Here is a 141,170-nt window from a genome sequence, read left to right on the forward strand (position 1 = left end):
GTGCAGCTTTGGAAGCGCGGTGGGCGGGCCGCGCCCCTGTGGACCGCTTCGCTCGGGGCGGGAACTGGAAGACAGGCGGGGCTGGGGTACCGGCGGAGGCTGCCCGAGGCAAGGGATCCGGAGAGTCTGAGGAGACCGACAGGTCAGCGGGAACCGAGGGGAACGAGCGACGCGGGGCCGGGGGCGCGGGTCTCAGCCTCGGGCGCGCGCCCTGCCAAGGGCAGGGTCGCGAGGGGGCGGGGTTCATTTGCATGTGCCCTCTGGTTGGCTGGGGGCACCTTGTGCCACCGTGCGGCGGCGCGGGATTGGCTGCGGCGCGGCCAGCGGCGGGGGCGCGGCCGCCCTGTAACGCGAGGGGCGGCCGCGCTGAGCGCACTCAGTCTCCGGGCAGCGGCCACCGCCGCCGGAGTGCCCTGTCCCCGCTGGCCCCAGCGAGCGTCCCGCCGGCGACCATGCTGGACCGCGAGGGCGGCTGGAGCGTGTCCTTCGCCGGCTGCGGCTTCCTGGGTGTCTACCACATCGGCGCTGCCACCTGCCTGCAGGAGCGTGCCCCGCACGTCATCCGCGACGCGCGGCACATCTACGGCGCCTCCGCCGGGGCGCTCGCCGGCGCCGTCCTCGTCGGGGGCGGCTCTCTGGGTCAGCGGGGCCGGGGGGAGCGGGGCGAGCGCAGGGAAGGGGCAGGGGCAGATGCAGGTGCGGCGGGCAGGGCCTGGTGCGGCGCGGGAGGGCGGGCGCGGCCCCGGGAAGCGCTCGGGCCGCGGGGTTCGCCGGGCCGGGCCGGGCTGGGCCGGACCGGCTCCGAATCTCTGCTTCTCTTCACCCCTAAAATGTGTGCCCGTGGGTGGAATTAAATCCGAGCGGGGTCCGTGGCTCAGGGAGTGGTGTTGGCGATGCCCGATCCGATTCGCACACTTGCGCAGCCGAAAGGTCGGGGTTCCTCCCGTGCATGTTCCCCTGCGGGGCTGCTCTCAGCGCCGCTGGCCAAAGTCCGGGATTTGCCTGGGACAGCGGGGGGCAGTCGAGCCCTAACACCCTCCAGAGCAAGTCGGCCAGCCCTGTCATGGGCTGTAAGCAGTGTTTGCACTTCGTTGGCAAACACAGCATCTCCCTGCACGTGAAGTGCCGGGTAGCTTTATCTTGCTTCCTCCAAAGCTGCTCCTTTCTGGGGTAAGGCTAAGAGAGTTAAGGTCAGGGCTTAGGTTAGCTTTAACGTGCTTTTCCTCTCTAATCTGGGCACGGTGTGTGTTGCAAAGGTCGCTTAGGTGTATGGTTAAAAACAGTAGATTGATTAAAATCACTGATTTTAATTGTCATTTAAATAACGAGGTAATCTTGTGTTGTTTTTATGCCGGATTAAAGATGTTAGTTTGAAATGGAATGTAGTGTGCTTTTTCCCTACTTTTTTCCCTACTGCTATTTTCTAGCAGTAGGAAAAATACATCTTACTTTTACCTACTTAGGGCTCATGAATATACATTTATTCTAATGAATTAAATTTGATAAAAGCTATCAAAATATCAAGGTGCTTAGGATAGCAACAGGATTGCAGTTTAAAAAAACTATCTGAAATATATGAAAATCTGAAAATAGTTTTGTTTCTAAACTAAAGAAATCCACTGAGTAACACCTGTCTAGTTCATGACTCCACACTGGTTTTGGTAGCAGCACCCTTGACTGGTTTAGAACTAGAGGATTTTGTAAATTCAGATTTCGTCTTAGAAGAGGAAGAGAACTATGAGTACCTGTTTTGAATTTGGAGAGGTTTGTGGGTTTTGCTATTAAATTTCTGAGGAAAAAAAATCCACTGACACAAACAAGCAGAAGTTCTCTGTAAGTATAGGACAGCAATGCTTGTCCCTGCTGCTTTAGCCACTGAGCTCTAGCACGTAAGCTTAATTTTTTCAAAGCTTTAGCAGTAAACTTGTGCTGCTTAATTTTGCTGTAATGTCTGAACATGACACACTGGAGTTATGATGAGCCTGCTATCAGCTTTTAAAACAAATAATATTTTTCTCCAATAGCTCATATTTTTAGAACGTATCCAGTTTTAAGTCTTAAGTCATTGTAAATGATTTGAGAAGGAAGCTGTCAAATATTTGAAGCACTCTTAAGCCCAAAAAATGTATATCGTTTATTTGGCAGTATGAGTAAATAACAGCTTTTAAATGGTTTAGCATTTTAATAATTAAGAGTTGTAGATTTCAAATTATTACCTTTCCCAATTATTACCAATCTCATATGCCTACTGAGATTTTTTTTCTCTAATAGAACATGTGTGTGGTCACTGTCCAAGGTTGCAGATTCCATGGGCAAGTGTGTTTCTACTGGGAAAAAAACCAAACAAACAAAGGCATCACTTGGAAGACAATTCAAAACCATGCACATTCTAAAATCTGCAAATTGCTGTAAATTGGTAGAACTAATAAGGTATTCCCATGCTAATTCTCTGAGTTTCTAGCTGCCATTTTTGTGAGCTTGTGTGAAAGCAGAGGATGGTAAATAAGCTGTAAAGAAACACTGTTTTACAATGATAATAAGATACCTTTTGTGAGTTTGTACCCTATGCCTCTCTTACTCTGATAGACTTCAATGTGCAGTATTTGTAGTTCCTGCACCTAGAGGTGTTAGCAAGTCCTATGTTTTTAATCACAGTTGCATTTTCCTGTGGGTAGGCAGAGCCCAGCTCTTCCCAGAAGTGAGAGGAAGGATGAGAGGCAGCAGGCACAAGCTGGAACCTGGTAAATTCACATGAGGTATAAGGAAAAAGACAGTTGCTATGAGAGTGGTAAAATAATAGAACAGCTTCCCAGAGAGGTTGTGGGATCTCCACACTTGGAGATGTTTGGGGCTTGGCAGGACCCAGCCCTGAGCTGCTCTGTGTGCTGGTGCACACAAAACAGGGTGTGCAAATCTGTGAGCAGGTGTTGTGGCTGGAATTGAAGACCATGTTTCATTTCTTACAGCCAGTTGCTTCAAGGGAAGGGTTTTCTCTTTGACTCAGATTACCTGATGGATAGGTGGGGAGTCTGTGGAAATTGAAATGTGGATAAATATAATCATTAGCCATTAAATGGGGAAGAAAAGTGTACTTTTATAGACTGACAAAGAGGTGTCTCTCATTAAATTTGAGGGAGGTTGGGAAGCTTAGTCATGAGTGTTGTTTTGAGGATGAAGTGCATTTCAGGCTACTCCAAACTGGAATGTTAAAGTTGCACTGCTTGGATGTCCTGGAGATCTGGTATTTTGATGGTGCTGTGATCATCCATTTCAGTGGGGCACTTAAAGAGAGCAGGTTTAGTGCAGGCTGCAAATTATAATGTCAGGTTTTACTCTGTGGGGTAAACTTCTCAGGTTTTACTCTGTGAAACAAATGAATAGTTAACAAACAATTAAAAATAGGAATGCAGCACTATAACAAGAAACAGTTCACATTTATTAGCAATATTAATTTCTTTAGCTCTCCTGTATTTCAAAAATAAAACAGATGGACCAAGACCTGCCTAAAATCCCAGTTTGACCTGAGCTCTAGCCCTTAGTCCCTTTTGGAGAAGTTCCTGTTTTGGAATACACCAGTCTAAGGGGTAACTATATTTTAGTCCTGTTAGAAAGGAAGGGAGAAGGAAAAGAAATTGGATTACTTTGAAGTCTGTTGAATTAATAGCAAAAAGCTTTGTAAATTTTCAGTGTTTGAAGATCACATACTCTTAGATAGAACGTCTCCTTTTTTTTTTGTTTGTTTGTTTATTTGTTTTTTTTTTTTTTCCTTGATTTGGAGCCCTTACAGGGTTTAAAATAGGTTACAATAAACAAAATATGTCAGCTTTTTTTTTTTTCCTATGGACTACTTTGAGCATAGAAATTCTTGTATGTGGAGACAATGGGTAACTGCTAAATCAAACTGCATGTATTTGTTTGCTGTTGGTTTGTATTTTAGACAAAGCAAATGACTTGCTTGGTGCATAAGCTTTCAAAACTGTATTTATTTTGGAAAAGGTAAACATTGTATATGCTCCAAGACTGCTCTTCCTGGCCAGAGTTCTGGTAATTCAATATCTCAGACTCCTGCAACACAGCTATTTTTAGAAAGTTTAGAAGATTGAGCATTGCTAAATAAAAAAAAAAAAAAAAAAAAGGGAGTTAGGAACCAATATCTGGATGCAGGGAAAATTAGAACTGCTAGAACTACCTGATTCTGCTTTTGGAAGTAACTTCGTCACTTGTCAGAATGTGACTTGTGCAATATTTTTATTTGCGTGTAAAATGTGTTTTACTAACATATATTTCACCGTATATGGTCAGTGGAACAGTGAGCTGTGTCTAAATTGTTTTCTGTCTTCTGGGGTGGGGGCTACTGGTGTCAGTGGATTTGTGGCCCAAGATTTCCCTCTGTGAGGATGGAATGAAACAATTGAATTAGTAAAAACAAAGTGTGTCTGATACTTCATATTTTGTAGAGATGCTCTTTTGGACATAGATTCTTAGTTGAGAATGATAAATGTTTAGTTATTGCTATTTGAGGAGGGAATAACATTGTAGAAATGTAATATTTTTGGAAACTAATCTGAGCTCAAAGGCTTAAGCAGAGTTGTTGCTAGTGCAGTGCTCACATATAACCTGATAAATTGATATACCCTGATAAATTCTAGTAAGTTCAAGTATGTAAGTTCTGAAAATATTTTTTAGAAGACCTTGTAGCCTATCACTCAGGTTGATAAGATGTTACTTTGACCTTCCCCCCACCTTCTCTACCAAACTGACAAGCAATTTCCTCAAAGTGTGTCCTGGAGAAATGTGACATTCTAAGTTCAAACAAACCATTGCAGGTAGAGGAGCTGCTCTTTCTTCTGTGACTAAATGTTGAAAGGATTTTAGTGTTCTTCAGGAGCAGTCCTGTCTTCTGTAGTGGTTTGAAGTTCCCAAACATAGATCTAATTGGAGAAAAGATTATTGTGTATCTGTTACTGTAAAAATACACCTACCTGGCATTCCTACCAGATCACACTTCATGCTCCCTTTAGTGTGTTTATGTATCAATGAGGAAAAATGGTGCCCTGAAAACTTAAGTTAGGTTCATTTTTTTAAAGGGATTTTTTTGTTTCTCAGAAAACTCCTGAACTCCTTAAACATGCTGAACAGTTACTTAAAAAAAAAGCTCTTGTATTTTCATTCTAGGAATAAAAGAGATAATTTGGAGCTCTAGATATGCTTTATTAGTCCAAGTGTGGATTGTGTTTCTGCTGTTAAATGCAATGTATTTTCTTTCCAGCTCAGGCTTGTGCAGATGTCCTGGCATTAGCCAAAGAAGCTAGAAAGCGAAATCTGGGCCCTCTTCATCCTTCCTTTAATGTGATAAAGATCATAAGAGATGGGCTGATGAGAAATCTTCCAGAAAACACGCACCAGTTGTCATCAGGCAGACTGTGTATTTCACTAACCAGAGTATCAGATGGCAAGAATACCTTGATATCTAATTTTAACTCTAAAGAAGAAGTTATACAGGTATGTTTCTTTTTGGCAACTTTTAGAAACTTCTATAATCCTTGGTCTCTTTAACATTACCTGTTGGGTTTCTGCTTTAAGCATTTCAAGGTATTGTTACTCTGACAATGTTTTAAAGAGGAATTCAAGCTTTTTTACACCAGATTCACACACTGGTTTTCCCAGTCAATGTGTCTGTGAACTGTTTTAGGCAGAGGTGCAAGGGATCAGTCATAAAAAAAGGATAAATGCCTTAAAAGTGCATTGGGTCTAATGAAACTATAGCCGTAGTGAATAAGAATTTATTTTATAAAAATATATGTTTATGTCAGTAATGGAACAGTTAGCATTTAATTTTTATGGTCTTATTTTCTTACAGGCTTTAATCTGTAGTTCGTTTGTCCCTATTTATTGTGGCCTCATTCCACCATCATTTAGAGGTGTGGTAAGTCTCTATTGTTAAGATCTAAAAACAGTTTTAGTTATTCTGAAAATATTAAGAATACTTGTGGGGATTTTTGTTATCCTACTGTAAAGTAATTAATTTCATAATAGCTTCTAGTACTGTAGCTGTAATAACTTTCCAAAAAAAAAGACAGGAACACTAAATGTGTGGAAGATATTATGTGTATTTTAACACACACATATTGTCTCTCTGTCCCTCCTCTGCCCCCTAAAATTCATTAATGAAAGAAAAAGATAAGATAACAAGTATGTAACCTATGGATAAATATTTATTGAAGGAAGTGATGCTCTTTAATCTGCACAAATTTACAGAAAGAGTCACCTATAATTGTTAAAAAAAAAAACCCTTGTAATATAGTTTATTGTATATCTTCATGTTCTGCCTGTAGGGAGATCTGCCTTACAACTGGATTAAAGTTTTGTATTCCGTTAGGTGCAAATAAAGCTTTTTAATGCCTCCTGGCATTTATATTCAGTGTAAGAAAGCTTACTTTTTAGAGGTAAAATATCAGTATATTGGTATGCTCTATTGCTTCCTAGGAGCTGCTGGTTACAAAGCCTCTTAATATTTCATGGCTGTACTGAGCTCTCTAAAATCCCCTGTTTAAGAGACAAAAACTGGAGGAAAGTTGGCATGGTTTGTTGTAGGTGTTAGAACAACAGGTTTAGAAGCAGATCTGCATTTCAAATCAAGGCAGTGACATCAGTGGCTTTTTGTTACCTGTTCTATTCCCTTGCATCTGCTTTCCCTCCAACTCTGGTGCTCCTTGCACAAGGAGAAGGGAAGAAAGAAAGAAAACTTGAAATGCCTTTGATTACATGCTGCCTCAAGACAATTTGCAAGTATTAAAAGGTCAAGAATAGATGTGAAACGTTTTGGTTGGTTTTCTTATTCTTCATGTTGAAATTTAAGCAAAAGTGATTAGAACTGTATAGGGATTTTCTTATCTGTACTTCTAAAGCTTGTATGTCTCCTTAAATTCTTCCAGATTAAAGGTGTTATGAAAACAGGACGTTGGACTGAATCCAAGGTTTAGTTGGATCCAGGCTAATCTGGCTGTTCAGTTCTTGTCACCAGACAACAATGTTATTTTAAAAGGCTTAGTTCAGAGTACAAAAGCATACAAGTAATGCTTTATTTGGCCATATTTTGAGGAAAGGAAGGCATAATTCTATTCTTTTAATCTTTGCAATTATTTTGAGATAATTTTAATGCTTAGGAGGCATTTTTGGATATGATTTGGTAAGAATACCACAGCTGAATATGCTTGGCATGACTCCTATAGGCTTAAACACAATAGAATGTAAAAAATGTAAACTTTGGGGCATCTTGCTGTTTGCTGCTTGGCATACCTGCCAATATACTGTAAAACAAAGGCTTAAGGATAACATTTAAGAGGTGTATCTAACTGCCAATTCAAAATGTTTTGTGTATGGTGGATTTTGTTTGGTTTTTTTTTTACTCCTTTCAAACACAGCAGTGGTTTTAGATTTAAAAAGTGACTTGGAGGAACAGCTGAGCAGATACTCCAAATCATAAAAATCATCTAGATCAGTAGAACTATGACTCAGATATGTACTTCCACCTTTTAATAATTTCATGAGAAAGGTCCTCCTTTGCAAGACCTATTATTTTTTATGTCACAAAGGACTTGGGGATTTCACTTGTTCTTTAGTGATTGCATTACACACCTAAAGTTTGGCAGGATGTGCATGCTGCTGGGTCCAGAGGGTAACCTGGGAAGCTGACAGGCAATGAACTGCCCTCTTCCTAATTCCTAATGTGCTTCTCAGAATGGTCAGGGCCTGAGTATAAGGGCAGCTGAAACTGATAATCCAGGTTGCTCTTGCTCAAATTACTGCTCTGTTACATTTATGTTTGACAAGGACCTACAGTTTAGGTTTTCTGCCCTTTAAGGAAGGAGCAAAATGCAGACTCTGAACCAGCAAAGTTGGTGGTGTGGGAACAAACCAGTTCCACTGGAGAGCTGGCTGCTGTGAGTGAGTAGAGGGGCTGTCTGTAGCTACTGCAGCTAGACAGTAGTTACTAGACAGTAGTTACCCCAAAACACTGAGCACTTTTTGGCTTTGATCTTAAAGTGTCTGAGCTGGTGATGCACTAAAACTCTAGAAATGGGTGATTCAGTGTGAAGGAGACAAAGCATAACCTGGAACTTGCGCACAAAGCACAGTAGATGTCTGTGACTCGGCAACATTTCTGAAGCACTGTCTATTTTTACTCACATTTTCTTTATGTCCAAATCTTTTTTGATGCTTTTCTATCAAATTCTAATTATGGAGAGTACTTTTAAGTTAGAACGGTTTAGAATCTTGGAACTTGAACTTTGAAGCTTGAAGCTTCTTTTCTCTGCACGTTGTGTAGGATTATCATCTTTAAAAAACATACAGAAAGATTCCAGATGGAATATGCTTGTGCTGCCTATGGAGCTATAGGTAGGAATGTTTACTGGCTTTAGAGAACAGATCATGCCACTCAAAATGTTTAGCTTGGGAGCACCAGGCTTAAGCTACAGTCTTAAGTGCCGTTTCATTTTGTGTGGGGGACTCTGCTGGTCAGGCATTGTCAGCCCTTGAGATGTGCTGGTTTTTTTCCTTTTTGTAGCGCTACGTGGATGGAGGAATCAGTGACAACTTGCCTCATTATGAGTGTAAGAACACCATCACAGTGTCCCCTTTCGCTGGGGAATGTGACATCTGTCCCAAGGGCAAGTCAGCCAACTTCCATGAGATGAACGTGACCAACACCAGCATTCAGTTCAGCCTGGGCAACCTTTATCGCTTAACACAGGCGCTCTTTCCACCTGAACCCAAGGTCAGCCCCTGCCTTCCTTTGCTTCATCTCTCCTCATGAAAGTTTCTGCAGAAAGTTGCAGTCTCTTAGCATTTCATCCAGTCACACAAACTTCTCTCGTGATGTGTCTTGTTTCTATTTTTTTTATATTTTGTCTATGTCCTCCTTGGTTTTAGTCTCTCTTGTGCTAAAAATGCATATCCTGCTTCTGGCTTTCAGTATTTATTTGGGAATTGTCACAGGATTCTATCATAAAGTCAACACTGGAAAATTGACAACTGTCAGTTTGTAGTCCTTTCATGTTTGCCTGCTAAGAAATAAGAGGAAGTTCTAAAGTTTCATGATTTTGTAAAGGTCTTAATTAATATTTGGCACAGGCAAGTTGCCTTTAAACTTTGCTCATTGCTGCTAACTGCAGATCTGAAGAGGGAAATGCTCTTGAACTGCTGTGAAAATTGGAAAAATAAAAAAATAAAACCAGATCTTTTCAACTGGCTTGGGATATAGTACAGCAAAGAAGCAATTTTTCTGACTGCTGTAGATATATTTTAACTGAGGGCTTTTTGACCATTTCAAGACAAATTCTAAACAAATTAATTCTAAACAAATTCTAAATCCTACTTATTCAGGGTGTTTTTTTTTTTTTTTGTTTTGTTTTTTTTTTTTTTTTTTTTACTAGTACCCTTGTGTAGGTGAGCTGGTATTGCATCTGGTAAAAGATTTTTTCATAGCTAAGATAAGTCTGAGCCTCTAGCTGAGCATCAGAATTGCACAGCTGATTTTTCAAAGTTTTGGGAAGTGAGAAGCACTGGGAGGGAAGGAGGGGAATTAGCACACTCCAAACACCCTCCTTCATTGTTGCTAGCAGCTTCTGAAGAGCTAATTAAGGAAACGAGGGGAGGGAAGTCTTGCAAACTATTTGAATGCCATCATTCTGTGCATCTTTAACAGCTGAAAGATAAGTTAAATGTACATGATCACGTATGCATCATCACAGTAGCCATATTAACCTGAATCTGCTGTATTCCAGCAATTGCTAAGGTGGCTTTTTTCTTACAATAGTGGAAGGTGGATGAAAGTGGCTTTTCATTCTGCAAACTGTTGATCTGAAGTTGAAACTCCTTTTTAATTTGTCTGACTCATTTACTCTATATTTGCAGGTACTTGGAGAGATCTGTGAGCAGGGATATTTGGATGCTCTTAAATTCTTGAAGGAGAATGGTATGTTAAACTTTCAGATAATTATTGATTATATGGTCTTAACCTAAGTTTAAAAAAACAAACAAAAAAAACCCCCAGATCAAAACAAACAAAAAGGGTGAGGGGGTTGTGTGTAGCTAAGAAGGGGGTTGTTCTTTGAGAATTTTGGAAGGATCATGATAGTTTCATTCTTGTAGAAATGCCACAGTTATAGTTCACCTGAGGTGAATTGTGCCACACAAAAATTGAACTTTGTTTTGTCAAAGGTGTGTGAAGTAAATGTTAAGTGAAATTTCCAAAGAATTCCAGTTATAGGCAAATCATATTATTACTTGGCTTTGTCTTAATTGTGCAGGATGGGCGTAAACTACTGCTTCCCAATCCTCTGAAACCGGTATCTTCTATTACCTCCTCTCTGCTGTCATCCAAGTGATTTTCTAGTAGTCCAGAAGTGGGAGCTGGCTGACAGCTATAAAAACTCAGTCACAGACAAACCCTCTGTGTAAGAAAAGACTTTAGAAGATGACAGCTTATAATGGAGCAGTTGTTGACACCCAGATAAGTTTAGGAAGAAGAATTACAAGTTGTGCTACTCTACTCCTAGAATTCTGATAACATGTTTTATATTGATAAATGTTATTGCTCTGCAAGCTTTGGGACAAAAAATTTGAAAACAATAACTTGATATTAGGATGAAGTTAATCATGTGTTAAATGTGCTTGGGCCCTGTAGTTTTTGGATTCAGAAGCACATTGGTACTGGGTCAGATCACAAGAATGGGAATTTGCACCATTACAGAAAGTACCAGCTGCAGGATGTGAGCAATCTTTGATGTACTCTGCTGATGCCTGGTTACTGAATATTCAAGTTATCCTGAAACCATTCTCTTCACTGAAGAACCTCACAGTTCTGCTTAAGAACTTGATTTTCTGTAATGTTGTTATTATGTATTATTATTATTATTTAATGAGAAAGTCTTGTTTTATAGCTTTTACCATGTGATTAACAGCACAAACTCTACAAAGAGCCTCTGGTTTGTGGTTGTCTGTCCTGAGCTGGGTTCTGTTGCTGTCCTGCACCCACAGGTTCCCTGTGTGCAAGTTCCCATCTGACACTAATATCTGATATTCCTTGCAGTTCTTCCTCAGTCTCTCTACCCCATGTCTTCTCTGGATTGCACTATTATCCTCCTTTTCACACTGCAAATTCTGTGATCAACTTTGTTTTTATTCTGTCACAGGGTTGTTTTGCATCAAGCTTAATCAATGATAATTATAACCCTTCCAAGGTCATTCATTATGCATCACCTTTCTTATTAAGTTATTTCAGCTGTAGGAATTAATTCACACCCCCCCCCCCCCAATCTGTGACACTTCAAATATTTTCCTTTGCTAAATTCACTGTACATTCTTTTGACATTTGTCTTTTACTAGTACTTGCAAGTAGGATATAGGTTCTGTTGTATGTATAGGTTATGTTGTATGCATTTTTTCATTTGTAATTTTATAATGATTTTCTGGAAACCAAGTGTAAATACAATTCTTGTGTTTTTCTCTTTGTACTCATGATCTAGTGCTTGTTTCTAAGGTAGCTATCAGTGCTATTTCTTAATTGGCACCAGTTTTGCAATGCAACCCATGTTGATTTAGATCTGTACTTTGGATATAACAAAAAAAAATTGTATTTTAGCTGCTTTCCTTTTCAACCCTGTTGTAGCAATGCCTCAAAGTACTCACGTGATACCTGCCATGTCAAATTTCCCAAATACCTGAAGTGTTTTAGGTGTTTTCTTTTAAATACATATTAAATCAGCTTTCCTCCTCTCCTTTAATTCCTTTGCTTTCTTGCAGGAAAATAACTTTGGTAAATGAATGTATGTTTCCAGGGCAGTTTCATTTACTTGTTCACTTTTTCCTTTTCTTTAGAACCTGTTTTAAAGTAAGACCTAAATCTTCAGAAGGGTCATCACTGTGATTAAACATTTTTGGGATCCTACATGGGGTAGATGATGGTGTTCCCTCAGGACAGGCCTTTGTTCAGACACGCACACCTCAGGTGTTGTACAGATATTCAGGAGACCTGTGGATCAAACCTAAGTGAAAGCTCTTGACTCTTTCAGGTATTCTGAATGACTCAATTTACATCCACTTGTCCTTCACAAAAAGAAACCCTCATGAGGCTGCACAACAACATCTTGACCATGGGAAGAGAAGAAAATTGACAGAAAACAATAGAGTAGAAACTTTGAAAATGAGCAGCTTAAATGACCAGATAAAGCAAAATTCATGGCCTTTAGAGAAGAGCATATTTGAGAGTCTACCTCCCAGACTTCGTAAAGGTGTGTGCTTCAGGCTGTTTCCTGTAACTCTGAGTGGCAAACATTGACTTTTTGTTAATTTTTTTACATTAATTCTTAGATCTATGGCTTAGAAGTTCTGGATAATGTGTTTTGTCCCTGTGGCATGGGTTTGTGTTAACATATTTTAAAATATCATAGAGAAAATTTATAGTAGGAGTGCTCTGAGATGAATTCTTTCATTTTCTAACTGAGCTTTATTCAGTAACACTTGATAATGTTGATTGGATATTACAAAACTCTGAGAAAATGATTGAAACTGCTTTCAGACAGTGTAACATTTTTTCCCTAATAATTATTCTTAAGCATTGCAGGAAGCTTGCAAAGAACAGAATGGATTCTATGCTCAGTTCTCTAAACTCTTCCCCATGCGGGTGATATCCTACCTGATGCTGCCATACACACTCCCAGTGGAGTCTGCTTACTCGGTTGCTTTACGGTAAGGAGCTTGTAAAGACCTCTTCTAGAATTATCATCATTTTGGAAATGTACTCATTGAGAGCTTATTCAGTGTTGGAGACATTCTGGGACTCTGTAATTCAAGCGGTAACTGTCAAAAGGCCCATTATTTCTACCTGTGTGATGCATCCTAAAGCCTATATAATCCAAGGCTAGATAAATAAACACATTAAGAAGATTCTTAAATAACACAGTCATATTGCTATTAACTACCTTGTAATTGCTCAAACAAAGCATCCTTAGTGCTTTCCAGGAGTACATTCTTCATTACTATATTGTGCAGGAGTATCTGAACTCGCTCCACATCCTTCTTGTGCTTCTTTCTGAAGTCTGGAGTGAAATCCACTGTTTACTCACCATATCAATTCTCTTACCAGTTTTGTTTTAGTTGACTGAAAGTTGTGCTCTTGAAGCAGGGCTTAATTTGTTAAGTTTCAATTCTTGACAAGGTGAAGTTATGCTCAATGAATGCACTGTGAATCCTAAGCTTTGTGCTTGCTTAAGGGAATTCCAGTCCTTGAGCAGCAGATGTCATGACTATCTTTAGAAAATCTTGAAAAATCAGTTCTGGTAATCAAATCATATAGAACTCCAGTGGAAGTATTTTGTTTCTGTGTGCCATTTTTGGTGGATGGGGAGGCCGCAAGTTTCTCCAGATGTCTCTCTGAGGTTTTCCTCCTTGTCCCATTCTGATGTAGCTGACTCCTGTTAAGGGGTATCCTAAGGGAAAAAAGTACATTTGGTTCATTGTTCTTGTTTTGCCTTCTCTTTGTTCTTCCATTTTGCTTTTTTTTTTGTTCTTCCTTCCTCTTCCACCTTGCTTTAAACTGAGCAGAAAGTTCCTACCACAAAGGTCTTGGAGACAGGAATATTTTGCAGGATTCCTGTGCTGGTCACAGGGTGTGGAATGCACACACTGGTCAGCCACTCAGAGATGTGGTGATTTTTGGTCCCCCTTTTCTTAGCTTGTAGAAGAGAGATGAGAGGGCTAGATGGGAATTCAGGGAGGCTGGGAAGAAATTGACACCTTGGTTAGGGAAGTTGGTTTGGGGAGAAAAAAGCTGCTTTGGATGTGGGACAGGGTGTGTAAAAACGTAACTCAGATTAAATCTCCTGCTTACAAAAGCTGTGTTTTGGTTTGCCTGCAGGTTGGTGAAGTGGTTTCCAGATATGCCTGCTGACGTTCAATGGATGCAGGAGCAGCTTTTTCGGATTGCTGCTACAGTTTATGCCCAGGCTAAAAGCAAGCTGTTCTGCACAGCCAGGTAAAGTGCAGTGCTGCTGCATGCAAGTGATGCAGTTTTAGAAATTCTCTCTTTTTGAAATCACTTAAAGCCTCTTCTTGAATAACACTAGTTGGCTTTTGAGGCATCTCTCTGAGCAAAAATGTAGCTCTTGGTATATATTTGCTATTCATCCTACTGTCCTCTTCTCAGTTACTTGATAGCACATGTAATCCAGTGTCCTTTCTTCCTTCTTAATTATATTTCTGATTCCTTTCCACAATAAATTTAGGGATTGCCACCTTCCTGCTTTTACCCTTATTTAGCAGTCTCTCCTATTCCAGTCTTACCAGTCCTGAGTCTCTTTATCTGAGACAGGCTTTGGGAAGACACAGAATCACAAGTTCCAGAAATAACTTCTAAGAGGGATTCTTTGTCATTGCATCATGATTAAATGCATACACGGTTTTCCTTGTGGGAAAGCAGCTCAAGCAGTGTTGAAGTGTCTGTGTATGGCAAGTTGAGATATTTTTGTTTGTGAGATGGATTGTGGCATGTTGTTTTGTTGGGTTTTTGTTGTTTCGTTTTTTTTTTTTCCGAAAAGCACTGCAAGAGAGAAGAGAAAACTTTTTAAAAAATAGGGTGTTCTTTGTATAAAACTTCAGTTTCCTGTTTCTTAAATTGGAAAAGGCTAACCTGGTGATTCAGGTGGTGGTTTAGAGCATAGACAAGTTCTGTTCCAGTTTTTCAGGTTGGTGATAACAAGCTGATTGTAAAGTGGAATACAGAGATGGCCTTTGGGAAGGTGAACAACTGTATTTGCTTCTTGTAAACACGATAAAAATGTCATTGAAACACTAATAATCTCCTTTTCCTTCCTTATTTTTTTAACAGGAAAGACAACTATGGATCACTAAGAAAATGTCAAACTGTCCCATCTACTATGGAATTTCGTTCTTCATACTGCCACCTTAAAATGCCTCACTCTGCTGCACACATTGAGAGCTGGCTCTGGGAATCTTAATGCTTCATGCGCTCGGCTATGAAAAATGCTCCTGCTGATATCCGGGAGCAGTCTGACTTAAAGTCCTGTCCTAATTTCCTCACAAATTCTGATGAGTCTGCATTGGAAATAGATGTTGACTCTTCCTCAGAGACGAGTTTCCAAACTGCTCCAGAGTATTAATAGGGAAGTAGGTTCCACAGTTTCCAAAACTGAAATTTGGCAGAGCAAATTAAAACCTAGACTAGGGATCACTTTGTTTGTTGCCAATAAGTCTTGGGAAATTACCTGTTTACAGCTTTCTGACAAATCTGCCTTAGGACTTTTACTGTTTTAAGGATTATAAAAACAGTGGCTGCTATACTAAGTAACAGATTATAGCTCTGTTGAAGCACCAGCTCAATCAACTGTAGTAAGACTTGTTAAACAGTGTCTCTCTGGAAATAAATATTTTTAAAAATTACTTGCAGAATAAAAATGTAAATTCTGTAAACAGATTGTTAGACAAACTAGCATAGATAACAGAACAGTTTTTAAAATTTAAGTCTTAACAATATTGTGTGTTAGGATTACTTTTATAGCACTTAAATGAAATTGGATTTTTACTCCCTTAAGAGGAATACACAAGTGAGTTTGTTAGTAGCCTTCAGTGTCCATTTGCCTTATATTTAAACATACTGTTGTGTTTATGGAAAGTTGTCTGCACAAGATACTGTTGGAACAGTATTATTCAAGGTTGTTGTATGTACTCTGCAGTTCCTGTTACCTTTCCTCTGTGTCTCTTTCCCTCCTGAAATACCTCAGGTGAAAATGACATGAGAAATGGGGCACCTTCCACTGAAGTGTAAACAAGTACAGTTTCAGTGGCTTCAGAGGACTTCTTTTTTTTTTGGAACTTAACATAAAGGCTTAATACTTGATCAAGTATTGAAAAGTAGGTAAAATAGTGACTGTGACAAATTAGTAGCAAGTAGTATGTGGAGAAGGTGTTAAACTTTATAGAAGATGTTAACAAAAATCAATGTATAGCAAGTGGTGAATGATGTTTAGGTTTTCTAATTGTTGCCTGATTGTTTTTTATTTTTCCCCCTCCAGTTTCAGAGACTTTCCTTCTTTCACTTCCCTGTTGCTAATGGAAGAAAAAGAAAGGTGTCCCTCCTGTCTCAGTGAGGTGGGATAACCCAAAGGAAGTTTCCCAAGATTGTCAGGTGCAGCAAAAGTGTAAGGCTTGGTGGAAGTATCAATATTCAGGGAGCTCTGCAGAGGTCTCAAATAACAGGTAGAAATTTAGCCAAATCATACCTCTACTGAGAGTTGGAAGCTTAAACCATTTCCACTACAAAGGTTCTGCATGATTTTAACAAAGACAGTGCATTAGTGGATGAGGGCATCTGGGAAGGAAAGTGATGTTAGGATTAATTACTGTTCTCATGGCTTAGCAGGTCTTGTACAATTTTTAAGTAGAAGGAAACAATAATGGCTTTAAAGTTGATTTGCACATGTGTTTGGGGTGAGCTTGGGAAGCTTCTCATTCAAGAGAGGGAATTCTGTGCAACCCATGGAAGAGCTTATTGAGGCCTCTTGTCCAGGGAGAGGGGTTGGATTGTGATGCTCAGGAGCTGGTATGTGGGAATGTGAGCTTTGGTAAAAATGTAGCACTTGAATTGGGCCTGCCTTTCAAACAGTCTCTCAGTTGTGATTTCCCTAAGCTTGGAGTGCTGCATTTTACAATATTCAAATGGATTTTAGATTGAGGAGGAAGTGCTGAGCTCTCTATTTCCGTACTCAACGAGGCTGGTGCTACTTTACTTCAACTCTTCTATTCGTTTCTTGGGTGTATATATCATCAGACTTGCAAAAAAAAAAATTGGAGTTGTTACTCTAACTACAATTAAAATATACAAGATCTGTTTTAAATTGTCTTCATTCATTAGTTTACCAGTTTCTTTTAGAATTAAATCAGGAATGCCAAATTTTGCTTCTGGTCTTTGTTGGAATACTTCTATTAACTACATTTAAATCAACCTTAACCACTTTTTCTGTTGGGCACAGCTCCCATTTTGTCTCCTTTTTCTGAAATAAAACCACAATCTCTTGTGTTACCATGGTGTCTGAGCTTTCTTGTGTGTAATTCACACCTGTGCAAGTTAAATCAGAATGTGTTGATGTCATTGATGGTTCTGAGGTGTTTTATTTTTTAGGAGTACTACTCTGAAGTTTGAGAGATGCTGGTGCACACTGCAGTTAGACCTGAATGTTACCTCAGTTTAACGTTTTGTGGGTTTTTTGTCCTTTTGTGGTTTCACTGCTATTTTTTGTTTGTTTTCTGCAATCAGTTATTTTACAAATACCTTCTTGCATTTAAACAGAAATAATTAAAAAACAGATAAAGTTGGGTGTGAAGGGAGATAACAAAGGGTGCGTTGTTTCTGAGCAAAAACTAACTTAGCAGATAACTAAATATAAATAATATAATAATAAACTATTAAATCATTTGTTCTATGAATAATAGATGCGCTAAAATATTTATATTTAATAGATATTTAAAAACCAATATAAAATATATCAGTAAAGCATAACTATTATATGATAACTATATTATCTATCAGATATGAAAATTCTGAAAAATGCCAATCACTTGTTTTTTAAATTTTTTAAAGTTTAATAATAATAAAATGGTTATAAAAATAGTAATACAATTAGAGTAATAAAAATTTAGAGTTAGGACAATTACAAGACAATAAAAAGCAAAGAATTACGGACGTCCGAATGCTCTCGGGCACTTAAGCCACGACAAGCATGCCTTGTGAACAAAGGAATCACCTTAAAAGCAATAGCCTGTTGCATATACAAAACACTTCATGATTATGCATATATTTCATTTAAAACAAGAACTTCGTCTGGTACTTGTCAAAAAGTTTCTGTTAATTCCCAGGTGCCTTTGAGTCTCAGTCAGGCTTGAAGAAGTTCGTTTCTGTTGATAAGGAAAGCCATAAATTCCTCTCCTCTGGAAAATGTAGGGGTTTCTGTAATTGTTATCCTTGTGCGAAGAATTCCTTGATTATCTCATCTCTTTCTTGAGATAGTTAAAAAGCATCTTACATAGTATAGTTTCTATTTTAACATTGTGTTATAACCTAAAAATACATTCAACACACTAGTTGAGAGAATTAATACAGCATAACTTTCCAACATTACACATATAATATTCATTGTAACTATTGCATAAAGCCAATCATAAAATATGCATTTTTCACAATCCCTCCTCTTATTCTTTATAAATCATTTGGCTTGAGCAATATTTCTTATCACTTGCATTTTTTTGGACTCTGTTGGTAATTAAATAAAATATGGGATTAAACAAGGAAGAAACATCAAAACAGTTGTAACACATAAAAGGAAGTATCTTAATCCACCATCCCATTCTCAATATATTACCCCACCAGTTAGTTTTTGACTTTGTTTTCCCATTTTTTTGGACTGATACCTGGATTATAATTTTTTTGTGATATCCTTTGTTTTTCTCAGGATGACCTCCCTATTGTCTTCTATTTTCAATGATCTGATATATTAAAGTTTCTACAAACACCCCCTTCGACAGCTAATAAATAGTCTAAAGCTAACCTATTCTGATACACTACAGTTTTTGTTTGGCTTTACTGACTCGATATTAATTCCAATGCCTGAGCGGCTTTGTTTGTTATCATCTTTATAACTACTTAGAGTTCTATAATACGATTCAGTATATAATTTGGGGTCAATATAGAGCTAGATTGCTGTGCTGGTATACTGAATCTTGGATTATATCTCTGAGATCAAATGTAAAACAAATCCATCTCTCTCCTTTTGGACATTCAGTGCCCCATCTATTACCGCTTTTTCCTAAGTTCCTTGTAATCTTGTATTTTTCCCCATTTTGCCTGCAGGTACTTAATTTGGATGGGTTATAACAGTGTCTGTTGACATGGGTGTGTGTAACAAAAAGGAACTTTGGTTTCTTTCTATGTAAAAGACAACAAATGAGAGACAGAAACAGGAATAACAGAGGTCTGGTATGGCTTATACCCCCACCTTCCCTGCCTATGGAGTTGCTTCCCATAGCAGGTATGTGTGATCTTCTCGGTGGCGAGTACAGTGGTCAATCCAGGCTTGCCCTCTGTTTCCCTTGTCACTCCTTTTTACTAATATTTTTTTTTTTTTTTGGCAAGTCCTTTTTGACACTCCTTAACTGTGGTTTCCCACCTTTCCTCAGGTTTCTCTCAGTCAACAGACACGGATAATTCCCATCCACAAAACAAAGTTTTTTTACTTCAGTTGTTTTGAGTTCTATCTGTATAGGGGATAGATTCAGTACTCAATACCTCTTGCAATGAGAACGTAGATTTTGTGAGCTCTAATACCAGTTATTCCCATAATTTGAACATTTACTTATAACCCAATTAACGTGTCCAGTATTGGGATGAATCAAATAAAGTATACAGTATAGTACTAATCGTAATTTCCCTTCTTCCTTGTACAAGTCCCAGGCTAAGGCCGGAATATAAGAACTCTTTGATTAAAATAGTCCTGATCTTCCTGTTTGAAGTGGCAGTATTCCTCTCCCAAGGAGGTGTCGGAGACGTCTCAGGGCTTATTCAGGCAGTCCTTAAAACTAGTGATGTAAGCTTTGCCTTATTTCTCAGTTAGGTGTTATTCTTTGTACCTTCCTTGGATGATTTGGGTCTTCCCAAACCGTTACCACCCAGTCCCAGTTGAAAGTCAATTTGGTATTACCCGGTTTAGATGTGATAGTCCGTCCATTCTTCAAGTTTCTTCACAAGTTCTTTGATTTTGCTGGCATGAATTCACCCTCTTTCTGTGATTTGGATTACTGATTTAGTAGTACCTGGAAAGGACTTCTTAATAACACAGTGTTAAAAGAAAGACAGTACTGCATTAACTTTTACCATTAGTTTTCTTCAAAACTTCTTGGGTTTAACTAAAACTGTTTTTCTACAGCTGCTTCCTGTATCCAGCTGTGTTAATAGCTGCAGAGGCCAATTAAACACTAGGCCAATTCTAACACGAGATGTATCACATCTCTTGCTTTTTACTTTTTGGGTGACATTTAACTGTTTTAGCCTTACAGACCCATTCTTTAGAACAAAAGCCTACTCTTCTTAACAACAACAAAAACCCAGAAAAACTTGTCAAAAAAAAACCCTACTTTGTGAGGTTTTGGAGTGCCAACTATTTTTGCTTTAATCCTTATCTCTTCTTTTTCACAGCTTTGCGTTTAGCTCTGTTCTTGGCCTCTCCCCCTACCTTGTTGTCACTCTATCTGGCGGGGGAGAACTTAAAAGACAGCCACGGTGACTTTGGGGGCTTATTTCACTATCTCTTTCACTCTCGCTCTCTCTCTTTCTCTCCCTTTCTCTCCCTTTCTCTCCCTTTCTTGACTTACATGCTGGGGCAGAGGCTGCTATCCTGGACCCGGGACCCTGGCAGGCTGGGAGCTGCCCCTGGCAGCTCTGCCACTGAGCCGGCCCACTCCTGGGCAGCAAACCCGCACAACCCACGCCCAGCCCCGCTACTGGGCCGGCGAGCACCTCTGGCAACTCCTCGCTCTCTGGGACCTTGGCACAACCCAGCCAGCCTCAAATCCCAGTGGCACCTCGTGCTGTGCCACTTCTACCGGGTGGGCCAAACACTGGGAATTGCTGCGCTAGGTAACCCCCATGAATCAGCTCCTGCCGCAGCCCCTGAGAGCAGCCAAACACTTCCTCTTCTAGCACTAAGACATCATCACTCCACATTCTAACATCCACATTCTAATATCACTCTACATTCTAACATCCCGGAGAGGTGAGTCTGCCAATCACCCCTCCCCCTTTTTCAACTTTACAAATTAAGTTGCCTTTGTTATGTGTGTTCCGTAAGCATGCAATTCACAGCACCCTCCACCAAGGCTACCAGCCACTCACAGCTGACACAGTGCCAAAACTAGCGACTTGCTTTGCTATCACCCTTTTTTTCATTCACAAGCTTGAAAGGGTGGAAGGAACAAGGTAAACTACAACTTACTTTCAAAATGACCCTGCCTGCACAAAAAAATTTGAGGCAATGCTAGTTAGTGCAATGCAATTTGCAACCAGAGTTTTTCCATTCACAGATTTCCAGGCATAGCTTTCAAAAAAATACTTCACTACCTCCATTTTACTGAAACAGGAATTCAAGGAACTCCATCACTAAAAGGCAAAAGAAATGGTCAAACATCAGAACAAGCACTTCTTCCATCACCAATTGCTCAGGATGCTATGAACTCACCCCTGGGCAGAAACACCAGTTCTGATGACACCCTTGCATCAACATCCCAGGGCCTCTGAGGTAAAAAGGTACTGTGGCACCAGATTGGACAAAATATGAGTACAGTGGGGGGACAGCAAGTAAGGCATTTGTCTTTGCATTACCCTCCCTTTGACTGCTAGGAAACACTGTCCAAAGAGGCTCCTGTGGTACAAACAATAACTGGATGGGAAAAGGCACTCTTGACTTTAAACCTTAATGTCTTAATAAGAAATAGCACCTGAGTATTGCAGTGGTGAAACACCTTGCCTGCAAACTCACCAGAGGCAAGCGACTGCTGCCATGCTGCAGGGCTACCTGCAGCACAGAGGGAATCATGGCCAAGCCCTCCGTGCAGGCCTGGATAAACCACACAAGGAACCCACAACTTCTTCACAGCTCTCTAACTCACTCAAGAAATAAAACTACAGCAAGCAGAGATCTCTCCCCACTATCTTTTTTATGTGTGTGTCACACACCCACAGTAATGCTGAAAGTAACAAATTAACAGGTTACATTAGAAGATACTGAAACCTTTTCTTCGTCTAGCTTTGTAGGTTCCCTTTTATTTATGTAGTCACCTCCAATTCTGGGAAAAAAATGAGCCTTATTTTTCAGAAGTGCTATGCATGCACAACTCTAGCCGCTGTTCCAGGTGCACTGCAAGTAATTAGTACTTCTAGAAAAACTAACAAACAAACAAAACAAAAACTAAAAAAGCAAAAACACCTTTAGGTACCTGAAAAAGGATGGCTGGAAGGAAAAATGTTTCTCATTGACCTACTAATCAGCTGGTGTTACTTTTAGTTTAACTTTACACACTGAGAACCACTTGATTGAATAGCCTGGCCTCGACTTAAAATAAATTAAGACTAGGTTTTGCTATGTCACAGCTGTAAACTAGTTTTTCAATCTTAGAGTACAGCAAGTTATGTATTTGAAGATGAAAAATCACAATGCAAATTGGAATAAATAGTTTAAACTACTTGTATACAGCAAAGGGAAAAGAATTAGCTGAATCAACAGCTCCATGAAGACATCTGCTCCATATGAAGCATCCTCCCCTATTTCTTTCTCCGGCCCAAACTTCCTTGTTAATTTTTCTTTATCTTCTTGACTTAATTTTAAAACTCTGGCTGTCATCTTCCCATCTTTTGGGATAACCCCTATTCTTAATTTCACTTGTAAATCTCGTCCTAATAAGTTGCTACCCTCCCCTGGGACTAATAAGACATCCCTTAATTCTTAACAAAGCTTTTCCCACATCAGTTTCAGGATCTATTCTGGAATATTGTTTTATAATTCTCCTAAGTCTGTCTAACCATTTGGTTGGGGTCTCTTCTTTCTCTTGCTGTGCCTCAAAAGCCTTTTTCCTCGAGGTGCTGCCCCTTTGGGCCGGTCGGGCAGCCGCGAGCAACGAGGAGGGGGCCGGCACCGAAGCGGCGGGCGGTGAAAGAGAGAGCGGGGGTGCTGCTGCGGGCAGCGGGGCGGGAACCTGCAGAGCCGCCGCCGCGGGCAGCGAACTCACGCCTGGGACAGAAATTGGGGCATTAACACGAGGCAAGCCAGGACCTGGGGTAGGCTCTGGGACCGGGACAGGCACCGACACCGGGGCCGGCGGAGCTGAAGGGAGCAGCTCGCTGGGACTTGAAACCGGCGCTGGGGCCGCAGGTGGTGCAGGCACGAATGGGAAGGGCGGGGGTAGAACTTGTAAAGGATCCCATCCTCTTTTTTCCTCTTGCTCCCCTCCCTTCTCCTTCCCTTTTTTCTTTTCTTGTTTTGTTTCAGGGATTTCTGCTACCTTAAAAATTTTTATTTTCCTAAAATCCCCTGTCCAACATATGGCATAATCTCTTTCTTCTGGATTAAACGGTTCTTTTGAGTTTACAAATACATTTAGAGCTTGACAAATCCATCTTTCAAAAGAACCATATCTAGGCCAATAAACGTGGTCCGATCTTACTTCCTCTGTTGGCCATTCAAGCGTACAAAATTGTATCATCTTTACTTTGTCCTTTTTTCTTGTACAAGGGTTGTTTTCCCAGTTGGCTAATATAACTCCTAGGGGACTATCCTGGGGTATCTCTGTTGATAATTTCTTACTCCTGGATTTCTTTCCTGTATTCTCTTTACTGGATTTCTGTCCCATTTTTCAAGATTTTATCTATTCACCCCCTGCCTCTGTTTTTCACTTTCCTCTCACTACCTAAATACTACTTTTCTTTCGACTATATTCTCAAAAAAACCCTCCTTTTTCTCACACTACTTTTCAATACAATACACTTTCCTCCGAGGAACTATAATAAAGCTTAAAATAAACAATCTACATTACATATACTTTCATTCGTCCACATTTGCTCAACATTATTTTTTTTTGCTTACTCTCATACACAACAAAACAACCACAACAACAAGGTCACTGGGCAGTCCCGGTGTTCTTGGATACCCCTCAATCTAGCTGTGTTGTTCCCAACCCCAGATCCTCTCAGGCTTATACTCAATCCTGGGTGCTTTTGAATATTAATATCTCGACCCAGCAAACTTAATTCTGGGTGCTCTCGAATATTAATATCTCAACCCAGTAAGCTTGAGTCTGGGTGCTAACAAAACAACCACGACAACAAGGTACCTTTACACCTTTAGGTGTCCCTGGCCAGTCCTGGTGTTCTTGGATACCCCTCAATCTAGCTGTGTTGTTCCCAACCCCAGATCCTCTCAGGCTTATCCTCAAACCAAGGCAAAATTTTTGTCTTCCACTCATTTCCATTTACTCAGCTTTATTTTCCACTCACTCTCGCACACACTCACACCCTCAGACCTGTTCATTCACACTTCTACATTTCCCTTTATTTTATTGCACAGAGGAAGGAAACGTTAGCAAACCTCTTAGACTTACACAAAGGGATTTCTGTTAGCAGAGAATCGCGGATCATGTAAGCCCCATCCTGACCCCTTCCACCTCCCCGAGCTTTGGCTATCCCTCTTCCCTAGAGATAGCCTCAGACTCAGGGGTTCGGACCTCCGTACCTTGCCTGATCTGGACTCCCCACCCCGCCTCCCCCGGGGGAATGGGTTAAACGACTACTTTACGCAGCCGCGGCGCTAAAAGGTCCTACGATACTGAGCCATCCTTGCTTTGGGGGCAGCCTCTCTGGGCTTCAGTACCGCCAGGCCTCTGGGAAGTGCCCTGAATTTAATTGCCTCTGGTGCCAATTCACCTTTGAGGCTGGCTGCATGCGACTCACACCTGGTGCGAGTCACAGCTTCCCCCTCACGCCCGGGGGAACAAGGCTAGGTTTGCGGTGTTTTGCCTAAGCTCCCACGCGCGGGGACTTGTTGGTGCGGGACCCACCCTCGCATACACAACAAGACAACAAGGTATTTTTCTCTGGCCAATCCCAGAGCTCTTGGATATCCCTCAATCCAGCTGCGTTTTCCAACCCCACATTCTCTTGGGCTTATCCTCAAACCGGCAAAATTTTTTATTCCATCCTGAGTACTCTCGAATTTTCCCCAATACCTTTTATTTTTCCCCAATAGATTATGCCAAGAAAACCCTCTTTTAACCTGTTATTAATTTAAATTTTTTCCAATCAATTACCTTTTTATTTTCCTCACCCACCAAGGGGTCCCACTCTTTCCCTGAGACCCAGTCCCAATTTCCCGTGGGGGTTTCTCTCACTCTTTACCACTCGCTTCATCTCTTTACTGGCCGCTTTTCTCGCGAAAAAGACGGAAACGCAGCATGGGAGACTACCGCTCTCGCTTAGTAGGTCTGGGGTAACCAGCCCGCCTCTCATTCACACACGTTCATCCCCCCTTTATCCACTCCGTCCCAATAAATACTTACCTATCCTTTGTCCCTGGTCTTTGTTCTTCGTGTACACTTTAGTCTTAGGGGCTAATTACCGCGTTTTTTAGGGAATCTCTTCCCTTTTCTTTGTTTTATTGTCTCCTTTTGTCCATCTGATCGGAACCTGCGTCTGTCGGTCACACCAGGGGAGCACAGTGAGGCTGCCTAACAGGGCAGGACGCGTCTCCCTCACTCTGACTCTCCTAAGGCACCGGCAGAGACGTGTTAAGAACCATCCTCTGCTACCATAATTGTGAAAAACGCCAATCACTTGTTTTTTAAAATTTTTAAAGTTTAATAATAATAATAAAATGGTTATAAAAATAGTAATACAATTAGAGTAATAAAAATTTAGAGTTAGGACAATTACAAGACAATAAAAAGCAAAGAATTACGGACGTCCGGATGCTCTCGGGCACTTAAGCCACGACAAGCATGCCTTGTGAACAAAGGAATCACCTTAAAAGCAATAGCCTGTTGCATATACAAAACACTTCATGATTATGCATATATTTCATTTAAAACAAGAACTTCGTCTGGTACTTGTCAAAAAGTTTCTGTTAATTCCCAGGTGCCTTTGAGTCTCAGTCAGGCTTGAAGAAGTTCGTTTCTGTTGATAAGGAAAGCCATAAATTCCTCTCCTCTGGAAAATGTAGGGGTTTCTGTAATTGTTATCCTTGTGCGAAGAATTCCTTGATTATCTCATCTCTTTCTTGAGATAGTTAAAAAGCATCTTACATAGTATAGTTTCTATTTTAACATTGTGTTATAACCTAAAAATACATTCAACACACTAGTTGAGAGAATTAATACAGCATAACTTTCCAACATTACACATATAATATTCATTGTAACTATTGCGTAAAGCCAATCATAAAATATGCATTTTTCACAAAAATGAAATACAGAAATACCTAGTGATAACAATTAAATGTAAAATAATAGTAGTAATAATAATCACAATACCAACAATTTTAAGTAATTTACAACACAAGCTTTCAGTTTCAAGTGCCCAATCTAATACCCCGCGTTTGGGGCGAATCCCCTGGGTTTGGGATGAAACATGTGCGTTTGGGGTGAATTCCCTCGGTTTTGGCTGACACAAGTGGGCTTGGGGTGAAACAAACACTTAGGTTCGGGGTGAATCCCCCGGGTTCGGGATGATTCCCGCGGGTTCGGGGTGAATTCCCCCGCTTTGGGTTGAACCCCCCGGGTTCGGGTGACCCCCCGGCCGTGGGAAGCGCTCCCCTGGCCCCGCCCCTTCCGCCTTCCTGGCCAATGGGCGCCGGGCGGGGCCGCCTGTCATGGCCGCCCCCGCGTTGCGGCCCTGAGTGCCCCGAGCTCCCGGAGCCGCCGAGGCCGCGCCTGCGCCGCTGCCGCCGCCATGGGCACCGTGCACGCCCGGGTGAGTGCCGGGGCCCTGGGGATCGGCCGGGTCGGGACCCGCCGGGGGTAGGGCCCGGGCACGCGCCCCGGGGCCACCCAAAGGTCGCAGGGCCCCGCGCTCCCCGCCACGACCTTCGGGCCGGGCACGGCGCGGCCCGGAGCTGGGCTGGGGCTGCGATCGGGGGCCGTGCGCCTCAGCTGCTCCCAGCCCACCGCTTCTGGCACAGTCGGGCCGGGGTAGGGAGAAGGGGTCGGAGCCCGTGCCGGTGCTTGGAGGCGCCTTCCCTTCCCAGCTCATTTCTGGGGGTTTTATAGAGTCGTTGATACTGGCGGCGTGGAAGTGACCTTTTTGGTCATGCGGTCACACGTCCCCGCTGCCAAGGGCAGGGACACTTTTCACTATCTCAGGTTGCTCCAAGCCCCGTCCAGCCTGGCCTTGGACACTTCCAGGGATGGGGCAGCCACAGCTGGTCTGGGAAACCTGTGCCAGGGCCTCACCACCCTCACAAAGGAGAAAAATTTCTTACTAAGTACAAAATTTCTTCCTGTAGAATACCTGGGTCTTTTTCAGGTCTTTCATAAGGCTTTCCCGGAGCTGACCTCTCCAGGCAGGTGGGCTGGCAAGAACAAGGCTGGGGAAATAAAAACGACCCAAACCAAACAAAATCCAAAACCAAGCAGCTGAAAAAAGACAGTGCAAAGAGAAGCGCCCCTGGTGAGAATTGGAGGCTAGAGCCTTGCATTGCTTGGAGAGGGCTGAGGGGCCTCACATGCCTGAAATCATTGTGAATAGATGCACAAATCTCCAAATCCATCTACCAGTGCTTAAAGGAGAAGCATAGAAGTGTAGTTGTTCAGTTTTAAGGCTGAAGAACAGCTGCAGGGAGCTGCCTCCAGTTAAGGCTCTAGAGTATATAAATACCATAACTAATGTAATTTCTGTTTCAAGATTTTTTCTTGTATTCTCTGTTTTGTGTCCATCCGTGGTGTGAACTGCTAGACAGTATTATGTGGATACACAGTGTTTCACACTTGTCTGAAATTTGTGGCAGCGGTAGAAGCTTCTGTCCTCCTTTAACTGGATTTTCATATGCAACAGCAATTTACTCTTCAGGAAAGCAGCTATTCTCATAAGTCTTCTTTATGACTCTTTCAGGTGTAATAAATAAAGCCATGCAGTGTTTCATTGAAGTGTTTGGCTCTGATGGTCAGAACCCGAGGTTCTCGAACTGTATTTGAAAGTTTACCTCTGAAAGAAATACTGAAATATAAAGGCAAGCAAATACATGCAAAGCAAACTAACATTCTGAGAACACCCTTTTTTAAAATTGTTTGACATTCATAGTCTTCTGCCTCCTAAAACCCAAACTAGAGAAGTGACAGCCTGATTTTTTTTTAAGAAGGTGGAATGAATCTTTTTGCACAAAAAGCTTGTCTTAAAAGTTAAGGCTATTTTTTGGAAGAATGCAGAGTATTTTTCAGAAATCATTCCATGTAGAAGCTATTTAGCTTTCATGAAAAATTTCAGCAAGCAGGTAGTTGTCAAGTGTTCTGGTACTTCCTTTCATTTTAGTTCTCTTTTGCTTTTGCCCCTTAGGATTTGATTTGAGAACCACGGGTTTTTCTCATTTACAAAAGGCACCAATCATAAATCTGTGTGCCCTACTAAATGCAGTTTTCTTTTATGTTTTCAGAGTTTGGAGCCTCTTCCAATGGCTGGGCCAGACTTTGGTGCCTTGGGAGAGGAAGCTGAATTGGTTGAAGTTGAACCTGAGAGCAAACAGGATATTCTTGAAAACAAAGATGTAAGTGCCTGAGCAACATCCTGAATTTTGTGGAGAGAAATAAATGCCTTGGCAGTTTTTTTCCAGCAATTGGTAGTAATAGAAGGTTGCTCTTATTTTGCTGTTGTATTATACATGAATGCACAGAGTCATACAGATATTTCTGATAGAGTTATTATAATGTGCTTAGTCTCTTTTACAAACTCTGGTACAGAATCATGGAATTGTTTACGTTGGAAAAGATCTCTAAGATCACAGAGTCTTAACTGTTAACCCAGCACTGTCAAGTCCAGCACTAAACCAAGTGCCACATCCATGTGGTTTTTAATCCCCCCAGGGTTGGTGACTGCCCTGGGCAGTCTGTTCCAATCCTTGATAACTATTTGAAGCAGTTTTTTTTTTTTACATTTGCCCCTAAAATTCACTGAAAATATTTGAAAAATAAGGGAAATGCAGTTGCTCTACTCCATTTGTACTGGAGTGGAAGGTGCTGTGATTTTTACAATGAAACTGTCTCGGGTGATTATGTATCAAAATGAAAGTATAAAACCTCATAATGGGAGTGATTTTCAGTTGCATTTCAAACTTCACTGCTTCTGTGGTAGTGCAGATTTTAATAGAATTTAAATATAGTACATGATTTTAATGGAGTTTAAATATTTGTGGCTTGTACACTTGTTTGATTTTCTTCTTTTAATTCTTTGCTTATGTATAGCTGATAAAAGAAGTAGCAAATAACTACGAATAACTGCATAATTCTATCTTATGTACTTAATACTTTTGTGATTTCTGCAGTTGCTTCTTTGTCCATACAACATTTATAACTAAACCCCAGCAGCTGCAGTTTTTCAGTGTTTCTTCGGCTACAACCAGTGTTAGCTTTGGTGTTAGCGATCTCTTTTCTTTCATTTTTGTGTTATGGGAACAATGTCCCAGAATCTTAGAAAGCAGTCATTTCTGATGATGTAGGTTAGCAGGAATTAGCCCTAGGAATCATCAGGGTTTCTCACAATAATTTTTGTGCATTGTTGACCTCGATCCTCGTTATTAGATGCAAATCCAGTACTTGTGTGTAAAGATTTGGTGTGTTTAGGTGGTGGTTCAGCATGTGCACTTTGATGGACTTGGAAGGACCAAAGATGACATCATCATGTATGAAATCTCTGATGTTTTCAAGGCAAAAAATCTCATTGATGTAAGTGTTGCAGTGAATAACAGACTTGCTGTTAAAAAAATAATTAAATTTTTTCCTCTCTTTTTCCTACTTTGGGCTACTCCCTTCAGACATGGGGCAACTCTGTCAAGAACAGGGGCCCCCTAAATAAGTTGTAACTACTGGCACCTATTTGAATAACTGTTTTAACTATTAAAGTAATTAGGAAGCAAACTAACGAAAGATATGAAGGTATTGAACCTTCATATATGAACCCAGATGCTCTGGGTTTAAATTATTTCTGCAGATGCAAGTGTTAAAGAGGTTGTGTTCTGTTTTGAAGGTGCACATGTGTGTGTCTTTAGATACAAAATCTGTGAATATTTTACAACTTAGCTGCATTTTAACTAATTTATCCTCATTATTTTTTGTTAACCTGAAAGACTCAAAGGGACTAGATTATCTTGAAAGCCCCTTCCAGCCCAAATATCCTCTGATTCTATGACTGAGCTACTTTTCTCATGCTGTAGGTGATGAGAAAATCACATGAAGCTCGTCAGAAGTTGCTTCGTCTCGGAATCTTTAGACAGGTGGATGTTCTGATTGATACCTGCCAAGGTGTGTATTCTCTCATTTATCCTCACCTTTATTTTCATATATTCATACATGTAATATATATTTCCCTGTGTAATAGGTTGGACATTTTTTGTGTGTGTAACTTAGTCTTGTATACCTTTATATATATTTTAGATGAACAGGTGGTGTGCTGTGGATACAGATGTATCTACATCAGTTATCCCTATGAAGGAAATCTATTTGCATGTGTTTGCATATATGTGTATGTCCATGCGTGAATTTTCAGCACTTATAATAATTACAGTAGGATTTCCTTAATCCACAGTTTCAAGGAACATGTGAGGGAAAGCTTGAAAATTTGTCCTGTACTTGTATTGCACGTCAAATTGACATGAAATGATTAAAGCCAGTAATCCTATGACTGAGTCAAATTCTGCACTCGCATCCAAACATCCTTTAACATCCTTTTCTCAACCTATTTCCCTTTGTAGCATGGACTTTTATTATGCCTTAACTCAGTTTTCAAATAATTCAAGTAACCTTCTGTCTGCAATTTTTAAAATATCTCTTTAGAGATAACATGCACTTCATTTATTTCTTTAGGAGATGATGCCCTTCCAAATGGTTTAGATGTGACCTTTGAGGTAACAGAATTGAGAAGGTTAACCGGGAGCTATAACACCATGGTTGGCAACAATGAAGGCAGCATGGTATGGATTATTTCAAATTATTTGTAAGGCCTTTTGATATTCCTCTTACTTTCAGTTTCAAGCTTAGCAAGGAATTTGGTGATCCAGTCTTAATCCAGCCTTACTAAGACTTTGTCAGGCCTTTGTGCCAGGCTTTTATTCAGCAAAAGCCTATTTTGAGCTGGGGGACAATGCTCAGCATGTTAGTTTTTTAATTGTTGAAACTTCGTGAATTATTTTTTGCTACTGTTTAAGATGTTTCATCTAGTGGAGAGATTAGTAAGGAATTTGGCATTGTGCTTCTATGAGATATACTTTAAGTATTCTTCTTCTCTGTCAAAATGCTTTATATTTGACTTAGAAATGTTTCTTGTTTTTCTCTTTTAGCCTGGTATCAATTATTCTGGGCTGTAGGTTTTCATGAATTCTACTAACTTTGGAATTTGTTTTCATATGACTCAATTAAGGATGCATCAGATTAAAATCTTGCGTGAACAATATTTACCAATTGCCCCGGGAAGATTCACATTCACTGCTGCTCTGTGAATGTGCTTTTACCAGAAGTGCTGCTGTGAGAAGGTTGTGCTTTCAGGTGCTCATCCTGCACCCTTTTTGCCTTCTCACTTGCGCAGGGCAGCTGTGCCTGGGGCTGGTTGATAAGCCAGATCAAAGGGCTCATCCTTTTCCTCTTAGGGGTATTTTTAACCTGGATAAGATCCCGCATGACTCAGGTGATGGTGTTTTGCATGTGCAAGCAGAGTTGGAACTGGGTGAATTGAGAGCTGCTTATGCAGCTTCACTGCCAGGAGCCAGGTCCAGGCTGTCGTGGCCTGAAGGAAACCAGCAGGGAATCCTACCTGTTGCTTCCAGTGCTGCTCAGAGCTGACTGAAAGCTGCTTGTGTTTCTCTTTTTGTGCTCAGCTTCCTCTTCTATTTGATTTTAATTTATCACAGAGAAGTAAAACTTGTGAACACTCTAAAAGCATGACTTGTATACACTGATATTGGCAATCCAGATTATGTTTCCTTAAGAGTTGAATAGATTTCTTCTAATCCCTTAAATTCAGCTGAGGCTTATACATCTAGTACTTCATACTAAAAAACTTTTCTCTTTATGTCATAATAACCATCATTACAAAACTACTAGTTTGCTTCCAACAGCTTCAGACAAAGACAGTCAGGATTCTGGAGTTTTTTGATATTCTTTTCCAATAAAACACACAACAATAGTACAGTGGTAGTGTCTGTGTTGGGAGGAAACTTGCTCCATCTTTTCTGCCAGAGGGCCAAGAGCTGCCTGAAGGATGCAAAGAATTTTTGTTAGAATAGGCAAAACTGTTTCAGTAGTTTCTGGAGAATTGTAGAATTGTGTTGTGCTGCCATCAGGTCTGGTTGCTCAAAACAAAACTTGCTCAAAGCAAAACTACAGGGAAGTGGCTCCATAGTGATAATTTTCCCTTGCCTTGGTTTTGATTAACTCTCCCTGACAGGAGTTTTTCCTGAGGATCAGTGGGAGAGTCTGCAGTTGCAGAGCAGCTATTTGTTGTACCAAAGATTTGTTCTCCAGTGCTTTGAGGCAGGCTTGTAGATTTTGCTGGAAGTAACATCAGTACTGATGGCTCAGTGAGAGTGCAGATGAAGTCAGCAGCTACTAAACAGCATTAAAGGTTGGATGTTTTGATTGTAACTTGCACTGTTGGCTTTTGCTGCCAGTGCAGAGAGAAAACTGAGAAAAAACCCATATTCAGTTACAAGTATTTTTAAATACCTTAATTTCTAATTCTCATCTTGTGTCTGTCATCTGGATATGATTAAGATGCAAGACAGCAAACAATATAAAATGTTATGATGTGGGGAGGTTCTTTTTTGTTGGTCTAGTGTTTGGGGGTTTTTTAAATTTATTTTCTGTAGGTGCTTGGGCTCAAGTTTCCAAATCTCCTTGGACGTGCAGAAAAGGTGACCTTCCAGTTCTCCTATGGAACAAAGGAAACTTCATATGGCCTGTCCTTCTTCAAGCCACGGCCTGGAAACTTTGAAAGAAAGTAGGGGATGCATTTTTCACTACTTCTTTTTTTAGTAAAGGAATATAAAACAATTAGTAATTACTTTCATTGAGTAAAAATTACATTTATTCTTTCCTGAGAATCTGGTAATGATGTAGCAGAGCTGGTTTCTTAAATTTTTGTAGTTATTCAGAGCTGTACCTTAAATAGTTTCCCTTTCAAACCTACCAGTAATGTTGTGTTTCAGTTTTTCAGTTAATGTATACAAAGTAACTGGACAGTTCCCGTGGAGCTCTCTTCGAGAAACAGACAGAGGAATATCAGCAGAATTTAATGTGAGTGTAGCACGACTATAACACATGCTTCATTTACATTTCAGTTGGGCTTTTGAAAATATTTGGTTTACTTTTTGAATAATTGAATCATTCATGCACAGGGCTGACTTGTCTTTATTTAAAAGAGGTCAGTGATTTGAAAATGACAGAGATCATGCGTCTTAGATTTTTTTGTTACAATTCAGTCTCATTTTGGCCATATAAAAATGCCACTATGTTTTTCTTCTTTTTTTTTTTAATTATCATTTCAAAGAGGTAGCTGACTGCCTAGCTTACTGTATTAGCCCAATTCAAGATATTTTTCATTTGGAATGGATTAATTAGTGTGCATCTAACTCTCTTGGCTGGAGCAGAATTAGCATAACTCTGAAATGGAAAAAAGTTTCTCTGTGTTTCAAGACGTTTGGGAAGAAAGCCATAGACTCAAATATAAAAAATATTTCTTTTAATTTTGTAACAATTGTTTTCATTACTTTCTCAATTCTTTAATGTAGTTTCCCATCTGGAAGACCAATCACACACTGAAGTGGGAAGGTGTGTGGAGAGAGCTTGGCTGCCTTGCTAGGACAGCATCCTTTTCTGTTCGAGAGGAAAGTGGACACTCTCTAAAATCATCTCTCTCTGTAAGGCTTTTTCATTATAATATTTTAAAAACAAAGTGTCTTTGAGTCATCTCATACTTAGGAGTGATTCCAAAGGAGCTTTTTGTCTTTGGAGGGAATGTGTATTCCTTCAGACATCTTTTGCTGTGTCTGGTCATTGCCATGGAGTAATCCAGGAGGCCCAAAGGGAGAACAGGGAGTCATAGTTGACTGTTAGACTTTGGCTTGCTGTCCCTCTGTCTCACCTGCCATCTCTTTTTGCAGAATTGCTTTGCTTTGTAGCAGACAGGAAGAGTAAATTTCCTCACCCTAAGCCTTTTGTAAACATTCTCCCCTATGCCAACTTCTGGTCACTTGCCATCTTTCACTTACAAACTGTAGGAGATAAGCTCTTTGCAGATTGGTGGGTTGCAGTTGGGCTGCTGCTCTGTTTCTGGTGCATGCCATGGGCAGAAAATATGCATTTCATGTGGCCTGTAAATGTCAAACAAAACCAGTCTGTAGGGATATTGTTCCCAAATGCACATAGCTACACTAATCTTAGCTGGAGCTGTACTTGTCTTCCACTGTTTGCACACTTTTGGAAGGAAGATAATGGTGTCACTCCAAGGCATTCAACAGGTATGAGAACCTAACCCAAATTTTTTTTTATTCTTTTCAGCATGCCATGGTAATTGATTCCCGGAACTCCTCAATCTTGCCAAAACGAGGTGCTTTGCTGAAAATTAATCAGGTAGCTTTAAATCATTTGTGCTATTATTGGGGTTTATCTGTGTGTTCAAATAAGTCTTAATTTATCTAATTGATGTTCATGTTAAAAAAGTTTAAAGTTAGGAATTAATCTAAAATTGACTAGGAGGCAATGCAGACTGGTAATTACCTTTTCTCTTTATCCAGTGTGCCTTTTAAAGTCATGAAACTTTTTTTATGGTGGAAAATTTTTCATTTGTATGCCATTAGTAAAAGAGCACAGCCTCTCCATCAGCATTAAATTATTTATTAGCTGAGAGACACTCTCCCTGGCAGTATTTGCACTACACTTTCAGTAGTTAGTTAATTAGCCCTTCTTTTTTTAACACTGTCATGCACAGATTGCCAGGCTGCAGTCCTGTTGCTACTTACATAATTTCTAAGTCTGAGAGTTAAAAATTAAAGACTGGGTAAAAATAACTCTCCAAGGCATATGCATGTATCATTTTGGTTGAGAAAATGCTTTCCCTCATGTTACAATTAGAGCCTTTCTAAAAGTTGGCTTTTCTGCTGTATGGGTAATACTTCAGAAGTATTAATTTCTCTAATGCGGCAGATTAGAGGCAGATTTGAAATGCCACTGGAACTAAAAGTAAGCAGCAGTGTACTGCTGTGAGTGAGAGAAGTGGTTGTAAGTCAGGATTTAGGTACTGTGTCATTTATTAGATCCTGCCTCTAACACTTAAGTTCAGTCACTTCATAAGAGCTGAAAATAACAAATTGTGTCATGCCCTTCTTCACCACATGAAATCTTCTCAGATCTAGGAAAATACAGTCTTGATTTTGCATGCTGCATTTTCCAGCTCCATTCTATCTTGCCTTCATTTACAAGATGTCTTGGAAAGCAATAGTGTGCTTTAATATTTGGAGAAGAAAAAAAATTGCAGCTCATTATTCTGAGGCTCATGCATGGCTCAGTCCAAAAATCAGCTGCTTCACCATGCCAGTGTTTCTGTATTTCTTGTAAAGAAAAACACTGCCTGTGCTGATGCAGACATGCTGAACTTCTAGAGGAAACAAACATATAATATCTGTTGCAACTTGCATAAATTTTTGTCTTTGCAGGAGTTGGCTGGCTATGCAGGTGGAGATGTGAGCTTTCTGAAAGAGGATTTTGAATTTCAGTTGAATAAGCAACTTCTCTGGGATTCGGTAAACTTTTAAAAGATATTTTAGTAATTGACTTGAGGTTTTTCTGGGGCTATTAAACCTATGTCTTATGATTATTTTCCACTATGGATTAGGGAAAAGATTCTGAAAAATGGCTGGATTAGATCACCTGATTCTGTTTTCTGGAAAATGGACTATCTGTATTTTTAACTATATGTTCCTGCTGTGCACAATCACTTGAAAAGTGGTAACTTTGGAGAGAACTTGTTTCACACTTAACCATAAAAATGATTTTCCTTCCAGAAGTGATGTTGGTCATGTCTGTTCTTTGTGGTCTTCCTTAGGAGGGATTTTTCAAAAACCTTGGAAGTTTTTGAAAAACTTCAAAAGTTTTAAACCTTCATGAATATTCTGTATAATCTTGGTTTAATTTCCTTTTTAATTGAAATGTTGAATATATAACTATTCATCTTGGTATTGTAGCATGTAATTGTTTCTTGTGTACGAGATTATTGGGAAAAAATGGGAAGGCTGATTTCAACAGCATTGATTTATTATTAGGTGGAAGTAGGATTTTGAATTGAAATACTGAAAAACTGAAATAAGAATTTCAACATATCCCAGGAATATTTCTAACTGAATTTAGAAAGAAGTTTTTTATCACATGGAGATAGTGCAATAAATTCTTCTCAAAACTGAATGTGGAATTAAACAGCAACTTGCACTATGAAGATTGAAAAGTCAGGGGTTACAATAATTTCTATCCCAAAGGTATTGACAATAGATGTTAGTGTCTATCAGTAATACTTCTACCTGGCACATAGGCAGCAAGCAAATGATTAAATCTATTTATTTCAGTGACTTGAATTACAAAAATTACTTTTTATAGATAAAGAGTAACTCTGTGTTAATTTGATGTCAGTATAGTGAGTTGCAAAAGGTGATTTCATGTAATTATAAGGTTAATTTATAATTGTACTTTTTTGGCAACTGCTTGTTGGACTTAGTCTCCTGTGGGTTCCAAATTGCCAGGAATAATTGATGCCAGCAATGTTGTCTTAATTCAAGACATGAAAATTCTCAAGACAAGAGGTGCTGGATGAAGTTGAGTGCTCTGTTAAGCTGTTGTTGAAGTAGCATTTGGTTCAAATGTGCTATATTGACATGTTCAAGGCACAGCACTGCATAAAAGAAAGAGGGCAGCAGCCATCAAGAGTTTCCTGAAAATCCTCTTGAAAATCTGACATACAGGGTGTGATATCCAAAGGATGTGAGCAGCTGTAATTCTGGGAGACTGATGGGAGTTCTGCCTGTGGAATAAGTACTAATAAACAACTTGTTTTTCTCTCCAAAGGTTGTATCAGCATCATTCTGGGGTGGAATGCTGGTACCTATTGGAGACAAGCCATCCAGTATAGCTGACAGGCAAGCTTTTTAAATGTTTGGGGTTTTTTTTCCAGTCAACAGAGGTATTGTACATAGAAGACTCTGTACAAGAGAAAAAGACTAGTAGGTCTAAGGAGAATAAAATATTTGTAGTTAGCTGTAATTGCATGTTCATACTCAAGCCATTTTCATGTTGGGCTAGTAAAAATTTATAATTTGCTGTGTAGTAGCTCTGCCTGCCCATATTTATGGTTGCAAAATGGTATTTACCACCTGCAAAATTCTGTAATGGGCATAGGTTTATTCAGACACAAAGCCATATTGTGACTCTGTTTAGTCTGTAGCCAATTTTGCCTCCTTATGCTGGTGTTTAAAGATCACATTACTAAACCTGTTGCAAAGTCACCTTTAAGTGAAGCATTACATTAAGTTTATCTGTATTCACTAGGTTTTACCTTGGTGGACCAACAAGTGTGCGTGGATTCAGTATGTACAGCATTGGACCCCAGAGTGAAGGTCTGACGCTTTTAAACCCGCCTCCTCTGTAAATGTCTGTGCATCACAGAGAGTCCTTAAACTTTGTATAACCTGAAAATAATTACCCTCATTCTCTACTTTTGAGACGTGCTATGGCTTTGATATGCTGTTACAGATCAGTTCACAATGGGATAAAGCCAGATAGTTCTTAGTTAAGCTGTGATTAATTACTCATTATATAAACCATGTCTGTGTTCAAACTTGCACACTTCCAGTATGTCATTTTAATTAGTAAGCAACCTTCAAGCTGGAAAAGTTTCCAAAACATGGTTATAGCAACAGTTTGTTTGATACAGCCTATGTTCAGGTAGCTTAGGGGAAAGATAATCTGCTCAGCAGAGTGTTTGGAGTGGCAGGAGCTTCCTCAGTTCTATTCCTTACTCTGCTGTTATCAGTGGAATCAATATCCAGTCTGTTTTGAAGTTAATAGTTCAATTGTATCAAATGCCCATTTTTATTACCAAGGGAAGTGTTGCAGAGGTGGTCAGGAGGTAATTCTGATGAACTGCCATGCCTCAGGCTGTTCTGATGAGGGAAGGAAAAAAAATGCACTTCCCTTGGAAGGTTTAAAGAAATGTGGAAGTTCTAATTTTTCAAACTAATAATGGTGAGTTTGGAGCGAGTTGGAAGCAAATGGGAAGGGTTGTAAAGGGTAGAAGTGGAATATGAACTTATGGAATGTAAAACAACTTATGGATGTGTTTTTGTACCTTTGACAAGTGATTCCTTTAATATGTTCCACAGTAAATGCCTTTATTCCAACATTTTGCCCAAACAGGTGATTATTTGGGAGGAGAAGCCTACTGGGCTGGAGGGGTGCATCTCTACACCCCTCTCCCTTTCCATCCGGGCCGCGGAGGGTTTGGAGACCTTTTCCGAACACATTTCTTCCTTAATGCTGGAAATCTCTGCAATCTCAACTATGGTAAGACTCAACAGAATAAAATAACACTCTTCTCTTCACATAAAAGCAAAAAGGAGAGTTGTTCTGTGTGTGTTCACTCAGAAGCACTTTGTTTACTGCACATATTTTGGTGCCTGTCAAAAACCTGCTGCTTTTAGCTTATATATTTGACAGATTCCCAGTAGTTTGTTTAGCTCTCTCCATAATTTCCACCACAACTTGTAGGAAAGAGAGCCAGGAGGGTAATGGTAGTGTCCATGAACAGGTGATGTTTGCAGACCAGTGTGTAACTAACACTTGCTATCTTACACAATTCTGAAGGGAGAATGAAAGAATGTTTTAGTGGGGTTCTGGTGTTTACTGGGATGAGCTAAAGAAAAAGTGGTGGCGTTAGATGAGGGTGTGGTAGCTGATGGGACTCCTTTTCCTCCCATCCCTAACTCTATTCAGGATACATTTCAGTGTATTAATATATGACTTTTCAATATGATTTCAGTCAGTTTTAGAATATAGTGATATTTGATGTCTGCCTCACTTGGTGTAAGAAAGGTGACATCCATATGGGAGGGAGATACTTCAATCAACTTAAAAATAGTAGAGACCCACTAAATCATAGAATAGGGTCTCAGAATGGTTTGGGTTGAAAGGGACCTTAAAGTTTAGCTTGTTCTCCTGCCTGCCATGGGCAGGGACACCTTCCACTATCCCAGGTTCCTGCAAGCCAGCCTGGTCTTGGACAGTTTCAGGGATGGGGCAGCCACAGCTTCTCTGGGCAACCTGTGCCAGGGCCTCAGCACCCTCACAGGGAAGAATTTCTGTCTCATATCCAGTCTAAACCTCTCTATCAGTGTGAAACCATTCCCCCTTGTTCTGTCACTCCAGGCTCTTGTCAGTAGTCTCTCTCCATCTTTCCTGTGGGCTCCCTTCAGGTACTGGAAGAGAGCAGTAAAGACATTGAAGTCTTTAATACTCATTTCCTTTTTCTTGCTAGTGGGTGCCCTATAGTAGACATAGAGATCAACCAACAATCCAAGTGAAATCACAGTATTTGTATTCTAGTTCTGCTCTCTTGCTGTGCTGCTCATCCCTTGGTGTTTGACTGCAGGTGACGGTCCCAGGGCGCACCTGCAGAGACTGGCAGAGTGCATCCGCTGGTCCTACGGCGCGGGAATAGTGCTGCGCCTGGGAAACATCGCCAGGCTTGAGCTCAACTACTGCTTCCCCATGGGAGTACAGGCTGGAGACAGGTTGGTTTGCTACACCAGTTTCTGCAGAGGTTCCTACACTGCTGTCTGCTTTCTCAGAGAGAGTTGTGCCTTGTGGTTTTGTTTAGTCCATACCAACAGAGACATCTCAGTGCTGCTTTCCCAGCCCGCTTTATTCACCTGGGTTTCACAGCTCGGTTAAGACTTTGCTTCCCAAGTGCCACAGTTCATTTACCTTGAGAGCAGCTGTTGAAATATGGAAATAGATGTGCAGCAGCTTCATTTCTCGTGGAGAAGTGATCACTCAAACAGCTTGTGGGGTGTTCTTAAGGCTTCTAAACCCAAATGACTGGATAAATACCTCAGTTGCTGTCTTTGATAAATACCTAGTTTAATGGCTTTGCTTGAAAAATGAAAACAAGTTTATAGATAAAGAGAAAAGAAGAACAAATTCATTTGTTAGCAACCAATTATCCTGCATCAAGTAAATATTATAATACACAATAAAAAGCTTCAGGAGACCTGTTCTTATCCGGGAGTATTGTGTGAGATATCCAGTCTTTCATACAGGAGCAGGATTGTTTCTGTGGGCAATGTGAATGTATAATAGCAATTTCAAAATTATGGGCTTTATTTGGAAATGTAAATGCTCCATACGGATGACAGATTGCCAAAACATTTATTTTAAAAAACCTTTGTCAGCTAATTTGGGGATGGGGAGAATTGATTTTCATGTAATTAGTAATTTATATATCATATTGTTTATTGTTTGTTTCTTTTCAGGATATGTGATGGTGTTCAGTTTGGAGCAGGAATAAGATTTCTATAATACAGAAATATTTTTCATCACGGAATGAAATTGTGCTTTGGAGATGAAATCAAGACTATAACATAAATCAAAATGGTCCTTTTTCCTTGAAATGCAGATACACAGCTGAGTGATTTACATCTTGGACTCCACAAGAAATTACATTAAATAATTATGCTCTAAAGGTTCATTGTACCTCTGATTCTTATCAAAGATGGGAGAGTCTTTGTAGGAGTCTTATCTTACAGCTTTTAGTTGTTGTTTTTTACTTGAAGTATTAGAGTTCTGTCAGATACTGGTTCTTGGATATGGTTCATATCATTAGAGTTTTATTGGTCTGCACAGCCTTCCCTCCTCCAACCACAAGTCCTTGAAAAAGCTGTTACAAGTCAAAAGTGATACCATTTTAATGGTTCTAAATTAATCAAAATATTCTGATTTGAATATGTTTCACTGTTATAAATCACCTGTTTAAATGCCTAAAATCTGAATTGCATACTGTAAAAATTCAAGTCATCTGTCTAGCATAGTAAGTACTAAAATTATAATTTTAAAAGGTTCAAAGCTCTGAACTTTGAGTATTTTAATGCTCTCAGCAAAGCTGTTGATTTTTGTAGCTTTTTGTAGCAGTTGCAAAACGTGACTCCAGACATACAAATGTGTGGAACTGCCTCGTTTCTCTTTGTGTCTTTCTCCTGACTTGTTGCGATGCTAATTTCATCTCCAAGTCAGCTCTGACTTCATCACTTGGGGTATAATCCAGTTTATAAGGATAGACTGATTCACTACTTTGGTCCTAACGTCTTTGGAGGTAGTTGCATACTGATTATTTTTATGTGTATCAGCCCTGTGTGGTCCCTGAGAGAATATGAAGTTGGACTTTCCCTGTATCTACATTCACTCTTTTTTGTTATTAAGTGTTGGCAGGTTTAAAATCACAATACAAAGAAGATTCTGGGGGAGCAGAACAGAAATACATGAGCTGTTAAACTCCTGATTTTTTTTCTGCTCAGCTAAAGACGGCTTTGGACATGCTGATGCTCTGCTTGACTTTGCTGAATATGTCAGGACTGCCATGAAAGCTCATTCCCAATCAAGTCAGCACTCAAACTCCACCCTTTTTAAAGAGAACACAGTTTTATACATTGCTTTAGCATTGGTATGTATTGCTGTTGGTGTAACACAGTAATTAATCTGGTTTATTTGATAATTCTCTAAAATATTCTCTAAAATATGAAACTGGACTGTCTGGATTTGCAGAGCTCTGCTTGATTAAACATCCTTCCCCCCTTATAAAGTAGCAGCACTAGGCTTACAGATGTTCAAAATGGTGTAAATGACAGAAGTCAGCTGTTTCAAATAGCAAAATTTGATATTAAAAAACTTTTTCAGTGTGTTTATCTAAGAAATACTGTAGCAAGTACATATTTAACCTAGCATTTTTGTTGATTCTTTTGTTATGAGATAAAATATGAAACTATATTAAGAATGTCAACAAATGTTATTAGTTTTTTCCAGCACTATTGACATTTTGACATGTAAAAATATTTTTAATGTGAATGTTTAGATACTAAAATACTGTTAGGGTTTTCTCCTAGGAGTTCAAAGTTAGCTGTATTCTGCTGCCTTAAGAATTTTATTTTATGCACACTGTGTTTTACTCAAGGCTGCTCAAGTGCCATACTTTATTATGACACAAGACCCCAAGCTCAGCTGGCTGTTTGAGAGGGCTCAGCAGTGTTCTGAGTTGGGCAGGCCTAGAGAGAGCCCCAAACTCAGTGTGCACACCACACACCAGCCAGGCCACAATGAAGCTTTGAGAGAACTCTGTAAACTCTGTAAGGGAGGAATGGAAGAAAGTGCTGAAGGCTGAAGAGATCTGTTGAGCACATCTTCTGACAGACCTCAGTGCCACTTGCCAGAGAATTGTCCAGTTGGATAACGAGAGCAAAATCATGTTCCACGAGGCTCCACCTGCATCACTGTTTTCCTACTGGCATTGCACTAGGTTGAAAAGTAACATTTTCTTATGGCAAACCACAAGTGCACAAGAGCTATTCAGTACAGAAAATATGTCTGAATTCCTCTGGAAAAAGCATCTGGATTATGTGGTTGCTTCTATGGAATATTGTATAATTCATATATTTCCATTTAAATTTTGCTGCAGAGGCCCAGATACTTAAAATGGACAAGGTAGAAATCAGAATTCCAGTAAAAGCTGCCATACTGTTCAGTGGGAGAGCAGCTTTGGGCAGATCTGAATCCATGTTCTTTGTGGTTGTGTTTCTGGCCAGAGTTGAAAGGATAAAAGGAGTAAGACCTGCAGTCAGAACTGTGATTCAGAAGCTTGGTGTTTGTTTAAATGGGCAGTTTTGGATATCAGTTTACCTGTGGAGTAGTGAAGATGCTCTTGCTTTTCAGGCATACCACTGTTAGGTACAGCAAGGTGGCAAGGAGTGTCCCCAAACAGCACATCTGGAATGTGCTTGTGGCCTCCTGATTTCATGTGAGCAGTGCTGAGGCTGTAGGTCCCACCAGGCTGTCAGAGTCCCTTCAGCTGTGGTCTTAATTCACTGCTTGCAGCCCTTTCTGGGGACTGAGGGAGATCTAGGGAGGAGAGGATTGTTCTGGGACAAGGTTTGACACAGTGATGTGTCAGGGCACCCACAAGCCTGCGAGAGGGTGGCAGTAGCATGTCAGAAGTATGGCAAATATTTCCATGACCACTTCTAAGACCATGGGTTGTTTCCAGCTGTTCTGCTTATATAAAAAAGTTGAAATTGCTCTTTTATATTTGGAAGATCTGGTGTTCCCAGGTACTGTTAATGAGTAAGTTTCTGGGGGGCTTAGGTGAAGTTGGAAGAGGAAACTGGGAGGTTGTGAGAATGTAAGGGGCAGGTTTGCTACCATATTAAGGGCTTAACTATTTGATTTGAAAAGATAAGCTTTAAAAATAAATTACAGTGCTGACCTCAGTAATACAGAAGTGTGCTTCAATGTAAGTACATTTGCTGTCACTCTGTGCCTTTTTTCACACAGATCTGGCTGCCAGACTTTGCAGAGGTGTTGCTACTGAAGTTTAGTACTTCCTACCTTTGCAAAATACCTGCTGGTTTTGTCAGGCATTTGTGTAGAAACAACTGTCCCTGTTGTGCTCTTGAGGGAAGTGTTCCAAGACTTTCCCATGTGTGATCAAACACAGAAAAGTGAGGGGAGGTCAGGTTGGCTCTCCTTTCTCTGGACTGGGTGAACACTCACATGAAAAAGTGTGATTTTTTACTGTGATGTTCTGGGGAAAGAAAACACTGTGAGTCCTTTGTGGGACTATTAAGGAGTTGGTCAGATATCTCGAAGATTATCCTAAAGTTTGTATGGGAAAGCATAAGAAAGTAATCCCAAAATTACAGAATTTGAGTGTACACTACAGTTTGTTCTGCTATTCTTGTCCTGTTTTCAAGAGGGCTGGAGCTTGCAGCCACAGCTTCAGTAGGAATCTTCTCCAGGAGAATTTTTGCACAGCTTCTCAACCATGGCAAACTTGTTGAGATAGTGGATGTATGTTTTGTGAGAACAGTGCTAAATCGCTGTTAGCAACTACAATGCTGTTGGATGATTTTACTGTAATTGGGATGAGACACTTTGCTGAGTGTATCCTGTGCTTTCTTCCCTTGTTAAGCAAAAAATGCAACCCAGAGCCAAAGTCTGCATGGGATAAATGGTCTTTATACAAGCTTTTCAGTTAAATAGAATACATAATAGAAGGCACTCTGAAGAAAATCAGTGGCATTAGTTAGGTGGTACATTCCTGCCTCAGTATTTAATAAATAACATTATTAACCCTGCCCCCCTCCCAAAAAAAAAAAAAAAAAACCCCAAACAGCAGCTCAAACCCAAACACCAGCAAACCCAAACACATTTTCATTTATCTGGCAGACCAAGAAGAATAATTAACTGTGTCTTGTGTCTTTAAAGTTTATATCCAAAGTCAGTACAGGTGATGTTATAATAGAACAAGACTGCAATGATTTGCTGGTTTAAGAAGTGGCTGGGTTTACCTTGCTTCAATATCTAATGAAGAGAGACCATATATAGTCAATGTCACTGTTACTTTGTGAGATATCTAATTACAATATCCTCAGGTCTAAAATTTTGAAAGCAGTATAAAGTGCTATGAGATTAAAATAAAGGAAGCAACACCTCTATCAAGAAGAAGGTAAGCAGTGTCAAAATCAGCAGATGTGGATTCAGACTTTTAAATGTTCACCTAAATATTAAAGTAGCAGTTCAGCACTGAAAATAAAAACCGATTTTAACCAAGGCTTAGTTTTTTAGTGTAATTCTCTAAAACGGCATGTTTATGCTCTGGCATTTTTTTTTAATGAGCATACACTCACTATTGGAATATTGAATATATTCTTATAGAAATACATAGGAATCTCATCCCTAATGAGAGGAGGGTACCACAGAGAATTTTCTGGCTGCTGAGGGGTGGTATCTCATTCATTACGGAGAGTTGAAACCATGTAGCTGGGCTTGCTCTGAGCTGCAGGCCACTGATCTGCTGCAGCAGCAGCTGTGTCCCTGTTAGTGGCCATTAGCCAGTTAAATCACTGCACACTAACACTGATCAAAGCAGCCATGGAAGCTCTTAGTTTCCTGTTTAGAAGAACCCTATTTGATGTGTCTTAAAAAGGCTCCAGGTTCTGTTTTGATGTTTCTGAAATGTAATTTGACTTTCTGTTGCCATGGGCTCTCTCTTGTCTCAAACAACTCTGCCTCCTTTTTCTTTGCAATAGGCTGAATGCTTTCTCTACTTAGGTACACATTGAAGCATTTTATAAATAGATAGGACATCAAAGTCAGAGCTGAATGGATCTATCTGTGTGGCTTATTTCAATTATTAAAAGACACTTTCTTTTAAGTGGTTACATCTTGAGTGCTGTACTGGAGTCAGTGAAGTTTTATTTACCATTTGTTCTGTGTGTGTAAATGAACCAGTTTGTTTGCTTTCTTCCTCAAAGTTTGTACTCACACATTTTCTGATTGCAATTTCATTTTAAAAAATCTGGTATGAGAACTGATCGATTTTTATGGGGCTTTTTCCCCCCAGAGGTTGGATAAAATGCTTTTCACACACTGCCTTAAAGCTAAATGTAATCTAAGACTTTAGTATGCATTTTATGAAATGAAAATATCTACTAGTCCTGCTGGAGATCAACATTAATGTGTGGGTTTTGTATGAATTCAGGCTATTTATGAACTGAAAATGGAGCTTGCACTTGTAAAAGGTCTCATGTGGCTTATGCCAGGAGAATGCAGTTGACATCATTGCTAATTTTTTAATTTTGCAAAGTGGTTTTGTAACTGGTATTGATCCCACCCCTGGTAAATTCTTATTTGCAGTCTAAAAGCCTCTGCTACAGGCTACACACTGTTGTCGCAGGAAATGAAATTTGTTTGTTGTTCCAAAGAAACAGTTTCAATAAAGTTCACAGAGTATGCACTGCCGTTCAAAAGAGGCTTTCCAGCCTGGTCATGTGTGCCCTCCATTTCCCTTCTGCTAGCACTTGTCCTTGTGTGACTTGGTGCTCAGTCATACTGGAAAGCTTGGGCTGGATGATTTTGGTTTTTGTTTGTTGGGTTTTTCTTTTAGTTGCCAAAGTGACTGTAAAAAAACAGCTGGAGGTAAGGGACAAGAGTGGGTCTGGGTGACAGAGGGGATTAGCTCAGGTCAAAGCTCAGAAAATTATCTCTGCTACATTCTGCTCTGGATGTGTCCTGCAGTTTTGCTTCTGTGTCAGGTCAAGCCTGCAAATCTGTCCCATATATGCTGGGTGTGCAGCTCCTGAGCCAAGCTGTGCTGGTTTGACTGTGGTCCTTTGTTGGGGCAAGGGCTGCTGGCACGCACACTGTTTGCAGGAGCACAGACAAAGCTTGTGTGTGACTTTGGGGACCCAACAGTCCCGTTAAAATCAGTGGGACCATTTGGGGGGCTTAAACAGGATCAGACCCTAACACTATAAACTCCTCAGGACCTGTTTTTAACATGTATTCCACAACCCCTTATCATGCTCCTGGCTGCTGTGACATGATAAGGAATAAGAAATTCTCCCTGTGGGATCACAACCGAGTGTCTGGTTTGGGGCGTTTGTGTGCACACACACTGCTGATGGCAGCAGCGGTGCAGGTACACCTGGGAGGCGGTGGCTTGGCAAACACAGAGCCTTCGGCTCGTTCTCCTCGATCTTCCCACAAAGGAGATGTCAGACCTGACCGGCAACATGCCAGGAGGAGTAGGCAGGCTGGTCTGACAGAAGAGACGCGTGGCTGCAAAATTAGGAGGCACACCTGAATGAAGCCAGCAAGGAATTGCGGTGCCCTGACAAATGGCACATGTTGAGCATTTGCCCCCAGTTGCGTCCAATTGTTGCAACATGTGGAATATATAAAACTGTTCTTAAGAAACTGTTTCTCAAGAACAGAAAACTGTTCTTGATCTTTGTGTACTTTCAAGCCTAACACCACTCCGGTCCGGTTGTGGTGGGACCGGGGCTGTCGTTTAGCCGCAATGCTTTTTACCCACTTTTCCTGGTACCCGCGTGGGTCCGGCGCACCAGGGGCTCCGGGGGAGGGGCTCGCCCGCCTGGCCGCAGGTGATGCTCGGGTGGGCTCGGCGCCCGGCCCCGGAGGTGTCCGAGGCTCGTCCCGCCCCCGCCTCCCGCGGACTTCCCGGCCGTGGCAGGGCGCTGTGGCCCCAGCGGCTCCCAGCCCGCCCCCAGTGCTGCGAGCGCACACCGCGGGCTCTCCCCGCTCGCTCGGGCCAGTGATTCGCCGCTGCCGGACTCGGTTCGGCTCCGCGGGCCCCGCAGCCGCCGGGCGGGGTCGGGCAGGGCCCGGCGGGCTCCCCCGGCGAGCCCCCTGCAGAGCCAATGTCCTCCACGCCCGTCAGGTCCCCGACGCTGCGGCCGCACAGGATGAAGAAAGAGGAGTCGTTCCTGGGCAAGCTCGGCGGGACCCTGGCCAGGAAGAAGAAAGCCAAGGAGGGTGAGTTCGCCGGCGCGGGGGCAAGGAAGGAACGTGCTCGGGGCTGGCGTGACTTGCGGCCGCTCCGCCGTCCCGTCCCGCCCCATCCCGTCCCTTTCCTCCGCGGGAGCCACGGCGGAGCCCTCGAGCCGCGCTTTGTTCGGCGGCCCCGCGGAGGGGCCGTGCCCGCCCTGCGCCCCCGAGAGCCGCAATATGGCTGGGGACGGGTGTGGGGAGCGGCTGGCAGGGATGGGGGAGACTGGAACCATGGGAGATGGATGGCTGCGATGGGGAGCGGCTGATAGCAGTGGGGGGAGGCTGGTAGCGACGGAGGAGAATGAAGTGATGGAGGGCGGGACATCAGCCCATGTCGCATGTCCGGGAAGGTAAGCCCAGAACCCGTTTTGTGCTATAAAATAAATTCCTGGTGACCAACGAGACTCTGGCTGTAGTTTTCTTGTGGTCTGAGAATTGAGGACGCCAGAGGGAATGATTAAGTCCGCCCGTGTTTCATTCCAGGTCCACTTCATCCGTGGGCTTTATGTTGGTGCAGGCACTGTGCCCAGAGACCAGACACACCCATCCCACCCACCTCGTTCTGAGGGATTCCGCACGGGCACACGTACCCCAGGCTGTACGAGTGTGTCCGTGTGGGATGTCACTGCTGGTGCTACCTGGGCAGGAGGCAAGAGCCTTCCCTTCGCTGCAGAGAGCCTGGAGAAGCTCCCCAGCCCGAGCCCAGTGGACCAGCACCCATGCTGGGGGGCTCAGCCCCTGCTGGACACCTTGACCTGGGGCGTGGGCACATCTGTGAGGCGTCCCTGGAGCCGCCGGCCCTCACCAGGGCTGTGCAGATAGCAGCGTTGTTGCTGTTGAAAATGGGAGGTGTCTCATTGCTGAACTTGATGAAGCTGGCCCAATCCTGAATGCTCCAAGTGTGCCCTTCTGAGTGCAGTGTCCTCCAGGGATGGTGTGTGCTGTTCTCCTCAGCTTCTCCAGCTTACCAGTACTGGCTTCTGTGGAGAAGCTGCATCTGTGTTATCCCCAGACTCCTGGAATCTGCCAGCAGGAAATGTGTGTGACCTTGCCCTATGGCTTAACACAACTGTGACTTGATGGCTGGTTAAAACTGGCCTTGGTTTTGTTCTAGTGTCTGCTGTGTGTAGGGTAGGGATGTAATTCAAGTTTCAGCCTCCTTTCAGCTGGCTGTTGAGCACGTTTTGCCCATATTGAGTCTATGAATTGCCAGCAACATTCAGAAGACAGCTTTCTAATTTTTAAAAACACAATATTCGGCCTTGAAACCTGGTTCAAGGAAATTGCTTCCCTTTCCTTCTGCTGCCTGTTTTGGTGCGGCTTACTGGTGTTTCCTTTGTTATCTATTTTTAATCAAGTTTCCCTGACGTGGTTCTACTGAGGAGCAGCACAAGCAGTTGTGCCTTCCTGAGATGATCTCATTTGCTTCCGAAGGAAGATGGTCGAAAAAAATCATCTCTGGCAAGGAGGCCAAGCATGTGCTCCAAAAAAGTGCATATCAAAGGTGACTTCAAAGCTGAAACAGGTTGGCAGCTTCCCTTCTTAGGCATTTCAACATCACTAGGTTGTGTTCTTGAGGTGACCACTTCCAGCAGGGGCCACCCGCTGGTTTTGCTGAGTTTGCCTGTGGTTTTACCTACTTGTGTGGCCACAGCTCGTCGTGGCAATGGAAGGGCCTCTTCTGGTCGCTGTGCCTGGTACTTAGTGGGGAACCACACCAAAGCCTCCCAGCCCCGCTTCTGTTGCTGTGATGGGCAGGAAGCTGCAACATGAGGGGCAGCTTTTGGTGAGAGTATTCCTTCCAGTCTGATGTGCCACTGTCTGCAAGCCTGAGGAGCCACTGGTGCGTGTGACATTCCCTGGTGCTGCAGGGGCACAGCCCCTTTGTTGTGAAGGGAAATGGCTTTTTTCCCTTTGTGGAGCAGCTCTCCAGTGGAGGCTGTCCCAGCCGTGCCTGTGCAATGGGAGGGGACCAAGGGACAAGAGTGATGAGCTGGGGGATCTGATGAGCACCAGGGGGAGAGAGGCTGGAACATGGCTTGTGGAAGGATCTGGGCAGCCCCAGGAGCAAATTTCATGGTTAGAAACTATTTTTTTTAATGTGAATGTGGAACAGAAGTAAACTCGAAGGTCATCTGAGTGGTGTTCCTTGAATGAGTTAGTAGGAGCAGATGTGGTCAGCGTTCCGCCCCCCCCCCCCCCCCCCCCCCCCCCCCCCCCGTGCTCAGCCCTTGGGAATTCCAGGCCTGCCTCCAGGCTTCTGCTGGGTTTGCCTGAGGGGACCAGCAGAGGTCAGAACGATCTTCCCAAAGTAAATCCTGTCGTCTTCACGGCAAATGAGAATGCTGAGAATGCCACAGCCTGAAATCATCCTTGCGTCCGTCATCTCCAAAAGCTCCAGCCTGAGGGCTCTTTATACCTTCTGCTTGCTTTCACTGCCTTTGTATTGCAGCTGTCACTGTCCCAGCTGTGCTCATACAGTGACGTTGAAGAGGGTCTGTGTGAGAGCTAAAATCCACTTGTATCAATCCTTTTGCTTTTTGTGCACAACTTCTGAGCCACGCAGCTCAAAGCTTCTTGTAATGATACTGAAAAAAAAATCTCATTTGTGAGAATTTTTTCATCTTTTAATTTATTATGAAGGTTTTCTTTTTTTATATCACAGATCGTAAATAACCATGATGTGCGGCTACTAACCATGAGCATCTAAATTTTTTTTTTTTTGCTAATTACTTCATAACTTGCTGCAATGTATTTTTAGAGACGGTTTTTAGGCAGCCTTGACTCAGAGAAAGAGCAGCTCATGGGGAAGCCGTTTTTACCCTGGTTTCCTATGGAAGGCGGGTGATCTCAGTGTCTGTTTGGCTCCTCCCTTCCTCTTCCTTCCCAGGAATATTCTTAACCCCTAGTTTGGGTAAAAATGCCCTAGGGAGTAAAGTCTTGCTGATTATTAATGCCTGCAGGCTATGTCAAAATGGGTCACCACTTAGTATAGGAACACTTTAGTGGAGCTCTGCAACAGGAAAACCAGCAATGAGCTCAGCCCTATCATGATAGTACTAGAGAGCCCATAGGGGAGGCACTTGGCCAGAGAAAGGACAGGAAAGGCTATGGGATAGTATGGAGGGAGATGTGTGTTCCTAATCTTACAATCAGTCATGATGCACATCCTTAGAAAAGTGGGATGTGTCAGTTCCAGTGCTCTGTGACCACTTTGGGTTTTACTTCTCTCCCTGTCCCCCATTTGGGCCATGTGGAAATCTGTAAATGCCTAAGTTTGCCTGATGTTTACTGTTCCATGGCTGTGTCTTGGCGTATCCGAGGTTTACATTAGATATTAGGAAGACATTTTTCACCATGAGGGTGGTGAAAATTTTTCACCATGAGGCCCTGGCACAGGTTTCCCAGAGCAGCCGTGGCTGCCCCATCCCTGGCAGTGTCCAAGGCCAGGCTGGATGAGGCTCTGAGCAACCTGGGATAGTGGAAGGTGTCCCTGTCCGCTGGCAGAGGAGTGGAATGAGATGGGCTTTAAGGTCCCTTGCAAACCAGAGCATTCCATGATTCTGTGATTTTGGTCTTTCAAAATGTGCCACCTGTTCAAGAGCTCCAAAATCTCCTTTAAATACTTTAGAAAACTGTTGGGGTGCTGGCAGGGCCCATAGAGGATATGGTTTCTAAGCCAGATGATTCCTTAGCTTCTTTTCTGATTTTGTAAAAGATACTGTTTCAGGTAGTTCTGTATTTCAACTTCATCTGCTAAAGGAAATTGAAAAAGTCTGCCCTTTCCTGTTTGTCAGAGTGATGTTGCTGTAGTGAAATAAAGGAGGGGATTTTGCTGCAAGCTTCACTCCCAGCCTCGTTGCAAAGCTTGGTTTTCTTTTCCTCATTACACACTGTATGGAAGATCTGGGCAGCAGGTGTTTGGCTAAATAAGCTTTCTGTTGTTGTATATGTGTGTGTGTATGGCCGATATGGGGGAGTCAGTGAGAGAAATAAAACAGAATTAATTACTTAGCGCTGTGTCCCAGTGACATGATTGAGGGGGGAACAGGGGTGAGGAAACTGCTCTGGAAAAGTGCTATTCATTTGTGCCTGATGAAATCAGTAGGAGAGGGGAGTGAAAGATAGGATAGCACTGCAGAGGGCAGGATTATTGCAACAAGAGCTGAATAAGGGGAAAGTTTTGTGCTTATCAAGGGAGGCTGAAGTGCTGTTCTTGGGATCCATGTCTTGGTGTTACAGTGAGATGTCCTGATGGTGTCACACCCCCTTCTTCATTTACTTTCCATACTCACAGGATGTGGCAGTGAATTTTTAGGCAGATGGAGAGACAAATACAAAATGTGTGGGGTCTAATTCTGTTGTCCTGCTTCACATGACTACATTAGCTGCAGAGGATGCTTGGCTGGAGAAGTCTGTCTGTGCATTGTGATGTGCTACTGCTGCTGAAATACCCCCACAGAAGATGGGATGAGTACTGGTTAAGTAGAATTACTTGCTCTTTAAGAAAGGAATTTGCTATTCCTTTCTGCAGTAGTAGTAGTTACATTGAAGCTACATACTGTTCCAGATATGTGTGTATATATAGAAAGTCTGTGCAAACACATGTAGATTCATATTTCAACCTGGATTTATTATCCTTTCTGCCACTGATTTAAACAGACCTAAATGTCCAGTTGGAGCCTGTGTAGCCTAATTGCTGTTTCTCCTGTAGGGCTCAGGCCTGACCAAGTCTGGTTGCAGTCTTGGTAGAGCACTGCTGGTTTGGGTTCTGTGTTCTATTCTGGCAAAAGCTGTACAGGGAATATATTTTGTGTCAGTGTCTCAACTGAAATGAACTTTGCATGCACAAGAATAGTGCTTTTAATGGTATCATAACTCCCACATTTTCCTCCTGTAGCTGCACTTAGGTTAGGGTGGTTCACCCAGTGCAGCTTTAGGCACAGTCTCCTGGTGAGACAAGAGAGTTTGGAGCTACAGCTCCAATTCCAGACACAATGCAGCAAGACACACAAAATAGCTCTCTAGCTGTTCAGGAGTGTTGAAGGAATGTCTTGTCTTCCTTTAAGGAAAACAGACATTTAAAGTAATTTTATTTCCAGAGTTGCAATCTTTAAAATAAGATTCATTGTAAGAATTCTGTTAAACTTCATTGTAAAACCTCAGCAGAGTTGTAATCAACACTTCTAGTTTTCCAAAACCAGAATTCCAATCATTTTCTCCTTAAAGTCTACCCTTATTTCAGAGCAGTTGTTCAATGATACCTGTTTTAATTTCTTCCAAAGGATTTATTAATTATGACAGCTGGAGAGAGAGACTTTTAGAAGGGGGCATCTGGCTGTGTGTGGGTGAGCCCTGTGAAACTCTGATGTATTGGAGAGCTGCACATGGACTTGATGGAAATGGGGGGACATGCCACAGCTCATGGAAAGTCTGTGGGAAGGAGGGACTCTTGATCTCACTGGTGATTCTGTGCAGGGACATCAGGCTGTCTTCTGCAGTGCATTATCATAAATACATTAATCCTACTGATTGTGTGCTCATGTTTGTAAGAGTTGGGATATTTAGATCACTTCATTAATATACATGCATCCTACTGATGTGCACATTGGCAACAGGGCAGTCCAGAAGAAAGAGTATAGTTATGCATAACAGTGCTAAATGCCTTTTTATGTACTGCAAGGACTGTTACATGCCAGTGGATCTGAGAACAAGACAGAGCTGCTGGAGTTTTCCAATGCACTGCTGTGAGCTTTGGATTGTCCTTTGATGTTAGGAGATTTGGGAGATTAGCTGGCAAGTTTTTTTCATTGCAAAAATGAAATGCTTTTTTCATTGCATTGTGTCAGAACAACTTGCTGCTAAGGGATCCAGGCTTATGTGGTCCGAGGCAAACTCAGGGCAAGGCAGGGTCTGCTGGTTGCAGGAATTGGTGTCTCAGCAGCCACAGCTTTGCTGTTCAGCTGGAAGGAGCTTTGGTGTGTGTGCCTTGTGCACACAAGTTTCACAGTCACAGCTGAGAAGATTCAGGTTTGTAGCTGTGAAAGTCCAGCAGAGCTGCTACTTTAGAGCTGCCCATGTGGGATTTGGATGCCAAATTGCTGTCAGCTTTCAAATGCAGCCAGTCAACTGTACAGATCTCTTGGGCACCACTAGAAATCTCAGCCTGCAGGATTCCTGGGGTTGTCTCTGTCAGGGTTCCTGGGATATGATGTCTCAAAGGGGAATGTGACCACACAGAGATGCTGGTGTGTATCACAAGGAGAAGTTTTCTGCCTCACCTGCAACATCACCGACTTGTGATCCTTGTCACTCCTGCAGTGCGGCTGTGTGTGCCTTCCCAGCCCTGGAGTCTTGTTCTCTTTTCAGCCCTCCAGCTCCTCTCAGCCCTTTCAGGAGACCTGGAGGCTGCAAGAAAGAAGGAACGGGAATCGACCATGTTTCCCAAAGGCTCCTCCTTCTGCTGACATTTGATCATTAGAGCAATCATATCTTCAGCACACCTCCAGGTTCTTTGAGCTAACAGGATCTGGTATTTTGTTAGAGAAGCCAACTACCTGAAGGTCATGGAGGTGGTTCCAGAGAGTGATCTGACCTGTGTCAGTGTCAGGATGAGGCTGATGGCACAGGCTCTGTTCTGCTCAGCTCTCACAATATCCACATGCCTTCCTCTGCCCAGCCTTGAGCTCTTCTGCATCGTGACCTTGGTAGTTGTTTATCCCCACCCTCATACACCCTCTGCCTGCTCTGTGATATGTGCTGTGGATGTGCACTGTCACTGATGAAGCTCAGCTTTTCTTCTCAGGGCACAGCTCAACCAACTGAGTTGTTCACTCTCACGAGGGATAGTATGGACTGGCCCTTGCTTTACCTGGTGGAGGCCTTGTGTCCAGAGGAGGGCTACAAGTGTCCAGAGGAGGCTACTAAGATGGTGCAGGGCCTTGAGGAAGCATTATGAGGAGCAGCTGAGGGCACTGGGTCTGTTCAGGGTAGAGGAGACTGAGGTCAGACCTCACCAGGGGCTCCTCCTTAGGGGCAGCAGAGGGGCAGGCTCTGATCTCTGCTCTGCGTGACCAGGGATAGGACCCAGGGAACAGCTGGAGCTGTGTTAGGGAAGGGTTAGGTTGGAGTTTAGGAAATATTCTTCCCCCAGAGGGTGCTGGGGCACTGAACAGGCTCCCCAGGGAATGGCCACAGCCCCAAGGCTGCCAGAGCCCCGGGAGCACTTGGACAATGCTCTGAGGCACAGGGTGGGATTGTTGGGGTGTCTGTGCAAGGCCAGAGATAGACTTTGATGCTTTGTGGGTCCCTTCCATCTCAGGATATTCCATGATTCTGTGGTGGCTGTAGCATTCCTGTCTCTGGTTGGTGTCATAGCCTGCATCAGCACTTCTGCCCTGCTGAAGGAGGTGTGAATTGTTGTGAGGAGGATGGAGGTAGAAGGGAATGATGGGATGTGTGACCAGTAGGACAGCACTGCTCATCCAGGGGTTCTGCCAGGCTGCCTTCAGGAGGAGTTCCTGAGCCTGGATGCTGGAGCTCTGCTCAGGACATGCTGCTCGGTGGCTGTGGGCAGGGGGTCTAAACCAGCAATTTTGTGTGAGCAAACCCTCTTTGCCTTTGGGAGTGGGCACAGTGCTGATGGAAAGGGGGAACAAAAACCTCTGTGTTGCACAGCTAATAGGCCACTGGCCAAGTGATCTCTCCAGGGTGAAGCACAGTGTGCTCAGGTGTAGATTCCCTAATTTGTACTCTTCTGATGGCCAAGTAGAAAGGTGCAACCTGAAATTCGTGGCTTTTGTTGTGTATGTCTAGTTTGTCTGGAACAGGATGATGGAAAACATGTGGTGTCAGCCTTTTGTAATTTGAATCCTGTGAAATCTTGCTCTGAAAACCAGATGTGGAGAGAACATGCACACCTGGCAGCATGTACTGGGAGCAGTGGGTCTGTATGCTCTGGGCCCTTAAATCACTGTCACTTCCTCCTGGAGGAACAATGAGGCTTCTAATTATAAATCTTGTATACTGATTTGTTTCCTTGCACTCTCTGCAGACCACTCTCTCTCCAGAGGCCTTAGGCTGAGAGGGTTGGCCATGGAATGAGATTCTGGTTTTGGCTTTTCTGGTGGTGAGCAAACTAGGAATTCGGTTCTGCCTCTCAGTATTTGTTTCTCCAGGTCAAAAAAGGTTTCTTTAATCCCCAAGACCTGTCTGGCAATCAGATACAGACTTTTATGAAAACTCTTTTCAATGTATGCTGCATGTTTGTTATAAAACAAGCGAACTGTTCTGGCTCCTGGAATCCCAGTTCCTTCTTTAGTACTTCTTTCATTGTGTAGTTGAATCATAATGAAATCCACTGAAAAAAGAAATAGTGTATTTTCCATTTTCCATTATAGCTGCCATATGGCCTTACTGCTAATTTTTAATTAGCTGTGGGATGGTTGCACACACAGTTTATTTGGAGTAAGGAAGGAGACTGAGAGCTGGATGAGGAGATGTCTGTATAGAGGCATGCTGTCGTGTCTCTTTTAGTGTCTTTAAATAGAAGAATGTGTCATCCTCAGAAAGTGTTGTTCCACTAGGTCTGTTTGGCAGATGCATGTATTTGTGCCATTAAACAGATGTAGACACTTCTGTCATTTTAAAATGGAATAGTGTTGTTTGCTCTCTGTCTTGCCTAGTCCAGCAGATGGATCTGGAAGCTTTGCAAAATTAACAGGATTTTCTTAAAAAACTATAGGAAAAAATAATTGCTTGCATTTCTCACTTAACATTCTCCCACAGGAGCAGGGTTATGAAATTGTACCTCGGGATCACTGTTTACCTTCTTCCCCATGTATGGCTTCCAGTATTGTTAGAGTGAATTGATTCCAGTGGAAATTTAGGCATGGTAACTCTACAGAATTTGGTCTGACAGGAATCTTGATGCTCTACTTAGAATTCTGGAGTTAAGTTGCAAAAAATCATGAAGTCCAATTGTTCCCCCAGCACTGCCAAGTCCATTCCTAAATCATGTCCCCAAGTGCCACATATACAAATCTTGTAGGTACCTCCAGCAATGGTGACTCCAAAACTTCCCTGCGGAGCCTGTTCCCATACTTGACAGCCCTTTCAGTGAAGACATTTTTCCTCATATCCAACCTGAACCTCCTCTGGCACAACCCAAGGCCTTTTCCTCTTTGTTTCATCATTTGTTCCCTGGGAGCAGAGCCTGACCCCACCTGGCTGCACCCTCCTGTCAGGGAGTTGTGCAGAGCCAGAAGGTCCCCCCTGAGCCTCCTTTTCTCCAGGCTGAGCCTCCCTCAGCTGCTCCTGGTGCTCGAGACCCTTCCCCAACTCCTTTCCTTTCTCTGGACACATTCAATGTCTTTTCTGCCATGAGGGGCCCAAAACTGATTCCAGGATTTGATCTACTCCCTGTCCCTGTCTTCCAGCTCAGGGGCTGGGTACAAGGAAAACAGCCAGTCTGACTGTTAAAGAGTGAGGCAGATAAGACATTAGTACCTGTGCCTTTTCCTCAGCCTTTTTCATTATGTGTCCCCATTGTATGCAATAAAAGGTGGGAATTTTCCTTAGCGCTCCTTTTGCTGCAGATGCATTTGTAGAAACATGTTTTATTGTCCTTTACAGCAGTAACCAGATGAAGTTCTGGTTGGGCTTTGACCCCCGTAATTTTTTCCCTGCATAGCCTCATGCCATCCTTGTGGTCCTCTTGAGTTGCCTGCCCTCCTTCCAAGGTGATAAACTCTTTTCTTGAAGAATGTCCGGCCTTCCTGGACCCCTTTGCTCTTCAGAGCTGCTTCCCAAGAGACTCTATCCCCCTTTGAGACAGATGTATCCCATCTGTCAGCACCAGGCTTTGTGTCATGCAAACTGATCCATGATCAAAAAAATCCAAAATTCAAGACCCTAACCAGATTTGGAGCCAGGTATTGATCTGCTGGCTCTTCCTGCTACTTCCCTCATTGTTCTCTGCAACTGGAAGGGTAGGTAATGAAATTAGGTAATTAAATAAGCTCATGTAATGGAGCACTATCATTGGGAAACTGGATTTTAATTGCATCCAGGATGTCATGCTGCAAAATGGCCCTGCTGTACCAGGAGCAAACCAGATGTGCTGCCTATAAATCAGATCTTGATGCTGTCTATCGCACAAACTGTGGCTGGGTTTTATTTTTGCATGTAGAAGGGAGGAAGCTGTTGTGCCTGACCTAACCTAGCACAGCAACAATCCAGCTTCAACCTGAACTTTTTAGGTCCTTCCAAGGACAGTTTCTCTGATTATGTTATCTTAGTTTCTGAGTTTCACTCTGTTTCTGAGATTTTTTAGGGTCTCTTGTCAGGGAAAGAGATAGATGGTAATGGGAAGTTGAGAAGGACTGGCCTTAGTGTCCACTCTCAACATACTCCTCCTGTATGGTTGAGGGAGAAAGTTACATATTTGTTTCCATGTTTCCATCTGATAAAAGAAACTGTAACTTTTAGTGAGAGACTTTTCTTCCCATTAATGGCATTTGGGGTAGGTGCCATACTACCCAGAATCCTGGTGGAAGGCATCCTCAGTGGAATGCTTCATTTGCTGTTGATCCAGTGGTTGGTAAGAGGTTTCTCCAAGACTGCAGACACAATTTGAAACTGCCTGAGCTGGGAAATTTCACTCTTGTGCTGAATGCACAGGAGATGGGCACTGTTGTTGCAGGGGGGTTGGATGGTTTAGCATGTTGCAGCATAGCTGGCCAGGTGATTCTGTTTGGGGAATGTGAAATATTCCATATCCATTGCAATCACGGACAGAGTAAGAACAGATGCAAGAAGCAGAGGGAAAAGATCCTCCTGGCTATACCTGTGTTGTGTGAGCTCTTTGTCTCATGTTTTGGGATGTGTCCTGTTCCCTGGTTTGGGACTGACCTGTAACTGAGCTTGAAAATCTTTAAGATGTCCAGCACTACTGAAGCACCACCTTTTCTAGCTCACAGGGCCTGGTGTTACCAGTGCAAAGGCTTTGAAAGGCACCACAGAAAGCTAGAATTGCAAATCCTGTAAATCTTTGGTGTGCTGACTAAGTACATGAATAAAAACAGCAGCAGGTCTTTCTGATACTTTGTGAAATGTGATGTTTTCTTGTGCTTTGGACTTGTTTTGATTGGATTCTTTGGCTGGCTCTTGTTTCATGATTGCATTTCGATATCCCTTGAGGGCTGTACTTAGGAGAGTGGACTGCAAAGTCAGTTGAAGGGCTCCACTCTTTCTATGTAATCTTCAGCAGCTCCATTAGGAAATGCTGGGGCTATTTCTTTCTTAAACCCAGCAGAGTTAAACATCTAAATGCTTTTATGGCAGCCACTATCTCCACTGTACCTTCCCTTCATGGACTGGCTTTTATCTGGCTGTGGGCTCTGAGTTCCAGGCTTTTACTGTGAGGTCTGTAGTGCTTTTCACTGAAGTGCTGGTCTTGACAGGCTCCTCTGGTGCTCAAAGCAACAATGAAATAATTTCCCCCATGTGACATGCCTGGAAAGCACTGAGAAAACTCCCTTCTATTTTGTAGCATTTACTTACAGGTCTTCTCAGTTCTAATGCACTGCTTTACTGTCCTGAGTGCACATAGGACACAGGAAAGGTAGAACAACCTTCGGATATGGTACACTGAAAGGTCTGTGTTGAGTATGTAGGGTAAAGCTTCTAGTTTGGAGCATAGCCTGTGCCTCCACTGGTCCTCTGGTATTTACTAGCAAACTCTCAGTGTGTGTGTTGCAAGTAGAGTTGCTGCAGGCAAGTGTTTTTCAGGGTTTTCCTTGTCTTTCTGGGTGACATTTGGGCAACTGCAGCAATGAGGCATGTGCACTTTTTGTGGTCTGCAGAACCATTTATCTTGGCTTGTTTTTCCTATAGAATCATGTTGCACGAGCAAAATTGTTGCTTTTGCTGAAATGCAAGTCATATCTGTAGCCTCCTTTCCATTCCCCTGGAGTTTGGCTGTTGAGATCTGTCCCGTCAGCTGCGGAAGACGGGGTGCTGCTGCTGCTGCTGACCTGTCATCAGTGCCTTTGGAAGTGAGTCTGTTACTCTGTACTTCTCTTGGCATGTCCAGAAGAACAAATAGCATAAAATGTTCTCATATTTGCACAGTAGATTACTTGTGGTGGTGGTGACCTTTTCATTCCTCTGTGCAAAGGATATGGGGAGAGCAGGAAGCTGAGGCAGGTGAAACTGGCTTGGCAGATAACTAAGGGAGGTTTATTCACTTATCTACCTAAAAATGAAGTGCCAAACCACGTGGAGGAGGTGGAACAAAGCTGGTGGAGGAATGGAAAGCTGGTCACTTGTACAATGTGTTAACCTGAGCTGCAGTAGTGACTTTTCTTGAAGCTGAGTGTTCTGCTTGATAAAGTTTGCAGGGTTAGATGTGGATGTGGGATCCAGAGGTAGAGCTTGGAGGAGGCTGTAAACTGAAGTGCTGTTTTCTCCCAGATTTCTTCACGGTGCAGAAGACAAGGGCTGAATGAATGGGTTGGGTGTCTCTATTCCAGAATAGTGCTGTTAACTCTGCTTCTGACAGCTTCTTCTGTCTCTCCCTTGGTGGTTTGCTTTCACTGGACCCATTAAATGTGGACACCTTAAGCAGTGAGTTGATTCTGTTTTCTGAAGTGGCTTTTGGCTAAAGGAGCCTTGTTGGTGCTTGGTATCTTGTGGAAATCAACCTGCTTCATTTGGGATCTTGGACTGAGTTCCTAGACATGAAGGTGCTGTTCCTTTAGCTGCTTATGCCCACCAACTTTGGTTGTAGCAGTACAGCAAAGCCTGAGAGAGCGCTGAGGACTTCCTAGGTGAGCACAGCATTTAATGGAGAATGGATGGCAGCAAATTGAAAATGCCTTAATGGTTTTCTACTGGGAGTGAACACAAGACCAAAATCTCCTTCAGTCCTTTCAGACTTTGTCTTTCCCTCTGCTCTCAAATGTCAGATTTGACTCCACATCCTCCCTTCTGCTGGAAGTTGTTCTGGTGGTCATGCAGTGTCCTTGGGAGAACATAACCCTCCACCATTACTTCATGGGGAGAAATGACCCTTTCTGTGTTGGGAGGGAATTATACCTGGGGGAGGCTGAAAGAGTACATTTTCCCCATTTTCAAGTAGAACTTGGGTGCAGGGGGAGGAGTGTAGCTTTCCCTGGCTGCTTTTAGGGTTCTCTTTAGCTTCAATTTTTGCCTGGCTTTTCCCAGTCAAAAAACTTTGGGATTGAAGCAATCTGTTCAGGACAAAGCTAGTGCATATCCTGGAGTGTAGAAGCTATCTGCTCTGTATCCTTAAGGGTATCCATCTATTACCTTTTTAAGTTTAACTTTACAAATATTTTAAAACTTTTAAAACACCATTCTTGTCCACACTGGTATTTCTGCTGCCTGGGGGTGAAGTGGGTTTGTTTGTTTGTTTGTGTTTTGGTTGGTTTTGGTTATTTGTTTGTTTGTTTGGATTTTTTTTTGTTTGTTTGTTTGCTCTTTTAAATAATTTTGCCCAGCATTAAAGTTTGTGTGTCTACACAGTGAAAATTAACTTTGTTTTTTCCCCCTTTCTTATCTGGCTAGTTTTCAGACACACAGTTTCCTCACTCTGTGACATAATGTGGCTTTCTGGAACCAGTAATGTCTGCAAAAGGAAGGGGTGAATGGCAGGTAGGGCTTAAGATGAAGTCTGAATGCCTCTTTGCCATAAGGGATCCCTGCCTGATGAAGACAGCAACATAACACCACCAAAAAATGGAAATTCTCTTTCCACGGACACCCCCCGACAACTCCCTAGAAAGAAAGGAACATCCTTATTTGTGAAAATATGAAAGCAGTATTTCACCCTCACAAACAAAACAAAGCCCAAATTTCTTATAAACACTTCCAGCTGGCTGAAGTGTTGAATATGCTGTTACCATGCTAGATACATGTTTATTTACCTTTGGCAAAAATAAAGGGGAAATCTTTCTTTTGGCAGTCACAGAATAGACAGACCACTTACCAGTGTAAATTTTTAACACATCTGTTTAATCAAGTGTGGCCTGATCTTTGCAACTAAACCAAAAGCATTATTACAGCCCTTTCCTAAAAGGTTTTGCTTTCCCCTTTTCTTTTACACCTTTCCATTTCTTTATGTACCAGGGCCTGGCCGTTGTGAGTGCCTTGCCTGCTGAGGCATATAAATAATTTGCTTTATTACCACAGTTCTGCTTTGAATGCAGTCCCTTGATACAGTGCCTTTATGTGGATTTGGTCAAGTCTTTGCCTTTGATCTGCCTGGGATTATTAATTCTCTGTTATAGTTAATGGCTGCTTTGTCTTTCTCCCACAGAAAGAGAAAGACACAGAGATCTTTTCTCTCTATGAAAAGATCTCAGGGCCTTTTGTACATGTGCAGTGATCAGTAGTCTGAGCTGTGTGTGGTTTGTTTCTAGAAAAGAGCGCAGTGTAGCAGCATGTTTGGGCCTGGCTCTGAAATCTTTCAGTTTATAAGTTTTTCTTAGAAAAAGTGAGACTTAGCAAAAGTGCCTTTTGTTAAATGGGCCTAGAAAGCTTGCAGGTTTGAAGACAACTTTTTGTAAATGTTTAAGCTGTCAGATGGAAATGTAGTTGTGGGCATGGCTGCCTGCGTTAGTCTGTGATAGGCAGAGGAGGAAGTTAAAGTTAAGAGGTTGTCACTGCAGAGTCTTCAGGGACTTGTTGCCTTCTGGTCTGACCTCCCTCATGGAAAGCAGGAGCTCCAGCTGATAGCCTGATCTTTTATGCAAGGGTTTGCTGCTTAACCAGGGGGATTTGCCCTGTATCCACATTCTCCTCAGAGATGTGAGTGAATGAGGGTCGTGTTGCTGCTCTGAAAGGGCTAAGAATGGTCTTGAACATGGGCTTTCTATTTTGCACGTGGTGATCTGGACTATAAGGATATGAATGCAAGCAGGTGAGTTGCTGTCTGAAAAAGTGCAGCTGATCACACTTTTTTCTCTGATGAGAAGAAGGAAACTTGGGAAGCAGTAAGAACTTGGCAGGAAGGGAGCTTCCTGTGCAGTTTGAGTTACCTGGGCATCTCAAGTTTGCTGTCTGTGTGCTGCTCCCACCAGAGAGGAAGACAGAGTTACCTGAATGGATCATCTGCACTGGAGCCAAGGACATCAAAGCAGCCTGATAACTTCCAAAGTTAGGATTGAATCACAAGGTGGAAGTGTATCATGTAAAAGTTGTGGTCAGGCAGCACTGCTGAGCCAGCTGGGCACTAGCTGAATGCAAAGGAAAGCACAGGAACCCTGGGATCAGTGTCACAACAGCTGCTGCTTTCTGTGGGATCGGATTCAGCCTTGCAGTCAGAAATAAACAGAGCTAAAATTAATTATCATTTTCCATCTGTTTTTGTAAAATGCAGAGACTTATGGTCAGTTTTTTTATTAACAAAGCTGTGACTGGCAGAGACTGAAGTGACCTGTGCTGTTTCTGATAACTTTTAAAATTACACTAAAATTAAGAGTGAAGGTAGAAAGCTGTTTATATCAGTTGACTCTTTCTTTTAGAAAGGAGAATGCTGGGACATCTTTTTATAGTTCTCCTGCTAACTTTAAAGGCCATCTTCTGGCTTTTGAGAAATCCTTGACAGCTCTGGTGGCACTTCCAACTTTCTGTGGCTAATTGCTTGTGCTGTGTGCAGCTTGCCTATAATCCCATGTCTGAGACAGCCTGCCTGGCTTACGGATCTAGTGCTCTGGTCCGTGTATGTGTGTGATCTGATCACTATTAACTTGTTTGAAAGGCCAGCACAGCTTCCAATGTGACTTAATCATGTTGACTGCTGACACTGCCAGGAGATTGTCAAAATATTGCAGGGAATATATAATATAGCTGCCAGGAACCTTTGCTGCTTTCAGGGGACTGGTAGAGCAGTGACTGTCGCCCTGGTTATCAAGAGTTTTTTAAAGCCTTCTGAGTTTACATTCTTGTAGAGAACTTTCTCACACAACTTTCTGTAAATAAAGTTTTGCATTCTTTCATAGAGGCAGAGAAATTTGATGTACAGGTAGTTTGTCCAGTGTCATTGGAGAGGTGGCACGTTCACCCTCCAATCCACTGGCATCTTTTGAGAACTATAAAAGATTGGAGTCAGAAAAAATAAATTAGTCTCTTCATCGTGACCAAGGCTTTGGTGCGTCGTTTTTGCTTGTGTCATTTGGTGACAAGTGACCTTTTCATGTGAATTTAAATTCTAGTTTAGGGGAAAAAAACATAGGGTTTTTGCTGAAAGCCAGCCTGGACTAAGCTGTGCTCCTTCAGCCTGTTCTCAATGTCCTACCCCTTCCTGCTTTCCTCTGCTGCAGGTTTGCTGTGACTGGTCTCTGAAATGGAATGATCAGGCTTTACAGAAAGGTGTTTTACACCAGCATTGGGTAGGGAGCTGTGTCCTCCCTCCTGGCCCCCGTCCCCAGCAGCTGGGAGCTGATCTTAGTGCCTGCTCCCGTGTCACCGTGCCCAAATTAGGGGGGTTTGGCAGTCTGGAGGTGGCAGTGCCTTATCCAGTTGCTGCCACTGCGTCAGCATTCAGACACTCCATGGGCTCTGTCTGTGACCTGTCCTTGCTGCTGGGGCCGGGATGGCCAGACTGCTGTGCAGGAGGCGCAAAAAAGGAGGTAGGAAACACTTTCTCCGTGGCAGGAATCTCTTTGTGAGGACCTGGTGTGCTGGGCTCTCCCTGGGAGGCAGCTTTGGGAAGCTTTGTGCTGGCAGAGCCTTGCTTTGCTGGCAGAGGGAGGAGAGGATGTTCAGGTCCCATGGGATCTGGCACAGCTGCACATGGTCTGAAGACAAGTATGAAGGTTTTGTGTGGTTCTTCATGTCATGAGGGATGGGGGCTTAATACATAAATTTGCATTAATGGTTTTTTTTCCATTTTAGTAAATTGCTCAGAAACTAGCAATTCTCTTCCTAACATTTTTGTTAGGAAGAGTAGAGATAATTTTTATGTTAAAATAAAAGTGTATTACCTTATTTGAACTTTTGGGAATAAATCTAGTTTAGAATTAGAAGTATTTAGAAGTATTTAGGCTTGAAATATAGGCATTTAGAAGTATTCTGGCTTGAAATATACGCATCTTTTTTTTTCATATACCTGGGCATTCACTGCCCAGAGGAACTTAGCAGCTCTGCTCTGCATTTGCAGAGCACTGGAAGCAGTGATGCCCTGAACTCACTGAACACTTGGCATTCCCAGAATGACAGCACTGTTGTGATAATGAAGACTGCTACATCTAGAAATAAGGCTGGTAGTTCCTAAATAAGTCTGACTTAATTGAAGTTTAGACATTTATAGTCCTAGCAGGGTTTTAAAAATCAAACTTCAGTTTCCACATGAATTGTCTTGTGCCTCCTGGCGGCATCACAATGTGGAGTTGTTGGGGTAAGAAAGTTCTAGTTGGGAATAATGCAAACAGGGCTGGGTAAGGCACATTGCTAGAGCTGGTTTGATCTGTTGTATGAGGCCTTCTTGCTCCCTGACTTTCAAGAAAATGAGAAGGAATGCTGAAAAGGGGAACTTAAGAATTTCTGTACCAGCATCTTTATTCAGGAGGTTAAATCTCAGCCTGAGGATGTTGTGTTCTGTTTGCAGTGGGGAACCATGGAGCATAAACCATCAGGTCTCAAAATACAAGACTGGGGTTTATTGCTTGCACTCCATAACAAGGATTTTAGTGGTGATCGGTACCATGCTGTGAACCAGAATTAAGTAACCTCTTGAGACTGCAATGAAGAAATGTGAGAACTTGTTTTATGCACCTGTTTCAATTTTCTGTGAGGGAAGGAGTGGGAATTGCAGAGTATTCTTCTTCCCTATCCTCCTCTTTGACAGTAGGATCTCTGGAAGGGGCAGGAAAACAGCAAGTCCTGATGCAGAGTTTTGTAGCCTTCACAGACTGCATGCTAATGTCAAGCCTGTGGAATGTTTTTCTAGTAGGAAAGGGGAATAATGGCTGCTTTTGAAGGGGAGAGCTTGCAGGGATACTGTGACCATTATTTAACTGTTCCTCCTTTTCTTTCCTGAGAAAAGTTTGCCTAGCAAACCTTATTTATTTTGAAGTCCTTGCTTTTCCCTGAAAAGAGTGTGGGACCCCTCCCAAAGGAGACTGCACTACCACAAATGCTGCCACAAGTCATTTTAGTTCATGCTTACACAGAACTGTCACTGAAAATTTAGGGCTGTTGTGGTTTTCATGCCATGTAATCAATGTCATCTGAGTTTAAGGGGAGATGTGCCTTGGAGAATGTGGAAGTGTTACAGCAATGCTGGTGCTTTTCTTACTGGCAATCTCTGGGAAAATAAGAACTATTCAGTGTTTGTCCTCAAGTTTAGTTCCTTCCTAATGGCAGGATGCAGGGAAGTATTTTAATGTCCATTTTATTTATGAAGTGTGCTTTACTGAGCTTCCCAATGAGAGTTGTAAGTTTAGGACAGCTTGAAGTAAAAAAATCTGATTTGTGTTCACCAGATCATGGCACATCTATTTATCAAGTGGCAACACTGGAATTAAATACATTTTCATCTTTATTTGGTGGGTCTGCCTGGGATCCTCTGAGGATTTAACAAGGCCAGTAGCAAGTGTTCTGCAGCTAGAAAGGGTGGTGATGAGTGGTGGCCGTAAGAAAAGGGGTTTGTTTTTACAGTTTGTCTGCTCTAGGCTGGGGCCATCCTGCAGGCAAAGCTTCCTCCTGGAGAAATAAGCACTCTGAGCTTGTTCTTACCACAGAATTGGGTTTCTTGCTAAAAGTTTCCAGCCACTTCTGTGGTGGCTCTGTTTAATAGGAAGCTATAAAAGGATGTTACCTGGATTTTATTTTCCACTGTGGCCGCAGTTCTTCATGCTATAAACTGTGGTCCTGTTCTGAAATGGATCTACCAGCTGTTGTTTGTTATTATGAACACCATCCCCAACCCCTACACATACACCAACTTTGCAATTATTACACTCTTTCTGTTGGTTTTTTTTTTTTTTTTCTTCTATCCAGTGAGTGACCTCCAAGAAGAAGGTAAAAATGCCATCAATGCACCAATGAGCCCAAGCACTGTGGACATCCATCCAGAAGACACACTATTAGGTAACGTTTTGTGCTGCAGGGATGGTTTATGAAGGAGGCCACTGTGGCCCACACAGCATTGCTTCACTACTGAGTGTAGGTTGCCCAGTTGGAGCTGAGAGGATTGGGAGTGACAATTGAAAAAGGTTGCACGTTACTTGTAGACTAGAAATTAAAAAGGCTAAATGGAGTTTGAAGAGCAGTGCCAAGCAAGGTGGTTTATGCACTCTCTCCCATGTGTATCGCCATTCCCTCACTCTGAGTCCCTACAAGAGAAACAGCATAATTTAATAGCAAAAAGTGTTAAAAGTTGTTGAAATGAACCACTTTTGTCTTTCCTGGCCACATGTCTCTCAATCTATGCTTAGTTGAAGCAAGCTAATCAAACATCAGGACAAATAATAAAATAGTAAATTAAACCCAAAAAGTGTTATTCGTTTGGATTTTCTGATTAGGAGAGTAGTAGGAAATGCAAAGTACTTTTTTCCCAAGATGTGGGAGAAGTGTTGGTTGCTCTGTGTTGATATGTCTAGACCAGGAGTGTCTGAAGTGATTTCTTCTGGATACCACTAAAGCTGGATATGTCTTTAGAAGATGCAGGACTGCTGCTGAAGGCCTGTCCTGCAAAGACATGACCACCACGAGTTCTGTGGTAAATCATGTTCTGTTATGGGTCAAGTCCTGTTCAGGGTTAGTATTTTGGGTGTGTAGTGGGTGTCACTTCCTTATGATGGACTGACTGGCTCACCCTAGGCAATAATGAGGAAGTAAAGGAACGGGGTGGGGAAAAAGGCAGCAAAAGAATTCATGTTTTACTCATTTGTGCAAATTTTTCAAGTGTGTTTAGGTAGCACAGCCTTATTTTTTTTAATAAAAATAAGAGCCCTGGAAAATACTGACCAGTTAGGTACTGGTTACTAAATACTGTGTGGTCAGTCTCGTGTCCAGGATGTATCATGTTTCCCATCTGACACCACTGAAGTCTGGCTCTGCAGTGGGAAGTTACTGTAGGCTGGTCACTGCCGGGTCACTGAACCCCTAAACTGTAGGTTTTAGGGGTTCACTGAGCAGTGTGACAATGGCCTGACCAACAGTGATACCAAAACCCCTCCTTTGTTATCCTGATAGAAAGAAAGAATTGAAAAATCAATAGGAAAATATGGCCTGTCTTCTGGCCATTAGAGAGCACTTCCCACACATCTCATCAGCAGAAGAAATAGAGGACTTTACACGTGTGAAATCTATTTTATATTCTTCCCCCATGTACCAGCACAGCTGACACAAAGTGGGGAAATTTTATTTCATAAGTTTAATCAAAGGTTGAGGAGTTCCTGCACTCAGGAGCACATGTGTGACCAAGTTTTGGGGAAACAGAGGGTTGAGGCACAAACTCTCAGGCCAAATCTCAGCAGCTGCACTGAGTGTAGTGCATTAAGCTCATTATATTTTTCCAGGTGCTGTAATTTGGGACAGGTGTTTTCAATTAGAAGTTAAATTCAAGTTCACTGTGGTTTGGGATGTGTTACTATGAGTGTGCCCCACATGAGGACAGGGATTTTCCTGAAGCATTCTGCATAGGGCAGGGCTTAGAGCAGGGGAAGGTTAGGGGAGGCAGTCCTGGTTTAGGAAAGTGGGGCTGTGTTGTCTTTCTGCGTGTCTCTAAAACTGCCTGACACTGGGGTCATGGACATCCCCTGGCTAAGAGGATGCATAGGCACTGCCATTTCTCAGTCAGCTGACGAGCCCCTTCACCATGTGGAGTTGCTGCAGTTTCAGCAGAGCACATTTGAAGTGGATCTCACTAAGGTTTTCCCTCTTACTTGAACAGAGGAGAATGAGGAACGCACTATGATCGATCCTAACTCAAAGGAAGACCCCAGGTTCAAGGAGCTGATCAAGGTAAGAAATCAATGTTTTGTCCTTCTTCAAACCTTTAACTAGTGAGCTGGAGTAATTTGCAAGCTGGTCACCCAAGAACACAGTTGAGGAATGGCAACTTGTTACTGGAATGTAGCTGTGGAAACTGAGAGGAAGGTCAACAACAAGGTAAGGCTAAAAGCAACAGGGAGGGGAACAAGGAAAGGCTGAATGTCAGGGTGCTCATGGAGTTACAGAGCTCCATTGTCCATTTCTATCCTTGTGATGATCACAGCAAGGATCAGTGCTTGGCTTGAGTCTGTCTGCAGTCCCTACACGTAAAATGTAGGTGCCTTCTGTTTCTGAAAACTGGGAAAGAGCTTTGCAAAGCTTTAGTGATGTTTCAGGAGAAGAAAGAGTAGGACTGAAATGTTAGGGGACAAGGAAGGGTTCTCTTGTGTCATGGGAAAGCTAGAATTGAGGTTCTTCTTGCCCTGTGTTCTGCCCTCAGTTTACCTGTGTGCTGGGTCAGGGGCAGGTGGTTCTGAGTCTGTCTCATCACTGGACACAGCTGCCCAAGATGTTGATGAGGTGTGCCCAGATGTGCTGATGTTAAATGAGACTTCCTGGCTCAGCAGTGCCCACAGTTCCTGCCTGGCATGACAGAGGACTTGCTCTTGAAGGACTCGTGTTTAGGAGAACCTTTTCTGTGCAGGGAGTTGTTGGGGTTAACATAGTGCAAGCTTGAGCATGAAGAGAAGGGATGGCGAGCCTGAACAAGTGTGATCCCTTTCAAAAAAGGTATTTGTGCTGGTGTTATAGCTCCCACTACACTTTCCCTTCATTTCTTTAAAATCATTCTAAAAATCATTTTGTTGGAAATGACAATCCAGCTATATCTGTGTGGCTATGAAAACTTTGGATAGTGTATACCATTTCCTGAGAGGGGGTTGGGCTTGGGCATATTCCCTGCTGGAAACCTGATGCACCCTGGCTGCACACAGCCTGGCTGCTTCCCCAAAGTCAACTGCTTCAGCAAATGCCTCAGCAAACTGCTCACCTGGTACATCTTTAAAACAAGCCCAGTGATCTGTTATTAGCACTGCAATAATGTGTTTTGCATCACAAAACCACATCAGACTGAGCTTAGCAAGGAGCTGTGCTCAAATTTCTGTTATTCTAATTCACCTGGAGTACGTTGTGGTTTTAAATTAAGTGACTGCACATTCTTTAAGAAAGGATCCTAAAATTTAACCTAAATCCATGAATTCTCTCAAAGGTACAGTGGTCTTGCATCACCCTCTCAGAATGTAATGTGGTTTCTCTGCTAGTGGAGCAGTGATATTATCAGCTGAACAAGAGCCATTGCAGTGGAGGAACCAGAGGTACTCTGTGATTCAGGGGACTTGATAAGGAGACTGCAATTGCTTTTAAATTGTGAATTTTCCTGCTGAGTTTAATACAAGTTTGAGTCTTCCCCAGATGCTGTAGTCCAGTAAGGTTTTTTTTTCAGATTAAAAACCTGAAAATTCCAGGAGGAATGAAAACTAGGGCCAGAACACCACTTGAGGATGTTTGAGTGCATTGTAGAATCAGGTTCAGGGTCACTAGACCAGTTCATGCTTGCACAAGGAGACAGGTTCCAATAGAATGGGATCACCTGGTGCAGGGAGCAGCATGGAACTGGAGACCGTTTCCTTGGGATCATCCCCAGAGGAGAGATGTGTTCTGTAGAGTGCCTGTGTAATTTAGGTAATTGCTAATAACTTGCATACCTCTCAGCAGTTAGTTTTTACAGAGATTCAGCAGCATCCATGTGAATTCACACTGTGTTGCTGCCAGTCTGTAAGCCATGGGGAGGTTTGAATTATGCTGGTAAAACTTACTTTATACTACAGAGTTTGTATAATGCAAAAAAAAAAAAAAAAGAGTAATTTATTCCTTGTTTTCTGTTCTTTGGTGGTTAATGGCATTTTCCTGAGCCCCAGTGCTGGATGACAATTACTGTGCTTTAGAAATCCAACCAGCAGAAAAGTGTCTGCCCCACAGAGCCTGAAAGAAAAGCTCTCCGTGGGCTAGTGAGGAGTGGGAACTTGAATAGATGGAGTTTTTTATAGTTCCGAGTGGTTCCTTCTCTCTCTTTCCCCTCAGACAGGAATGTGCCAATAGCAGCAGCAGATCCTGGTGCCTTTTCAAATCTGGCAATGGGACTCAGTTTCGTTGGGGCCTGAGATCAGGGAAAGAGAGATGAGTTACTGGTTTTATTTATATGTGTGTATAAATGTTGCATTCACAAAATGCTCTCTCTTTTGTGTCTGAAATATGTGAGCTTCTTTCACTTGTTGTCCAGTATTTGCTCATTTTCTGTATTTCAGTAGGAAAAATATGAAAAAGAGCTTCTGCTAATTGAATGCAAAATTTTAAAGTATCAGCTTGCAAGAATTGGGTCCTGTCTGAAAGTACCTTGACCCCAGGCAGCAAGCCACAGTTGTAAGGTGGTTTTCCTCCCTGCAAAGCTTTCTTTAAGATTGGCTTATAACTGCAACAAATTCCAGCCTTTAAAAGACTCATCTAAACTTTATAGAGATCCAAACACTGCTGCTCTGGACACTGCCTGAAAAGAGTAAGCATTATCATTTGTAGTAAAACACTCACTGTCCTGGAAGATACTGACTTTTCCCATGTCTGGTTTTATGTTTTTTTCTAGATTTACTGAGGTGAAGAGAAAACCAAAATGAAGCCACTGCCCTTTGACATGTGGTTTGTCATGTGTGCCCAGATGAAACCGAGCTCCCTAAATGCTCTGTGATCTGCTTTTGGCTACAAGAAGCCTTCCCCTTGGTTACAGGATGCCAGTGCTTTGTGCTTAGCCATGAGGCCTGAATGTGAATTTTTGCTATTAATATTCATGCTCAGCCCTGAAGCCAGTTTCATACCTTTGATCTCTGCTTCCTAATTTCTCCAGAAGCTGAGGGGAAGTGGGTCATTGAAGCCAGGGTTTTCCTTCTGGGCTGTTTTTGGTGGCTGGGCTTCCCGTTTTCCCGCTGTGCCAGATGTGTTCATGTATTTTGTGTTGTTTTGCATTTTTTCCGCTACTGTACAGAAGTGACTGTGGGATCCTTATGCCCTTGAACTCTGAATTTTTACAGCTACAAGTGCATGTGTCTGAGCATTTGGCCCAGTTCTAAAAGTTCTAAAAAGTGCCTTAAATGAGTGCAGATATGCAGGAAATGTCAGGCATGGTTGTGAGGACATCAGAATATCATATTAATTTTTTAAAACCACAGTACTAGCACCAAATATTACAGAAGGCTGTAGAAAAGCATCTTTTTATGAACCCAAAATGTAATATTGAGCTACAGCTGTATGAAGTGCAAGCACAGGAAGGAAGGAATGGGTAGAGGAGTGTGAGACCAGAAAAATCGAGGTTAAGCATCTTTTCATGCATAGGAAAAGCTCTTGTTTGCTTCCCACCAAGCACCAATGTGCCTGTGTCAGTCTGTTAAAATTTTGAGACATTCAGGTTATTGAATATTTCCTGCTTCTGCATTTTTATGAAGGAGAAATCACAAAGAACTGGAGGGAGCTGACATTCCATGAGCAGAGGCAGAAACTTTTTTCTGCACCTTTGTTGTTCCAATAAGCAGTGTGGTGTTTCCTCTGTAAAAGCTAAAAAAAAAAAAAAATCTGTGCTGAAAAATTTTCCCAGGTTTCTCATTAAGACATAATCAAGAAAGGCTAGGGATATTTTTAATTACAGTACCTTCCAGTCTTCAACAGCTGTTGAAAAAAACCACTTTGCAAGCTCATTTTTTCTAGTGGAGCTGAAGTTGTAGTCTGAATAGTAGAGAAGTTAGAATGTTTTTTGGGATATTTTTCTTTGATTTGGGTACTAAACTGTTAAAATAATAAAAGAATTGTGGCTAGACCTGTTTAATTTGTATTTTTTGTAGTTTTTTTTACCTAAAGTTTTTCAGTGCTAAATTTTTGTGAAACATTTAATTAGCACATAGTGTAAGTATTTTCCTTTTTTAAGACTGTAACGTGATTCCTGTGTATCTGCTGTTGGAAATGGGATGTTGGATCTTACATTTTATTCTTTTATTTTTAATTCCTTGGCAGTTTTTAGATTCTGACTTCAATACCATTCAGCACAGAACAAACAAAATGTTTATTAATGGTTTCAAATAGTTTAGCATCCCGAGTCTTTCTTTAACAAAGCTTTTCAGGACTTCTTGAAATCCAACCTCTTCTTATAGGGACTGTAATGGGATCTGATTACTAAATATCTTCTGCTGAGCTTCAGATAATTTTTGAAAGTCTGTTCTGTAAATCTTGCAGAAGACCTAAACTTTTTATGATTTTTGATTTCTTCAGTTGATTTTTTTATGGATGTCTGTGTTTCAAGCTTGTATAATTATGGAATTAGGCAGTCACCTTTAAAAAAAATCTCTTTCTGGATGATGTCTTGTTATCTAGGACTGATTTTTCTGTATAACTGGTGACGTTTTTGAGGTGAAAAATAGTATTGTGCTTCTCACTGGCTTCCAGCTGTGGTGATCCTTTGCTGACTTGTCCTAGGGGAGCAATGGGGGGGTGATGCTGCTGCTGCAGAGCTCATCTTTGTGTATCCATATGTCCTCAGTCACCTCCCCTCTTCTTGTACCTGTGTGAGAGAAGATCACTTCTGAGACAAGCTGCGGATATTGAATAGTGAATAACTTGCCATAAAACCTTTGTTTTCAAAGGCAGGTCTTTGGAAAAGTAATTTTCATTATTGAGGTTTTAATCCTTCTTGATAGAGGGCAAAGGTGATTTACCTAGGCAAGCATTGATGCTGATCCTTTCTTTCCATCGATTGAGCACTTGCCAAATCACTCAGCTAAAATTTGCTACTTACATACTATCCCTATTTTTAGAGCTGTCTTTCAGCCCTGTGTATTTTCAGCATGCTTTGGAAGTAGTAAAGACATGGATTAGAGGTGCATGAAGCATTAGTATTTCTTGTTTGGGTTGTAAACCTTTTCATGATCACTAAGCCTAGCCAAGTTTGAGGTTTTTGGGTTGAATGAACATCAGTAGCCAGGCTGAGTAGCCAGTGAGTGTTTTCCACTGCAAACCTGCATATATTTTGTTTATTTGCTTTTGTTTCATGACTCTTGTATAATAAAACCCCAGAACCTTCTGAGCCATCACTACTGGCAAGAAGAGGCAGAAATATGGGGTCTAAGCAGAAAGTGAATTTAAAGAATCTGCAACTTTATATGATGCAAATTAAAGATTACTGAATTTTTAAAGGAAGCTTATTGTTTCAGGTGCCTCTAGTCAATGGATTTTTCATGTTTGTGATTGACAATACTCGTATCTTATGGAAATTAGGAAGCAGCAGCAGTTAACATTGTGTCTCTTCCTACAGAACTGTGTTATTTTTGTGAAAATAATTTAAATTTTCAAGTAATTGCAGGAGAATGTTACTACCAGCTTCAAACAGTCAAGGCTTGTTTTCCTGTAACTGTTCAGACATAATTGTCTTTGGCACCTGGGAAACTTAGCTCAGTTCCTTTTCTTTTTAAAGACTCTTTATGCTCATTCCTGTTTTACTGGTGACTGACTGGTTTTCATAGTTATGGTAGTCAGCATATGGGAACTGTTAAAATTGTAAAATGATTATCAGACCCATTTGACCAAGATTGTAATTCTGGACTTTTGTATTCTGCAATAGCTGAGGATAAAATGCCTTGTCCTGTTGTCAGGACAATCAGATTAAAGGCAATAGGGGCCAATCAGATGCTTTTATTCTTCTTTTTTTTTTTTTATTCAGGTCTCATCTCTGCAAATTGGAAATACATAAATGTACTTGCAGTTCACCTGTTTTATAGTCCTGATTACTGCCTTGAATGAAAGGAACGTATTTTGATTGGTTTTAAACGTTTGTCTCCTTTTTCTGTGCTTGCAGGTTCTACTTGACTGGATTAATGATGTGCTGGTGGAGGAGAGAATCATTGTCAAACAGCTTGAAGAGGACCTTTATGATGGGCAGGTGCTGCAAAAGCTGCTGGGTGAGTGAGAAGGTGACCCCAAAGACTGGGAGGGCCCAAAATTAACCTCTCCCAAAACTGCAGACTGTGCAGTAACTCAACATGCCAGGGAGATGGTTGATGTCACTGAAAGCTGCCTCAGCTTTTCCATCTGTTCTTCAGGCTGTCTGCTTAGAGGAGAGGAAATCCAGATGATTCCTGGGTATCTGTTTTGTGGACTAACTGTGGCCCAGCTGAAATATGGGGTAGAAAAGGAGTGAAGAGGTTTGTGTTTGTGGTGCCAAGCAGAAGCCATGTGGTCCAAAATTTTGTCAGTGTATTTTACTTTTTAAAACTTTTGGGCTGAGAGCTGTTTTGAAGTCCTGATAGTATTAGTTCTGGGGGGAAAAAGAGGATGCATGGCAGGAGGCATGTGCTCAAAATATGCACTCCTGTGTGAATGACACATGAGGGGTTGCACTCTGAGAATTTGGGATTTTGCAGCACCCTTCCATCTTTGCAATGCATGTGTTGGTGCAGGAAGCACAGTGGAGAAGACTCAGGATAATCCAGTGATTTATGGGGATGCTTTTAGAAAACAAAGAGGCTTGAGACTTCCAGTACTGTGTAAATCCACACTTTTTCTTAGCCAGACTGCTCTCAGCTCACTTCTCATGTGTTTTCAGGAGTGGGCTGGGCTGTGGGGGGTGTGTGTGTGTATGCCACAGTGGGGCAGGAGGACCTAGTGCTGCTGGTTCCACTGGTTGCTGGATTTTGTGCCATGATTTTCTTCCCTTAAATGAGAGGTGTTTTGATGAACATCCACAAGCTTTTAAAATTACTTAATGACAATTAGCTTTGTGTGCAGTTGAAACTCCTCAAAAATAACTTGAGGAATGAAGCAAGAGTATTTTTAGCACTTCTGGGTTAGCCTTGAGCCAGGAGCCTCCAAATGTGGTGTGGATCAGCATTGTACAGGTAATTCTAACTGGGGAGTATTTGCTTGAGTCCAGTTGTTCTTCATAACTCTGCAGAGCTGGAGAAGGGGCTGGAGCACCAGGAGGGGCTGAGGGAGCTGGGGGGGCTCAGCGTGGAGAAAAGGAGGCTCAGGGGGGACCTTCTGGCTCTGCACAACTTCCTGACAACAGGGGACAGCTGGGGGGGATCGGGCTCTGCTCCCAGGGAACAGGATGAAACAACCTCAAGCTGTGCCAGGGGGAGGTTCAGGTTGGACATTGGGAAAGTTTTTTGCACTGAAAGGGTGGTTAAGCCTTGGCACAGGCTACCCAGATGGTGTTGGAGTCACCTTCCCTGGAGGTGTTCAGAAATCATGCAGGTCTTGCACTTGGGGATGTGGTTTAGTGGTAAACTTGGCAGTGCTGAGTTAGTGCTGGGACTCAGTGATCTTAAAGGTTTTTTCCAGCCTTCCAAATGGTTCTATGGGTCTCTGTGTAGATTGGTCAGACTTAGCATATCTGACAGGAGGAAAGATGGACTTGGACATTTTGCAACCTGAGATCTTTTACTGCACCAGCTTTTACTCATTTCCTTCATTTTGGGCCCCTGATTGGAGAGCAGATGCATCTCCCCTGACCTGGAGCTATCACAGCTCAGCCCCAGTCTTGTGCTATTCTTCAGCAATGTCTTTGTACCTTCCCCCCCCGCTTCCTTCCCCCCTTCTTTCTTTCCCCCCTCCTTCCTTCCCCCTCCTTCCTTCCCCCTCCTTCCTTCCCCTTCCTTCCCCTTCCTTCAACTAACAAGGTGTGGTCATTAAACTTCAAGTAGTAGTTAACCATTCCTTGTGAGAGAGAGGTGTTTTGTCTTGATAGCCAGGTGCAAAAAAAAGGATGAAACACAACAGCTTGTCACTGGGCTTATGCTGAAGTGGTTCGAAGTAAGATTTTAGTGAAAGACCGATGGAGGTGGAGCTCCTTTATTATGGCTTGGTGTTCCCCGGGGATCCGTCTGGCCTCTGAGGCAGCAGCCGCTGTAGGTGTCCCGGATAGCACTGTGCTGATGAGGCGCAGCCTGCCTGGGCCCTCCGGCTAGCTCCGAGCCGCTGGCTACCTTGCGAGCACTTGTGGAGTGATTTCAGCACTTAGTGATTTCAACTCTTAGTGATTTCAGCTCTGTGCTCGCAAAGTGCCTCAGCAGATGCAGGGAAGGAGAGAGGTGAAGGCTATGTGGAGTTCTGTGGAGATGTCTTTATTGGCAGCTTCTGCAAAGGGTTCCAGTGACAGCTCCTCCGTCTGAACTGGGCAATAGTATGGGTTTATATAGGGTATTGAGGGATCAGGATTTGTCCTATGGCTGAGGTCAGGGAGCATACGACCGGTAGCCTTACAGAGAGATTAACAGGGGTCTGATGTGCGGAAGAGGGGTAGCTCTGTTCCACTCATCATGACTCTGCATTTCTTATCTTAGGCTAGTGACCGCCATGGAGGCCTTGCAGGGCCTCTGACTGTTACACTCCTTATTTGGTTAATTTTGTCAAGGTGCAAGCAGTGCCACTCAGAAGCTGGAATAGCCTGGTACACAGGATGTTGGTGTGAAAGGAAATAAATTTGTTTGCTGACTGATAGGTAACCTGGGCTGAGAATAGGCAGGAGCCCTAACATGTGACTGAAAAATTATTTAGCTTGTTTTGATAATCTTGATAAAATAATATTGATTAAAAAATTCCCTACTTTAGATTGCTAGAAATAGTCAAGATGTTCAAAGTATTTGTTAGTTGATAACCTGCAAGTCTTTTCTCTTTGGGTTACTAGAGTACTTTTGTACTACTCCCACTTAAAAAAAATAAAACTTTAGCTAGATAAAACATGCAGAAGAAGCATACTCTTGAATTTGAGAGCAGAAATATATCCATTGTTGCAAAAAGGAATTTTGATAACTCTGAAACATCTGTGAAAGAGTCTTCAGATTCTTTAGAACCTCGTTTTGTGCAAACAGTTTTGGTGAAGTATGTTTTTTTGGTTTAGAGAGTGGAATGGCATATAATTGGTATATGGCCAACCAGTCCTGGCCTCCTGGACAGACCAGCGCAGTGAGTTTGGCCACATTATTTATGGGTGTGGAGGGAGAACAGAGATCAGCTGTTCCCATTGCTCTCATGGCTGGAGGACTCTACCCCACCTTCCTCAGCTCCCTGCTTTTTCTTTTTTTAGAGAATTTTAGCTCCTGTCTCTTTTGCAGGGGTCACAACAGAGGAACAGAAGAATTGAGTTGTCTATGACTTTGGCCACAAATAATTATATTACATAAACAAAACTGAAATTTTAGTAATGGAATTTTACACATTTTCCTGCATTATTTCATTTTGGAAGTAATCAACTATCATGTGACAATGTCAACAACATGACAAGATTGTACCAACCTCCTTTTAAAATTAGTTCCACTGAGCTAATCCTGGGTCATATGAGTCTTGAGGGTTTGAGCATACAAAATGTGCTTTGGCTTAAATTCATGCCTTCAGCTAACCTGAAATAAGGCTTGTCAAGTTGAAGGAAATGTTCACACAAAATATTTCCCATTTATTGTCCTAAACTAACTTTAAAAAAGTTCTTTACATCTGTGCAGATTCCTTGTGCAGTGAAGGCTGTGTTGTGCCAAATGCTTTTCTGCAGTGAAAGAAATTGGGAGGTATAATTAATATTGCTGCTAGCTTGGTGTCTAGCTGAAAGTTGTTACATATTTTGACACCTGATTGAGGAGCATGTTCAGTCAGACTTTACCAGTTTTGTCACATTTTTATTGGAGCTGACACACTTTGGTGAAAGTTTTACTTTCAGCTATTTTTCCTTCCAAGGAAAATAATTCTCTTAGAAAAGTTCTAGTGGACTCAAGTGATCTGTGCTTGTTATCTCCACATAGTTTAATTTGGTTTTGTCTGCCCTTTTTATTTATTTATTCTGTTTGTTTTTCAAATGCAGAAAAATTGGCTGACCGTAAACTGAATGTGGCAGAGGTGACACAATCTGAAATTGGCCAGAAGCAGAAGTTGCAGACTGTCTTGGAAGCTGTCCATGATTTACTCCGACCCCATGGCTGGACAATCAAGTGGAATGTTGACTGTAAGGACCCTTATTATGTTTTCTATCTCAGTACATGTGTTAGCACCTAGGAAGTCTGCTAAGAGCATTTTCCCCCCAGTATCCTCCGGTGCAGTGAAAAGCAAGTGGTTAGGTGTGCCAATCTGTGATCAGAGAGGGTTGGGACTTTTAAGTTATGCTTAAAGGAAGGGCTGAATCTTGGCTTTGCTACCTGTGAAGTTACATTACTAATGTAATGATTAGTAATTCAGGAAAAAGAGGAAGGAGGATAAAAAGACTGTGTTGACCAAAAGCATTTTTCACTGCCTTTCCCCCCCTCAGAGCTGTTGGTTTAAAATAACACCTCAGTGTCCTTTCACTTGCTTCATTTCCCTTGTTCCCTGCAGCCATCCATGGCAAGAATTTGATTTCCATCCTGCACCTTCTGGTGGCTTTGGCCATGCATTTCCGAGCTCCCATCCGGCTGCCTGAGCATGTGTCTGTGCAGGTGGTGGTTGTGCGGGTGAGTACCAGCTCCTGGGAGGAGCACAGGGCATTCTGCAGGGCTGGGCTGCTCCCACCCATTGCCTCCCATCTCTTGTCATTCACAAAATGTGAGTCCCATGCCTGGGAATGCATTTTTGGGTTGCATGTGCTTAAATGAGACCCCAAGGACAGCACATCTTTAGTAGGTTTGCCCCCTTTGCTATTGCAATAGCAAGCTCAAAGCATGCCATGGGATTTTGTATAAGGGAGCATTGGGCTTGTAATTTCTGTCACCGTGGTACAGGTTTTTTTGGCCATGCATTTTTTGCAGAGAAACCATTGAAACCTAAACAGCACAGGAAGGAGTTTCAGCACATAAAATCTCCCCAGTCTGGAATGCCTATTAGCAGTGTTGTTTTTTCCCAAAGACTTCATGTGCAGACTTAGACATGTTGTTTTCCTTGGCAGACTGATAGACTTTCATAATTTCTTTCAAGTCCTGTGTTTTTGTTAGCTTTCCTTAGATATGGGGAAGAGATCTGACCTAAGGAACTCTGACTGCTTCCCCCCTGCCCTGGATACTGCTCTGACTATTCCTTTCTCTGCTTTGTGTCGACCTTTCCCTCTACAAAGGCTCCGCTTTCAAGCATCTCTACCTCTTCTTTTTCCTTGCCTTCTATCCCAGTGAAAGCTTTCCATGGGAACCCAGTTTTTCTCCCAGCTGCTGAACCCCAGGCAGATGTGTTCCAGCTGTCACTCTGCTCTGCAAGTGCCTGTTTACAAGTGCCATTTACTGTTCCAGCTGAGTTTCCTTTCAAGAATGAAGAAGATAAAGTGATCCCGCACCCTGTTTTGCAAACCTGGATCCCCTTACAAGAGGCAGGGTGGTTGATTAGATGAGCTTCATTTTGCTTTATATTTAAGTAATGGTGTTTTCCAGGTTGCCTGCTTGGGTGCTCTAGACATGCAGGGTGTGATGTAAATGAGAAATTGATGGATGCTCCCTGGTTCAAAATAAATGTGTGTATTATCTATAGGAGGTGATTTTGAACTGCTTTAGTTCTTTCAGAACTAAAATCAGAATTTAAGAACAGTGAGTTAGTTATAAAGTAACATGAATGTAAATAGGATACTTATTTTTAAATTTCTTTTTCTGTCTTGGAAAGATAAAGAGGAATATGTAAATATAAGCTGGTCAGCAGCTGTCTCACACCCTGATGTTGAAAACCTCCTTCTGCCCAGTACAGTGAAGTGTCTTCTATAACTGCTAAGGCAGAAAAAATATTAGGTAGAGAGGTAAAGCCTCCCTTTCCTTGTCCTTAGTTCAAGCTTCAGAACCATCCACCTCTACAGCAGAGAGAAGGCTGTGGAGAAGGTTTTCACTTCTTTTCCTGTTGGAGGGATATAGAGGAGACTCCATCTGGTTCACCAGAGTCCCTGGATCTTGAGACTAGGATGACGTGATGACATAAAGGGTGACAAGAAACTAGGCAGGAGAGAGAGCAACACCTGTGTCCCCAAGGAGTCAGATATAGTGGGAGTTAAGTCAAATCCTAGAGGCTGTTGCTCTTGGATCTAGAGCCTGGAGATGGGCATGGCCACAGCTGGCCCTGTGCAAGAGGAGGCTTCTCTCAGCCCCTAACCCAGTGCTAGGAAAAGTTTGCAACTCTTCAGCTTTGTTTATTTAAATGGCAGGCAAGGGGTGGTATGAAACAGAGCATGTTTGTTCTCTAAAAAGAACTTCTGCCTTCTAGTTTGGTAAACTGAATTTTTGTAGTTCAGCATCCATAATCTAGTCTAAAAATACATGCTGGTTCAGTAACACAGATCTCTTTAAATGGACTTTGTTTAGCCTCTGTTATACTAATGACAGACAGAATAGTGATGAGGAGAATATTGTTCCTAATCCAAATAAGAGAACTACTATCAAGAAGATGATCTCCACTATTACCAATTTGGTTTTAAGTGATCTCTTGTTATGTATCCCAGTAATGAATAGGGTTCTATCAAACTAGATCACAGTTAACATAAGGTGTTAATGGAGAGGTTTTCATTTCAATGCCTCTTTTTGCTTGGATATACATTTGAGGGGGTAAATAAACAGTTTAAGTGGCTTCTGTGCAAGTCTTTCAGAACTGACCCTGCAGCAAGAAAGCCATGCAAGATGCAGTTGGGAGTATAGTGCAGGAACACACCCACGCTGAAATTTGCAAAACTAGCTAAGTCTCATTTTCAGGGGTGACTTTGATTATCTTTATCCATTTGTTGAGCTGCCCTCACACTGTGCAGATCCCTGAGGTGCTTCTTCCCCAAAGGGACTGTGCTTACACTGTGAAAATGAAGTGGTTTAGCAAGTGATAGCTCAGCCAAGGTTTATGCATTTCCACAGCCCATCCAGAGCAATGCAGAACATCTTATGAGCTTGTGTAAGTGCTGTGGGCTCTTTTTTTCTCTTACTTTCACTGTTCTGATCCATAAAGTGAGATAATATTATGACAGCACTGTGCTACATGGAAGGTGTTTATCCAGATCTCCACAGTTCCATGGTGATTCTACCCTTCCATTAAATTCTTCTCTTCCTTTAGCATCTTGACGTGACAGATTGAGACTTTAAGGTGTTGCATATGTTTCTTTTTAATTAAAAAGAATTGATGTAGAGTCTGAGAAATAGCTGTAGCTCAATCTGGGCCAGTCAAACAATGCACTATCCTTTTTTGGTCTTGCACTGTTAGTTTGCTCAGAAATCCACAAGCATTTTAGAGAGGACTTTCTGTTTTACCTTCCTTGGCAGGAAGAACCTTTAGCTATCTGTCTATATTTCCATATTATGTGGAACAACTACAAGACCAACCCAGCAGAAAACCACTCATGTTTTTATTATTTCATAATGGCCTCCATGACATAGCCCCTCTCAAGAGCAGAGTTCCTGAAACAGTTACTTGGAAGTAACTTAAAAGCCTTTTTGAAATCAGCCTCTAGAATTAGTTTTCTTGCTGGTTTCTTTGTGTGAAATAGGAAACTGGGGAACCATGGCAATGTATGCCCAAGTTATTCAAGAAGGGTCCTGGCAGAACAAGGGTTTAGGTGGGCTTTCTAGTTAAAATCCTGTGAGCAGCTACTCTAAGTGTCTAGGGTGATACACAATTTAATGCTGGTATCACTTAACACATGCCTGTCATTCCAGCCCTCCTCAGTGAGGGCAGGGAGGAAAGAAACTCTGTTGGTTTTGGTGGTGCTTCCAGTGATGACTGAAAATGCTGAGATTTTCCAGCTGACTTGACTGCCTGCTATTCTAAATGTAAGCTTGCATGGTGAAGAAATACCCTAATTCAGGAAAACAAAAAAGTTCTCAGAATGAAGTGGAAAACTTGTCCTTAAGGCTCACTGTACTGGTTATTTTTGCAAGGCTCAGGAATTTGTCATCTTTTATGCTTAGCTTGCCTCAGTCTCGTTCTTAAAATTGCCGCATGTCCCACCTTGGTGCTGCTGGGAGATCTGGGCTATTTTGACAGTAATTCCCTTTTAGTCTGAGTTGCAGACTGAAAGGTCAGAGTCAAGGCAGGAAGAAGAATAAATGTGTCTGGTGCCAGTGGTGGAAGGAATCAACATTTTATCAAGGAATGACATTTGCTTTTGGATTGCAAGGTCAGGAGACCTAGGCTTGCTGTGAGAGCAGCATGCTCAGCTGCCTGGGAGGGAGAGCAGTGCTTCCTTTTCCACCAGCTGGGGAGCCAGTGCTGGAATCCATTCCTCTTTCTTATCAGGCACTTGGAGGCATTACTCACGAGTCATCATTTACTGAGGTTTTGTTCACAGGTTACGCCATCTTCTCCCTGGAGTTCAGGGTGCCTGGAAGGTCCCAAGCTCTGTGTTAATGAAGCAGAGACGTGGTGGGATGGAATAAAGACAGCATTGTTTTGTATGCAGGAAAACACTGCCCTGTCAGTTCCCTCCTCATTTTTCTATCCATGCTGTCATACTGGCTTTTCCCTCAAAGCTCCTGGCGCCATTCCCATGGCTCCCTTGGGGGAGCAGGATGAGATAGGAGTGAGATAGGGAAGTGAGGGCTGTGAAGATGTCACCAGCTGGCAGCACAAAGCCCAGGGCCCTGGCAGGCATGAAGCTGTAACAGCTCCCCCCATGCCTGCAGCCAGACTTCCTCCTTTCCAGCAGCTCTGCCTGCCTGCTGTTATTCACCAGGGAGTGGAAGGGCAGGAGTTCCTCTTACAGGTTTTTAGATTTCAATTCTCATTTCTCAAACTGCTTCTGGGGAAGGATGTGTTTCTCCTCAAAGCTGTTCTCCCTAGTAAGTTCTTGCTTGAAGTTCATCTGGTGAAAAAGATTGAGATCTGAGTACTGAGTACTGAGCTTGTGCCTGGGGGGTTGTTTCCCTTAACCATCCCCTAAGTCATTCTGACAGACCTGGTTCCTAGATGGCTGCTGAGATTTGAGCTCTTTCTGTCAGCTTTTTGAGCATAGGGAAGGGAGGAAAGAAACTCCTCCATTCAAGCATAGTTTTGAAAGGAACCCATGGAGATGCTAAGCAAGATTTTCACTCAGGTGAAAGCACTTCCACCCTCTGAGGTATTTGGAAACTGTCTCAACACATGCTGTTTCTCTTGGGTAGAGACTCCTTATTCATGCAGAAAATTATGCCAAGGAGAGACAACCTGGTATCAGGGAGGTACTGTTCATTGTGAAATCATTAGCTGAGCTTTTTGTGCTCCCTATGTTTCCTTGGAGGATGTGTGTGTCCCTGTCAGGTGTGTGGCAGTGGCCCCAGTGCCATGCCTGCTTCTGGAGAGCTGTGGCAGCACGCTGGAGCCTTGGTCTGGGAACAGCCCTCCGTGTCACTTCTGTCCCAGAAGAGTCAGGCTGGCAGATGTGCCAAGCTGCTCACATGACCAGCTGCCCTGTGGGGATCTAAAGTGGGGCTGACAAACTCCAAATTGTGTTCCAGGCATGGTGTTGACTGTGGTCTGAGGAGGAGTATTGTTAGTGAGGCAGTTAGTTGCAAATATATGTGTAAATACACATGTCCCAAACATCCCTTTGGCTGTCAGCCTGATCAGTGCCACTGTTCTGGGGGTGAATCCTCCTGTGTCAGCTGTTTCACCTCTGCGGTTTCACCTCTGCCTCTGTGAAACTTAGTGAATTCATCCAGTTCTGTCTTCTGGTGCTCTGAAAGATGCTGAATGAGCCTCTGGTGAGCTTCTCCTTTGCTAATTCCATCTTCCTTTCCAGAAACGTGAAGGCCTCCTTCAGACCACTCATGTTTCAGAGGAGCTGACGACCACAACAGAGTAAGCACAAAATGCTTCTGTGCAGGATGTGAGACCATTTCTAAGCATGAGAGAGAAGTTTAATCATCCCTTAACCTTGTTAAATTAATGAAATCCTTTCATGTGGTGCTTTTTAACTATATGGCAATTACTTGGTCTCTGAAAATATGCTAGAATGGAGAAGTGTCCTCTGGAAATTCTTGTGTCTTAGAAGCTTTTAACTGAAAGTGACTTTTGTGAGCCTTTCCCCCCGCCCGCCTACTGAATGTAACTATATATATCTGCTTTCTGCTTAGTGCTATTTTCTCTATTAAGTGAAGGGCTAATGTAGATATTCTGGGGGAGAATGAGTTTGAAAAAAGGCAATTCCTCAACATAGCTCTCCAAACTGAGGTGATACAGTTAAAACTGTAAGGAGAGAAGAGCTCGGCAAAAATAAATAAACCTCTCCCCTCTCCAGTTTTTGTACCAGCTTACTTTGCTGTATGTTTTTACAGTCCTTTTTATAAGGAGTAGGCTAGACATGCATTTTGGCTTCATCTGAAAGCTGAGGTTTTCCTTGAAGGAAGCTTTTCTAAGAGGGGCTTACATGAGCCCTCCCTCAGTTTATCAGTGTATTGGCTCCCTGTAGAGTTGGCTCAGCTTCCCATGGCTTTGAAGATAAATTAAGCACCATGTGGTACTTAGTGGGGAAGATTTTTCAGATGGAAGCACTCAAAAATGAGATCATAATGTCTCTGTGTGGACATTAAAGATCTCATAGTGGTTTTTGTAGGATCAGAGCTCTGGCTCAGGTTTGTAGGCCAAAATTCCTCCCCTCAAGGAGAGACCTTGAACAATGAAGTGAGCTTGTGCTGTCCTCCAGATGTGGCTTGTAAGATATGATCTGCAGGCTGGGGCTTGGACATTTTTTAGCAAGACAGGTGTTTGCAGATTTGCATGTGTGTTTATATGTATATTTTATGGAGCTAATTAATATTACACATCATTAAGAGGTTACTGCTTAATGTGTTGCATATCCAGACACAAATACACCTATGGAAAATGCAATGATCAGCAGAATCCAACATTCATTGAATACTTTCCAGTTCCTCTGTGCAAATCAGGGCCTGATTCTCAGCTGATAAATATCTGCATATGTCTGATGATGTCACTGGCTATGTATGTATTTCATATGTGGCAGTTTTATTTACATAATATTCACATAGAATGTGTTTTCTTCAGAGAAAACAGGTTAAAGTGAGATAGATGGCTTTACTTCTTGTAAGGTGTGTGGTTTAGATTATATTTGTGGAAATACACACACAAACACTTTTAGTCATTCACTCTTCATCATAAAAAGTAAGGCTAAGAAGTCATATTTGTGTGCAAAATGTAATTAGGCATTTCCATTCATTTCAAATGGATTTCCCTGACATCACTGGTGCTCTGCTGGGGGCTTTCCTGCAGTGTGTTGGGTCTGGTCTGTGATGTGCTCAGATCCTTGAGTTTGCACAAGTTGTTTGCCCTCTGCATATTGAAGGACAGCTCCTTTTAGGGCCATTCTCTTGTCTTCCCAAACTGATTATTAATGAACTAACTTCATGTTTTTGATTTCTCTGACTTGCAGGGTGATGATGGGAAGATTTGGTAAGTAACAAACTTAACAAATATATATTTTTGTTTTTGTTTGATTTGTGTCAGGCACAAAAATCTGGTCATTTTTCCTTTCAGAAGACCAAGACAATAGGTAGAGCAATTCCATGAGGTTGGAATGTGTTGTGGGGGCAGGTTTTGTTACTCCATGCAGATGTGGAGCATAATGGATAGGACCAGATCTAATTCCTTTGCCTGGAGAATCTTATCTCCTTTGTATTTTCTAGACTTTGAAGTTTACCAACTGTATGTCTGGTCTTCTAAACAAAACCCATTTCTTTTGGTGTTGCTGCCAAGAGATTTCCCTTTTTGCATTTATTTTTTTTTAGTGGCATTAAGTCATTTCTAATTTTAAGATGTATGCTCCTGTAAAGGATGAAAAGAAGTAATTTATTTTCTTTATTTGCAAACTATAATTTCTTCTCTTGCAGCATATCTACATTAAATATTAACAAGGCACTGAAAAATGTGAGGGAGCTATAGCGGCTAAATGATGTATCTTCAGATACCAAAGGAATTTAGATAATAAATGTCTGTTTATTTGACAGTAGAAAACTATTAAAATGTGTTCTGTAAATAAAAAGTTTTTGATCATGGAAAAGCTGTTAAAAAACTATGTTGAAAACAGATTTGATTAGTTATTGATAGACAATGCTTTGAAGGTAGAAACAGAATTTAAATATTTATGCTGTCTGTAGGCTTTGCTCTTCATACACTGCTGAATCAGAATTCACTTGAGTTTGGTTCTAAGCTTTACTGACATCAGGGGTACTACCAGTAATTTTAAATTAACCAAACTAATGTCTGAATTTGACACTGCATGTGGATGCAACCATAGCTGTTTAAGTTATGATTGGGGTATAGTCAGAATTTGTGTTTAATTTTCATTTTTCTTTCACCCACATATTTTGTGTACCAATTTTGAATGGCAGAAAAGGGAAATCGGTGAATATGTTTGTTTTCACTTACCTCTAAAGTTCCCAGGGTAGTTTGCTCTGGCATATAGCCAGACACCAAAAGAGGGTGCTGACTTTTAGCTTGGGTCTCTGTTACATGACTTTCTGAGGAGAAAAACCTTTAGGTTATGGACAGGAAACCTACTTTCCACACTTGTGCTGTTGGAGGTGTTCTGATTTTAATTTTTTTTCCCCCAAACCAGAGCGTGATGCCTTTGACACGCTTTTTGATCACGCACCAGACAAGCTCAGTGTAGTCAAAAAGGTAAAAAGTAAAATCCTAGCTTTATTTTCCACATTGCATTTTTTTTTTGTGCTTTTGGAAAGAAATTCAGAAGCATCCAGCAAATAATAGAAGAGGAATTTGAAGTAGTGAAAAAGGTGTTTATCCCCAAGGATCGCTGTGTCAAAGCCAGGTGATTTCCAAACATTAAAATGTGATTCAACCATAAAGAAGTTTGCTGAATACAAAGCTTTTACAAAAGAGCTGCTTTTGCCCAGGTGCTAAGCACTTATTCCTATGGTCCCTTGGTTTGTCCTTTAAGGCTGAGCATCGTTGCATGACATCTCCATCCTGATATATTCTTGACATGGTTTTGTGTTAGAGCAGAGGGGTAATGTAGCTGTTTATCTCTCTCTGCCAGCTCTTGCTGCTTTGGGGGAATATATAAGAGACTCCATGTAGTTCCATCAGATAGTTCCAGCCTGGCTGTTAAGCTGCTTATTAGGAGAGCGGTACGTGAAGATCAATGCTGTAAATTGTCCCTTCCCCTTGTATGGAATATAGGATGTGTGCTTTTAAAATAATGCTTTAAAGTCTTGAAGTTTATCTTTCCAGCCTGAAATGTCTTTTAGAAAAGTCCTTTTAAGTGGATAAAGAACTAACTTAACTCTTTCCACACAATAAAAGTGGTGACACTCTGCTCCTTGTCCCTTCTCTAAGTGGTGTAAGTGGGCTGACAGATCTCTGTGCTTCAATCCATTAGAACAGGTCTGGTTTGTAATGGCAGGATTTGCATCTGGAATAGAAATCCCAGACCTGGGCTACATCCTGGCTGTAATCCGTGTCCTGACTGCACACATCCCTTCAGGATCAGAGTTGTGTGCACACCACTGTGCTGTTAGCACCTTCAAGAACCTGAAAAAAAATAGTGGGAACAGTAAATGCACCTACTGCTCACTTCATCTTCTGGCACTGATGTCATTGCAGTGTTTTCCCAGGCCACTGAAGTTTGCTTGATGTGCTGGCAAAGCTGCATGGAACAGCACCATCTGCTGAATTCTGGCATCTGGTGCAACAAACTCGGCACTCCTGTGTACTTATTGGTGCAAAAGCAGGCAGCAAACATGCCTACTGTGTTTTTAAAAACGTCTTTAAAGGTTGTGTTAACCCTTTCACATCAGCACTGTGTATAGTGTCTGACATTGCTGTTTCTGCTGGTTTTTTTAATAGTCTCTGATCACCTTTGTGAACAAACACTTGAATAAACTGAATTTGGAAGTAACGGAGTTGGAAACCCAGGTAGGAGACTTTGTCTTCTCGGATGTAATCTGTGTAAATTGCAAATTTTCAGACATGGGCTTGGCTAAGCAGAAGCAGATCTTCTTTCCAGAGTTTACTGAGCTGTGAGAATGGTTATCTTGTCTCAGCAAAATGATAAGCCACAGCATCCAGAGAATTATACCAGGAGTATAATTGATTTGTAATGAATTACCAGGGTAATTCATTTGAGCCTGGCTTGGTGTAATACCAGTCATTAATTCACTTCTATTTTACAGCTTCACTGAAATAATGGGCGACTGGATCTGATGTGTCACAAGAAATTGTTGCTTCATACCTTAGAGATACCGAAGAATTTATTTTTTAGAGGATACCACATGTGCCATATCAGGATCACAAGTGGGAAGTCTTAGAACTGCATAACATTATCCCCCTTACCCAGTCACTAGCCATCTGGTCTGGTAGGAACATTGATTAGAGCGGCTGAAAATATGTAGGATTTTATTTTGTATTTGCTGAAACTATAAACAGTCTATTTTGACTTGGGTGGAAAAATTCTTTTATGAAATTCAACTTCGTATCTGTGACAGGGGAGACTTATTTTCAAGTTCTGATTAAGGGAAAAGATTTGAATGTCTAACACACACAACTTAAGAGGGATTGTGATTGAAATGACCAGATACTGTAGCAGTAGGACTGGGGGTATATAATTTGCCCCAGGAAGTTTGGGTTTTTTTAACTACTGCTGTGAAGTTGGCAGGATTCCTCAAGTGAATTAAATGAATATGAGGAAAGCAAGAACAGACTCCTGAGCCATCTCACACTTCTGTGCTAGCAAATAAAAAAATACATAATACATAATTTGGGCCAAGCATTCTTGTTTATGAATGCTGATTTACAAATAGATGCTTTCTCCTCATATTCCTCTTTAGTTTGCAGATGGTGTTTACTTGGTTTTGCTCATGGGTCTCCTTGAGGACTATTTTGTTCCACTTCACAACTTCTACTTAACACCTGAAAGTTTTGATCAAAAGGTGGGTAGAAACTCCAGGTTATGTTCTTTCTGCATTATTATCACATGGGTTTTTTTTCCAATTGTTTTCTTTTTTTTCCTTGTGCCAGGTGAAACAGAAGCTGGTGTATTTTCTTAAGGAGATCTAGCAAAGAGGCTGTGGCACTTGATGGTTAAAACCAGTAAAAATTGTGAAATGAATGGGTAAATTCCTCATAGTGAGGAAGAAAGGTATTCTGTTCCTGGCATCAGACAAGACATAAAGCTCACAAATATCCAGGATGAATAAATACAATAATGAGTGCTCTGTACTGTATAGTACTTTGCATAACTGTTATAAATGAAAAATGATCCAGCCAAATTACAAAAAAATTATTTTAGCAATAGAGATCTAACTTAGCCAGCCACAAGGAAAAGGACAGTGCCGAGCCCCAGATCAGCGCTGGGTGCAAGACATGGAAGTCAGCCTCAGCAGAGGTTTCCCTCTATGCTCCCACACCACCATCTTAGTAGAAGCGATTTTTATAGGGAAAATTTTGCCTGAAGCCAGGATTTCGGCATTCAGTCCTTTGTTTCATTCAAAGTCCCATAAGTTGATGAGATTTCCTTCTCCGCCACAAGGTAGAACAATTCGAAGTCCGGAGTCGTTGAAACCCTTGATAAAATTTATGGGAACACAGTATTCACATGTATCAGCCCGGGGGATTTTCCTGATGTCCATCTCGGGTCATTCACGCGATGATCAGCGCCTGCATGTCTCCATATCGCCTCAGATAAGGCCCATCTCCTGGCGAGCCACATCCTTTTGCTTGTGAATCGGGTTTCAACATACACCTGGTTTTGCCTGAGAAGCGCGGGGGGGGGGGGCTTCTAATGCAAAAGGGTACATTCTAACAACTATTTAATATTATATATATCATGCTAAAAATGGCGTGAATTATACCTGTTACATATAACAATAACCAAAGTAATTTTTTAGACTGTAGTACTGCCTGAAGCGTTCTTGTGTGTAGGTCTCTTGCTCTCAGCCCCACACTTGCTCCATTGTCCTGGGTCCCTCCTTATGCTCACAATGAGAAAAGTGTTTAGGTTGTGTTTTGTCACAACCAAAACTTGCCTCTGTCTGCAGTTGTTCCCAGACCTGCACATGCATCTGTGTATATATGGTGATGGTATATCAGAATTCCCTGAGCCTGGTCCTGCTGCAGTCCTGCAGGTGCCCCCTGCTTTTCATTCTGCCAGGCTCTGCAGGGCAGAAGACAGGTTTTGTGTTGGCTGAGCTGCAGGAGGAGGGGGCTAGGTCAGCAGTGGAAACATTGGCTGAAGTTAAAATATGGAATGCTTTGTGAGTGCTGTTTAAAATGGGGTTTTCATAATGGCTTCTGCACAGATTGTTGCTGTCAGCCCCACAGCAGAGGTACATCTCTGGAAGGGATGGCTCTCTATTGCATCTCACACATCCTTTATAGCTTTCTCTTGCTTCTTTGTCCCATTATCTTCAATTTTTGTTCTTGTAGAAATGTAGGATGCTGAGTTGCAGCAAGCATCTGTTTGGTACGGTTTTATTATTAATGGTTGGAATTCATAAAGATAACTCAGTATTGCTGAAGTCACAGTGTGGTTTTATGTGGAGACTCAGCCTTGAGGAATGAGGATTTGTAAATTGAAGAAGGAAAGGTAGGCTCTGTATTTTGGGGGGAAAAAATGCCACGTTGAAAGTGATTGGTTTTGTCACAATGAATGAGGAGGAACTGCAGCAGGTAAAAGAGATTATTAATAAAGTCTTGAGTAATAAGCTATGTATCTCCAGAACTGTCATGTGCAGTGACAAAACTGCACAGAATTCATAATGTTAGTTACCTTGCCTAAATTTCAGTAAGTGTGGACAAGAAATCTGCTGTGCAGATCTCTTTATATTGCAATTTTTTGTTCCTCAAAGGAGCGATTAAATGAAGACACCTACCTTCTTTTGCTTTCCCTTTTTGCCAATTTCTTTCCTCTGAATATATGCTCCTGTGTGATCTCTGGGGGCTTGTTCAGAAGCTCTTTATGTACAGTTGTGCTTAGCTTATTTTGCAGGTTCTCTGCACAGCCTGCCAAGGAACTGCTGTCACCAAGCACTGTATGGTTCTGCTATGCTTAACCATGTAAATGTTTAATATTGATTTAAATAGAATTATCAAGTCCGGAGAGAATAAAGCATCTAAAAAAAATTGATTAAAGGCTTTTGATGCCTATGTAACTCTGAGATTCTAAACCCTTTACCTCTTTCAGGTGCACAATGTTTCTTTTGCTTTTGAGCTGATGCAAGATGGAAGCCTGAAGAAGCCAAAAGCTCGCCCTGAAGGTATGGATGTGGCTTTAAACTGTGCATAAAGTCATCAGAGCAGGTGTATTTCAAGTGCATTCCATTCAAAGTAGCAATAGTACCACAAAGCCGAGCTGTGAATAGGCCCCTTGAGGGTTTTCCAAAGGATTCACTGTCTCTGCCTATGGTATATCCTGCCCATGCTTCTTGTCTGAAACAGATTCACTGAGGTGTCCAAGTGGAGCTTTAGTGAGTCATTCAAGAGCTGTTCTGTGCTAAGTGATAAATTCAGCTGGCGTTTTCAATAAGAATCCAAGCAGAAAGCTTTTCATGGTCCAATTATTGTAATTCTTACAGCTGGTGCTTAGTCTGGGCTCCTGTGATTGGATTTCAGTGACAGATAACTGGAAGGCTTTAAGGTTTTTTTTTAGGAGAACCAGTAGCAAACAATCTTGATCTTCCACATGTGGAAGTCAGAACTAAGAAGTGTAAAACCCAAGTTTTCCCTTTAAGTCTCAGAACTTTAAAATTAATTATTGATGAGGTCTGCATTGTTCCTTGCACTGGGGATAAAAAGAGGAATTAAAAGTTTGACTGCTAAATGAGCAATTTTTATTCCTGGTGTTACACACTGTGTGTGTCACAAGCTTCTGCAGAACAAAGGAAAATGAAGACCCTCCCAGAAACATTTGGTCTGACTTAAAATGAGAAAAAGTGGTGATAGTAAATAGATTAACAGTAGAGATGGTTATAGAGGGGGAAAAAGGCAAAAGACAGTATTAAATGGCTTATATATGCTGTCAGTACGTTGTTGTAAACTGGGGGATGAAAAGTGCTGAGAATTCTGAAAAGAATGATGAAAACCAGAAGAGCTTACCTTTTCATAAGCCTCTTACATCCTTACATGATCATGAATGGTAAAACACTATAGCAGATCTTGCTTGTGGAGATTCAATAAGGAGCAAAATATGCTTTAAAGTGTTTTATTGATTGAAAATGTAATTAATATAAGCTGGAGAGCCAAATTAACTTGTACAACATGCTTTTTGCTGCTGCAAGATGTACCATCTCTTGTGTATTTTCCTTCCTTTTCTCTGTGTGTGGCCATTCCCAGCAATCCCCAGCTGTTGGATGAGTGTGCTTGTGGGATATCTGTGACACTGACTGTGGCTCCTGAACAACTGCTCCCTTGGAGAGGACAGTCACATCTTGGGAGTGGCTTGTCATCGTAGTGTCATTTGTAAGATCTTGCCAGTCATGTATTGCAATACGTCTTTCACAGAATAATAATTCATTTTGACAGAGAATCTGAAGCTCTGCAAAAGAATTCTGTGTATAGTTCTGTTCTGTTAATGCCATACTCTGATCTGTTGTTTGTTCATCAATAGGCTGGGAAAGCTGTCATGTGAATCCATTTTCTTTAGCATGAATTGGGTAGTAAATGTCACTTGGATTAGAATCATAAAATTGTTAAGGTTGGAAAAGACCTCTAAGACCATTGAGTTCAAGCATTAACCCAGCACCATCGTGTTCACCTCTAAGCCACATCCCCAAGTGCCACATCTACACAGCTTCTAAATTCCTCTGGGGATGGGGACTGCACCACTTCCCTGGGCAGCCTGTTTTGATGCTTGCCAACCCTTTTGCTGAAGAAATTTTCCCAATACCCAGTTGGGAAAACCTGCCCTGATACAACTTGAGGCCTTTTCCTCTCATCCTGTCCCTTGTTCCCTGGGAGCAGAGCCTGACTCCTCCCTGGCTGTCCCCTCCTGTCAGGGAGTTGTGCAGAGCCACAAGGTCGCCCCTGAGCCTCCTTTTCTCCAGGCTGAGCCACCCCCCCCCCCTCAGCTCCCTCAGCCCCTCCTGGTGCTCCAGCCCCTTCCCCAGCTCCGTTCCATTCTCTGGACACGCTCCAGCCCCTCCATGTCTTTTCTGACGTGAGATTTCCGAAACTGCCCTCAGGATTTGAAGTGGTGAGCCTGGCTGTCCAACCAGTTGTAGGATTTAAGGAAAAATGTTGTCTAGAGCATAACATAATTTTTATCCCTATAGCTCATGCTTTCTGCAGTGCTTGCAAGAAATAGGTCTTGTTAGATCTTGTCTGTTAGTCTGTGTACAGGTGTAAACAAAAATAGGACCATATAGGTCATCTCCTCTTCTCTGTTCTTCCAGCCAAATTCAGTGGATAGGGCCAGCAGCAGAACTTGGTGCTGAGTTATTGCAGCAAAGCTACGTTGTGGTGGATTAATGTAGCATCCTCTAATGAGGTTGTTATGGACCATGAAAGTTTTAAATTAATGGGATATTTTAAACTACTTTTAGAGTGTATGGCCACTTTCAGTTAACATTTTAATAGTTGTTGTTGGTAATGTTATGGCTGTGCATGTTTTGTCCTATTATAAGAAGCAGCAGGCTGAGAATATGCTTATTCTTGGAAATACCTGTTAGATACTGCTCAATAAGGAGCACTGCAGTTGCCCACACAGGGAGGATGCACTGCACACTCTGTAGTCTTTAATGCAGCAGACAAATACATAACAAGGTCTGAAAGTTAGGAAAATGGCAAACTGGAATTACAGTATAACTTTTGCAACAGTGGTTATTAACCATTGGCCTGCATTGTCAAGGAATGGAGATGGAATTTCCAGCACTGGCAGATGGGAAAAAAAAAAAAAAAAAATAAGAAAACATTCAATGTTAAGCTTATGTTTTAATTTGTATTGGCTTGTTTTAATTTGGGTATCAACTTTTTATGATACCTGGAAAAATTAGATGTTTTGTATTTCAGTTATTACATTAGGACATTTTTTTTTTCAGGATGCATGACTTCACAGCAATTAGGATCTTTCTTTGGGGCAGGAGGAGAGTCTCCTGCAAATGCAAACTGAAAATCATAAATTAAATATGTAAAATAATACAGGCAAAAAGGGTAGAAAGAATGTTTGGGAGATTACTAAAAATACCAGATGAAGTGTGGGGGTTAGAGTGGTGTCTAGTGTGGGGTGGGAGGGAAGGGTGGAGAGCTCCTGGCAATGAGTTTTCAAAGCAAACAGTGGGGGTTTCCCTTGGACCTCACATTAATTTTGCTTGGTCTTTTAACAGTTTGCCGTCTTCCTAGGACTTCTGATGATTTTTTAATTATCTGTTCTTCCTCACTTTTGCTTCCATACATGTTGTTCACTGTATATTTTTTGCTTCTTTCTACTAATTTCTGACGTGTTATATCCAAACTTTCTTTCTACCTCTTCAGCCTTCTCTCTGCTGTACCTACCCCCAGAATCCCTGCATTCTTGGCATTTTATTGTAGTATAGGTGGAGAGGTGCTAACAGGAAAGCTTCTTATTTAGAGCTGTTCCAGACTCGTTCCCTGGCCTAGCATGATAAGAGTTATTAAATAATAAAAAGCTTGGAGTCTGTTAAGGATTCAGGCTTTATTAATTCATGGATCATATCATTGCAGAGCTGTGGATGTGGTTCAGTACCTCAGGATGTGTGTGACTGCTTGTTCACTGCTTCTGTGACCGGGGAAGTCATCAGGAGTGTTTCCCAAAGCCTTTATCCCCGGTCTCTGTCAGAAGCAGACTTTTTCAGTTGCCAATTTTAGCTGGGGAAGGGAATGACTTTCTGTTTCCCAGAGAGAAGTTAGCTGTGACTGTATGATTGTAAAGCTGTTTTGAAGCACATCGTGTGGGACATTTAAAAGGCTTGGGGAGATCAGAACTCTGTGGAATTTTTTTTTTTTTTAAATTCACAATTCCATCAGCTCAGAGATGTGGGGACTTCTGTTCCTGCCAGGATAAAAGAGGGAAAACACAATTCAAATCAAGGATTTCTCCTTTTCTTCCACAGATGTTGTCAACTTGGACCTGAAGTCTACGCTCAGGGTTCTGTACAACCTTTTCACAAAGTACAAGAACATTGAGTGATCCTGGAAGCTACTGAGGTCTCTTCATCCTTCAACCTCCCCAGTCAGAAGTTACAATAAATATGCCCTTTGCATGCTCCCATTGTGCCTTATGCTATGTGCTTCATGCATTCTTCCTACAGCTGATGTGTTCTCTCTGTAGCTGTTTGTACGACAATCCCACTAAAAATGATGTGTGTGTATTTTAGGTCACTTGAAAATATGTAGGTATTTCACACTTTTGCCAAAAGGATCTGTTGTTTGCTATAATCCACAAATGTTCTTTTGAGAAAAGAAATATACCACTAACTACTTTAAAAAGCAGGGAAAACATGAGGCTTTCCTCATGGCTCGAGATTATTTGCTTCTGCAGGAGACTTTCTTTTGCATACTCTTTGGTTGCAACTGGCATTTGATGATTTTCCAGGCTTAGAGTGTTAACAATAGAAAATCACCACTGGAATTTATTTAGAAGCTGAGCCTTTTCTATTAAATAAGGGTTTGTGTATTCTGTTGGGTGGGTTGGGCTGAGGGGAATTACAGGCACTGTCTGAAGCTAATGGCAAAAGCTTCATTTTTTGTGTTCACCTCTTTCTACTCAATGTTACTTCCATTCAGTGTTTACACAGAATAAGTCTTGCAACGGGATGACCAGCTAATCTTTTGATGTCTAGTTTTTATTTAATCTCTTTTCTAGGAGGAATTTGGTTGCTAGGGCCACTGTCACTCATTAGGCAGCTTCAGTCAGGTTGGTCCAGAGCTGGTCACACAGGCACAGGCTGGATTTTCCCAGTGCATTTTCCCCTGTCCTTCCTGAAACTAACAGAGGGAATGTGCTGGAACAGGAGCCATCTGAGTGGATTTTTGAGGAGAGCTTTGTGGAGGAAATGGGATTGGCATTTCCAGAGTAAATGATATGTGGAATATGTGTTCAATATCACCCTTTGAGCACATAGAGGGGAGATTTGATTGCTGCTTTTATGTATCACAGGAGCAACTTTTGTTTTATGGGCAGCCATTCTTTTGGCTGAAACACTAGGCAGTGTGCCCTGAAGGAGAGCAGGTAGAATTGCTCTGCTCCATGGGCTTACTTGTGTCCTGTTGGAAGTCAGCATCTTCTTTCCCTAAAAATCAATTTTTTTACACCAAACATTATTTGCCTTTGAGCTCAGATTCAAGAGGAAACATGCTATTTGAATGGTATAATTTTACAATTGGGATTTTCTCCTTCCTTTCTCAAACAGTTTTTCATCTCAGAGGGAAAGAAATTAGCTTCTGCTTCTTTGCTTTGTATTTTTGGGTTCTGAGTTCTAGTATTTGGATTACTTGGATTACCTCCCCTCACACCTCTAAAAAATAGAAATTTTGAAAAAGAAGGAAGTTGCCCTTTCTTTGCATGAAAAATTCAGATCTCCTCTGCTCTGCAAGGCTCTCTGGGGAATCTTTGCATGCCTGTACTTTAGGAAGGAGCTGACCTCTCACTGTTTATATTGGGCCTGGAACAAGGATGTGCAGTTCAGACAGGGCCATTAAATTCCACCACAGCACCAACAGAGGAGACTTGCACAGCTGCTGAGGCCTGGTGGGCAGCTCTCCTGGCAGGTGAAGGAAATTGGTCTAACTTTTGTGCTGAGAAATAAAGGTATTATGAGGCTGGAAGATCACTGAGCTGAAAGGTCTCTCAAACTTTTAGTTTAATGCAGAGTTATTTGCAGGAAGCAAGTCTGTTAGAGTTTTTATTCCATGCCCCTTTCTTCAGGTGATGTGGAGGTGCCAGCTGTGTTTATATTCTCTGAGCTGCTGAGAAAGACCTCCAGAGAGTATAGTTTTTGGAATTGCAATCAGTATTAATATGAAAAGCAAACAGAAGATAAAAAGAAGAGATGGGTGGGGGTGATGTGGCTTTGGAAAGAGGAATGGCTGTTTCTGAGCTGGGATCATAGAGCTGGCATCTTCAGGGCACATAAGCAGAGGTGGGCAGGTTATGGCAGGTTATAAAAGAGTGTCTGTTTTGTTGAATTCTGTTTCTGGTCCCCTTGCTACAGCCATGGGTCTCCTTTAGCATTCCTTCAGTTGATGTCCCTGTCAGCCAGGACTGCCGCCTGGATCAGATGTCACAGCCTGTTCTGTTGTGGTCCTGTTTCTTGGTAGATGATGCACAGGGAAAATACGTTTTTCATTCCTTGGCTCCTGGCTGTCTGGCCAGCTCACTGTTCTGTAAATACTGTATTTATTGTTAACCAGATCTGTGAGCAGGGCAGATTGAACTGAAGTGTGGCTTCATCCCAGTCAGCCCAGAGTCCAGGAGGAGCCATTAAGTAAATCTTCTCTGAAAGCCTGCCTTTGTCATGCCTTTCTGTGACACATGCACCGTAATTCTTTGCTTCTCAGAAAGTTGAGTCAGTGTTAAAAATGTTATTAATGATATCTTTGTGTTACTGGGGTTCTACATATGGGTACCAGTCTGAATCCTGTTGAGTTCATCTGGAATGCTCTGCAGCATTAAAGCGCCCACGTTTGTAAGTACTTAATGAATGTATATATTTTCCAGTCCATACAACTTGACTTTTAGGTGCATTTACTTGACACACTCAGTTACAGTGAGCTGTATTACCACTGAAAAAGCTCAGCTAGTCCTCAGCTGCATTCTGTTTTTCAAGATGAAAAACTGACAGTGGCAGATTTTTTTTAAAATCAATTTAAACCTTATAGGATTTCTTACTCCTCTTCCCCACACCCAATGCTTCCAGTATTAATGTGTTTTTTAAGAGTCTTTTCTACTGTTTTTTTAACAGTGTTTACTCTGGATTTCTAACTACTAAAAACCAGCCTTTCAGGTAAAAATCTGGACTTGGCATATGTTGGAGACATCCATCTTAGTGATAAGAGTTGTGTACTGTAAGCAAGTTACAATGCAATGCTATGTTTGCTAAAATTCACAGCAGGAGCGTTTATGCATGGTTTTGGACAGTTGTACTATTTATTCAAATAAACAAATAATAATCACTATATTTTCTATTTTTTTTTCTCAATGGAAAAACCTGTGGGAAGAACTGTGGGAAGAATGGTGAGCTTCCCTTTGCTCTGGTGTGCAGAGAGTGTAGAGTGGCTCACCAATACAGCAGGGCCATGTGGAGAAGCAGGAAAATGCATTATCAGAACTTGTTATTGCTGTTGAATCCTTGAATTGTTCTTCAGTGGCTATTTTCATTTGGGGGCCAGGTGTTTGTGGTGGGGCTGTGTGCATGAGATGTGCTTTGAGAACTTACAGGAACACCCACCGTGGGTCAGTCCCTTGGAGCTGGTCTAGGGACTTCTTTGCCCTATTTTCTTGTGATGTCTCCTCAGATTCTGGTTGCAAAACAAAATTTCCTTGTTAGAGGCTCTCTTCTTGAGAGTAAGACTCAACAGAATTTCAAGAATGTTAAAAGAATTTGCTTATTTCTCTAAAATCTAAGAGAATGTGTACGAAAATTCTAGGAACTATATAACCGTGTATTAACAGTCTGCAAAGCTAAAATTACATGAAAAATGTATAAAAAGGAAAAATCTTCAGGCATCATAGGCATGAAATCAATTGCAACTCATACAGGATTGACTACTGCTGTTCTACAGGAGTCTGGATACTCCATGCACTGGTCATTGCATCAGGTTTTGGAGGAAAATAGGTGTGTTAATAAATGCAACTCACACCAGGGAAGGTGGTTTCTGTAGGGAGCTCTTCCTCTTTAATCAGTGATGTGAAAGGGGAGGAAGAGAAGCAGCACTGCCTGCTGGAGATAACTCTTGTCTCACATCAGGGTTTTGGGCCCTGGTGTGGCTAACTTCCTCTCTAAGGACAAAGGAATTAATTTTCTAGGTTTCTCCTTCTGTCAGGTAGGTAGAGTGGTCCTGATCTGCTTTATAAAATACTTGAAGGAGCATGCGGAAAAAATGTATTGGAACATGATCTTGTCTGCTCTTGGCTAGTTTTTTATTACATACAAAGCAAAAGTACTCTGTGAGTCAGCCCAGAGGCAGAGTAGCCCACTCACGCTGGGCAGTGCCATCCAAGAAAGATCATACCTTTTTAATATTTTCTGGTGCTTCAGGAGTTGCAGGGCTGCATGTTTCCTGCACTTGTGTTCCTGTTTATCTCAGTTTCTTCAGCAGGGACCAGCACACAGACAATTCAGTTCCGGATGGGACCATGGTTTCATTTTTAAGAGCGGAGCACTGCGGCACGACTTCCCCTTTGCTTTGTGTGCTTTGTGCTGCCCTGCATGGGAGATCTGAGAGCCTGGGCTCAGCCCTCTCCCCCAGAAATTGCATCCTGACTGCTGGGACAAGGTCTTGGAAGAGCTTCTGGAGAGTTACTGAAGGAGAGAATAGTAAGTTTGGAAAATGGGACTCCTTTGGGCGCTTTTTATCATAATTAGTGTTCTTAACTGGAAGATTTTCTGGGTCTGTGTGGATTGTTCTTGCTAAGATAACATCTCTTCTGATGCTTATGAGCAAAGATGGTTCCTGAAAAGTGGCACTACACAGGGAAGTGAAAATAAGTTTTAAACTGGGTGCAAAATGTGCATTCTTTTTTTTTTTTCCCTATTTTCTAATTCTAGTTTCCCAAAGGTGGAGATAATAGTATTAACATTCCTACTTGTTTTTTTTCTCCTACTTTGTGTGATCTACTTAGGAAATGTGTTTGAGCTAGGCAGAGTAGGGCTTTTGTCTTTTTAAACAGGAAATAAAACAGGTGAAACATTTTGGTAGCATTGGAAAGTGCCTTGTGAATATTCTACAGCTGATTTGTAAGTCAGAGACCCCATTAGTGTTTTGTGTGGTACCTTGGGGATATCTGGGAGCCAGATTCTGTGAAGACTCATGGAGGAAAAGTGACCCTGAGAATTAGTTGTTTATCAGTAGTTGTGACATTGCAAGTTTGTGCGGTAGCCTAGCTCCTGATTTAAGAACTTTCTTGGCAGCCACTGCAGGTGGCACACAAGAAATCAAACATCCCTTGGGTTTAAAGCAAAGCCTGTACATCCATGGCATTCTCAGAGAATGAACATTTCATTCAGAGAATGGCATTTTCTTTGAATAGCCCATAATTAAGAATCTATTTCGTTTAAAGATGCCATAATGAAATGCCTGTACAGTCAGTATTCAAGTTGTCTCTTACTGAGACTTATGTATTCCAAGTACTGATAAAAAAACTCATGCAGGAGAATAGGGGCTGGAAAACCAGGATGTCAGTCACAGCTCTGAGCAGCAAATTTAACTGATGGGTGCCAGGGGCTGCTTGCAGCAAATATGGAAATTTGTGTATGAGAACCAACTCTTCTGACCTTTCCTGTTTCTCATTAAAGAGCTCACCCATGGAGGTGTCCCAACCCTGGCATGTTCCATTTTGTGTTGTTTCTCCAGTATGTTATTCTCTGAAAGCCTGTTGCCTGGGACCAATATGCTGCACAGCCACATGAAGGACAGCTTGTGAATGCTAATTATGAGTAATAAGCAATGAGTCTATTAAATGCTGGAGAACTGTAGTTCTCAGGCTCTGAAATGTCTGTGGGAAATCAATACAGATAAATATGAGCTGAAATACAATAAATTATGGGCTCTCAATAGTGTGTTGCTATGTAGGAATAAGATCTTGGAGATCTAATAGATAATTCCCAATAAAGGGTCAGCAGTGATGAAAAAAGCAAACAGGACTTAGGAGGAGAGGAGCAGAGACCACTGTGAATGCTGCAGTGTACCTTTCTAAATCTGGGCAGGTCTGGTTCCAAGCACTTCCAAAAGGCTGTGATAGTGCTGAAAGAATCTCAGAAAACAGCACTGAGGATGAGCAGCTGGTTTTCCAGGGAAGAGTAACTGTAGGCTGTCTTTTCTCAGTTTTGGAAAGAGATGGACATGGAGGCTTTGGGGGTAGTAGGGCAGGATTGACATGGAGCATTAACACAGTGGTGTGAAAAATGTGGATCAGTTGCCCTTTGCCTGGTGCCTTCAGGGGAAGCTGGTGGGTCAGAGCAAGAAACAGGAAATGGAGCTTCAGGTGATGTAAACTGCACCTCCTCACTGCTGAGGGGTGAGAGAGACAGACACATGTTCAAGGGGTGAGCGGGGAGTTCATGGGGAGTAAATGAACTCCCCTGTGTTGACAGCTTCCAGTGACCAGGCCCCCAGCTTTGCTTTAGCAAGGCTGAACTGCAGACTGTTAAAGTGTTTTGGGGAAGTGTCTCTATATCCTTGCACTGCTTATAGATTTTGGGGTTCTGTTTTTTTTTTCCCTAAGGTACTGAAAGGGGAGGACTGGATACCAGGCAAGTTAATCTTACCCTGGGTAGCAATTTTAACTCTAACTGACATACAGGAGTGAGGCTCTAGAGGGTATTATGCTACCTTATTGCAAATTCTGAATTTCAAGCCTTTTCTTACAGGTTTCCAAATTTTAGAGTGGCTTCTGATGTTCAGGTTCCTTGACCAAAAAGAGCCCGGGGATGTGGCAGGCAGCACACACCACTTTGATAGCTGAAGGAAGTAAGAGATACACAAGTTGAATCTTGCAAAGCTGAGTGAGAGTAAGTTGTGTTTTACATAGACCATTTCTGTTATAAGCTGGACTTCCCCAAGGCATCACAGCTGTCAGAAACCTAAGTTAAAAGTAAGTCATCCTTTGGGTTGCTCCCTGTTAATTAACTTCTCTCAGTTAATTTCATCTGGGCAGTCTTATCTCACACAGTGCAGTTGTTCCTCAGGCACTACATCAGTCAATTTCTCCTATCTTTTTTTTATCAAGCACCTTTTTACAGATAGCATTCAGTTTTGCCACCGCCATAATGAAATGAATTCTCTTGTGACCTTTCTCCTAGTGCCTTGCTGGCAATTTTGTACCAATTTGTTTTACCAGATTGATGTGCAAAAGCATCCAATTGCTATTTTCTACCAGTATTCTCTCAGCTTTGGCAAAATCTGTGTTAAAATACATGTTCATAACACACTGACTGGAGCCTGTAAGAAATATGTGAAAGCCTTCAGAGCAGCACTGTGCTGTTTGGGGTATAAAGCTATCAAGCAGAGAAATGTCACTTTGGAGATCTTCTGTGCCACAGCATTTTCAGCAGGTGCCTTTCTGGGTGTTGGGAGCATCTCACGTGCAGCACCAGCCAGGACTGTCTCTGGTATCAGAATTGGAGGGAACTCCATTCCTAGAACTAGGATTAGCTGCTCATTGAAATGCTCTGGATTGTTTTTGAAAAGTGCCATTCCCACTCATTTCACAGGAAGCCTTAGGGCTCCCAATGTGGGCACCCTGGGTAAAGAGTGGGAGAACTCTCCTGAGGGAACCTCTAATATGGAGCATTTCATTTTCTGTAAAAAACAAAACAAAAAAAAAAAAACAAAAAAAAACAAAACAAAAAAAAAAAACAAAACAAAAAAAAAACCAAACAAAAAAATAAAATAAAATAAAAAAAAAAACAACAAAAAAAAAAACCAAAACCACAAAACCAGTCAGCATCCCCTCTTCTACAGTGGCCCAGCAGTAAAAGTCTTCCTGGTCATCACATCTGTTCTGCTCTGACTTCCAGAGATGGGATTGTTGGGAAGGATGAGTTCTCTTACTCATGCTAGAACCATAGTCTGCTCTAAGTGTCTGGAGCCCTCATCCTCCTATAATTTCTTCCACCTCTGCAGGCCACAGTACAGTTGCAGTTTGTAATTCTGATTTCTGGCACTTAAATCAATGTGCATTTAGTTTATGAAGAACCATTTTGCTTCTTGCATGTCTGGAACACTGGGCCCAGGGAGCGGTGGGGAATGGAGTCAAATCCAGATGGTGAACAGTCCCAAGGACTCAGGGCTCAGCACTGGGGCCAGTCCTGTTTCATGTCTTTATTGATGATCTGGACAAGGGGATCAAGGGCACACCCAGTCAGTTCATGGACAGCACCCAGCGGGTGGGAGTATGGATCTGCTGGAGGGCAGGAAGGCCCTGCAGAGGGATCTGGACGGGCTGGATCCATGGGCCCAGGCCAGTGCTCTGAGGGTCAACACAGCCAAGGGCCCAGTCCTGCCTTGGGTCACACCAACCCCCTGCAACTCCAGGCTGGGCAGAGGGGCTGGAAAGCTGGGAAAGGCCCTGGGGGTGCTGGGGACAGTGGCTGGACAGGAGCGAGGTGTGTCTAGGGGGGCAGGAGGCCAATGGCACCTGGGCTGTGGCAGCAGGACCAGGGCAGTGACTGTCCCCTGTGCTGGCACTGCTGGGGCCACACCTCAGATCCTGGGGCACTTCTGGGAACCTCAGGACAAGAAAGACATGGAGGGACTGGAGCTGGGGAAGGGGCTGGAGCACCAGGAGGGGCTGAGGGAGCTGGAGGGGGGCTCAGCCTGGAGAAAAAGAGGCTCATGGGGGACCTTGTGGCTCTGCACAACTCCCTGGCAGGAGGGTACCGCTGGGGGGGATTGAACTCTGCTCCCAGGGAACAGGGACAGGACAAGAGGAAATAGCCTCAAGCTGTGCCAGTGGAGGGTCAGGTTGGACATCAGGAGGAATTTTGTCATGGAATGGGTGCTCAGGCATTGGAAGGGGCTGCCCAGGGAAGTGTTGGAGTTACCATCCCTGGAGAGATACAAAAGCAATGCAGATGTGACACTTGGAAATATTAGTGGTGGGTGAGCAGTTGGGACTCAATGATCTCAGAGGTTTTTTGCAATCTAACTGACTCTATGACTCCATACTAAAATTTGTTAAAGAGACTATTCAGATGCCAATAGCTGTCCTTGTCGCCCCACATCTGTACCAGCTGGACCAATAAAGGAAGCTGCTTATATTTAATAACTTGTCTCAGTAATTTAACTACTGGGTTCTTGATTTAATACTCTTTAAGTATCGGTAATTTTTATATTTTCTGGCACATATACATTAATACCTAGGGACTGAAACCTTCTTTTTCACTTCAGTTGAAATAGGGTTTTATTTATCTAATGCAGGGAAAATAAAATTAAATGTAATTAAAGCAAGTTTTAGTTCAGATCTTCAGGTCATTTTTCCCTACATTTTGATGATTAACACAAAAAAAATTAAAATTGTTTTAAAGTTTTTTTTTATTTGTACACATTTAAATATATTTTCAGATTTTTTAAAAGCAGCTAGTGATGAAATAATAGCTGATAAACAAACCCCTTCAGTTTTTTGTTTTCTTAGCATTAATTTTGATCGTTACATGCCTTTACTCATGTTCCCTTCCCCCCAATGCTTTTTACCAGCTTACCAGGAGTGATTAAAGACAATGGATCCAGACTTTTTAAATGCATTTACACAGCCTTCTACACTTAATCGATTCCTAACTGAGGATGTCATCGCTAAAGGTATGTGCTTTATGAACCAGGACAGAAAAAAGGCCAAAGAACCACCTAAAGGATCAAACATAAAATGTGCTGTACAAATGAATTCTATATTTTTCAGCAGTGATCCCATGGCTGTATCAGAAATGAGTGTGTCCAATTTGGCTTCAGACTCTTTGGGGGCAGATCATGAAGAAGCAACACAAAGTCCAGCTGGTTCTTTAACTGAAATTTAAGTTTTACACATATGGACCTGACAAAGTGTGTTTTCCTCTTTCTAAAATTGTTCATCTAGATCTTACTCATTTGAAGTACACTGAAGCATAATTTCCAACAGCAGACTTAGTAGTCCGCTACACCAGTTTCTTGCTCATAAGGAATTAGTTAAAATGAAAAATAAATCTTTCTACATCGGGCAATTAGCCATATTGGGAATATCAAACTGATAGCAGAATTAGCTGCACACTAGCCTTAGTCATATCTGATAACTGTGATGGATCTTGTTTGCTTCCTACCACAGGCGAGAAGAGGAAACTCATAAAACCAATCTCAAGCAACAACCCCAAACTGGAAGAATTGAAACTGGTACCACTTTTTATTGCATAGTGTAACCCTCACCTTGAGCTGTGCTAAAGGAAACAAGGAACCTGGTTCTTTAACTTCTTTCAGCCCTATAAATTGCCCAGCTCTCTGACCCCAGTCCCCCACTCTCTACTGATGGGAATGAGCTCTTCTTTTGGTGTTTGGGCTCCAGACAAGTGAAGCCAAACAAGCTTTTGTTCCAGCACAGCATCAGGGAGGCTGGGGCCATCCAGGATCAAGATTCCAATGCAATGAGCACTGCTGGGTGTGGAGTGCAGATATAAACCTGAGTGGCTTCTGATGTGACCCCTCTCCTAACTTGGGCTGTGTGGGTGAGCCACATAAGAAGCACCCAGTTGCTCTTTCACTGTGATAGTAATGAAACAGCTACCAGAATCCAGCCAAAACCCCAGGCTGGGATCACAAGGAGACCCATGTCAGCATTTGCTGTGACTAAGGAGAGATATGGTGCAGGTTTGCTGCACTGATCCTGTGGTAGTTTTTTAAGGTATGCAACAGCCTTCACCAGCAGCTGGCTCAGCTGGCAAGGTTAGCAGAGAGCAGAGGGGGATGGGAAGAAGAGTGTGCAAGTCACCAAGAATTCAGGATGAAAGCTTTGTACTGTTGTATGGTACATTACCTTCTTGAGGTAACTGTGAAGGATGAGTCATGTTCCACAGGCAAGTACTTTATTTCCATCTAATTTTGAAAGTCTCCCCAGTGTGTGTTCAATCAGTGTTTCAATTTCTCTAATGGCACAGTTCACGTAATGAAGCTTCCTGGAAGAAAAGTTGCATGTGTCTCATGAGACCAGTACTCCTTGCATTATAGAGGTGCTAAAATTTTTATAAACATTATGAAAAGCAGCTTAAGATATGTGCTGTTGTTTGTATTTTGTAGCATTTATAAACATGTAGGTAGGTGTGTTTCTATATTAGGTATTCATACACATTTGATCAAAAAGATTTGATTTTGTGTCAGGTTTTCATGATGTTGCTATAGAAAAGGGAAAGTCTGAAAAGTAGTGCTGCAAAATGCAATTATGTTGTCTACAGAAAGACTGGATTTGTTATTTTGAGATTGCCAAAACTGAAGCATTTTACTCGGTTATGAAAATTTCTGTGGGCTTCAGTGCTTAATCCATTTCCTGTTAGAGATTCCTGAAATTATGTTAATCACTGTCTAATGTCTTTTCCTTGGGTGATGAGGAGATGGAAATTGTGTCCTGAGGGAGACAAAGTCCTCTGGGTTCCCATCAGTGCCCCTTGATTGCCTTAATCTAAAGATTTGATGGCTTCTCTAGAGAAACATTTGGGATGGAGACAGGGACAGGGAGGAATCTTCAAGGGAAGAACAAGGCAAGCAAAGAAGACTGGGGAGTCTTTCACTGCATTTTCATCTTGAGGTGGCTTTGGAGAACTGAGAAATACAAAATGGCTCCCTGTAGTTGCTATAAATTTCCACCTGCATGTAAAATAGGAGCTGGTTACATTCAGAAGCCAGCAGCAAACTTCTCAAAGTATTCCTTTTCTACTTTCCCTGTTTGCTCATTTTTAGACATGAGGCTCTGCTCTGCGGCTGAGTGGGGCCCCCACAACTGGACAGAAAGCAGAACTGTGTGAGCTGCAGGCTGTGGATGTGGCTGTGTTGAGCTGGGAGAGCACAGGAGGGATGCCATGGGTCTGTGCTCAGTAGTGCTTCCTGCTTTTCTGACTTCCCTCTGGCTGGACTCTTGTGTTTGGGGTTCTGCTCTGCACCCCTCGCACATCCAAAGTGTCACCAAGCATCAGCTGAAGAGCACAGCTTTCTTCTCTTTTTACTTCTTAGCTGAGGATGCATTTTACAGTTTGACACCTTCCCAGTTCAGGCTTTTTTATTTCTTGTGCAGTTTAAAGCTTCTCAGAGACTTTTCTTTTCAAACCCTTCTTACATTTTTTTTAATGTTGGCGAGCTTACAGGAATCTGGTATGAATTTTCTCCTCTGTTTACAGCAAGTGAGAAGGAGCCACTCCAGACACTCACTCCTAACAATCACAGCAATAAAAGCAATACTCTTCCCTCTTACAAGAGGGATGTTCATGTTGGCAGCCAGCTGGAGCCACTGCTTTTCTGTTCTGCTTCACCAGGTCATCTTCCCTTTCCCTCAACACATGTGGATAAAACACATGCTTGGAGAAGCACTGAGGAACTGCTTTGTTCTCCCATCTAGGAGCAAATGTGGTTCCTCTCCTTCTGTAGCCAGACCTTGGCTTCCTGAGCAGCTTCCCCTTTGCAAAGGCAGGAAGGATATTAGAAGGCCAGTAGGAGGACTGCCACGTAAGAAAGTTCCAAGGAGGTATTTGGGGATTGAGTGGTACAATATTGCAGAAAGAAAAACAAAACAAAACCAGGAGATGAGAGGGAGGAGTGCTAGTAGTGTGGATGAGTACAAGAAACTACACACAGAATGAGCCAAGCCTTTTTTCTTACAAACTTCTGCCTGGCAGTTGAATTTGTGTGAATTCTGTGATGTGGGATGAAGGCAGGGGATGGGAACTGTACTGTGCAGGCTTTTCCCTGGTGGAAGTGGGAAGAGGGTCTCTTTTCCCAGCTGTATAACATAATTCCTTGGAATATAAGTAGCAAGATGTCTGTCTCACTTGAAAATTAGGGAAAACTAACCCTTTAAAAAATAACCAAAAAACACAAAGTGGATATTGAAAGCAAATCAAGATCTGAGATAAGGGGCTGAAGAGAGAGGCGAAACAGAATATAGCCCTGAGTGCTGTGCTGTGTGAACAACAGGATTATAATTGCTTTGTTTCCCCCTGCAGTTCTTGACTGAGTGGATCAACAGAACTCTGAGAGAGGAACATATAGTAGTTAAAAGTCTGGAGGAAGACCTGTATGATGGGCTGGTACTTCATCATCTCCTGGGTGAGCTGCTCCTTTGAATTTAGTTATTGCAGACATCTCATGGAGGAACTTTCCAATCAGAGAATAAACCTCAGGAATCATGGTCGCAGGGACCTGTCATCACTTCCCACTACACTGGGGGCCAGCTGTGATAATCACAATTCTGAACAAATTCCCACTATTGTTTCACATGATTATTTTACTTCTAAGAAATTCTTAATACCTGCAATTGACATAATGAAAAGGTTTATGAAGTATGAAATTCAGTGCTTCTGAAATGAAGGAGAGTTTCATAAACCAGGAGCACAAAGGTGGCTCGTGGTGCTACCAGAAACGTTGGATGGAATCAGCACTGTCTGTGCTGAATACTCCATATGTTTTCCTGCCTTTAAAAAAAAAAGAAAGAAAAAAAAAAAGAAAAAAAAAATTAAAAGCTCTACATCCAAAGAACTGTTCTGGTTTGGAACTGGTAAAAATCTAAGAGGATTTTGGCACTATGTGGTGCTTGTATAAAGATGTGACCTCCTGGAGCAGCCTGTTATCTATTTCTCCATCTCTCCTGTCCCTACTACATTTTTCTTTCCCTTTTCACTCTCTTTGGAGACGTCTTTTAAATCTATCTCCTTTCCACCTAGGCTGAGAGCAGCAGCATGAGCAGGACTGGCTGATTTTCATAGTTTACTTGCCTGAACAATGAGCTCAGATTTCTTCTATATATGAGTTGATATCAACTTTGTACATTATCTACAGGAAAGATTCACTCTTTGGATTTCTGTAGAAGAAATAGAAAGAGCTAGGGCTGAGGGATGATGCTACAAGGAGTGACCTGAGTCCTCTCCCTTTTGCAGAGCTCTAAAATGATATTGAACATTTAAAACAGGACTTTGTGTGCTTTGCTGTCATTTTATGTTTCTAATTGTTTTTTTTTTCCCTACAATGATGTTAAAATACATCCTTCTTCCTATGAACCCTCTGTAAAAGAAAACTTAGGATCTCTCAAGCTGGATGTTGAGAAGATTGCACTGACAGAAAAAAAACAGCGACAGAAACTCTCTGTGATTCTGGAAGTTGTGGCCAAGGGTTTGCAACTGGAAGAAAGTCAGCTGAAATGGAGTGTGGAATGTAGGTGCAGAAGTGAAATTGAATAAAATTTTCCATCACAGGCTTCCTGTGCTATAAGGCTGCTGTGAGGCAGTGTGCTGCCAGAACAGTAATTAAATTAAAACCTGTTTTCAACTACTAGTTGAATCAAAAGTGAGACAGAAATATCTGGGCCTGCCTCCTCTAAGTGTGTGGCTTGTAGATCACTTAAGAGCCCTCAGCATCCCTGTATGTCTCACTTTTAAGCTGTGCTATTGCTAAATTTTGATATTATACAAATCCCAATCTGGTGTCCCACCTGTGTTATGGCCCTCCATGATTTTGAGGTTCTCTGCACAGGGAGAATTCATGATGTTGGAGGGAAGTTCACATTTTTTGCACACTGCGCATTGTTTTCTTCCTTTACACTCAACAGCTATCTTGGCAAAGGACTTATTGAGCACACTGCATCTTCTGGTTGCAATAGCAAAGCACTTTGAACCCACCCTGGCTCTGCCTCCAAATGTTCAAGTGGAGACAATCACCATCGAGGTATTTGTAGTTTCAGCATTTGTTACAGTAGATCCTAGAGTCCTTTCACAAGGCTAACTTGCTTAGAATTAGGAGCAATGTGTGTGCAGCTGTGAAAGAGATACTCATATTTCCTGTGAACCACACCTTTCAGTTTCTGAGTTTGTTGGGTTAGATTGAGCATTCAGTTTGCATACTCTGTCTTTAACAGGGGAAAAGCACTATGCTGTTTATCTTCCTCAGCCAAACAAGGGAGTGGTCCAAACTGAAAGCAGATATTGATCTCTGTAAAGAAGAAAATGAAGAAATTCTGCTGTTACTGTCTCTAAATATTTTAAAATAGAAGATTGTATTCATAAATCATGAAGGTTTTTAATGCTGAATATTTCTTTTTTTAGGTGACGGGAGTTTTTACTCCCTTTCCATTGGGGTCACATTTTGGTATTTTTCTCTACAAGCAGATATCTACATGCTTTCTTCCTCTATTTTGTTTCTTAAGGTCAATTCTGAGACTGTAGGAGAATATTGAATATCCTAAAATTTGGGATAAAATTGCAAAAATTAGCACCAGCAGTGTATGTAAACACAGAATGTTTTCACTGCCTGAAAGGGAAGGTCAGCAAACACCAAGGACTTCCTCTGATGGGGGAGTAAGAGATTTCCTCTTGGAGACTGAAGAGAGCAGAAGGAAGCAGAAATCTCTCAAAGTACCTGTACTAATTGTACTGGAGTTATTGAATAAATGCCCTGTGATAATTATTTAAGGTAGCAAACAGGTCATGAAAGCTTGTTTATGGAATATTTTTTTTGTGTGACAATTGTTTATTGTCCTTTCAACAGACCACCTCCAGAGGATTAAAGACATCAATTGCGGTGGAATATATCACAGAAAACAAGTAAGAGGGGATATATCTGGTTTTTACACTGTCAATCAGAAAAGGAACGTTGTGGGTGTGTGCCCCTTACAAAAAGTAGCTGGGATCATGATGATGAAAAAGGTCTAAGTCCAGGCATGCATATGCATGTGAGTTGTTTCTCTGATTTCTTCCCTTTTTTTTTTTTTTTATTCCCCTCTTCCTCTTTGGCTTTATGGTGCAATACCTTTATTTATTCTATATATAAAACAATATGCATGATTATTTCTTAAGCTTAGCATTTCTTATTGCCATGGAATTTCATAGCAAATATAGTAACAAAATTCCAGTACTGTAAATTTACCTGTGCCAGACTAAACTGGAAATTTTCTAAAGCCACAATGGTTTAAATCTACTTTAAATTTGCTGCTGTTTTGTTTTAAAATAAAGAGAAAGGAGGCAGTTCTTTTCTTATTTTACTGTGAAAGGAATGTTTTAGCTTGCTGAGTGTGTGAGGTACTGTCATTAAAGGAGTTTAATTGGATACAATTTATATACCAAAAAAATATGCACACCATTCTAAGAACTAGAAACAGATTTTCCTACTATCATTTTTTATATGCCAAAACATCTTCAAGCTCTAATATCATGAGCAGCTTATTGGAAGAGGATATTGAGGATTGTGCTTGTAAAAGAAATGGTCATTGGTGTGTGGGCCAGTTAAAATCTCATATGCTTCCAAGACCCTACACAGATATACAATCTACTTAAAAATGTCTGTTGGAAAGTCACTCTGACATAAAGGTAATGCCACTTTGAATTCTATCTCCTGCTTTACAGGATAGCAGATAAGCAAAGCTTATGAATAAGATCAGCTCTGCTGAATCATTTTTCTAATTCTTGCTTCTTATTGCACTTCCAGAGAGAATATAGAAGCACAGTCAAGTAAGTGCTGGCATTGCCAAGTTCAGTGTTTCATTATGTGCTTTTATACACCATGTCCTCATCCATTTTTACCCCATGGTAAAATCAGTACTCTCCCACTAAAGTTAATAGAGATTCATGGATTTTTTTCCTGATGTTTTTCTCCAAAAGTCTTCTGTTAATGCCTGATCATACCAACAGAATACAGCTTGGAAAATGGGTGGTCACTTTGCCTGTGGGCTACAGGCAACAGATGGGAGGGGAAACAGGGCATGAAGGTGGGTTGATGACCTAAAAAAGAAACCTGGCAGGGGACAAAATGCCAGCTTGGATTTGTGCACGGACCATGTTCACTGTTGGAACTATTTATAAAGGCTTCAGAACTGTGCTTCTCTTTGCTACTGGTTTTTGTACTCTCCTTCCCACAGTTTGCAAATGAGATTTTGAAATCCAGTGGTACTGGGTTGTGGATGGCAGCTCAGTCAAACAAAATCCCCAGAGCTTTTACCCTTAGGGCTTTTGAGGGCTGGGAAACACTTGAGGTGAAAAATGTCCCCGTGTGCAAAGCCTGCAGAAGGTCTGGGTTCAGTGTGAGCTGCTCTTCCCTGCTGCAAAGAAGCACACAGAGAACCAAGGCAACAGTTTGAATTCTCTGCTGTGTCCTTTATTTTGGCATTTCCATCCTTTGCAGAGGTGCAAACTATATAATTTAATATCTATTTATCACTAATTCCACTGAGTGCTCTATAGTGTGGGCTGAGATTGTGAAAAAAACTCCAACTCTCACCCTCTGCCCCAAACTAAAAAAAAAGAGAAAATAACATTAGAAAAAAAAAAAAGGATGAAAAAACCCCAACCCATAATTAGGTGTTTCTTGTAGTGGGCTGATTCTGCTGGGAAGAAAAATCTGCAATTCACTCTTCAAGATACTCTCTCTCTATTTTTGACACGGCTTTCTTAGCAAAGAGAGAAATCCCGAACCGTGGTTCCAGAAGAGGGCTCTCTCTGATTTGTTTGATGGATTCACCTATTACCTGACACTGCTCCCGCAGCAACCCTCAAACAGGCAGAGCAGAGAAACCCGAGGAATCCCTTTCACAAATGAGCCTTCTCTGTCACTGTCTTTTGGGAGGAATTTCCCTTAAGCAAAGCTGCCTTTGCTTTCCTGTGCTGTAGAAGCTGGTTCTCCATTTAACTGAGCTGCCAGAGTGCCTGTCGTTTCTTGGGTTGTTTCAAATATTTTGCTCATGCTTGAACCAGGGCTGGGTTGTGGCTGGGTGAGGAGATGGATCCTGCCTTTGCTGCATCTGGGTAGAAAAGGGAGGAGAGGGTGGGACTCATTTATTTTCTCTTTATTGCTAGAATGGATCTCATTTCCTTGGAAGTTTTAGACTCCTGCTAGTTCTTGAGCACAGTTCTGCTGGCACCAGCTCCTTGCCCACTTTAAACTGGGTGGCAGAACTGGCTAGTTTGGAGGTCTCTGAGTTTTCAGAGGAAGGGCAGCTTCTCCATATCTTGCTTGTGGTTTTTTGAAGGAAGGAGGCTGGGTTTTTTTCTCCAAATTTGGTGTAACTGACATTTCTGTTTGAGGAGAACAGTAAAACATACAGCACTTCTGCTCCCTGCATTTTATCCCAGAGGTTCAGGGTTAAAAAAACCTAAGTGGAAAGTGATAAACTGTGGTGATGTGAAACGTAGCGTGTTCAGACCGGTGGCAGCACAAACTGAGAACCTCTGCAGGTGAAAATTACAGAGCTGAATGAAGTAAATAATTTTCTCTGATGTGGTCAGGCTGAAGGGAAGCCTGTCATCCTGTTCTCTGATAAATATAGAAGCATCATCTTTCTCTGCCTCCCTGTTACTCTTTTCCTCCTTGGATTGTAAGTTGCAAATACCTTTCTCCTTCTGTAGCTACATTAAAGCTCTGATCTCTCAGTTATTAAAAATGAAACCAATTAATGTTGTTTTGATACAGAAGATGATGCCTTTGAATTATTTAGCTGTGCTCCAGATAAGCTAGATGCTGTAAAAAAGGTAATTTACTTTTTTAGTAGACATCAAAATCTGTTAGGCTGAGCTTAAATACTGAAAAAGTTATTTTTTCCTTTCCCCCTTTCTTCTCTTTCTTTTTTTCTTTAGGCACTTTTGCAATTTGTTGACCAGCATGTTGGAAAATTAGGATTAAATGTGAAAGACATCGAATCTCAGGTAGTGTACTTCAAGCTGCATGTTACCCATGTTTTGTCAGCCATTAGGGTATTTCTTCTCACCATTAGAAATTCTCCTTTTTATTACAGTAATTTGAAATTTGGCAACATAATGATTTCCAGGTTTAAGCTTTGGTCTCTGAAGTTTCTGAAGCAAATAATTAATGCAAAAAAACAGCCTTTGTATTGAATGCTGCCCTTGTAATGCTACAGGGAGTAATTTTCAGAGTCTGCCCAAGTCCTAAGGGTGCTTTCTTTGTCAGGATGGAAATAAAGGTGTCCTGAAGATTAAAATGAAAGCCAAGTTGTTTGCTGTATTTAGTGATTGTTGATGCTGCATTTGCTTTATGGTATGAAGGCCCTATTTTTATCACATTTCAAAGTCTCATCCTCTGAATGTAGAGCTTCTTTAGAGTATAAAATTGCAAGAGAACTTGGGCTGAGCACCCTGGTTCTGTTGAACAGGGTGCTCTTCTGGATTTTTCCAGTGGGCAACTGTAAGAAAAGAAGGTTTTCAAGTGTTTTGTCATACATAACTAGGCACAATTTTCTATTGTTTATAGTTATGCTCATCTGAAGTGTTTTCCTATTTGGAATAGTATGTTTAAATAGCTGTCCTTTTACAAGGTTGTATTTTCACAAATATGAATTTGGGAGCCTTATCTAACTAAATATGAAGTTCACTGTGGAAGAGGTTGAGGGAGCTGAGTCATTAGACTGTCTGCTTACTTGAGTAACATTTAAATTCTTTTATTGCTAGAATGGCATTTACTGGAATAGTTTACTAAAGCCAAATAATTTTCAGGTAATTCTTATCTAGTTTTCAGATGGAGTTATCTTACTTCTCCTAATTGGACAACTAGAGGGTTACTTTCTGAATTTAAGGAATTTCTTCCTGACTCCGGCCAGCACCATGGAGATGGTAAGTTGTTCTGTAATTATTTAGAGCTTGAGCCATCAAACTGTGTGTTCTGCCTCTTGCTTCCACTGCTGCTGCTGTGTGTGAAGTCCCATGCCCACAGTGTTTGCAGGAGAGGGGTTTGGGGCAGTTTGGCGCCAAGATAGGCGCTCAATGCTGTCAAAATACCTCAGAACAGGTCGGTGTCCTCTTCAAAATTAGCATCTCATGGGAGGCAAGCACATGTTACTTGCACTTGTTTGGCATGGCCATGCTTCTGCAGCCTTCTGATGAAATTCAGGGCTCTGTGTGCTGGGGAATGGGTGTGTTCTCTTCTACCAGTCTGTCCTGCAAACAGGATTTGAAGAGGTGACATGTCTTGCATAGCAGAACTGGATCCTTGTGAGTTTCTTTATGCTGCCCTAAAAATATACCTTAATCAAGACATGGCCAGAACATTTTGAAGGCCCTTTCTGTGTTTGGGTAGCTCTTGAGAGTTTACATCCTTTCCTCCCCCGAGGCTGGGGGCTTTAACATACTCAGCCAGACCTGCTTGGCACCTTTTTCCACATCTACCAGGCAGATTTCATCTGTGCTTTAAAAGTAAAAACTGTCACAGCCAGAAGGAAGTGTGTGCTGGGCTGCCTCCTCCACAGGTCTGGAATGTTGATATATTTTGAGATATTTGAGGTATTTTCAGATTGTCTCTGGTGTGGGTAGGCTTTTATTCATTTGGGTCTCTGAGTAGCTCTGAAAATCTTGAAACTGTAGCTATTTTTCCTGGTTTGTGCTCAAATCTCTGGAAGTGAAATGTGTCAGATCTTTTTTGCTTGAGAGCTGCCAGAGAAGAAAATTTCTTCTCTGGCATGGTTTGCATTACGGCTTCCCCATGCAGATGAAGCTTTAATCTTTTTCCCAGCCTTGGAAGAGTTAATGCCCCTGGGCAATATTTATTTGTAACAAAAGTTCTCAGAGGTCCTATATTAACAAATAAATATTCCCATGGAGCTTTTCATCAGAAAATTTAAAAGCACAATTGTTTCACACCTAGGTTCAAATGTGAAAATTTCATCGCTGTCAGTTGGTAACTGTTACAAGTATTAGGAAAAAAATATGGGTTTTTTTTAATCTAAGAACAGGGAAAATATATTTTGAATGGTCTAATCAGACATAATCAAAGCATTTCCTTAGAGTTGTTTTTCTTCCCTTTCTCTTCCACTCAGGTTTCAAAATTGTTTGGTCTGTTCACATTGAGTTGGACCGAAATTTTTAACATTTCTGTTAGCTTTATTCAGAGGAATAAATGGAATATTTTCTTATTTAAAATTTCATAAGCAACCATTTTATTTTTGGTTCAGCCCTATTCTAGCCTCACAGATATCTTTCTGGAAATGAGAAAGCCCTAAAATTCTGGTACAAATCAAAGCTCAGACTTCCTAGTTCTTACCCTGCCTGTCACTTGCATCATAGAAGAATAGAATGGGGTTGGGTACTGCTTCAGTACAATTCTTTACATAAAATGTACTACATTTATAAAATGTAGTCATTTCATTTTAGCAAAGTTGCTCCCAAGGACTGGACTTGCTGTTAAATACTTTGCCAAAGTGGTATTTCCTATTTATTTCTCCTCTGATGCTCATTACAAAATGAAAAGTGGGATGACAACTAAAAATATCGATCGACCATAGTTCAGCTGTCATTTGTACACAAAGTGTGTCTTTCAATTCCCCTGTGCTTTCTAACTCCCTGTCATTTTAGTCATTAATTGGTGCAGTAAAGTATAAAGACATAGCCTCTGCTGGGATTTAAAAGATCTCATTTGTTGTTGGAATAGTGCCAACCACACGCACTATTGGGATCAGTGTGGTGCATCCACCTTACAGTTCCTTCTAACCAAAACCATTTCATGACAGAAATTTAGGAGGTGATAAATTTTGAGGTGCAAAAAGATAACACTGCATGTGGGCAGGTTTGCTGCAGGGTTTTTTGGGGTGTTTATTGCCAAAAAAGGCGCTTACAAGTAACTGTAAAGAAGTGCAGCTCTGGGTGCTCATGAGTGTAGAAAGGTGTGTGTTTTCTGAGACAAAGAATACGATCACAAAATAGTTCAGGCTGAAACTAGGGGTGATATCTGTGCAGTCAGGAGATGAAGAAGATGATGATAGAGGGCTCGTGTGCTTGTCAAAACTGTGTGATTTTGGTTCTTTTGCCAAAACAGGCCCAGAGCTGAAACACCTCAGATGTCCTGGCTGCTGTCCAGTTATAAGTTCTAGAAAACTGTCCAGCTCTTTTGAGTCAGGAAGCACAGTTGGACAAAGCATCTTATTTTCAAGGCTTCCCTTTCTTGGGTAATTATTAGTATTTCTTCTGAAGATGCTTTTTGAAATGTGCACGTTGCCATTCCTTGAAAATCCCCTATGCATTAGAGAGGGAAATGTGCCCTTTTAGCCTGTGCTGGCAACTAAGGAAACATTTGATTTATTCATTCCGATCAGCAAATTGAGTAGAACTGCATGTTCTTAAGCTCTCCTGTCTGCTGACCATCAGAGGAAGGAAACAAACCTGAATCCAAACAAGCAGACTCAGTTACCTGTAAACCAGAGAACCAGGTGAAACATAAATCTGTTGCTTCACTTCAGAGCACAGGGGTTTTGCTTGGCTTATGCAGGAGGGACTCCTGTGCTTCTTGTCATAACATAACAGGGAACAGCAGCCTCCAAAAGGATAAATTGCCCAGTAGCTCAGGGAAGGCAGGAAGAGACAATCTGAAGTTCATTGAGGTCTTGTTACTCCTTTAGAGGAAGGGAATTTGCTAATTACCAGCCAAATAAACAACTACCCTTAAGCTGTTAGAAGGGGATATTACTTTTAAAAAATGGATTACAACTACTGCTTATGTGTGTGGTGCTGCTTTTATGTGGGGAAGGGAGATAAAAAGCAGTGAGGAAAAATGAGAAAAAAACCCTCAGTCTTCATTCATAGATGTGGGCTTAATTTCTGATGAGTGTTATTAAGGATATCATCACTACTATTAATGTGAATAGATATTTTAGAAGTACAGAAGAACCTTCTAGCTAACAAGCATACCTGATCTTTGCAATTCTGAAGGAAATATAGAAAACTTTCCCCTTCTCATTTGTTCCAAGTGTGGTAAGCATATGGGCATTGTTTAAAAATACCCAGAAATAAACTCCATGCATCCATTAGATCCAGTTAGGAATCTAGCCTGTTTTTCTCATTAACACAAGTCTTTCACATGCAAGGTCTATTTTTAAATAAATGGATTCTTCTGCCTACCTCATGGGATATGTTTTGCTGGAGATGGATTTTACATCTAATTTTATATGATAATTGGTAAAAATTCTGAAGAGCACTTCATCAAAACTAAGGAGAGGAATATAAGTACATATTTATGAATATTCCTTTGAATCATCTTCAGCTACTAGAGAAATACTTTTTAAAACCTTCTGTTGGTTAGAAAATATTGTCAGCTATACTAATATCTCTCTAACAGCTCCACAATGTTAACCTGGCACTGGAGTTGCTAGCAGATGGAGGCCTTCTGAATTTTCCTGTGAACTCTGAAGGTGAGTCATGACATGCAAACTTACCTGGAATAGAATTGCTAATATCCCAGCTTAGCAAAAGTTTGGGTAATTGCAGGAAGCAGGTTCTGGAAATGACACTGGGGCACATTTCATTATATGGCTGCCCTACAGCTCCTCATGCAGAATGAACTGTAGAGGTATAAGACCTTCTTTTTGAAAAATCATTCTTTCTATACTAAAAAAGTTGGATTGTTATAAGTTTAGTAACTTTACACTAAACTTAAACTGTTTAGTAATTCAGTATTTGTTAAAATTTAAACCAGTGACAGCTCCTAGGGAAATTACAGCAGCCAAGCTGGAGGTAAAGCTATTTTCTTGTCTCATAAAAACTTTCAGTGCATTAAAAGCAAGCTTGTTTCGGTGGGAAGATACCTTGAAGAATTTCTCTGGAAAATCAGAAACACTAATCACTCTATTCAAACTCAGAAGAGTGGTGGGTTAGTCTCCTGAATATGAAAGTTTTTAGTTGCTGTTATGCTTGGTTCAGACTTGGGAGCTGAATTTGGATCTCCTTCATTCAAGTGAATGCTTCCGTCACTGAATCAATGTACATGCATGCTCCTCTTTCTTTCTCCACCACAAAAACAAACAAGCTCCATTTGGATGAGTCCAGTTTTCCAATTAAAATTCTCGACAGAAAAATCTGGTGACAGCTCTTGATGGGAGAAGGGATGTTGTTAATTAATGGGTGGTGCTGTGGTTGCAGTCTGACCTCTTGCAGGGCACATAATCCTTGCATTCCTCTACAAGCTTGTGGCTGAAAAAGGAAGTCAAATCTTTATTAAAAATAAAAAGTATTATTCCAGTTCTAGCTCCCTCTTAGTTATTTGAGAGTGGGTGCATGTGTTGGGGACATAACACATGGTATCATGGAGAGGGAAAGAGAGGATTTAGGGCTTCTTTTGTTTTTCCTTTTGTTCTCTTTTCCCACTACTGCTTCGGTGATGTCAGCACTTTGCATGCTGGGCATTCATGAACTGTGGGCTTTTTGCTGTGCTGCTCAGAGCTAGGAGCCTGGAAAGCTAAAGAGCTTTTATTTATGTTAACATTAACAGAGTAGTAGGAGTGGGCTCAGGTCTCCAGGCTGAGATCCACCTTTTCTATGAAAAAAAAAAAAATCTGTGCTTTCCTTCCTCGCCTCTGGCTGCTCTGCACTGCCTCAAACACAGAGCTGATCAGTATAAGAAATAGTGGTGCCAACATCCTCAAGTCCTTTACCTTCACTGGGAAAATCCTCAGCTAGTGAGTGAATTTAATATTATTTATGAGTCTTTGCTAGAGAGACACTATTTAGACTCTTCAAGGATTTCATTTTACTAGTGTTTCTTTGTTAGTCTTTCTCCCAGTGATTTACAGCACCATAAGAAGAACAGAAACCCCTCTGAATCCATTACCCTCTTCCACTGCAATTTTAAAATAAAAGAGCAGTTTATCTAGCGAAGAAGAAAGAAGCTGAAAAATAAATTAAAACAAAAACAAAACAAAACCAAAAAAAACCCAACAAAAACCAGAGCTTCAAATGGCAGCAAAACATGATGGAAAGTGTCAACAAAAAAAGTGTACAACAAAAAAATAATGATTCCTGACATAGAATAATCATAAAAACCTTAAGATATAAAGCCCTATTAAATTATCTACTCTGCTCTTTGCTAGTAAATTTCTTACTCTGCATTAATTACCTTTATTTGTCTTCCAGCAACAGAGTGCAGCAGAAGTCCCTATTCTTCATGTTAATTTAACAAATTATTAGTTTCTACCTCTGTAGTTCCTATTTCACTTCCTCTTCCAATTCCATTGTCCAAGTTCACATTATAATTGGGGAAATGTGGGAGACTGTCTTTGGCAAGTGCAGACTCAGCCAGTTCCAGGGATTGCTAATACTTCCCATCTGGTTTTGTTGTCTCTGGTTTGTGTATCCACAGATATTGTGAATGGAGATACGAAGGCTATAGTGCGAGTTCTGTATTGCTTGTATTCCAAATACAGAACCAAAGAAGCATGAAGAGCAAGGCCAAGAGCTTGAGATGCCTTTTTTTTTGTTTTGTTTTGGGGTTTTTTTGGATTTGATTTTGTTTTGTTTTGTGTTTTGTTTTGGTTTTCTTTTTTTGTTTGGGTTTTTTTTTTTGTTTTGTTTTTTTTTTTGTTTTGTTTTTGTTTTTTTTTTGTTTTTGTTTGGTTTTTTTGGTTTTTTTTTTTTTTTTGTTTTTTTGTTTTTTGTTTTTTTGGTTTTTTTTTTGTTCCTAGCAGACCATGGTGTGGTTTTTGGATTCCCAGCTCTGTTTGCCACTGCTTCTGGGCGTTCACTGGTGTTTGACACTTGCTATGTTAACACTGTATAGCAAATATGTTGTTCATGCAAGGTTTCACATACATAGCCTGAGCAACTGTAAATGTGTGTTCACAGCTGGAGTAATTCTAGGGCTGCAGCTCTTGTTCCAGGTCCTGCCTTCTGTATTCTCTGAGCCTCCCCTCACTGCTGCAAAGAAATTAAATGTGTGTTTATTCTGGGCCCTGCATTCTTTGCTCCTGAAGGTGACTTTGAAAGTTGTTGCATCCTCCTCATTTTCCTGCTTCGGGAAGTCATTTGGGAAACTAGAGAGGAGAAAGACCCCCCAGAGTGGGAGGGCTGAGACACACTTGAAGTTCAAAACCTGCTTTAGAGAGGTGGCCAGTGCTGTCAGACAAGAGGATATTAATTGGATGCCAAATTAATAGGTAGCAAAAATGAAATGTGAACTTACCAAGTGTTTTATACATGTTTCAGTGCTCATTTGCTTGAATATGGAAAAGGCACTCAGCACAATATGCTGGTGTGAGACTGTGCAGGAACACGGGGTTCTCCTGCACAGCTGTAGAAGGATGCCCTTATTTCCTTGCTAAGCCAGTGCCCAACTATGTCCAGCTCCAATTGAAGCCCTGACACCAGCTCTGGCCAGCAGGGATGCCAATCCCTGTCCAGCATGTTGTGAGAGGGCGTCACACATCTGCACTTTGTCTGCAGTAAGAGGTGGGCTGCTGGCTGAGCTCTGCAGCTGGTGGAAGAGGCCACTATGGGTGGGAGCAGTGAATTCAGCTTCCCAGCACCTCTGACAGCTGAGTCATCTCAAATTCCTCAGGCTCTCCTAGGTGAATTTGTCCACCCTCCATTCCCAGCCTCCCAGCAGTTTCCTCTTGGTGCATCAAGGTAGACACGATTTATTAACGATCACCCTTGGTCTTTCTTGGGGGATTTAAATCAGAACTCCTTCCAAAACTTCCATCTCCTCTCTCAACCTTAAATTTATGTCATGTTGCATAAAACTAGAAATATAACTAGAAGAAAAAAAAGCTTAAGTATTTTTTTCACTTCCATGTAAATGGAATAAATTTGCTGCCATGGGTAACTCTGACATTTAATCTCTGGTCTGATCCTCCATCTGTGTGTTAAGGGGAAACCAGAGCTCACCGGGTGCGACTGCTGATATTTACAGAGGAGAATTTGTTGTGTGTACCTCTGGATCATGCAGCCCAGGGAAGATCCTTAGATAGCAATGCTGATAAGGCTTTTGAAAATGGTAACACTGCACAGCTGCTGGGGTACAGAGCTGTACAAACTGCCCTGAGACCAATCCCTTCTGCACCAAGAATTAGCTCGTGACATTTTTACAGAGAAAAATACAATCTTTGGTGCCAATGAGCTACCAAGATCAGTTGATTCCCCATCAAATCTTAGTTGTGTGTGCTGATCTGGACAATTTAAGTAAAGTATACTTGGTTCTTTCATTTGCAAGTGCCCATCAGCACCTTGCTTGATTCCTTAATTGGCTTCCAAGAATCAACTGGGAGACCTGAGAAGTTCATTCTTGCTTTGCAGAATTTTAGATTGCTGTAACACTGCACATAGAACATGCACTCATTGTAGAATGAATTGCTATTGAGCAGATAAACCCAGGATGTGGCTTGTGGAGAGCAGGGGTGAGGGGGCAGGAGGGCCTGGGCAATGATTTGGTAGCAGTGTGGCCTTTTCCTCCTGGGAAGCTGTCCTGAACCTCTTGCCTTGTGCTGGTGATCAGAATTCAGTTCCAGTGTGTGACTCCAAGCATATGACCTGGGCTAGGAAAAAGTCACCAGTGCTGGGAGGATTAGCTGGTGCTGCCCTGGTTAGATGGTTATTACTGCTCAAAGAAACTGCTGGATTTTTCTCTGTGTACTCTGAGTTTTCTGTTCCACTCCTCTGACATAAATAAATCTAGTGCTTGTACTTCCAACAGGGGAAGTCTAGATCTTGATATTTAATAAAAGAAAAGGTCATATTCCCTTTCCAACACCAGGTTGCCTAAACCTGTTACAAACAAGTCATTCTTTTGAAAACATACAGGGGAAATAAGATGGTTAATGTGCTTGAATCAAAAATATGCTGAGACTAAAAACTAATTTTTAATCTGCTTTTTATGCTGAGAGAAAATTTATAATACACTTGATGTGCCTGATCTCTTTGATAAAGAGACTCTGTTTGATTCCTAAAACATGCTGTGGAATTTTACTAATCCATCATACAGACACCCTCTCCATTAATTGGTATAGCGTACAAATGCACTATTTACATTTGAGGTGTAGCCGCAGCCTTGGCACTGTTTTCATAATAAATATAAAGTGACAGAGCTAAAAAGAATATTCCAACACCTGGTTTAGTGGAAGGTGTCCCTGCCCACATAAGGGGTGTGGGAATTGGGCAGTCTTTAAGGTCCCTTCCAAAGCCCTACAGGAGCTTCTGTTGCTTTCCCTCTCCCACAGGCCAGTGGTGGGGTGGCTTTGGGTCACAGCAGGAGCTGGGAAGTGGGACAGATCTAAAGGGTTCCCAACTCCTGCTTGCTGTCATCTTTCCATCATCCACTCTTTCCAAAATACCCAGGTTCATCCATAAAAATATGTATTTCTAGAGGTGGAGTGGCAGGGCAGTGGCAGTGTGGAGAGAAGTGCAAGTGGAAGGGGCAGAGTTACCAGGGTGACTTTAAGGGAATGCAGATACACAGTTGTTTTCATTAACATGATCAAGCCACCGATTGAGATTGGTCCTGTAAAGCCTGAGACAGGGAATTGGAGAGCTGTCCCTGCTGTCAAACCTCCTTCCCCTCCTTGGGAACTGGTCCTGTCAGGATTACACTGAGATTTTTTTCATCCCCTTCATGTGGCTGCAGCCCTGGCACCAGGCCCTTGCTGCCTTGCAGTGGGGCAGGGGAGCTCCAGATGGAAAATTCTGGCAGCCTCCACCTGCTTGATGGGTGGGAGTGCCAATTCTTAGTGTTTGTCCTTTCCTTTTCCCCCTTCCTTTATTCTTTTCCGGTGGTTTCTATTGTGTTGTTTCTTGCAGGGAGCCATCCTCACAGTGGCTGCTGTACGTCTCTTTGGCAATGAGGCTTTCAAACCATGAAAGCAGCTCATTCAAATTCCTCTTCTCCATGAGCTCTCCATGAGCTGTGTTTGTATCTATATGAAGAGATCTTGCTGTTCTTTCTCTTACAGGCTGCTAAAATTTCCCCAAAGAGTAAAAGCCATTGTCAGCTTTTCACAAGTGTGTTTTTTTTTTCTTGTTAATTAATATTTTAATAAAGACTAGATTAAAGTGTTACATTGGAGGAAACAAATAAGTGTATATGAGCCTTTCTGCTCACTGTGGAGATGGATGGGTTTCCTCTGACATTCAAAATTTTCTAGGATGGTGAGACTGTGAACAGGATGTAAAGACTAAGGTATGGAGAGATGAGTTTTGAGATAAGTGATAAGGACAGCCGTACTGTGGATTGGCACATCTCTGCTGTTCCATCTTCTCCATCAACCAACTGTACTTTCTAGAACTTAAAAATAAAGGAACAAACCCCCAAACACAACAAATCACCTCTGGGTTTTTTGCATTTGCATTTTTTTTTCAACAAAGTGCATCAAGGTACCTTTGCCATTCCCTTCTCCCCTTAGTTTTTTCCCCATGTCATTCCTTTACAACCAGAGTCCTCCAATTCATTCTGCTCTAGCCACTGGCTAAAATTAAAGGTACTAAGGATTTTTTCCATTGATGCCCTCTCTGAGCCTGCACGTAACTCATTTCACACCCCTCAGCAAGGAACAGAATAGCAGCTAAATATTAGAGGAGAATGGAGTAGCTTAGTCATAAACTGATTAGTTCTATCTGTAGAACTGTAACTGGATGCTCAGATGGGAGCTCCCCAAATCTGCTGTCATTAAATGCTGGGGAATTGCAGTTGGGGTGCTTCATGCTGTTCCCTGCACTCTATTGCAGGTGCCATTGGGATTTACCTGCTCCAGAGAGCTGCAGCCTGCACCGAGCTTATCCTAGGGCTGCAGGGAGCACACACCCTGTGGCAGTTGGGTGCTTCAGCTTCCTTTGGGGAATAGAGCCCAGCTACAGGGTTATGCCCATGCTGGTAAATGGGAAGTTGAAATATATAAATATATGATCTGAAATGTCAGTGGTGTAATGAAAATATGTTGGTTTTTTTTTTTTGTTTTTTTTTTTTTTTTTTTTTTTTTTTGTTTTTTTCCCATTTTTCCTGGGGGTGATAAGATTTGGTTTGTCTCTGGGGTTAGATGTATTTCAGGAAAATATGTTAAAATCTGTAAACACAGCACTAGTCAGGCTTTCAAGGATCAAAGCCAGGAAAAACAAAATTCACAATGTAAAAAAGCCACAAGTACCGAAGTAGTTCTTATCATGGATTTTTTTTTTCTAGAAATTGCGGGGACTGCTGGACTCCAGGACGGTTTGGATGGGTGGTAACGAAGGATCTCTGAGGCCCGGTCTTTAGAGCATATGGTTTATTGTAAAGGATGAAGGGCCCTGCTTAGAGTTGCTAGCCGCAACTCGTGGCAGGCCCAGGGAGAGCGGGGGGAGAGAGAGAGAGGGAGAGAGAGAATGCCAGGTGGGCGTCCCAGCAGGAGGGTCCGAGAGAGAGAGAGCGTCCGGTCCCTCGGCCACACCTTATCAGGGGGCTTCAAGGTGGGCTGGGACAGGACTTGGGCCAATGGGGTTACAGACATCGGATACTTCAGGGGAGGGTTACAGGTATGGGATGAACCATACATTGGGGGGTGAGACAGGACATTCCATTTGACCTTAGGATCTATCAGAAGGGGGGATTGCTTTCAGCTTGGCTGTATTATTGTTTTCGGGATGCTCAGTAATGAAGGTTTGGTATTTCAAACCTTGTTTTCATCTCGATATCTGTGTTCTCTGATTCTTTTGCCAGGTCATCATATTTATAGGGCCTTGCTATTTCATCTTCCCCAACAGAAATACTACTGCAAGTGTGTGATCTGACCCTAAACACAACTGAAGAACACAATTCTATTATAAAATAGGAAAAAGTCTGGATAGTTTGGGACACATTAAGTTATACTAGTACCATAGCAAAATAAAGACTCCTAGTGGAGTCAGATATTTGTATTTTGTCAGCTATTCTGCAGACACACCAACTAAAATTATGGAAGAAATTAATAAACCTCAATTTACAGCTTCATTCTAGCATCCTATTTTTCTGTGTGCTTCCCCCTACATATTTTAGTATTTTGGTATTCTGACTCCTTGTCTACCCCAATTTCCCTCCCCTTTTTACTCCCCTTGTGCTGCTGACATAGGTGGTCCAACAGCTCCTTCCCCTCTCCATACTCTGAGCTGCCAGGATGTCACGGGAAGGTATCTGGTAGAGAAGCTGTATTTGAAATGCAAAAAACTCTGTGTAAAATGTGTAAAAAACTCTGCAAAAAAATGTGTAAAAACTCTGGAAACACCAGCTGGCTGCTGTGTATAAGAATTTAAAATGTTTCGCAGTGGTGCAAGAAGAATTTCTTTATCCTTCCTCCAACATTAAAAAAATATCAAAGATAGCAGATAACATTTTGACTGAGCCACTCTGTTAGGGATGCAGAAGTACAGCCAGATTCAGTAATGAGCTAATTTTCCTTCCCCCTTTTACCTTTTGATGCAAAGCAGCTGGGATATGTATGTCTGTCTGTGTGTAGTTTTCCTGGCTGTGTTCCCTTTTTTGGCAGGAAAATGTTGAATAGGGAGGGTTTGAAATTTTTGGAGTGTTTGAGAACTCCAACAGGTCAGTCTCCTCTGGTGCAGTTGTTGTATGCTGAGGTTTTTTTGTGGTTGTATAGGGGATTTCTGGATGCTCATGGGTAGGAATTGCGTGTGCAGCAGTGTAGCTTCTCCTGGGTGTCTCAGGTTGGCAGTGAACAGGTGGAAATAGGCTGGGGAAAGGGATTTTCCTGGATTTCGGACATCAAGCCAAGAGGGCAAGAGCTGTTGATAGAATTTCTTGTAGGGGATCCCCACTATGGAAATGTTGACTCTGGCTCACTGCTAAGTTTAGAACCATGTAAAACATGTACCCTGGACTTTATGCAGAGCAGATGGTGCAACAGGCTTTACTGGTTAGAGTGTGTCATATAACAGATTGTCTAGAAAAGTTTGCTTGCTTTTGGCAGACAATTTAATTCAGCTCATAGCGTATTACTGAAGTTCACTGTGCATCTCTGAAGAAGTGGGTAGCTAATACATTTTGTGTCATCTTTTATACCAAAAGATTTTTAAATAATAAAAAAAAAAAAAGTAGAAGTTGTATCCCTACTTGTTCTCTTGAGTGGAGGTGGGAAAAGGCAGCTCCAGTGTGCGAGTAGAAAATGAAATCGAGAAAATTGATTCATATTCCAAAGCCACAATCTCCTTCCAGCTGGTACAACATTATTTTTTTTATTCTCTTATTCTCTGTTAATATGTCCTTTGAAATAATTCCTACCTTTGTTTTAGAATCAGGAAAACATAAAAGTCTTAGGCTTTATTGCAAAAAAAAAAAAAACAAAAATAGATTCTGCAAACTTTTAACATCTACACAGAGTAGGCTATTAAGTGTAGTACCAGCTATCACCAGGTTCAGTAAACCCAAGTACTGTTTAATGCGAAGTGAGCATACACAAACATGAATGTTAAAGTAGTGATAAAGCTACCAGCTAGATCATATTAAGGATGATCATCTTGTGAAAGGTTCCTTAGAAGAACTGGATTCTTCAGGTCCCTTTAGGTAAAAGTCATATTTTTGTCTTCTTTGAAGCAGTTTATTGAAAACATTGTAGTGTAATCCAGGCAAAAGTACCCTGTTGATCTATCTCACCTGGACTGGTCTGTCATGCTCATCAGGCAGGGCAAGGCTTTACACCCAAGTGATTTTCTATGGCAATGCTCTTTTAGCTTTATCAGATGTGTGACAGTGTGAAACTACTGTCCAGTTACCTCCTTGCTATTTTGCTGAGCTAATACATTGAACACCCCAAAGGCCTGGCCTGAGACAGTGTTTACAGGTGATACCTGAGGAGCATAAAGTCCTGCAGACTGTGCTTGTATGTGATCCCAAGGGGTGGCCATGTCTTCAAAATGGCCTTTTTCTCTAATAAATACCATATCTGTAGCAGTGAATGTCCATGTTTTACACGTCAGTGCCTCATTGCACATCTTGCAGGTGAAATCCCTTTGCCAAGGTGTGTCTTCTGTGAACCCATCTGTGCCCAGCTTAGGCTGGGAGTCAGTAAGATCAGTGAGTTCTTCAGTGTGAGCCCGAAAACCCAGTCTTTTCCCTTCTGCAGACGAATACTTCAGTGACTGCCTTGTCCAAATGGGTGGCCAGCATAGCCAGCAGTGTGTCAGGTGCTGTGACTGGTCTGTAGGCGCAGTGTGGGACTTCTGTTGACAAGGACAAGGGTTGGGGGGACGCCCTCACTCTCCATAATTCCTGTGCATTTTTCCAGACCCAGACGACAGCAGGCTCCCTCAGCGCAAATCCAGCCCTGCTGACAGACCACACTGTTGCCAGCTGGCATGGTTTCATTATAACTTTTTTATTAATCAGGGTTTGTCAGTTTTCTATTGCTCAGCCTGTCTCATTCTCAGCAGTGGAGCTGCCAGAGCCCCCAGTGGGGTGAGGGGACTATAATTTTCTGTAGCTCTTTTCCATAGTCATTTGCTATCTCCTGGGGAGAGCAAATCCTGCACAGAGCCTCCATCGCCATGGGTGAGGGGATGTGGCAATATCTCTGAGGAAGTGACCTGTTGAGGAGGGGCAGCAAATTCACAGAATTCACAGAATCACTAGGTTGGAAGAGACCTTCAAGATCACCAAGTCCAACCCATGCCCTACCACCTCAAGTAAACCATGACACCAAGTACTACATCCAGGCTTTTTTTAAACACATCCAGGGATGGTGACTCTACCAACTCCCTGGGCAGACAATTCCAGTACTTTATCACTCTTTCTGTAAAAAACTTTTTCCTAATATCCAGCCTACATTTCCCTTTGCTCAGCCTAAGACTGTCTTCTCATTCTGTCAGTTGAGAACAAGAAAGAGAGGTCTCTCTGCCTCCAGAAAGAGACAAACCCACTCCTGACTACAACTACCTTTCACGTAGCTGTAGAGAGTGATAAGGTAACCCCTGAGTCTCCTCCAGGCCAAACACCCCCAGCTCCCTCAGTCATTCCTCACAGGGCTTGTGTTCCGAGCCCCTCACCAGCCTCGTTGCCTCCTCTGGACGCGCTCAAGTGTCTCAACATCCTTCCCAAACTGAGGGGCCCAGACCTGGACACAGCACTCCAGGTGCAGCCTCACCAGTGCCGAGTACAGGGGGAGAATGACCTCCCTGCTCCTGCTGGCCACACTGTTCCTGATACAGGCCAGGATGCCGTTGGCTTTCTTGGCCACCAGGGCACACTGCTGGCTCATGTTCACTGCTGGCTCATGGGGGCTGTCGACCCCATGACAGTGGTGAGTTGTGGTAGGGCAAGGAAGGAAGTGAATTTGAGTTTTACCTGGAGGAGGAGAGCAAGCAGGCGCAGGTAGCCTGGAGGAGGAAGAAACTTGGCTAGTACTGGGGGGACAGTTGGAGGGTGCACAGGGAAGGTTTATATTTTCTCAACAGCCTCACAATTCTCCTTGTCTTACCCTCCAAGAAGATGCTGACAGCAGAAGGACAGAGTAACACAAGCAAGAAAACACAATCCTGATGGATGCTTGAGAACCTTCAGGTCTGTGTCCCTTAGAGGAAAGGGCTCAGTGACCAGCAGGCTGAGCGTGGTGTGCTTTAATGGCAGCTCTGAGGTCCCAGTTTGTGCTTCTTTTGCTGGTGCAGAGCCTGAGACAGGTGGCCTGAGTCTCTGCTGGAGCCCAGCTGCACGTAAGCTGTCACATAAATGCTCAGGACAATACCCACTGGGGAAATGCTGGCAGGCAGACAGTACTTCCAAAGAGACTTTTTTAATGGCTCGGTAATCAAGTATATCAAAATCCATCAGCAAACAACCTCACTGAGCATGCTGGAAAATTCTCTGCTCTCTGACTTCTCACTGCCATGTTCCTGTGAGGTTATTCCTACAAAACTGGGTATGAAATGCTGCCAGCACTGGTGGTAATACTCGGGTGGAAGTGACCACACAGCTCTGAGGGCAGAAGAATAAAGGTCTCTCAGAGGTGACTGTGTGTGAGGAGATGTGGAATGTGTGCCAGGCAGGCAGTGCCTTCCCTCCTATCTCCTCTACCCAGAGGAGGCATTGATACTGTCCAAAAATGGCGCTTTCTCTGGCTCGTGGGTGTTCTTTTTTGAAGACTCCCACCACTGACTTAACTGTGAATTCAGTGGGAGTTAAACCAAATTAGAGCCTGTTGGAAAATCCTTTTCAAAATACATAGTCTGCCATCGTGGGGATGCTGCATGGATGCCTTCCAGAGCAGCTCCTAGACCAAGCAGGATCGTCACAGAGTGCTTGTGAGAGTGACAGACTCCACCCATGGGACACAAATGGAAGGCAGGGTGGGAGGAGTGTGGGCACCTGGGTGCTGACCTGTTACGGGGAGAACCACGGACACACGTCTGGGAGGTGATCCCACCTCCTCCTCCTCCTCCTCACAACTTTCCTCTGGAACAAAATCTAGCACAAACTTGGCGGCTCCAGAAAATCTGCTTGGTGCTGGCTTGGAGCCAGTGCAATCAAGAAAGACTCCTTTGCAATCCTAGTAGCAGCATGAAATGCTCACTCTGGTTTTGCTCATAAACTATTTTGGATTAGCTGTAGATAATTGTGCTGACTGTTCAGTGGCAGCGTCTCTACATACTTAGCCATATTTGCATGTAGCAAAGAGTATTGGACCACGAATGAGCATATTTTCTTATTACTTTCCAAAATCTCTGATTGGCTCTCATCCAAGCACTGAAGCAAATCCAGCATGAGTGGTTTAAGAATTGTCTATCGGGGAGCTGAAGCAAGTTTATGGAAATCCTGCTTGCATTATCTTTGGAGAAATGGCTGTGGATAACCAGTAGTTTCCAAGCAAGGGGTTTGGTTTTTAACTGATTACTAATCAGGCATGGCAAAATCCATCAGCAAATAGCCTGAATTAGTGTACTGGAAAATTAACTAATAGCTGGAGGTATGCTCCTTTCTGAAATTATTCTTTCTGTGATTTGACGGCTCTAGTAATCCAATTGCTGTGAGTTTTATTTCATATTTATCTTTCTGTAAGGATGTGTTTTAATGCTTGTTTTAGCTTGCTGCCTTCTAATGAAGATTATTTATTTTAAAAAAATAAAAGGAGGGTGCTTTGCAAACTAGATTGATAGGAAAGGAAAGCCAGAGTGAGGTGCTCCTCATGCCATGTGCTAGAAGCAGGGGTGGCCAAGGGTGGTCTCCACAGGAAAACACCCCACTACCTACCCATGACAGGGGCAGGCACTGCTCCTGCAAAGGAAAAGGGACTCTGGGGAGATGCTGCTGCATAACCCGTTTTTCAGGTTTTTTTTAGGCCCTGTTACTTTTCAATGCAATTGAACAATTCTACAATGCTGTTTCTCAGCTCTCTGTAGTTTCTGACTGCGTATGGAGGGTGTGTTTGTGTACTCATCTGCCTTCCTGCATGAGAAAATCTGTATAAAATTCCCTTTCGAGGTGCCCAAATGAGTATAATGACTAAATGGTGAATAATCCAGTAAATGAGACTTTTCAGGAATCATTTTAAGATATGAGAAGTTGAAAATCTGAACAAATACATGCTAAATTAAAGAACTTTCCATGAGGGTGGGGGTTTGCCAGAAAGACTATAGTTAGATGCAAATCTGCATTTCTCTGTGATTACAAATCAAGGCAGAGATATCCTTTAATTTGCAAAGGGAAAGAAAAAAGCATTGATGTAAACCAGCACCTCTAACAGAGCTGCTCTGTGCTAGAACCTTGGAGGATGGCTCTGCTTAGGTAGAGTCTCCTGCCCGGCTGTGATGGAGTGGCTGTGCTCTGGGACATGAGACCACCTCATGAAGGTTATTTTTTTTTAAGGCACAGTGGTCGCACTTACAGCCTTTTCTTCTATTTCCCAGATTCCAGTGTCTGAAGTATATTCCTGACAATTACCATGGGAAGAACCATTGTGATAGTGGTACCTTTGTATTCCCTTGGGGAAAAAACATAGCCAAAACCCAGCCTTTGAAGCGGTGACTGAGTTGTATTTTTTAATTCTTCAATGATTGCCTCAAGTAGATGAGAGCAAATCTCAGATAATGAGTCTAGAAAAATAATGCTGTCAAGGGCGTGCTTTCTATAATTCCTAACAGAAATATTGAGGCTTATCTGATTTCAAAAGGATACTCCACTGTCTTGCTTTTTAAACAAAGAAACAAAAAAAAAAGTGGTGTGGAGCTGCCAACCTTTCTTTTCCACTCAGATTCTAATGCCATTATCAGTTATTTGTATGCCATTTTTCTCCTTTCTTCTGGGCTTTGTTCCACACCCCCCCGCCCGCCATTAAGCTTTGCACTTAATCCCACACCATGTCAATAAATACACTAAGATGCAGAATCTGGCTGCAGATCTTTATATTTTGTCTGGCTTTGCCTTCTCCTTCCCTCTCTGGTGCTCTGGGAAGGCTGGGGCAGGGGAAGACAGAAATGTGTAAGAGGCATCTCTGACATTGCTGCTCTTGTGAACTTCTCCCAGAGCTTTTGTGGGTCTGAAGAGAGGCAGGTGCCTTCTTCATGCCTCTGTCAGTATTTTTAAGGAGGAATTATCCCTCCCTCCAAGTGTTCTAACCCCAAGTGCTGTGGTGTGAGTGGAATGAGGAGTTCTGTCCCTCTGCTCTCATCCTGGCTGATAATAACAATATAGGTGCTAGAACACAATGAGAAGACATGAAAGAAGAATTTATGCCTTTATTTTTAAGTGACAACCCTTGTGTAATGCTACATAAAATAATTTGTTGGAAGGACTCAGTTGTGTTGCTCTCCTTATTGGTCATAAGGTGAACCTCAGGTGCTGGAATTAAACCCTGCAGCTGTGTATTGGAAGGGTGTTGGTGAGACCACAGAAACCCAAGCTGTCCCTGTCTGGTCTTCATCCTCCAGGTTGGTGAACCCTGGCCTGTGCCACTGCTGACATGGCATGAGAGAGGGAACAGCCCATGGCTTCAGATGAGTATGTCACCACAAGTGTAGGACAGGGCTGTACCACAGTGGCTGGTTGCGTGTTCATTCCAAATCTGAAAAACTCCTAAAAGGCTTTTACCTGCCCTAAGATTTTGCCATCAATTTCTGCTTTGGGTCAGCAAAAGGTGGCTTGACAAGAACTGGCTTTTTTAAAGACCTATCTCTAGTCATAGGGCAAGTGTCTGTGAAATTGGTAAGAAGCCAATGGCATCCCAGGTTCTGTCAGAACCAGTGTGGCCAGCAGGAGCAGAGCAGTGATTGTCCTCCCTCAGAGGGTGCCGGTGAGGCTGTACCCCAAATCCTGCATTCACTTTTGGTCCCCTCATTACAAGAAAGACATGGATGTGCTTGAGTGTGTGCACAGAAGAGAAATGGAGCTGGGGAACAGTCTGGAGCACAAGTCTGATGAAGAAGGCCTGAGGGAAGTGGAAGTGTCCCCATGCCTCGGGGAGACCATAAAGTTGTCTACAGATCCCTGAAAGGAGGTTGTAGCCAGGATGGGGTCATTATACTAGCCCAGGGAACAAACAATAGGACCAGAGGAAATTACCTCAAGTTGCACCATGGGAACTTTAGATTGGACTCTTTCAACAATTGGATATCAAGCTTGGTAACAGGCTGCCCAGGGAAATGGCTGAGTCACCACCCTCAGAGAGATTTCAAAGTCATGTGGATGTGGCATTTGGGAACCAAGCTGATTGGTGGAGTAGGCAGTATTAAATTTACAGTTGGACTGTGTGATCTTCAGGGTCTTTTCCAACCTTGACGACGCAGAGATTTAACTGTACCTCAGCATGGAGTCAAGGCTTAAACTCAAGGGTGCCTTCCAAGATGAGTATCTATGAGATTGCCAATGGAGGGCAGCTGATAAGAAAGACAAGAGAAAGACCAAGAGAAGTTCTTTGAAGAAGATTCACTCAAAGGCTGCCTTAGCCAGTACCCCGGGGCCACTTTGACAGGCTGAGCTGGGGTGGGGACAAAGGGTGGGGCTGGGCTGACTGTGGTGTACTGTGACACCCGTGACATCATGGGGGCCATGTCACAATGGGGGCAGCTGTAAAAGGCCCCAGCAGGTAACACTGGCCCTGTATTGCTTGGGCAAGCAGTGAGTGCACACATGGCGGAAGGTCGGGCTGGTGACAAGGGTGGGGCAGAAACGCTGCATCCAGGGCTGGCTTCTCCTCCTGCATGCTGGGACAGCCCCTCATGGCAGAGCCTTGGGCAGGGCACTGTGCTGCTGCTGCTGCTCGGGCAGTGGGACAGACCTGGCTGCTTGCCAGCTGTTGGGGGCTCTGTCCTTCCTGCTCCCAGATCCCTGGGATTCCCATCCCTGCTGCCCCCACTGCCAGCTGCCTCCCTTGCAGCACCATTCAAGGCCTTCTCTCCATGCTCCTGCAGACCATGGATACCTGGGTATTGTGGTTCTTGCTCTTGCAAAGTGTAGTTCAGTACCAAGAGCCTGCGGATGATGGCTGGGATGAGGTGACATGTCTGTGAATGGAGGCGTGTGCCAAGCTCCAGAAGGAGGAGAAGATTCGTCTGGAGCAGGAGGTGGAGCAGCTGGCCCTGAAGCAGGGTGTGTGGTCCTCGGGAGACCTGCTCTGCTCTGCCTGGCAGCACTGGCAGGTCTGGGCTCTTGCTGGGCTCCTGCTCCTTCTCTTGGCCCTGTGGTATATCTGGAGGAAAAGGATCCAGAGGAGAGAGCAGCATGAAGAAGGAAATGATGGTGTAAATGAAGAGGAAGTTGGAAATGTAGATGCAAATGAGGAAGATGTTGGAAATGAAGAAGAAGGAGACAATGACGTGGATGGGGAGGAAAAACAACAATGACGATGGCAATGCACAGGAAGGCAACAATGCTGCTGCGAATGAAGAAGGTGATGTTGAAAATGAAGTTGGCAATGAGGCTGCAAATGCAGCAAACATCAATGATGTTGGAAATGAAGTGGAAGAATACCATGAGCATGACGATAACTTTGGAAGACTCATAATGGAGCGCATACAGTGGCCTGTGCAGGACCTGCAGAAAGGATGCAGGTGGACAAAGACCCTGATGGAGCATCTTGTAATTTACTTTCAACGGGTCTTGTCCAACAGTTTCTACCCAGTGCTGCAAGAAGCCATTGGGGTGGGCAGTGCCTTCGAAGGCTGGAGTCCGCGTGAGCAGGATGTTGTGTACCAGGTACTCATACCTATGACTCCTCCCCAAGGGCACAGCTTCCACCTAGAGCCGGGCACTGCAGAGCAGAAGCACTTGAGGAACTTCCGCATCTGCGTGCAGCAGGAGTGCACCTGCACAAGGGAGCAGCAGGATAAGAACATGCTGTGCTTCCTGCACCATCCCGAGGAGCAGCTAAAGATCAGGATCCCAGCCTCCTTCATACCCTGTGCACAGGCTCTTACCTGGACGTGGAGAAAACTGCCCGCTGCTTCTACCAACTGGTGAGAGCAATCTGGCCGGCTTTGCTTCGGTCACACAATTGGCATTTAGTGCTGCTGCCCTCCAGACGCTCCTGCCAGTTCAAGGTGACCAATGGCAGCGAAAGCTATCAGATTGAGATGCTGTTTGGGGTGCAACAAGGCAACTCAGACGTTTTTGTAAGCAGCCAGCCTAGGCAAGCCCACACCCCAGGCACCATCTGGCCGGAGAGCTACGCTGTAGCTGAGATGAAGTTCTTCAAGTACATTGGTTCTTCAAGCTGTCAGGTTGGCTCCCCCTGACAGCTTGCACCTGAAATGCCTGCAGTTCTTCACCCGTCTTCAGCTGGGCTCAGGCTTCTCCACCTATACCATTAAGACCATTGTTATGCACCACCTGAGCATCTTACCCGTGTCACAGTGGCGCAGGAGACATTTTGTGAGGCGGCTGATGGATATCAGTGAGACCCTGTGCGGGTGTGTGGAAGTGAGACACCTCAACCACTTCATTGTGGGCAACCAGAGGCTTCCTGAGGGGATCAGTGTGCCCCTAGAAGTCCTAATGGCCAGGTCATGCAATCTCTTCCATGACCTGGTGATGGGTCTGGTTGCACACTCCCAGGCGATGAGCCAGTACGTGGATCTGCAGCGGTGGTTGAAACGGATCCTTAACAATTAACAGTGAAAGAGGTTCTCCTGCACAGAGCTGTGCTTGTGAGGCTCACACCTGGTGGCAGAGAACCAGCTCTCAGTAGATGGGAAAAGAGAGGAGAATGAGGGCTACAGAGAGGGAAGAGAAAATGCTGCGTAGCAGCACTATGCCATCAGAAGCAGCAGTGTCGTCTCAACAGCCTCCCCAGCACTGCATCCAGCGATGACCAGGTTGGTTACAAAGATCAGGGACCATGCAAGAGGAAATGCTGTTATTCCCCCACTGTGGCGTTCTGCTGTCTCTCCTGGCTCTGGAGCAGCTGCCGTGCCCGGCGGGGCACCGCGGCTCCTCCAATCCCGGTCGCGCCGCTGTTGGTCAGCTGTTTCTACCGCCACGCGCAAGGGACCTCGATAAAGGGGGTGAAGGAAGGACCAAATTCCCCGCAGCAGGAGCTGAGAGCATTTTATTGGTGTGTTCCCAGCTTCTGTGTTGGGGAATATGGCCATGCAGCCCCAGCTGTGTGGGGCTTTTATCGGGAGTGGAGCGGGGGTGTCACGTGGTCTGGGGAAGCCAATAGGGACGCAGTAGGGGATGGCGCCGGAGCCCAGGGAGGTCCTGGGGTGGTCCCAGGGCATGGCGTGGCCTGGGGAAGCCAATAGGGGCAAGGCAGGGGTGGCGCTGGGGCCCAGGGCAGCCCACGGCCGTGGGGAGTGTGACATGGCCCGGGGGGTGCCACTGGGCATGTGGCCAGGGCTGGCACTGGGGCCGGGGCGACCCCGGCCACGGGGGAGGGGTAATGGCAGGAAAGGACCCACAGGAAGGGAGAGGGGGAATGGGAGCTGGGCCCGCATGGTAAGGCAACCCGGGAACTGGTTACCGCAGTGGGGAGAACAGGGGGGATACTCAGGGGTACACAGAATCTGCTAACACACATCAGAACTCCGATCTAAACCCAAAGTCCAGGATGCAACACCCCACCTCTTTCTTAGAGTCCATTTTCCCTCTGAGAGCTTCACCTTGCGCAAAGATGCCAATATCAGAATCCCAGATGAGGGAATGTTTGAAAGGACCACTGGTGGTATCATTTGGCCCAGGGGTGCTCCAGCCATGTCGTCCTGCAATGCCAGGTCTTCCTGCAATGCTGTGCATTACAAAAGATTGTGTTCTGATCAAGGTTCTTGACTCTCTCTGGGGTGAGAGATTCCACAATCCCTGGGCAATGCCCAGGATGAGTCAATGGACGGTGTTTCTCCTTGTTCCCGCATCAGAAACCTTTAAGTCAACACTGTACCAACTGTGTTGCAGCTGACCTGAAATTTTGTATATGTAAGGATCTAGATTTTTATTTAATATATACATATCTTGTGTATGACAATTATATGCTATAAAGGTTATCAATTCTCATATATAATTGTACAATATAAAAAAGCAAAACAATTTAGTAATATAAATTATAAGGAAGATATGAAATATGTAATTATTATATAATGATGAAAAATTACTGTAAATTATTGAATATGTATTTTTTTAAACAATACGATATAGTTAATATTTAGTGTCACTCTAAGTTGTGATACATATTCATGTATTCATGTAGAGAGTCTATACCTGGAAAGATTTTCATAAAATACATATATTTATAACATACATAATAATTATATCTTATATATAGCATGTAAGAAATTTTTTTTTTTTTTTTTTTTTTTTTTGTATAAGCAAAGCCATAGATCATGTCTTTGTCTGCTGGGGACATAATTATGCTCTATAGATAGTGCTATTATGAGTGACAATCTGGAGACTGCTTTGCTCTTGATTCAATAAACCACAATATTCCAGAATCCAGATTCTGCTTTGCTCTTGCTTCAATAAACCACAATATTCCAGAGTCTGGATTGTGCAAGACATTATTGCTCCCAACCAGACCTAGAGTATAGGTAAATGTCACAAGTTGTGAATCTTGGCTTGTGAAGAGTCTCCTTGAACTCAGCCAAACTGGCAGTGCTGCATTAGTTCTAATCAGAAATTAAGCCCAGCTGCCCCTGGTCCTTGTGACCACAGAATCACAGAAGAGCTTGGCTTGGAAAGGTCCTTAAAAATGGTCTTGTTGCAAGCCTGCTGCCAAGGGCAGGGACACCTTCCATAGGTACTTATAGAATTACTTATGTTTCAGTTGTAAAGTTAGGATTAAATAAAACTCTGGGGCCTTCAGGCCAGCTGTTGGCCACCCCAATACCCCTCCAATATGCTCCCTTGGATTTATGTATTTATAACCCTGCAGAAGGGACAGGCAGGGAAGGAGACGTGCTGGGGTCACCATCTATGTAAGGGGGGGGTTCCAACTGTCTAGAGTTTAATGATGGTGCTGATGGGGTTGAGCATTTTTGGGTAGGAATCAGGGGGAAGGCCAACAACACCAGCCTGTGACTTTGAGACGGCAGTTCATCACTGCAGTCTGTGTAGCTGTGCCTGTTTATGCACAGAAAGACAGACCAATCTATCTGGAACTGGTCACACAAAATACATCCTTCTAATGCAGAGCATCTTGTAATTGTGCTGGGAAACTCTTTCTGAAGCAGAAAAAATGAGCACTGTTCCAGTGGCCTGGTACGCCAGTGGTTGTGGGAAAGCAAGAGGATACTTTCATGCTCATCCTTCAGAAAAGCAGCAAGCCTGAAAAACAAAGTGCACCTTTTATAGGCAGTAGTAGGCAATAGTGCCATTTTAGGGCAAGGGTGGAAGGATATTCTTGTATTTATGGATGCATATCAAATGGTTTATTCAGATTCTTTCTAGGTTAACTTACTTCTTTGTCTGTCCTGTTGCAATTTGCTTTTTAGATCAGTTAATTCCAGAGCTATAATGCACAAAAGAATGAAGCCATAAGCCAGTTTAATCAAGCATAGCAAACTAAACTGCTATATCAAAAATAAATAAAATACCCATAAACCACTGGAAAAGAACAAACCTCTCTTTTCATTAATCTATTAGAAGCAGAAATGGAACAGTTCTTCTTACTTTGAAATGCTGTGTCTGCCTATTAAAGGAAAATTAACGTAAAATCATGCAAAATAGCTTTAGTTTTCCTCTTTGCACACTTGTCTACTTCCTCTGCTTTTTTTCCTCTTCTCCACTTCCTTTCCTGTGGTAGTGCATAGCTACGCAGAAGGAGCAAATGCTTCGTAAATCTGAAGCTGGAGTTTCAATTCTGTATTTTTTCATGTATTCACCCATCACCCTGAAGCTATTCCCATTGGATTTCACCTGTGATGTATTTAGACTGGACTCTGTTTCTATTGGACTTAACTTATCTCTTGTATTCCCTATAAAAACTGTAACCCAACCCCAGCGCGCAGTCACTTGTTCCTGCAGTGTTCGAGAAATACAACCTTTTGGACGGCACACAAGTGTCCAATCTCTTGAGTCTTTGTCTTGATTTTAGTCATGCCCCCAGAGCCGCTTTGTCCGTATCGAGCCAAGAACAACAAGGTGGTTGTTGCTCACGCACACGGCCGCTCCCGGAAGCCGCTGGTCGGCATCCGGGAAACAGAAGCCATGTGGGAAACAGGAACAGAAAAAGGCAACACTTTCCCTGAAGAAAAACCCTCTTCCTTATTGTCTGTTTCCTTCATGAGCAAAGTGTTTAATACAGGGGAATGAAGGCTTTTGTTTTCAGCCCCCTTTCCTACATGAAAGGAGGACTGAGGAGAATAAAATCTTTATTTTTTTGAGGCAGTTAAATGCCTGGTCAAAAATATTTCCCACGGGGATTTTACTGAGGGGCAAACAGGAATTTTTGGGCCAGTTTCAGTGGTGAAAGGGCAACTTGGAGGGGACACATCTGATTTCTCAGCATCTCTGGATGGATTTGCAGATGACCGCTATTGAGGAGGAGCAGAAACATCAGTGATGTCTGGGGAAGGGGCTGAGAGGCTGCTGCTCATGGAAGGACTGATGCAGAGAGGCAGCAAATGCACAACTGAGTTAATCTCAGTAAACACATGATTGTTACATGACAAATGGGGTTCCCCACCTTGTTGGACACAGGGAAAAATCCCAAAGAACAGTTAGCTGCAACAAGGGATTGCAGAATCTCTTCTCTTGGGCTACTTTACTGCCAGAGGGACTCCAAGAGTTCCCTACCAATCCAAATCCTACCTGTGGAATGAAAGCCACCTCTTCATTACTGAACAATATTCTCCTTTTCCTGGGGCACGCAGCATCTCCTGGCAGAGCATGAGGCTAATTTTCCAGCCATGCTGTGGCAGCCACCCAACCTCACATCACTGCTCCCCTCTTCTGTTACAAGTGTGTTCATTCACTCTCCTATCTACAAGCTTTGTTTTCGGGATGCGAATGGCAAGGATGGAGGACTCCCTGTGAGTGTTTAACCACTGCCAAGCTCCCCATTGTCATCTATATTTGTTTGGTGATTCCCGAGGACAAACACATTACAGAACATATCAATTTAATTTTTTTTTTTTTTTTCCTGAGGCTCCTGAAGTGCTTCAGAAATGCCAGTGAGCTGATCTGCAGAGTTTTTTTGTAAGGTAGGTGTGCACTAATTTGGGCTGGCTTGGGTCTGGGACCGATCCTTCGCAGTTTGGATTTTTTGGAGGTGGCTCCCCACTTAGGGCCACAGGCCCCTGAACTCAAACACTGGCCCTTTTCCCTGTGAAACAAAACTCGCCAGCCCAGGTTCCTGATGTCAGTTTGCAGGGCACGCTTGGGACTGTCAGGGCAGCACAAGTTTCAAGTGGTGGCAGGTTGGGTCTGGGACACATCCTTTGCCGTTCAGAATTTCAGGAGGCAGCCTAGTTTTCTTTGCAGTGGCTCATGCATGTTATGTCCATCTTAGGTTTTGGCAACCAATTGAAGAAGAAGGTTTGTTGTACCCTCTTCTCCCTTTCCCTTTCATCCAAGTTACACTGAATTTCTGAGCTAGCCCAATGAGGACCCCTGCCTCCTTCTCACTGAGCTTACTACAAGGCATTTCACCTCTGATCAGGGCCTGCTTAGAGAATTTCACCACAGAATGAAATTATACAACACACACTCCCCATCCATATCTTTCTGTGTATTATACCCTACGCTGGCAGAATTGTTTTCTGACACAGCCTGTTGAGTTGCTCTGTGCTAGA

General features: G+C 42.3%; 6 protein-coding genes across 11 annotated transcripts; 5 read left to right on the forward strand and 1 right to left on the reverse strand.

The window, feature by feature from the left end:
* Nucleotides 1-394: 394 nt before the first annotated feature.
* LOC128807186 (patatin-like phospholipase domain-containing protein 2) lies at nucleotides 395-17,101 on the forward strand. Its single transcript, XM_053977356.1, has 9 exons — nucleotides 395-639; nucleotides 5,270-5,502; nucleotides 5,861-5,926; nucleotides 8,570-8,779; nucleotides 9,919-9,979; nucleotides 12,078-12,296; nucleotides 12,621-12,753; nucleotides 13,922-14,038; nucleotides 14,891-17,101. Exons 1-9 carry the CDS (start codon nucleotides 453-455, stop codon nucleotides 15,018-15,020), a joined length of 1,356 nt encoding a protein of 451 aa, XP_053833331.1. The 5' UTR covers nucleotides 395-452; the 3' UTR covers nucleotides 15,021-17,101.
* Nucleotides 17,102-26,470: 9,369 nt separating this feature from the next.
* SAMM50 (SAMM50 sorting and assembly machinery component) lies at nucleotides 26,471-40,588 on the forward strand. The gene is made up of 15 exons (XM_053977355.1): nucleotides 26,471-26,581; nucleotides 28,257-28,367; nucleotides 29,440-29,541; nucleotides 30,030-30,117; nucleotides 30,679-30,785; nucleotides 32,676-32,806; nucleotides 33,015-33,102; nucleotides 33,597-33,725; nucleotides 34,366-34,437; nucleotides 35,520-35,606; nucleotides 36,919-36,989; nucleotides 37,399-37,466; nucleotides 38,266-38,412; nucleotides 39,497-39,638; nucleotides 40,380-40,588. The coding sequence occupies exons 1-15, from the start codon at nucleotides 26,561-26,563 to the stop codon at nucleotides 40,423-40,425; spliced, it is 1,410 nt and encodes a 469-aa protein (XP_053833330.1). The 5' UTR covers nucleotides 26,471-26,560; the 3' UTR covers nucleotides 40,426-40,588.
* Nucleotides 40,589-47,224: 6,636 nt separating this feature from the next.
* On the forward strand, nucleotides 47,225-98,554 carry PARVB (parvin beta). 5 transcript variants are annotated; one of them, XM_053977357.1, is made up of 13 exons: nucleotides 47,225-47,448; nucleotides 66,490-66,579; nucleotides 68,387-68,457; nucleotides 74,372-74,474; nucleotides 78,365-78,505; nucleotides 78,871-78,986; nucleotides 84,194-84,252; nucleotides 85,841-85,860; nucleotides 87,026-87,087; nucleotides 88,276-88,344; nucleotides 89,256-89,357; nucleotides 91,610-91,682; nucleotides 95,493-98,554. In XM_053977357.1, the coding sequence occupies exons 1-13, from the start codon at nucleotides 47,334-47,336 to the stop codon at nucleotides 95,567-95,569; spliced, it is 1,098 nt and encodes a 365-aa protein (XP_053833332.1). In that variant the 5' UTR covers nucleotides 47,225-47,333; the 3' UTR covers nucleotides 95,570-98,554. The 5 variants fall into 5 exon arrangements, with proteins under 5 accessions (XP_053833332.1, XP_053833336.1, XP_053833334.1 ...); XM_053977359.1 differs by lacking the exon at nucleotides 47,225-47,448 and adding an exon at nucleotides 47,746-47,813; XM_053977360.1 differs by lacking the exon at nucleotides 47,225-47,448 and adding an exon at nucleotides 59,423-59,519.
* A 1,188-nt stretch (nucleotides 98,555-99,742) lies between these two features.
* On the forward strand, nucleotides 99,743-120,542 carry PARVG (parvin gamma). The gene is made up of 13 exons (XM_053977362.1): nucleotides 99,743-99,917; nucleotides 104,797-104,898; nucleotides 105,395-105,459; nucleotides 108,270-108,372; nucleotides 109,333-109,473; nucleotides 109,868-109,983; nucleotides 110,803-110,858; nucleotides 111,739-111,761; nucleotides 113,716-113,774; nucleotides 113,880-113,948; nucleotides 114,768-114,869; nucleotides 118,360-118,432; nucleotides 120,376-120,542. The coding sequence occupies exons 2-13, from the start codon at nucleotides 104,820-104,822 to the stop codon at nucleotides 120,453-120,455; spliced, it is 966 nt and encodes a 321-aa protein (XP_053833337.1). The 5' UTR covers nucleotides 99,743-99,917; nucleotides 104,797-104,819; the 3' UTR covers nucleotides 120,456-120,542.
* A 7,780-nt stretch (nucleotides 120,543-128,322) lies between these two features.
* LOC128807190 (uncharacterized) lies at nucleotides 128,323-130,305 on the reverse strand. 2 transcript variants are annotated; one of them, XM_053977366.1, is made up of 3 exons: nucleotides 129,440-130,305; nucleotides 129,307-129,338; nucleotides 128,323-128,549 (listed from the first exon to the last, which is right to left on the reverse strand). In XM_053977366.1, exons 1-3 carry the CDS (start codon nucleotides 129,784-129,786, stop codon nucleotides 128,467-128,469), a joined length of 462 nt encoding a protein of 153 aa, XP_053833341.1. In that variant the 5' UTR covers nucleotides 129,787-130,305; the 3' UTR covers nucleotides 128,323-128,466. The 2 variants fall into 2 exon arrangements, with proteins under 2 accessions (XP_053833341.1, XP_053833340.1); XM_053977365.1 differs by lacking the exon at nucleotides 128,323-128,549 and having other exon boundaries at nucleotides 128,761-129,338.
* A 3,129-nt stretch (nucleotides 130,306-133,434) lies between these two features.
* LOC128807184 (inositol 1,4,5-trisphosphate receptor-interacting protein-like 1) lies at nucleotides 133,435-136,067 on the forward strand. The gene is given in 5 exon segments (XM_053977353.1): nucleotides 133,435-134,089; nucleotides 134,361-134,780; nucleotides 134,782-135,319; nucleotides 135,322-135,650; nucleotides 135,652-136,067. Coding segments are annotated over 4 exon segments (1,692 nt in total). The 5' UTR covers nucleotides 133,435-134,089; nucleotides 134,361-134,363; the 3' UTR covers nucleotides 136,060-136,067.
* The last annotated feature ends 5,103 nt before the right edge of the window (nucleotides 136,068-141,170 follow it).

This window comes from Vidua macroura, chromosome 5, assembly GCF_024509145.1.
Source record: "Vidua macroura isolate BioBank_ID:100142 chromosome 5, ASM2450914v1, whole genome shotgun sequence".
In the NCBI taxonomy this organism is placed as follows: domain Eukaryota; kingdom Metazoa; phylum Chordata; class Aves; order Passeriformes; family Viduidae; genus Vidua; species Vidua macroura.

Coding starts and splice junctions, on each gene's coding strand:
- LOC128807186 (XM_053977356.1), top strand. CDS start 453: ATGCTGGACCGCGAGGGCGGCTGGAGCGTGTCCTTCGCCGGCTGCGGC. Junction 8,780..9,918: donor TCTTTCCACCTGAACCCAAG/GTCAGCCCCTGC, acceptor CTATATTTGCAG/GTACTTGGAGAGATCTGTGA. Junction 12,754..13,921: donor GCTTACTCGGTTGCTTTACG/GTAAGGAGCTTG, acceptor GTTTGCCTGCAG/GTTGGTGAAGTGGTTTCCAG.
- SAMM50 (XM_053977355.1), top strand. CDS start 26,561: ATGGGCACCGTGCACGCCCGG. Junction 28,368..29,439: donor ATATTCTTGAAAACAAAGAT/GTAAGTGCCTGA, acceptor TGGTGTGTTTAG/GTGGTGGTTCAGCATGTGCA. Junction 38,413..39,496: donor TCTCTGCAATCTCAACTATG/GTAAGACTCAAC, acceptor GTTTGACTGCAG/GTGACGGTCCCAGGGCGCAC.
- PARVB (XM_053977357.1), top strand. CDS start 47,334: ATGTCCTCCACGCCCGTCAGGTCCCCGACGCTGCGGCCGCACAGGATG. Junction 66,580..68,386: donor TCCAGAAGACACACTATTAG/GTAACGTTTTGT, acceptor TTACTTGAACAG/AGGAGAATGAGGAACGCACT. Junction 78,987..84,193: donor TGCAGGTGGTGGTTGTGCGG/GTGAGTACCAGC, acceptor CTTCCTTTCCAG/AAACGTGAAGGCCTCCTTCA.
- PARVG (XM_053977362.1), top strand. CDS start 104,820: ATGGATCCAGACTTTTTAAATGCATTTACACAGCCTTCTACACTTAAT. Junction 104,899..105,394: donor TGAGGATGTCATCGCTAAAG/GTATGTGCTTTA, acceptor TTCCTACCACAG/GCGAGAAGAGGAAACTCATA. Junction 118,433..120,375: donor TTTTCCTGTGAACTCTGAAG/GTGAGTCATGAC, acceptor GTGTATCCACAG/ATATTGTGAATGGAGATACG.
- LOC128807190 (XM_053977365.1), bottom strand. CDS start 129,786: ATGGATTTTGATATACTTGATTACCGAGCCATTAAAAAAGTCTCTTTG. Junction 129,339..129,439: donor TGTCAGCATCTTCTTGGAGG/GTAAGACAAGGA, acceptor TTCCTCCTCCAG/GCTACCTGCGCCTGCTTGCT.